The following is a 144,179-nucleotide window of genomic DNA, read 5'->3' as shown; positions in this document are numbered from 1 at the left end:
GCAGTACATTATGGGCATGGATCCTTTATAAATATATTCTTCACAGTGAGGGTACAGGTGCCAGCGGGCCCTTAGTGTCTGGGCATTATGGATACCCCTTAATATGGATACCCCTTAATTGCTATACCTATATGTCACTATTTAGCGCTTCAAGTCGCTAAATTGAAATAATTTCTTTTTTAATCCAATTGTGGTTCCAAAGCACAAAAAGTTATATTTTACATGAAAAAGTATAACGCGCTATGATCTCAACAATTAGCGCAAAAAGCAAGTAAATACATGGTACAAGCCGATACATACGCGTGCGCACTGGTCCCAGTATACAGTCGCCTATCCAGAAACCTGTGGTCATCCAAGGAGAATGTCTGTATACTAGAATCAGCATGCGGGTTATATACCTTACAGAGTTAGAGTCTAACAAAGAAACTAGTTGACAGATTTCCATTGGTTCTTGCTCCTGACCTATGACCTGGTACGATGCAGGTCATAGGTCAGTTCATACAGCGTCACTAGGGGTATGTCCCAATTCCTCAGAAGTTGCTTTGTGTGGTTTTCCAGCCAAAGAACTGGTTTAAACTGATTATAGACACTACATACAAAGGTATACATTCTAACCACTAATTCCCTATAATTCATAACTTGCGGATGCATGATGCGATCTCCTTGCCAATAGAACTGGAGATCTGCAAATAAACAGGGATTTAGAATGGTACCAAACATGACATGTCTATTATGTTTCTGGGGCCTATTCATCCACACTAAATTAACGTTTTTAAGGACATTTTCCTTAAATAACGTTATTTTAGTATTCTTGAAGTATCTTGAAGTATATCTCCTTGTTAAGTTCCCCTGCGTTAATTTCCCTACTCCCCATACATTAGTACATTAGTATGGGGATGTGAAAATTATGGTATTCATCAAATTCCGAAAATTATGTATTTATGTGTTCCGATAAGCTCACCACTGCTGCTGCTAGTCCCTGTGTGTCAGGGTCTACACGTGCTGGATGAATCGTTAAAGAACCGAGCAACTACGCGTTGCGGTCACCCCTGTGACCATTTTCAAGTTGATGAAGGAATCACTGGAGGTATTTCCACTGGTAACTAATTTATAACAAGCCAAATAACTCTGAATAAAACTATTCTCCTTTTCTCAATATTAGTGTGTTTTATTTCACCTGCACAAATACATCTATTGGTACAGAAAGTTTTACTTTTTACATTTAAAAATATACTCAAGTTATTCTGCTAAATCACAGATATCAATGGCTCTCCTGTCATTGCTTTCCTGTCATTGCTTTCCTGTCATTACTTACCTGTCATTGCTTTCCTGTCATTACTTACCTGTCATTACTTACCTGTCATTGCTTTCCTGTCATTACTTACCTGTCATTGCTTTCCTGTCATTGCTTTCCTGTCATTACTTTCCTGTCATTGCTTACCTGTCATTGCTTTCCTGTCATTGCTTTCATACCATCCTGTCATTGCTTTCATACCATCCTGTCATTGCTTTCATACCATCCTGTCATTGCTTTCATACCATCCTGTCATTGCTTTCCTGTCATTGCTTTCATACCGTCCTGTCATTGCTTTCCTGTCATTGCTTTCATACCGTCCTGTCATTGCTTCCTGTTATTGCTTTCATACCATCCTGTCATTGCTTTCCTGTCATTGCTTTCATACCATCCTGTCATTGCTTTCCTGTCATTGCTTTCTTACCATCAAGGTTAACCACCAATGGCCATTCCTACTCCTGTTCATAACTGAGAGCCATACAAATGCATTGCCAAAACAAGCGCTACTACTGGTGTTATCACACATTGTGTCATTATTGGTTGTTCTTTTAATTGTCATTATCCAATGTCCTTGTTCAGCTAATCTATTTCCACCATGATTATTGTTTCATTGTTATTGTATGACTTATCATTTTGTGGTTACATTGATCTCAACCACCACTACGTCCTTATTAAAGATAACATGTGTTAAACGTCACACACACTATGTACAGACACAAGCCTCTAACTTCCATAGAATGTAATCAACGTGCTGAGTGGCTTATCCCCATCTTCTGGCATGGGTGAGTTTTGCCAAGTCTTTTGTAGGGTCGGGCAGAGTTTTCCCTGGTGGGCTTTGCCAATATCTACAATATTGAAGTGGAAACATGACTCTGGTTGAGGTCCTGAGTGTGAGAAATTTAAATATTTCTGTGAGCTGCGCCGCCCCTCTCACTGCCCTCTCTGTGTGCTGTGCCACCCCTCTCACTGCCCTCTCTGTGTGCTGCGCCACCCCTCTCACTGCCCTCTGTGTGCTGCACCTCCCCTCTCACTGCCCTCTCTGTGTGCTGCACCTCCCCTCTCACTGCCCTCTGTGTGCTGCACCTCCCATCTCACTGCCCTCTCTGTGTGCTGCGCCTCCCCTCTCACTGCCCTCTCTGTGTGCTGTGCCACCCCTCTCACTGCCCTCTGTGTGCTGCGCCTCCCCTCTCACTGCCCTCTCTGTGTGCTGCGCCTCCCCTCTCACTGCCCTCTCTGTGTGCTGCGCCTCCCCTCTCACTGCCCTCTCTGTGTGCTGTGCCACCCCTCTCACTGCCCTCTGTGTGCTGCGCCTCCCCTCTCACTACCCTCTCTGTGTGCTGCACCTCCCCTCTCACTGTCCTCTCTGTGTGCTGCGCCTCCCCTCTCACTGCCCTCTCTGTGTGCTGTGCCACCCCTCTCTCTGCCCTCTCTGTGTACTGCGCCACACCTCTCACTGCCCTGTGTGCTGCGCTTCCCCTCTCACTACCCTCTCTGTGTGCTGTGCCACCCCTCTCACTGCCCTCTCTGTGTGCTGCGCCTCCCCTCTCACTGCCCTCTCTGTGTACTGTGCCACCCCTCTCACTGCCCTCTCTGTGTGCTGCGCCTCCCCTCTCACTGCCCTCTCTGTGTGCTGCGCCACCCCTCTCACTGCCCTCTCTGTGTGCTGCGCCACCCCTCTCACTGCCCTCTCTGTGTGCTGCACCTCCCCTCTCACTGCCCTCTCTGTGTGCTGCACCTCCCCTCTCACTGCCCTCTCTGTGTGCTGCGCCAGCCCTCTCACTGCCCTCTCTGTGTACTGTGCCAGCCCTCTCACTGCCCTCTCTGTGTGCTGCGCCACCTCTCTCACTGCCCTCTCTGTGTGCTGCTCCACCACCCCTCTCACTGCCCTCTCTGTGTGCTACGCCTCCCCTCTCACTGCCCTCTCTGTGTGCTACACCTCCCCTCTCACTGCCCTCTCTGTGTGCTGCGCCTCCCCTCTCACAGCCCTCTGTGTGTGCTACACCTCCCCTCTCACTGCCCTCTCTGTGTGCTGCGCCTCCCCTCTCACTGCCCTCTGTGTGTGCTGCGCCTCCCCTCTCACTGCCCTCTCTGTGTGCTGTGCCTCCCCTCTCACTCCCCTCTCTGTGTGCTACACCTCCCCTCTCACTGCCCTCTCTGTGTACTGCGCCTCCCCTCTCACTGCCCTCTCTGTGTACTGTGCCTCCGCTCTCACTGCCCTCTGTGTGCTGCGTCTCCCCTCTCATTGAATAGGACAGGAATTTGGGCCTCATACAGCAAGGATCGCTGATGCGATTGCCGCCGCTGAAACGCAGACGCTGTTCTGTTGCGAAAGTATGCTAATGATTGCAATAGCAAAGCACTCGCACGGACAACATTCAGACGCCCACTTCCTCTCTGGCACATCCGTAATACCTTGTAATCCAGCCAAAACATCGTTAACATTGAAGTACATCGGAGCCACTGGCACATTTAAGGCAGCTCTGACCCTACCACTAAATTGACAACTTTCCTGCACACAGTGAGAGCTCCGGCTGTGTATGCCCTCACAGTGGCTAACTTATGCACGCCCCTGCAACGGCGTTCAAACACACTGGCACGCCTGCATTTCTACGACCACTGCATTCGCAGTCCAGATCGCAGTGAGGTATTCGCGCACGAGCACTGCGATCCATATGCATGTGCAGTACGCAACTGTCGACCGTCTGCGTACACTTTCGCAGTTGCGATCCTTGCTGAATGAGGCCCTTTGTTCATAGTCCTTGACCTTCTCGGTTTGTAAATCAGTGCTTTTAGGCCACGCCCACTACACACCCATATCTCTCCCTATTCCATACGCAGTGTCCTCCGATGTGGGTGTCCTATGTTGTGTAATGTAATAAATCCAACAATTCTGTGAAAGAGACAATGAAGACGCTAACTGTGTAATGAGCTGTCCGTGCTGACTGTCTGTCACCGTCTCATATCCTCTGCTCGCCAGTAACTGAAAGGTCGCAGCGTGACTGTACTTTCCCCATCATATATTGGAATGTATTTTCTGATATAGCATATGACATATACCGGATGTCTGACAGGACTAATAGCATTGACGTACAGCGACACAGGACGATGATCAGTGATGTCACCAAGATTAAGGAGGTTTAGTCACATCGTTGCTAAATAACTTTATTTTGGCAAACAATGTGCCTTAGTCAGAGGTGACCGCTATTGCCGTCGCTGCTGCGTCTGTGCACGCCGCTGCTGTGTAACAATATGCAGATGTCACAGCCCTGAATCAGACCCAATATTGATTTTATGTCATAATAAGATTTTTAGGTTGTTATTATGCCAGAATAACTGATACACTGCAAGTAGCAGTACATTAGGGGCATGGATCCTTTATAAATATATTCTTCACAGTGAGGGTACAGGTGACAGCGGTCTCTTAGTGTCTGGGCATTCTGGCACTAGTGGTTCTACAGACTTGCTAGGGCCTGTAGTCCCACTGTAAAGAACATTAATTACTTTCATCCATTAACCCTGCACCCGCCACCGGGTATAGCCTGGGGTATCCTCGGGAGGGAGACCCCTTTTTTTTTGGCAGGGTCCCCACTTTCTGATCAATCCCAGGGCTCGGGTGACTAGTTTGCGGCTGGATAATGCTTTGACCAGGGGGACCCTGTGAGGTGTGGTGTGTCCCTCTGCTATGGCATCATCCTCCGGCTGGTTGAGCCCAAGTTGCTTGCTGTAATTACAGGGGAACCCCACGACGTTTCCTCCTCCAAATTTCCAATACCAGAACGGGCACAGAGGTCCGGGGCTGGCCATGTTTTTTTTGGAGGGGGGGGGCAACTATTTTTTTTTTTTTTCATTTTTTAACACTTTCTTTACACTGCACACACAAAAGCGCTGCCCAGTGCTCCGGCAGCTCACAGGCACTCCTACTGATCTCTTATATTCTGCTCCATGGTCTATCATGTTTTGAAACACGAGTCTTAGTACTGTAAATCCGTGAGTTGTATACCTGTCTATGGAAAGTACTCGCATCAGGGGCATAACTAGAATAGGGGGCCCAAAACAAAATTTCCACGGAACCCCCACAGGTCCACGCACTTCTCGCCCACTGTGTCTGATACTTCTAGCCTGCAAAGTACACTTCCAACCTGCAGAGTACACCCCCACGCACTTCTCCACTGCTAAGTCTGCCCCCCGCACTTCTCCCCTGTTAGTCTGCCCTCCCCCCGCACCGCACTTCTCCCCTTCTGAGTCCAGTCCACCCACCCACTGCACTTCTCCCCTGCTGAGTCCAGTCCACCCACCCACTGCACTTATCCCCTGCTGAGTCCAGTCCACCCACCCACTGCACTTCTCCTCTGTTGAGTCTGCCCCCCCCCGCACTTCTCCCATTAGTCCGCCCTCCCCCCGCACTTTCCCGTTAGTCCGCCCTCCCCCCGCACCGCACTTCTCCTCTGCTGAGTCCCCCCCACGCACTTCTCCCCTGTTAGTCCGCCCTCCCCCCGCAATGCACTTCTCCCCTGGTGAGTCCAGTCCACCCTCCCCCCACCGTACTTCTCCCCCACTGAGTATGCCCGCTCGCACTTCTCCTCTGTTAGTCCGGAGCTCCATCTCCTCACTGATGCAGGAAGGAGGCGTGGCCATGGTCTGGGGATGGCAGCACAGCCACGCCTCCTCCCAGCATCGGTGAGGAGAGTGCTATCAACGGGGAGTTGGAGGAGTTCCAGAGTTGCTGTTGGTCAGCCCAACAGAATGACGCTGATCCGTGCAGCAAACTGCTTCCTAGTCACAGACAGGGTGCTTGTAACTAAGAAGAAGTTTGCAGGACGGATCCTTCTGGCACAATGTGAGGCGATCCCTGGAGGTGCTGCGGGCCCCATAGCAATCGCACTCCCTGTATTCATGGTAGCTATGACCCTGACTCGCGTGTTGGTTCAGTGGTTTATTGACTTCTATTTGTGTGCTTGCGTGCCTATTGCTTTGCAGGATCATGTTTTTGCGCTTGTGTTTGACTTCAGTAAATCTTCTTGTTGCAAAGTCAGGGGAAACTCGCACTGGAATGCAATCTCAGCCAGACACGATTATTAGTAAATTTACCCCTAAGACCAGAAGACTTTCCAGCGTAGTAAGCTGTGTTCCCATATATAACAGTAAAAAAAAACGTTGCCGTTCTAAACGATCTTAGCACTTCAATTCGTTATCACCAGCGTTTCATGAATTGAGAGACTGTGGTGAGAATGAATCAGGACCGGCTTTTCTCTTAATAAAGAAACCTTACAGTGAGAAAACTCTCATACTGCAGCTCAGAAACACGTCAGTCCTGCCCTATTTTGTTTCATGCTTCACAGCTGAGTCCTTTGAGGTTTAACATCCTGCACACTGCACAACACTGCTTGTTGCCGGTCTACGCTGCAAAGATTCCTCTCTGACTAACTTAGAAGACCCAACGGGCAAACAGCCGCGCCCGCCAGTGCACTCGGAATGGATTAATCCCGAATAGCCCTGCGACTCGGAGCAGTAGAACCGGAATGAAAAGGTACCACATTACTGAGGCAGTGGTGGACAAACCTCTTTTCATTATAATACCTCTTTTCCACCAAAAATCCGGGTCCAACCTGGGTTTTCATACATGGTTCCAACCCGGGTCAGACACCGTTTACACAGCACCATCTACCTGGGTTATTCTCAGGTCAGCCCTGTTCACACTGAACCTGGATCTGCCCTGCTAAACTTGTGAGGTCATAAAAAGTGGGAAGTGACTGCTCCACAACCACCAATCAGCTCATTTTAGGCATGACCCAGGTCGGATAACCCGGGTTGCGCCGTCTGCACTGCACAATTACCCAGCTCCATCCTGGGTTCAACCCTGGTAGCTACCTGGGTTGAATTGCTGGGTCACTTGACCCGGAATATTTAATAGGGACCCTTTTACACTGAGCAGCGACCCGGGTACACCCAGGTTTTTGCTCTGGTGTAAAAGGGGTCACAGTCCTATGATTTGTGTTCATGCTCTAGATCCACTATTTCTGCTGAATGTTTAATCTACAGTATATAACGATGCCGGGACTTTCCCTCTGCAGATGACTCCTTTCTGATCGGAGACCTAACAGCAGTGGTTTACTGGGAAAATTGACATATTTCCTCTGTAAATTCTAATTACTACTTTTTATCAGAGAAGACTTTGGGGCTGATTCAGAGCCACTCGCAAGCGGCTTGATGTTACCCCACTTCGCATGCGCCACCTCCGGCATGCGCGAGATCCGTCCAGCGACTGCAGCTCAGTCGCTACGGGTCTCGCTACAAGACGATGGGCGGCTGTCGATTGTGAGTGACAGCTCGCCCTGTTTTGTAGGCAGGGAGGGGGGGTGGTTGCACAAATGCAAGCGTTCCCTTAGGAACGCCTGGCGTTTGTGGGTGGCCCTACTAGAGCAGGAATTCCACTTGGGCTTGTGAGCGCCGAAACCCTACCATAGGGTCTCGTCGCAAGCCCGATGGTCGCGCTTAATTGCAATGGACTCCAGGCCGCTCGCACAAGCTGTGGGTGGTCACCCACAGCTTTGCAAGTGGGCTGGAGAAAAAAAAAAACACGCCCTGGTTCAGAGCGAGCGCTCACTAGCAGCGAGCGGCTCTGAATCAGGCCCTTTGTGCAAAAGGACTGAGACCTGTTGAAATCCCTGTAACACTGGCTATGATATGCATATAAATGTAACCAGTTTGTTTTGATATTCAGAAGTATAAGCACATGATTGGAGGAGTTCTAATTCCTTTATTATATCTATCCCAGGATACGAACTTGCAACAGTGTTTCATACTAACACAGATCTAACAATTAAAGGTCCACAGGTCCAATATAACTGTGAATGTGAAATAAGTTGTGTACAATTCTAATTACATATATTCTCATTAAATATTTCGATGTAACTTATATTGTTTTTTATTTTGTTTTCTGCGTTTTCTTTTTATTGTCCTTTCATTTTTTCTTTTCTTTCTTTATTCGGTCCACAAAGGAATAGTAAATAGTTTTTATTGCTTATATTTAGGTGTATTAATCAGGCCTATTTTGTGATAGCGCTCCATTATTTGTGTTTTCCATGTTTCTATTTTAAGAGGGTCAGCTCCTCTATTGGTAGCAGCAATCATTTAAGGTCCCCAATAAGGTATCAATTCACGTTTAGTATTTATTATTTTTTCCTCCACTCGTCTAGCGCCCCCTTTGTTGTGTTTTCTTTGTGAGCTCAGAAATCGTGCCTGGTTTTCCACGTAAGCGTAGTTCCAGTCCCTTTGGGACACCACAGCTAGGATGCCTATGACTCGATGCAGGACTAGATCACCCATTATGCCACCTACTCCAACAGTGAGCCCTAGAGACCTGAATGCCCCCACCTAGCTTTCCCCAGTGGCTGATCCATATTGCTGTAAATGATTGGGGTAAGGGGGTGTTTTGTGGAGGCTTGTCCATAATCGGGGGCAGAAATCGGCTATCATGGAGAGGTGAATGCTTGAAAAAAGGTCTGATATGCCTGGAACCATTGCAGCTAAGCAGATCTATGTAGTGTGCAGCCACACACTCCAGCACCTAGTCACACGCTACATAGATCTGCTTAGCTGCAACGGTTTAAACAAACAAATACAACTGGCTTCATGTAGTTAGAATTGCTAGGCATCCTCTGCAGGAGGAAATATCTCATGTATTAAATGTTTGCTTGTGGTGTATGAGGTTGGCAGTTAGAGAACTCTGCATGATGTGCTGAGAAATGGGTGTTTTAAATACAGGGAGATATAACTGATGGTGCACAATCAAACAAGAACATCGGGTAGAAATGTTGGGGTGGTGAGGAACATTGGTTTCTCACCATTGCAGAGTTATACCCCTTTTATACCAGAGCAAAAACCTGGGTTTTTGCTGGGTCTACCTGGGTTGCAGCTCAGTGTAAAAGGGTCCCTGATAAATAACCCGGGTCAAGTGACCCGGCAATCCAACCCAGGTAGCTACCAGGGTCGGACCCAGGATGGACCTGGGTAATGGTGCAGTGTAAACGGTGCAACCCGGGTTATCCGACCTGGGCCATGCCTAAAATTAGCTGATTGGTGGTTGTGGAGCAGTCACCTCCCACTTTTTATGACTTCACAAGTTTAGCAGGGCAGACACAGGTTCAGTGTGAATGGGGCTGACGTGGGAATAACCCAGATCGATGGTGCTGTGTAAACAGTGTCTGACCTGTGTTGGAACCATCTCTGAAAATCCAGGTCAGATCTGGGTTTTTGGTGTAAAAGAGGTATTAGAGACAGGGGAACTGATTCTGAATCATAAGCTGCTGCAACCACTTTAGCGTCTTTTGCCGCAGTATAGCCTGTGACTTTATGCTAATGTTAGTGTCAGCCCTTCCCCTGGTGTAGAAGCGTGCGTCTGACTGTGCAGGAGTGGGACACCCCCTTTTTTACATCTGCACTTATAGTCATCAGCAGCCTCATTGGGACTTGCACCAGCCCCACATTAGGTGCAGAATCTACATCAGAGGATGGGCTGCAATGTATGAAGTTATGCATCTGAGTCCAAAACCACTCCTGCAACAGGCCTGCAAAACTCCCATAATACTCCTGTCTTCATGCAACTGTTAACCACCTCCCAGTCACTGCCCAATACTTCCAGAGTCAGTGCTACTCTTGACAAAGGTCCTTACTAGGACCGAAACATCGATTGTACTCTGCATGATGGAACCAACAGATTCAAGTTCAATTTGTTCAAGTCTGGTGAGTGCTCCCGTTTTTTCAAGACTTTGGATTGGGATTCCTACTTAGGATCCACTTGGGTAACTACCTCAGCTATATATCTGCCTTTGTGTGATTGTGGAATCAATCTACTCACTCTCTCTCTCTCTCTCTCTCTATATATATGAGGTGGAGGCCACACCTCTGATGAAGTAATGAAATGCATTGGGTGGCCTCCTATGTTTTTGCCAATCAGTGACCTGTTCAGTGAAGTCCAGAATCCTAGTATACATAACTTTGCTTTCAGCATGTGGGGAACTGTTGGCGGGAGCTGGGAATCTGTGGGGCACTGGGTACTATAATACACTATGGGCGCTCTCTTGTGTTTGTTTATATTTATATATAAAGAGAGAAAGAGAGAGAGATGTGATACCCTGGCAACTATAGACTCATACCACACCCCAGCAGAGAGGCAAGAGTTCCCCATCCAAATGCAGACAATGAGAGAGTATTTTTATATTTTTTATTAGTAATGACCCCTGAGCAGAGTTGGAGCATGAAGCCAAGGGGTCTGGAGCATGCCATGTTGCAGTTGGGTCTCTGTGTGCACAGAGGGGGTCCTTGCTGTATAACTGTATGTTCCGGCACTGTTATTTACTGCAGATTAATAGCAGCAATGTCTGTCACACCTGCTAATTGTAATAAATGGGTTTTGCTCACCAAATGTAAGTTCTGAAGAAAGAACTTACCAAGAGGTAGGTAAGACTCTCTTGACTGCAGCCTGACTCACTGGTCTTTTCTGTCTTTGGCTCTATATGGGGGGCACTCTCCCCCCTCCTGTCTTGACCAGGTCTCTTTGGCATTTACATCACTGCCACCAGGGGTGGGTTGGCCGTTACCTACAGCTGGAAGATTCCCAATGAGCGATTGGTGTTTGGGGCAGATTGTCACCTGTGGCGCCGCCCCCCCCCTTAGCGTGTTACCCAGTCACGAGTTTCTTGCATGACAGGTAGCCTGCAGAGCTGCACTGGCTGATAGGGGGAGCTGAAGATCTGTCTCGGGGGGGCTATTCTATACTAGCGGGAAATTATAATCTGTCTGTAGGGGGTGGGTCATTCTGTAAAAGGGGAGATTATCTGTATGAGGGGGAAGGGTATTTAGTGCTAAAGGGAGATGATGATTTATCTAGGGAAGAGGCTGATGTGCTAGGGCAGGAGGATGGCGCTGGGGAGACGCATGATGGCGCTAGGGAGACACAGGAGGATGGCGCTGGGGAGACACAGGGTAATGGTGCTGAGGAGATGCAGGAGGATGGCACTGGGGAGACACATAAGGATGGTGCTGGGGAGGCGCAGTATAATGGCACTAGGGATGATGCAGGATGATGGCGCTGGGGAGATGCAGGAGTCACAGCAGGATGGTGCTTGAGATAAGCAGGGGTATAGCGGTGAGAGGCGCAGGGGGCTGCCGCTGGAGAGACACACGGGGATGGACTGGAGACACACCAACGTTATGGTGCTAGATACACACAAATAGGACTGTAGGACCACTGGTACTATTAGAAGAAAAGATTGGGGGACAGTAATCTACAGTAAGATAACAATTCTAAAGAAATCATATTACTGATGCAAATGAGCAAACATATTTTATTAATATAAAATTGTTTGATAAGGGAAACTCACATTTTGTCCTGCCCCAAAACTTCTGTTACTATGTATAATCTGGTTAAACCTCTGTTACATGATAATGACATTGGCTTTATTGCGACACAAACTGGCGGCTTCCAGACCATGTGATCTCCTGCATGCATAGAGAATACCGAATCGATACACTAACTGTCCAGGGAGGATCAACTTCTTCAGAGGTTCCCTGGTGCAGAGAAATCATATAGGTAAGAAAACGCTCATTCACATGCTCGCTGTGCTGATTCACTGGAGAGAGGGACTGTGGGTGTGCCCATTAGCTGGCTTACAGGCCACGCCCACTTTTCCTTTCGGCGCACGCACATGGGACCACTTTCAGAATTTTTTACAGGGCCATTTTAAATGCCAACTCCATACCTGCTGCCATCCCAGAGCAGGTATATCTCTCATGTACTATAGCTCAGTCTCCCTGGGCGGGATGTATTAATGCTTACCGCCGCTCTGAATTTGAAGCAATGACTTGTTCGGGTTTCTTTAAATAAAGTTAACGTGAATTTTTTTTTTTTGAAGAGCGTAATTGAACTCGATGCTACCGTAGTGTTTACATACACAGCTGATGGGACAAGCGGCTGCACGTATGTAACAAGGGAGGCAACGGGAGTGCGGAAGTACTTTTCACGTTAACTTTATTTAAAGAAACCCGATCAAGTCACTGCTGCAAATTCAGAGCCTAGACCGCGGCGGTAAGCATTAATTTATCCCGCCCCCTATAACTGCCCTATCACCCTACATGCTGCTGCTTCCAGACCCGCTGCTGGCTCACTATTGCATGGAGCAGTTCCTCTCTCTTCTATTTGTGGGCTTTCTCCTGTCTCTCAGCGTACACTGGGGGTCATTCAGACCCGCTCGCGAGCGCAGGACGCTCGCAAGCGGGTCGATGTTACCCCAATGCGCATGCTGTCGCTCCGCTTCGATGGTGACTGACAGCACGCCCCCTTTGGTGGGCGTGCCAGGGGCGTGGCTGCCAGACGAAGGCGTTCCCATGGGAACACCTACAGTCTGGGTCCGGCCCCACTGACATCACTAGTGATGTCAGTAGGAGTGATTTTGGCTCTGATAGAGCCAAAATCACTCCAGGGCTTGCGGTCACCAAGACCCTACCGCAGGGTCTCGTCGCAAGCCCGATGGTCGCGATGGTCTTGACCATCGCGACCATCTTTTTGGCCGCTCACATATGCTGTGGGTGGTCACCCACAGCTATGCGAACGGCCAGGAGGCCGCTCCATTTTTAGGTAGGAGGGCACTGATTCAGAGCGAGCGCTCTGGTCAGAGCGACCGGCTCTGAATCAGGCCCACTGTACATGTGTCCATCTCTCTGCACTGCCCCAGAGCATTCTGGGATATGCATCCTCAGTCAGCCACGTTTCCTGTGCCTTCAATAGTTGCAGCTGCTCTGGGACAAAAGTTAAGTGATACATTGCAACTGCACGGAATCACATATAGATATAAATATACACACAGATAAATAAAGGCACGGCACTCTAGTAGATAAAGTGTGTTTATATAGGCATGTACTTCAGCAATCATACAGCAAGCTGCTTGCTATATGCCTAATGCACATGAACTTTACCTACTAGAGTGCCGCGCCTTTATTTATTCTTATCATCTAGGATGGAATTCGCTTAAACAGTGACGTTACTAGGGGGGTGCGGATCGCAGCGGGTAACACCATCCGAGGGGAGCCGGGCACTGCACTGTGACATTATTGTGTAGCGACAGGCTCGCTGTCACTAAGGAGGAGCTGGCAGTGTGGGGAGAGGCTCTGGGGGTAGCCTGGCATTCCCAGGAGTGCTGGGCACCCCCCCAGAGTGACGAACATGGGGGCGCACCCTTACCCACAAGTCCACGGCCTCAATTTTTAGGATGCACGCATCTTCCTATTACTGCATTGGGTGACACTGACCGTAGTGATGTCACTGTATGTAGACAAACGCCAAGAGAGCAGAATGTTAGTCACCGATTGGGATAAATGTCATTAAAATATAAATATATGCACTTTGAGTAAACTTGGAATAATGCTGATTTGAAATTTCTTTAGAATTTAAACAACCTTGGAATATTTTGGCAACCGCTTTTAGGCCAGTAACAGCGCCCCCACCAGGGACTGTGACAGGGCTGCAGTCTGCTGAGCCGCATCAGACTCGCTGATCTGTGCGGATCTTACGCCAGCGCCTGCAGCTGTCATTACAGCATCGGCCCAATGTCAGGTGCAAGAGATCTGTCAGATACATGCGTCCCCCTCCCCGTACACACGTCTCAGGAGCTTTAGATACTTGCACATGACACTCCCACAAGTCGGGGCAGTCTTGTGCGCTCACACTGTTGCTGCCCAGAAACATCTATCCAGGGGCGTTTCTAGAGAGGAGGGGGCCCGTGTGCAGTCTCCGACATGGGCCCCCTCCTCTCCACACGGCGGCCGTCAGCGCACTGAGCTTTGCGTGACCAGCACCGGAGTTATAAACTCTGGGCACTAGAGTGTGCCCAGAGTCTATAGAGTATGCACAGGTCACCGGGAAAATGGCCGCGGTGGCCATTTTCCCTGTACTGCGCAAACGACAGGAAAATGGCAGCCGCGGCCATTTTCCAGTCGTTTTACAGCGCCAGACGCCCGCGCCAATGTGGGACTCCGTAGAGGTACAGTAAGTACTATTATGGGTGCAGGGTGTGCGGTGCGGGGCCCCCCTGGACCCAGGGGCCCATGTTGCCCGCAAACCCTACACCCATTATAGATACGCCCCTGTATCTATCTAATATCACAGAAAGACAGATCCGGCCAAGTCCCATCCGATTCAGAATAGGACAGACATACGCAAAGATTCATAAAATCTGCGAATGCTCCATATGCAATATCTCGCCAATTGCTCCCGCGCACAGAGAGTCGCCAGACTCAGAATGAGCCCTTAAATGTGGTAAACATCAAATCAGGAGTCACGCCGTGGGGGAACCTAGACATAGAGGGGGAGTTTTAGGGCTTCCCCAGAACATCTTGTGCATACCTGTTGACGGCACCATGGAGGACATTATTTTGGCCAGGAACATTCCACCTCGGCGTAATAAGCACAAGGATATCAGATAAGCTATTTATTAATCCTCTTCCTGTATTTTATTGCTCTTAACATTAAAATAAGTTGTTTGACTTTTCTATGTTGTGCTACAATTAAACACGAGACAATTATAAGAATGTTATATACCCCGACTCCCTTGTGAGAGTAATTGTTGGAACTTCTAGCGGCCACATGCCGTATTTCTGAAGGGCATTATATGATTATCTATGTAACAAGCACTTGTCAAGCAGATACATAAATGTGACTAAATGACCCTCAACTGAACATACTACACTAGGGGCAGGATGTACTAAACACAAAAATGGGGTAGACCACCTGAAAATTCCGTTCTCTGGGCTGTTACTGCATACCCTACATGTACAAAGTACCAGGATGTCATTCATTCCTGTGCTTCATCGCTGTGGGTAACGCCATCTTCAGGTGGCTTTACCCATTAGCAGTCTATGGGATTCACATCAGGACGCTCCTCCTGAGAGGGATCCAATCGGATACCTCCTATCACCACCTGCGACCCGCAGCCTTCGGCACATGCACAGAAGGACGGCTCATATCGGGAGAGCTATCCTGTGCGATCTTCTAAGTACATAATACGGTAAACAACCGCGCAGGGGCGTTATCTATAATAGGTGCACGGCGTGGTGGACACACTGGCCCCATGGCTCAGAAGGGCCCACACCGCACACCATGCACCCATATAGTCTTTTCCTGGAGACTAAGCCAGAATCTACTGCACCGCAGCACCGCCAGAGAGAGGAGGGGGCCCCCACTGAGTCAGCACATGGGCCCCCTCTTCTCTTAAAACACCCCTGCAACCGCGGTATGTACCCGATGAGGGGCGGGATGTACCCGATGAGGGGCGGAATGTACCTGATGAGGGGCAGGATGTACCTCATGAGGGGCGGGATGTACCCGATGAGGGGCGCAATGTACCTGATGAGAGGCGGGATGTACCTGATGAGGGGCGGGATGTACCTGATGAGAAGCGGGATGTACCCGATGAGAGGCTGGATGTACCTGATGAGGGGCAGGATGTACCTGATGAGAGGCGGGATGTACCCGATGAGAGGCTGGATGTACCCGATGAGAGGCTGGATGTTCCCGATGAGAGGCGGGATGTACCCGATGAGAGGCGGGATGTACCGCATTACGTATTCGATGCTTCGTACATCCCGCCCTATGGGAGAGATTTTTCAAATCTTGGAGATAAAGTGGAGAAGTTGCCCATAGAAACCAATCAGCTTCTAATCGTCATTTTATAGTCTGTGCTAGATAGATGATAGAAGCTGATTATTCGCTATGATAAACTTCTCCACCTTATCTCTCTCCGAGATTTGATAGATCTCCCCCTATATCCTCTATGGATACAGAAAACATCATGACGCCGACTTTTGATCAGTTCTTTATTTTCTTCTTCCGCACATATGTAGTTATTTAGAACACTTTCTATAATTCACCGCCTTTAGGGCCTGCTTCAGAGGTGGGCGCTACTGCATCCGCTTTTGCGTCAGCGATATAGTAATATGCTAATCATAGTATCAGCCTTTCAGTGGTGTAGCAGCCTACGTCTGAATGAGCAAGCGCTGAGATGCCCACTTTCTGCATCTCTCCGCACTGTAACACCGCCGATGCTTCCTGTCACGCCCCCATCAGTGCAACATCGGCACCTGCAGCTGTTCTATGTCAGGTGCAGTTTTTGTGCCTGGCAATGTTCTCTGTGGCTGTGCATCTAAGGGGGTGATTCAATTTATTGTGACGTGAATAGCACTGGGATGTTGGTCCCGGAGCTATTCAATTCACAGCGATGTGAAATCCCACTAGAAGTACTTCAGTTGGAGAGTGCCGGTTACTGCGACTTAAGCAGTGTGTTTAGTTGCCAGAACGAGCACTCTCCAAGTAAAGGGGTGGCCGCGAGGCTCAGTCGGAAATAGCAAGTACCCGAAGCTTTTACCCACTCGGAAAACCCTGCGCCTAACTGGAGTTCTCACTAAGGGGGGAATTCAATTCGATGATGAATAGCCGCAGGAAGGAACTCCCGGAGCTAGTCAATACACTACGCTATTAGCCTAGTCAGGAATTGGTTAAGTCAGCCAACATGCCGGTTCTCGCAACTTAACCTGGATGTTTAGTTGCGAGAACGGTCATTCTCCGTTTAAAGTGCTGACCGCGCGGCTGTTGGCGCCGCACTAAGCCAGAAAACAGCCGCACGGCCGGCATTTTAGTCAGATTTCTCCTCGCATCCCCAGGGGGGTGCGAGAGGAAATCCTTTATCCCGCCCAAATATCATGTTGAATTGAATAGCTTCGGGAGCTCCCTCCTGCGGCTATTCAGCATCGCATTGAATTCCCCCATAAGAGATATGGGGTCTAGTTACTAAGCAGTGTTAGGAGACAGAGTGAAAAGTGATAAGAAAGTGATAAGGTGTCAGCCAATCAGCTCCCAACTGTCATTTTTCAAACACAGCCTGTGAGATGACAGTTAGGAGCTGATTGGCTGGTACCTTATCACGTTTCACTCTGTCTCCTAACACTGCTTAGTAACTAGACCCCATATTTACTAAAGTGAGAGTTTTTAGAAGTGGAGATGTTGCCCATAGCAACCAATCAGATTCTAGCTATTATCTTCTAGAAGGCACTAGATAAATGTTAAGTACAATCTGAATGGTTGCTATGGGCAACACCTCAATTTCTAAAAATTCTCACTGTAGTAAATATACCCCTAAGTGATGAAGCCTGTATTTGTTTTATTACAATCTGCCACTGTGTGGATGAGGCAGAGCAGAATGTCAGCAGTTATAGGGCTTGTTTCAGAGATGGACTCAATGGCGATTACATACGCAGATCGAGCGTTTTTTTGTCATAGCACATGTATGTAAGCCGCAGTGCGATTATGGACACACAGAGAAATCCATCGCAAAGTGAGTGACAGGCTGTCAGCGTTTGGGGCTGGCAACGGGAAGTGGTCATAAAAACGTAGGTGCGTCTGACCGTCTGAACGCCGTTACATGGGCGTGCATAAATTAGCCCTTGCGATCTCCTACGCAGTTCTGCGTGTCAGGAGAGCTGCCAAATCTGCGGCAAGTCAGACTGGCCACAAGGGCAAGATGGCCGCTCGATGCATCGATGTTACCGATATTAACGCATGTGAGAAGGTAACAGAGGGCGTCCTTGTGCTATTTGTAATTGTTAGCATATTTTCGCAGTAGCTTTCCGTGCACAATCGCAGCTGCGATCGCATTAGCGTCCATCTCTTAATCATGGTCATAATCCTTAACATTGGAGCGATTCAGAATCACGCAGAGGTCGGCGTCAGAAACAGCTGCATTGCCTTCTCAGAAATAAATGCAGACCTTCAACGGCAATCAGACTGGGCCGCACCTAAGCTTGTGAAAGTGGCAGCATCACTGTCAGCCGGCATTTGCATTGGCCCTGTCATTGGTGCAATAGATCTGTCAGAATGTGATCTGATAGTTGGTGTGAGAGTGCGTCATGGTGATCTTGTACCTTTCCCGGTGAGCATGAATCCTTCGGCACTGCTTCTGTTCTCTCTATCCTCTTAAGCTGGGTACACACTGAGCGATGTGTACCCAGCCGATGTTGGCCCGACCGGCTGACAGATCAGATCCTGGGTACACATCAGAACGAGGTAATGAACGACACCTCGTTCCATCCTTCATTACCTGCAATGGGACTGCATGCGGCCACGGGAGCGCGCACATTGGCTGTACACACTGAGCGATGTAGCCGATATGTCATTCCGATGCGGCCTGGAAATGACATATCGTGAGGACATCTTCTCAGTGTGTATCCAGTTTTAGTCAGGGGCGTAAGTTCATGCCGGACACCAGGAGACAAAATAGATGTTGGTGCTGCCCCACCTGGCACCATTGCAGTAGCACAGCTCAGGGGGCAAAGGAGGAGGTAATGTGCCAGTAATCATGCCAGTTCCCCCCAGTTCTCTTTAGTTTCATCTCCCCTTGTGCCTCTCCAGCCTCATTCCCTGTGTTTCTGCAACTCCAGCCAGCCACTTTCTGTCTGTCCAGCTTCAGTCCCTGCGTCCCTCCAGCTCCATCCCACACACACTTACCTTCTTTTGACTGCTCCATTTCATGCCACAGATCCTCTGCCTTTCTGCGGTGCGGCACAACATGGCATCATGATGTTATGCCTGCCGCATTGCAAATCCTCCTGATGGTTTGTGCAATAAAGTTTTTTTTTTTTTTTTTGCAACTCACCATAAACACAAAAACTTTATTGCATTAGCCACTGGTGGTGCCTGAAGACACAGCTCCCCGGACTCAACAGAGAGATCCATCTATAACCGCTGCCTGCACCACTGCAGTGATAAGCAGGGTGCAGGCAGCTATTATAGATGGATTTATCAGTGTGCCCCCTGTACCCCCGTCACCGGGCTTGCCCCTCGGTGCCCCACTCAGAGCTGCCATCAGAAATTGTGGGGCCCAGGACTGACAAAATATCCCCACTACCTTATTCCTAAACACATTTTTTACTCTAATCATTCCGTCCCTGTGGTGTCATCCTGCAGCCAGCACCCTTATAACGCTCCAGCCCTGCAGTGTCTCCCTAACCCCAGCTGGTCCCCTTCTGCCTCTCCAGCCCTGCAGTGTCTACCTAATCCCAGTCGGTCCCCTTCTGTCTCTCCAACCCTGCAGTGTCTTCCTAACCCCAGCTGGTCCCCTTCTGTCTCTCCAGCCCTGCAGTGTCTTCCTAACCCCATCTGGTCCCCTTCTGTCTCTCCAGCCCTGCAGTGTCTTCCTAACCCCAGCAGGTCCCCTTCTGCCTCTCCAGCCCTGCAGTGTCTTCATAACCCCAGCTGGTCCCCTTCTGTCTCTCCAACCCTGCAGTGTCTCCCTAACCCCAGCTGGTCCCCTTCTGTCTCTCCAGCCCTGCAGTGTCTCCCTAACCCCATCTGGTCCCCTTCTGTCTCTCCAGCCCTGAAGTGTCTCCCTAACCCCAGCCGGTCCCCTTCTGCCTCTCCAGCCCTGCTTTGCCTCTCATCTCCACTCCCCAGCCCCTGAATCTGCATTTCATGTAAGTCATTTACCACCTTCTTATGTTCTGGCTGCTCCTCAGAAATCACGCGCCACGGCTCCTCTCTCTTACAGCGGCATGGAGTGATATTATAACGTTACACATGCCGACTCCTAAAAAAACCTTTATTGCGTGACCGTGTCTGAAAGAGGGAGAGTGGGCCGGAGGTAGGAGCGGTCCCCCCTGTTACTCACTTTTATTGTGCGAATGTAGTAGAGGGTGGCATGCCAGTAGGAGCAGGCGGGGTAGGCCATGCACAGCGCCAATGGCGGGCTGTAGGAGTGGACAGACCCCCCCCCTATTCCTGTAAGTGTCTGGGCCCAGGACTTCAGTCCCGACAGTCGCTCTCTGTTGGCAGCCCCGGCCTCATTCACAGCTGGCGCCCGGAAGCTACACTTAGTACACTAGAGAGCTAAGGGGGTTGTAGTGGGTTCGGCACCCCTAAAGGAGTTAGGGTTAGGGTATGGAAAGAAGTGGCTTAGCTGGTACTTACATACTGCATTCGGGAATCCCGCTGTTGGGATTTCAACCGCCGGCTTAACAGCTGCTGACAATACAATCCCATTCCAGCTAAGGAGGATTATTCCAGACTCGACCCTTAAAAGTCACATAAACAGCTTCTCATTAATGCATAAATTCAACCAATAAATGTTTACAGCTATAATTCACACCCACAAAAGATATAACAGTTTATGTTATGGGCACCCCGGAGCTTGTGCTGTTAGGGCAGGATGGGTCAGTATGTCCCACAAAACCGGGCCCGATTTAGACCCGGTCGCTATGAGTGTACGCTAGCTGCAAATATTTGAAAGTGACGTGGCGGTGGGGATCGATCGCTCGCCAAGGCATAAGCATGCCCATCTTACCTGTACGAGCGTTCGTTTTGTGTATGCAGACTCCCCTTAGTGAATGCAGAGACGCCCACTGCCCCACGTCATCTCCTGGAAGTTTGTGAAAACATTGGTACATCGGCCGCTATCGGATGTGAACGCAGTGCTTGTGGTAGCTTTTTTCTACCACAAGCATTGCAAGGAAAACAGAGTAAAAAAATGGCTGGTGACGTGTATTATGATGCTGCCTGGTAATTATGCACGCCTCTAAAACGGAGTTGAAACACTCAAGACACGCCTGCGTTCGCACCTCCACTCCCCCGTTTTTACTGGACTGCCCCTGTTTCCACCCACAAACGGCCTCTCCTGTCACTCACTCTGCTGGCTTTGCTGTACGAGCGAGGGATCTGCGAGCGCACTGTGTAGTTTGCGCATGCGCACTGCGCAGATTAGCAACCATCGGCAATAGCGAGCGCACTGCGGATAGCGTCCGGGTCTGAATCACTCAGAGAAATTTTTATTTTGCAATAAATTATAAATTTTACGAAATGTTACAATTTCTACAAAATCACTATTCACTAGAAATTACCTCTTTCCTGTGTTTTTTTTTATTAATATATATTTATCCTACCATACTAAACTAATTTTTTTCTCTTTAACATATAACACTATAATAATCTCCTTAATGGATTTTACACCTTTTGGGTACACACGTGTTTTGGTGCACATTTATTTTATAGCTCCAATTTTTCCTGGGTTTCTTAATGAAGACACAGGGTAAGCTGGGTACACACTAAACGATGTGTACCCGGCACAATATCACGAGCGACAGGACCTGGTGGGGGTGCCGGGGTACACGCTTGCCGATGCCGGCAGCAACAGAATGATGGCGGGGGCCATGCTGCATTCGACGTGAGCGCTCATCGTCAGCGGCATAGCGGCTACACACTGGCCGATGTGCCCAATATAGGGACCTGCTTTCAGCCCACATGAAAGCACAACCCTGTTAGTCAGGCAGATGTGATCGGACAGCGGATCCAGTCATGGGGACACGTCAGAGGTTAGTAGTGGTGGGAACTGGCAGGTGTGCGGGTGTAAGTGGCAGCAGGACCCGGCGGAGGTAGCTGGCATGGCGGCAGGCCTGGATCCAAGAGGATCCAGTCCCTGCCAGCCATTCTACAGAGTTTGGCCACGGTGCCAATTTCAAATATGGCGCCTCTGTTGTAGCCTATGGGCTACACTAAGCACAAACTACTGGGAGAGGGGTTCCTCTGGAACCCTTCCCGGCAATGGCCGCTGCACATGCCTGATTTGTAGCCCACACATGAGCAGGAGTCCGCTAGAGAGGAGAGACCACATCAGTTCACTCCCAGCACATTGCAGGGACGGGCTCCCTGTCTGTGATGGGCCCCATAGTGTTTTGCAGTACTTGCAGGGTACACTGGGCTGAACTGTGTAAAAGAAGCTGGGTAGTCCTGATCACCCACCTCACAGTGCCTCTCTCCTCTCTTCAGGACCCGGGACAGCTGCTGCCTTTCTCCACACCACAATGTTGACGGTTCTGATTGTCAACAGGCGGAATGTCGACATCGACAACAGGTCACAACGTTAAATGTCAACATATTGGTTATTGACCTAATGTCCATGTTGACATTGTGACTGTTGACCTTCAGAACCCATCGACATTCTGGTGTCGACCACCTAACCAGATACCCCCTTACTCACTGCCTGGGCACACAGGGGAGAAGTAGAACAGGATTTATCAATGGCACCAGACTCTTCTAATCCAGATTTACTTATTCATCTGTGGGAAATAAACATCCCGCACAATTATACAATCTATGTGACATTTATATGACTCAGAGCAGCAGATCTTGTTATAATATTTTTTTCATTTGACTGTAAATATGTAACTGCAACGGGATGCAGTCACGTGACCGGCGGCCGCAAGGCTGCCGATTACAATCCCAGCGATTCATGATAAGCGTTGAAATACCGACGCCTATCATAATCCCGATGCCGGAATCCAGGACGACGTGTGCCCAAACGAGGTAACTCCGGGCGAGCGTTCTGTTAGCCGCTGCAGGGGGAGCATTAGGTTTAGGGCAGTTAGCGGGTTTAGTGTTTTGGGGGGGTTAGGGTTAGGCACCCCTAGGGGGGAGGGTTAGGCACCCCTAGGGGGGAGGGATAGGCACCCCCAGCGACAGGTTAGGGTTAGGCACCTCCCCGGGTTAGGTTTAGGGAGCAGTAAGTGGGGTTAGGGTTAGGCACCCCCGAGGGGAGGTTAGAGTTAGGCACTGGGGGGGGGGTAGGCACCACTAAGGGAGGGTTAGGGAGCAGTAAGGGGGGTTAGGGTTAGGCACCCCCGAGGGGAGGTTATGTAATACCCTTAGAAGTGCTTGCTGGTAAATTCATAAAATGCATTGTATTTTAATGACAGGATGCTGTAGTTGATGTGTTTACACGGATAGGAAACTGGAGGTTGCCAATATATATATATGTGGTCATGTTGCTTTGCTTATAAGGGATCCAGGTACTGGTTAATATGTATATACAGTGCATTTGGACCTGTTAACCCCTTCCTGGGGAACATTGGAGTGAACTACCCCCTCAGGGGGAGCAAATGGAGCCTGCTGCCCATTCTTGGCATTGAGGGAATCAGCGGGCACGCGGCCAAGGACAGGACAGTCCAACTGTTATGAGGGGAATCCTTCCCCCCTTTAGTTTACATAGGTGGCCAGTGAAGAGAGCAGCGCGTGCGGTGAGCGGGAAGCTGACCCGCACGCGACCGCTAATATATAAGAGGACCCGCGGGGACTGCCGGGAGGAGTCTGCTTGAGGTAAGCCAGCGTAAGGGAGGAAACGCTGCGCTTATTGAGTTGAATAAGGGGAAAGCGGGACCTACCGGTAGCTGTGGAGCCGAGCCACAGGACTCCGTGTAGCATCTGCCGGGACCGAAGCTGCTTACCGACTGGAGGCATTGCCGGAGGAGGTCGCACCAGCCGGGCACCGCCTCCAAACCTGCACTGCAGAGTGACAGACAGCCGGGGAGCTGTGTGGCTGATGCGGGGGCGTGAACAGAGGGATGCGGCCTCACCGGTGGAACCGCTCGGCCCCCTCCCTCTGCTCAGAGACTGACAACCAACAGTACAGGTCTGTCAAATCTTTATACACTGGCACTTTAACACTATATGAACTGCTCAGTACATGCATCATAGTGAAGTACCAGTCAAACTTCCAGTTAACTCTCACCCTGTCAGCTCAGGAGAGGTTTAGATGTGAGGCAATAGATTCTTGTGACTCTTAAGCAGGATATCTTATAAACCCGGCAGTTACAGCTGTTATAACGTGAACTATAGTTTACCTAACTGTGAATAAAGCCAGAAGGAGAATTAGCAGAACTTTCAGCTAACATCAGGTCAGAGTTGGGCAGCGAGAGAACCGTAAGGTCATCTCAGCAGCCATAATTAACCCTGTGACTGCAAAATTAAAGAAAAAGCATCTATCCTTGGCATAGTTAGCAAAGAATTTATCTATAGCTCAGAAGGGCACCGTACGTTCATTACAGCATTAACAGCGAGTGGAGTTACCAGTTTCTCACCACCCATTTACAGGGAACTTAGGGCCTGATTCAGAGCCGCTCGTAAGCGGCCGCTCGTTCGCTCCAAGTGATGTTCGCACAACTGCGCATGCGTATGGGTTGTAATACGCATGCGCGAACCAGTCATTGCGGTCGGAAATTGTGTGCTCGCAAAATAGCGAATGCCTGCTAATTTGAGTGACAGAATGAGGCGTTTGTGGGTGGTAACCGGGGAAGGTGCTTGAAAACGGGGAGTGGAGATCCGAACGCAGGCGTGCCAAAGGGTCAAAACGGGCGTTTTAAGGGTGTGCATAATTAACAAAGCAGCGTCATCGGCCACGTCACTTGGTTGTCTTTTAGCCTGAACTGCTCGCATGATTGCGGTAGGAAAATGCTACCACAAGCACTGCGAGCAGTTCATATGCCTTTCGATGTACTCGATTAATCTAATAAATAGCGGAGATGACGTAGGATGCGAGCGGCCAGGGGGCGTCTTTTTTAAAATAGCGAGCGCATGTTTCATTCGCTCGTTCAGATATAGAGGCGTCAACAGACCGCAAAGAGCAAGCGCTCTATTTAAATATCCAGCCCCTTTTTTTGAACGATCGAGCGCAAATAGCGTCCGGCTCTGAATCAGGCCCTTAGCCAGGAAAGGCTGCTACAATTTATTACACCCCATCTATAGCATCGCAGGACTTTGTATTGTCTGAGGATCTATAGACTTCTTCTCTACTTAAGCTACACATCATCCCGGGCAACGGTATACCCATATCAAACTGATACAGTTAACTCTGGCATGCAGAGATATAACAAAGAGATTAGTGCATTAGAGGTTCAGGTGCACCTGAAAGTAATCAATTGTGTCATTTGGGGTCCAATTATTGCAGAAGAAGGTGATCTTGTATGCTCTTTTGTGTTTAACCCATTGCTCCCGTAGGTGAATCAAGTATCCTGCGTTCCTGTTTAATAAATATTACTCGGACCAGAGAGTTACTTTCATTCTCAGAAAAGTGTCCATTATATTGTTTTTTTCTGAAATGTATTAATGTATTGTATTGTATAATATTGTTGCTATAAACTGTTTCATTGAATTCAGTTGCCTTGTTTGAGGATTGGAGAATAAAAAACTGTCAAGCACATTGGTAAGCAAATTGATTGAAAGAAAACGCATCACACTACACAAACTCAATTCTATCATTCTAATTGTTTAGTACAGTTAGAGTTAGGCACTGGGGGAGGGGGGATTAGGCACCACTAAGGGAGGGTTAGGGGGGAGGACAGGGGAGGTTAGGTAGTGGTGAGGGGTTTAGGCACCCCTGGGGGGGAGGTTAGAGTCAGGCACTAGGGGGGGGGTTAGGCACCACTAAGAGAGGGTCAGGGGGAGGACAGGAGAGGTTAGGTAGTGGTGAGGGGGGTTAGGCACCCTTGGGGGGGAGGTTAGAGTTAGGCACTAGGGGGGGGGGTTAGGCACCACTAAGGGAGGGTTAGGTAGCGGTAAAGGGGGTTAGGGTTAGGCACCCCTGGGGGGAGGTTAGAGTTAGGCACTAGGGGGGAGGTTATGCACCACTAAGGGAGGGTTAGGGGGAGGACAGGGGAGGTTAGGTAGTGGTGAGGGGGGTTAGGCACCCCTGAGGGGAGGTTAGAGTTAGGCACTAGGGGGGGGGGGTTAGGCACCAGTAAGGGAGGGTTAGGGGGCAGTACAGGAGAGGTTAGGCACCACTAAGGGAGGGTCAGGGGGAGGACAGGGGAGGTTAGGTAGTGGTGAGGGGGGTTAGGCACCCCTGAGGGGGAGGTTAGAGTTAGGCACTAGGGGGGGGTTAGGAGACAGTACAGGAGAGGTTAGGATACTTACCCACCTCTGTCAGGATCTTCATCCTGTCGGGCAGCCACCGGCATTTCAATCCCATTCCGCTACAATATATTGTCATACAATCCATGGTGTGCAATGGTTAATATACAAATTACAAGTGTAAACTCTACCCTCCTTTACTATATATTTGAAACATAGTCTATGCTTTTACATAAAATACTGTGGTTAGTAACCTTTACTACTGCCTAATAGTTTATGTGCAATGTATTCAGGCATATGATATATGTGGAGTTTATATGAATCTGTCTGGTATTCTCCCCATACTATGTGACATGAGGTGCGTAATCTATTCATCTTAACGTGTCATGAGTAATTTATACATCTCTGGGGATTACTACAATGACTAATGTACAGATGCAAATAAAAACGTGCTGCTACATTCCTGTTAACAATATATATTTGAAACACCCGAGTACATAGTTTCTAACTCTTAAACGCTCTACATCTGCCTCCCCTCTCCTACAAGCCCTCCGCTGGCTCCCCTTCTCTTTCAGCATCCAAATCAAGGTTCTCACACTCACTTACAAAGCCCTCAGCCATTCCTCTCCCATTTATATCTCTGATCTCCTCTCCCATCACTCTCCTGTCCACTCTCTTCGTTCACTTAATACACGCCGCCTTTCATGCCAAATGATTACTTCCTCCCTCTTCCAAGATTTTGCCCATGCTGCTCCCCACCTTTGGAACTCTCTCCCTCTCCCCATCAGACTCTGCACCTCTCTACAATCATTCAAACAAGCTCTTAAGCTGCATACACACACACGATTTTGTTACCAACCATTTTATGAACGATTTTCTGTCAGATTTTATAAAGTGTAATGAACGATTTTTTTGAACTACAAACAATTTTTGCATATTCCCTTAATAAAAATCGTTCAGTTGGTCAGTCTGACTAAACTACAAACGTGAATGCGCATGAACAATAATCGTTCATCGTTTTAACTCAGAAAGTGAACCATTTTTTCAACGATTGAACAATATCGTTATTGATAATCGTTAAAAAAATCGTTGTGTGTGTATGCACCTTTAAGACCCACTACTTCATTAAAGCCTCCCAGCTCTCATCCTAACTTGCTGCTACATCTTCCTTCCTCCCCGCCCACCCCATCTGTGTCACTCCTGTGTGTCTGCCCCTCCCTTAAAGAATGTAAGCTCTTTTGAGCAGGGCCCTGTGCCTTCATGTGCTTCTCCCTACTGTATTTTCATTTATCTCTTACTCCCCACTAGGGCACCTAACACTCGGTTGCTTATGTGGGTGTAAAGGTCGCTAATATAGCAATGTTTATTATCCATGTCCTGCTTTGTATTGTATTGTAAGTCACTGGTTACTTATTAGTTTATGTGCTTTGTAAAGCGCTGCGGAACACTTGTGGCACCATATAAATAAGCGATAATAATTCGAAATGCTTTTTTTTTTTTTTTTTTACTTGTTACTGACACTGTATATACTATTTGTCTAAAGGGATAGCACCTAACTCATAGATAGATTTATGGGGGCCTATGAACAGTATTAAGAATCACTGCACTTCTGTGATTTATTAACATTCTGTATTGCGGCAGATATTTAAATTTTGTATGAAAATATCCCCGCTATGCACTAAACTGACCATGCAGGGAAAGCGGTAGCGATAACCGTTATCCCTGCGAGTTACTTCCCTGGCATTTTGGAGGAGTCTTTCGCATTTGTGAAAGACTCCTCCAGGGGAACCTGACACCGTGTCAGTTTCCGCCACCGGCCAGATGCTGCAGGTGAGAGATCTCACTACTGCAAGAAAAGCCTCCATAGGCTTAAAGCGGTTTATGTCGATGATGTAAACCAGTGGCTCTCAAACTCGGCCCTCAGTTCATGTTTTCCATGTCACGTAGCAGGTCCATAGGAGTATTCAGTATTATTAAAACATTTTAAAAGATCCACAGGTGGAGCTAATTATTTCACTTGTGATTCTGTAGTGTTCACTCTAGTTCCGGCGGCAGGCAGGGCGCCGAAGGTAGAGAGGGCAACCTTGTGCACCCGAAAAGGGGGCGTGGTTATGAAAAGGGGTTGTGTCTATAAGACGCGTCCCCTTTTCGTCATACTTGGGGGCGTGCCCGGCACTTGCGGATACCCCAGGCAGCCCCCAAGCGCTGCAGACAGGGAGAATAGATGCCGGGCGTCTATTCTCCGGCGGTGACCGGGTCACCGCACATTTCTCCACCCGCGGGACACTGTGTCCCGCGGGTGAAGACGGCACCCGCAGGCTGTGAGGGCAGGGCGCTTTTTGCCCTCCGGAAGCAGGGCGCCATGCCCCGCTAAAACAGCCTAGCGGGAAGGCTAATTCTGTGAGGACTGGAATACATGCACTGTTTGGGTCCTGAGGACCGAGTGAGAACTGATGGGGCCAAACGCTGAAAATGTAAGCGCTGCGTAGTTTGGTACATAAGGACCGGGCCATAGTCTCATCTTATATACAGTATAAAATTAATTGGTCTGTTTGTTTGACTGTCCAGTTATGCATTCAGACACCCCTGCACCTATTGGGATGAAACCAACGTGAGGTGGTCCAGTTGGATCCTGGCCAGGTTTTAGGGGGGTTAGGGACCCGGTCGGACCTCCCGTTGGTGTATGCAGGGCAGAACTTTAACCCAGGGAGCCTGTTCTGAGCCTTCCACTGGATGGATTTGGGTGACATCACATAATTTGGAAGTGGTGACATTGGATCCCAGAAGACACACTAGGGGGTTGAGGTCCCGGTCAGACCTCTCGTTGGTGTACGCTGGGCAGAACTAGAACCCAGGGAGCCTATTTTATGCTTTCCACTGGATGGATTTGGATGACATCACATAATATTACATAATAACTTGAAGATTAAAACCTGGGCAACACTGGGTACTTCAGCTAGTTGATATTAATGGGGACTGCAATATGCAGAGCTAATAAGCCTTCTCACTAGGCTACTAGTACATAGCAACAAACCATAATATGATGCAGAAACTGCAGGTCCTACAGAATTTTATGAAAAAAAATTATAAAAATGCTTCATATATTGGCCCCATAACCTTGATTTGCACTTTTTTCAGCTTTGTTTTTTGGTTTCTTTTTTCACGTCCCACAGTGGTGTCACTATGCCCTGTGACATCCGGTGCGGTAGCCTACATACCTCATTTGCACCTTTGGCTCACGCACACAAAAGGGGCATGTGCTTGTGCCAGTGAAGCCACACACCAAGGTTTGTGACATTTTGGGGGAGCGTTCATGCCCCCGTTCTTCTCACTCTTGGGGCTTGCCTAGCACTCTCAGCCCCCAGCCTCTCCCTGCACGGGTGACGGGTGCATGCGGGCATCATCCATTACCGCTGCTCGGTGACACCATCCAAGGGGGTGACACTAAATTAGCAGAACGGCTATTGTGATAACCCCATAGTTATGGGGTCACCCCTTATCTAATTAGGGAGACACCCAGGTGGTCTGTAGCCCCTGTCATATTTTTCTTTATCACAAGATCATACAGCACCATTGGCCAGATAGGATAATATAGTGAACTTTTGCTGACCCTACTCCCTCGCACCATACTGGGCATGTGCAAACAAGGAGGTAGAAAGTGCCCCTTGGTCAGCGACCCAGTTTCGGAGGGAAAATCTTGTCATTTTGATTGGTAACCTGGGTGTCCAGGCAGAGATCCCTGTAGGCGGCCTGTTGCTGGGTCCCCCCTGTCCACTCATAGATGTCAGACCAACAGGGCGGAGAGTGAGAGAGAGTTTATAAAATACCCTCCCCAGGGCTGTCAGTGCCGAGTCTGGGAAGAATTTCTGTAAAAGGAGTCTGGGAGAAATTTGTCCGTGGAGTGCCCCTGGATCTGTAAAAAGACTGGTGCTGTAACCCTTTTGTTGCCCTGGATTACAACCACTAAACTTGGCCAAACAAGCAAACACTATTGTATTACAAATAAAAGCATCCCCCCTGACTGTAGCCATGTTTAGCTACCTACCTCCTGCCTGTCAGGTTGTACTGGACTGTGCTGCAAATCAGTAGAACTCACATTGTTGGCTGCCTGTTACTGGATCAGAGACCCGCTAAAACAGCCTAGCGAGAACGCTAATTCTGTGAGGAGACCTGGAATACATGCACTGTTTGGGTCCTGAGGACCGAGTGAGAACTGATGGGGCCAAGCGCTGAAAATTTAAGCGCTGCGTAGTTTGGTACATAAGGATCGGGCCATAGTCTCATCTTATATACAGTATACAATTAATTGGTCTGTTTGTTTGTCTGTCCGGTTATGCATTCAGACACCCCTGCACCTATTGGGATGAAACCAACGTGAGGTGGTCCAGTTGGATCCTGGCCAGGTTTTAGGGGGGTTAGGGACCCGGTTGGACCTCCCGTTGGTGTATGCAGGGCAGAACTTTAACCCAGGGAGCCTGTTCTGAGCCTTCCACTGGATGGATTTGGGTGACATCACATAATTTGGAAGTGGTGACATTGGATCCCAGAAGACACACTAGGGGGTTGAGGTCCCGGTCAGACCTCTTGTTGGTGTACGCTGGGCAGAACTTTATGCTTTCCACTGGATGGATTTGGACGACATCACATAATATTACATAATAACTTGAAGATTAAAACCTGGGCAACACTGGGTACTTCAGCTAGTTGATATTAATGGGGACTGCGATATGCAGAGCTAATGAGCCTTCTCACTAGGCTACTAGTACATAGCAACAAACCATAATATGATGCAGAAACTGCAGGTCCTACAGAAATTTAAGAAAAAAAAAATGAGCCATGTTTAGCTACCTCCTGCCAGGTTGTACCGGACTGTGCTGCAAATCAGTAGTACTCACACTGTTGGCTGCCTGTTGCTGGATCAGAGACCCGCGGTCTCGGTAGCTCTGGTGTGTCCAAAGACCCAGAGGCACAGGATTCCGTCAGCTCCCGGCCCCCGGAGGTGTGCCTGTCGAACAGGGAGCTGTGCGTGGGAAGTGTGCCTCAGCAGGAGCCAGAGGGAGGATTGAATTCCCCTTTCGAATCACCCGCGCTGCCTGACGTAAAAGCTCACCGGAGTTGGAGCTGCTTCGGAGATTTCACCCGGTGACTGCGGAAGCTTGCGCAGGAGGATCGGAACGGGGAGGACTGCACCACTGAGCTGGAGGAAAGGACCCGGAGAAGACTGCCGCCGAGGACCACTGGGGACATCAGGCACTGTACAGTTACCGGACGCCTGTGCGGATCCTTGGCTCCCCTCTCATTTCAGCGGATCCTAGTAGCGGAGCGTGGCCTGGTGCGGTGCACAGCATCCCGGGCTGCGCAGTTCCAGAGACCGGGAGTCGGATTTGGGCAGAAGAGCCCCTGCCTGTGGTGAGACTATGCCTACCCCTTGCTTCCTCCCCATAGTGCTTTCTAGTGTGTCCCCAGCCCTTTTAGTGGATCCCTTCTCCCCTCCTAGGAGCTGCAGTTTTGCCCAGTATTTACTCTCAGGCCCACCAGGGGGTTTCCTTTGTATTTAGCATATAATTGCCCCATCTCCCCCTTCATAGTGCCTTAAATTAGGTAAAGTGTGTGTGTAATGTTGAAATAGGGGGGGAAGTAAAAGATAGGTCACCTCTTCTGTCCCCGCAAGAATTGTATTGGTGGTTATTTCTCTCCTGTGAACCTCATGTCCGGGAGGGGACGTGATTTATGGGTGTTGGCTCATGTCCGATGCCACCGTGGGCGATGTATAATATGTCCTATGTTTATCTTTAAACAAAATGTAATGCCATGTGATATGTATTTGGCTCTGTTTACTGTTTGACTCGTGTGTTAGCTAAAGTGGATGATAGTGGCCCTCCGTGGCCCTTTATCTGTTATAACACTTTGTAAAGCTGTTCACTGCTCGCTGTGTTATTATTGTCAATGCTGATTAATATTTTGCTTACATGAAATGTTTGAATATTTACTGGTACTGGTGTTAATGTAAATTGTCTCTTATACACTGTTTGGCCCGGTAACCATTTCAAAGTCCATTCATGCTGATGTAATGTATATTACTTGTACTGTCATCTCATTAGCACAAGGTGCATGTCAGCTGTGATTTTCCACCCTTGTCAATTTCTGTGGTGTAATGTATACTAATTGTTTATTTAGCCCTGTGTAACCCCGGCTGGCAATTCTGGTGGTAGTAATTTGTGGCATAGGCATTTAGGAAGACTATTGTCCTTATTTTCTCAAGGCTCAAAGACTGTGTTACATTAATGCAAGTTGCCAGTGAACTACTGCTATCATCACAGACTGTATTTCTCAGCTATAGGCTGCTGGTGCACTACTGATACAAGCCTAACCTGCATGTGTTTTCCCATGTTTTTCTCAGCAAAAGGAGGCGTTAGCACAGACTGTATTTCAAAGCTATAGGCTGCTGGTGCACTACTGATACAAGCCTAACCTGCATGTGTTTTTCCCACGTTTTTCTCAGCAAAAGGAAGCGTTAACACAGACTGTATTTCAAAGCTATAGGCTGCTGGTGCACTACTGATACAAGCCTAGCCTGCATGTGTTTTTCCCACGTTTTTCTCAGCAAAAGGAAGCGTTAACACAGACTGTATTTCACAGCTATAGGCTGCTGGTGCACTACTGATACAAGCCTAACTTGCATGTGTTTTTCACACTTTTTCCTCAGCAAAAGGAAGCGTTAACACAGACTGTATACCAAAGTTATAGGCTGCTGGTGCACTACTGATACAAGCCTAACTTGCATGTGTTTTTCTCACGTTTTTCTCAGCAAAAGGAAGCGATAGCACAGACTGTATTTCAAAGCTATAGGCTGCTGGTGCACTACTGATACAAGCCTAACTTGCATGTGTTTTTCACACGTTTTTCTCAGCAAAAGGAAGCGTTAGCACAGACTGTATTTCAAAGCTATAGGCTGCTGGTGCACTACTGATAAAAGCTTGACCCGTAGACTTCATGTTTAGGTCTCTCATTTGATTTAGGTAAAGTCAAGTTCTGCAGAAATTGTAGTTCTTGTTGGTTTCACATGCTTGCCAGCTGGGGTCACCGGTAGAGGACGGGGAGGTAATAAATAAATACCTTGACATTGAAAAGTGTAATTCATGTCGTCTAACCTGTGAATGGTAAATATTTCCTGTGTCAATTGTTAATCTTTGATTGGTTACAATAAAATTGCGTTGCACCTTCCCTCCTGACTGGTCATTGTGTCTGCAAAAGAGGAATATCAGGCTTGCCTCTCTGTCACGGTGTGTCCTATCTTAGCGAAGGGGAAATCAGCCACCGAAGCAATCCAAACACACCTGAACCCGGTGCTAGTGGTGCACCAGTCGGTACATCACACTGTGCTATTTTGGCGTCACCCCCTTAGATGGTGTCATGTCCCTCATGAGGTTCGCTGCACATGCTTTCTGATATATTTCCTTATTGTTGTTTGTGATTTGCTTAAGGTGGCCACACACATAGCGATGTGCTCACGATCCGATTTTGTGTACGATTTCCACATGAACTCTCCCGGGAGCGCCCTGGCCGTCGGGATCACGATTTTGGGAAAAAAACATCCAATCTGTTTTACGATCTCACGATCTATTGGATCGTACGCATCGTGAGATTGGGCACGATGAATCGTTCATTTACCAAAAGAATACACAAGGCTCTTCACGATTGGTGGGAAATTTAAATCGTCATAACAATGGGAGGGGCTAGCTAGTGAGTATAAAAAGCAGGCGCCCTTTAAACTCTGGGCCTGATTCAGACCCGGTCGCGAGCGCTGTGAGAAATATGTCTTCCCGTTCAGTGTGAATCTCCTTTCTTGCCTGTTTTTTTTTTGGGGTGGTACGGAAGAGGATGATGGTCCAGGTACAATGGGTGTTGCCAGTGGGGTGGTATTATCCACATCGGTGTCCCCTAGCAAACTAAGGTCCGGTGTGGAGCCCAAATCAGGGTCTTTGGTGGGAGTCTATATAGGAAACAAATTAAAAAATATATATTATAGTCATGTTTTAACCCATTTTTTACTATTTTTACAGTTTCCTAACACCGTGGAGGAGTGGAAGAGCATCGCTGAAGAGTTTGTACAACGTTGGAATTTCCCTAACTGTGGAGGAGCCATCGATGGAAAACACATCCGCATCAACCCACCTGCCAACACCGGATCATATTACTACAACTACAAAGGATTCTTCAGCATCGTTCTCATGGCAGTGGTGAATGCCAACTACGAATTTCTGTTTGTGGATGTCGGCAAGAATGGGCTGTGCTTCGGATGGTGGGTCCTTCAAACAGACGGCTTTCTACCAGAGACTCACCAACAAAACCCTCAACCTGCCCTCACTGCACCAGACAAAGCACGGCCTAAATTACGTTATCGTCACAGACGAGGCTTTTGCATTACATGAACATGTGATGAAGCAATTTGCACAGAGGGGCCTGGCCAGAGAGAAGAGGGTTTACAACTATCGTCTATCCCGGGCACGGCGCATTGTGGAAAATGCATTTGGAATACTCAGAAACCGCTTCCGCATTTTCAACACCACAATCAATCTACGTGTGGAGAAGATAGCGTGGGTCGTAATGGCTTGCTGTGTGCTGCACAACTTTCTGCGAAGAAAAACTACACAGCGAGGACCAGTCCCAGCTAGACCAGAAGATGTAGGACCTCTGGAAGACATTGCCCAGTTTACATCTGTGTCTGCACCACCATTTCTACAACATCGACAGCACGTGCCAAAGAAGTGAGGGAGGAGTACATGGCCTATTTCAACGGACCAGGGGCCTGATTCAGAGCCGGACGCTATTTGCGCTCGCTCGTCCAGAAAAAGGGACTGGCTATTTAAATTAACCGTTCGCTCTTTGCGGTCTGTTCACGCCTCTATGTCTGAACGAGCGAACGAAACATGCGAACGTAATTTTGAAAAAAGCGCCCCCTGGCCGCTCGCATCATACGTCATGTCCGCTATTTATTAGATTAATCGAGTACATCGGACGGCGTATGAACTGCTCGCTATTCTTGTGGTTGGTTTTTCCTACCACAATCATGCGAGCAGTTCTAACTATAAAACAACCAAGTGACGTGGGCAATGACGCTGCTTTGTTAATTATGCACACCCATTAAACACCCATTTTGACCTTTTGGCACGCCTGCGTTCGGATCTTCACTCCCCGTTTTCAAGCACCTTCCCCTGTTACCACCCACAAACACCTCATTCTGTCACTCAAAATAGCAGGCATTCGCTATTTAGCGAGCAAACGATTTTTGGCCGCACTGACTTGTTCACGCATGCGTATTACAATCCGTACGCATGCGCAGTTGTGCGACCATCGGTCGGAACGAACGAGCGGCCGCTTACGAGCGGCTCTGAATCAGGCCCCAGGTGCGGTGCCATGGCAGGAGGACTGTCTGTGAGCTAACTGACTATATTGGACAATTGGGATTGAACTACAAAAACAATAAAAGGTTTTGGTTTATTAACTGTGTCACTACTTACCATAACTTCAGCAGACGGTTCAGTCACTTCTAGAACCTCCTCTTCTCCCTCTCGCTCAGCCATCAACACCAGAGACTGCCGTCGTGGCTCCTGATTGCTTATGAAGGACATCAGGTTGTAGTACCGCAGCGAAGTTTGATACACGTCATCGGTGCCTGCTCCGGATCTTTTGGAGTCATCGACTTTCTTCTTCTCTTTAATGTACACTGTACGCAGGTTCTGAATTTTGTGTCGGACAGTTTTGAGGTCAGCATCGGCGATGAACCTTTTCGTGTAGTCCAACAAGAGCTGTAAAGCTGCCAATTTGTGCGACTTATGATATTGTCGACACAGACACTGTAGGATTTCTATGAATCCAGTCACAAACTCCTGCTCACTATCCATGGACATTTCTAGGAAGAATTTAAAAAAAGCACATATAAATATTAGTGTATATAGTTTTGTTATATTTTATGTTGTTATGGTTACATTTTTTATTGTTTTATTTTTTATTTTTTTACAGGGTTTTAAGGTTTGTTATGGTATTGTAATCGTGTTTTCTTTTACAGGAATGACATGTGATTTTTTTAATGGTATTTTTATGTTCTTCTTTCTTTTACTGCATGGGTCTTCAACCTTTGGACTTCCAGTTATTGTGGAACTACAGATCCCAGCATGCCCTGCCACAGTTTTAGCATGCTGTTATTTCTAAATGGTGGCAGAATATGCTGGGATGTAGCATTCCCGCTAGGCTGTTTTAGCGGGGCGTGGCGCCCTGCCCTCCTTCTGGAGGGCAAAAAGCAACCTGCCCTCCAGGAGGAGGGCAAAAAGCGCCCTGCCCTCACAGCCTGCGGGTGCCGTTCTCACCCGTGGGACGCAGTGTCCCGCGGGTGGAGAAACATGCGGTGACCCGGTCACCGCCGGAGAATAGACGACGGGCGCATGCGCCCGGCATCTATTCTCCCTTTCTGCAGCACTTGGGGGCTGCCCGGCATGTCCGTAAGTGCCGGGCACGCCAAGTATGACGAAAAGGGGACGCGTCTTATAGACACGCCCCCTTTTCATAACCACGCCCCCTTTTCGGGCACGTGTTGGCCTCTCTAGCTCCGGCGCCCTGCCTGCCGCCGGAGCTAGAGTGAACACTAGGATGTGTAGTTCCACAGCAGCTGGAGGGTCAAAGTTTGAAGACCCCTGTTTTACAGGAATTATGCTTTTAAATGTAATGTATTGGTTTTTTTTTTTACAGTAATGACTTTTTTTTTTATTCTTTTTTTGCTTGACATGTATTGTAGTTTTTGAATTGTATTGTATTTAATTTTTAAAATGTTTTACAACTATTTTATGTTGTTTAAATATGATTGTTTATGTTGTTGTAATATATTTGTTTAGGAATTTCAAAAAATTTTGGAGTGTTTTCTAATTAATTGTTAGGTGGCGGGAAGTGGCTGGGTCATGCATTTATAGGTGAGTGGCATACATTGGTGGGTAGGTGGGTGGCACACATTGGTGGGCAGTGGGAGCTTAATGCATGACCCAGCCACCGCCTGCCTCATTCCAGTGGGCGGTGGCTGGGTCATGCATTTATAGGTGGGTGGCATACATTGCTGGGTAGGTGGGTGGCACACATTGGTGGGCAGTGGGGTACAAATACTCACCAAACTGCTGCAATCCAGACTTGTTGTGCAGACTCCTGATCGTGCTTTCTTCTCCTTCTCTCCACGATGCTGCACAAGATGGCGAATGGGCGTGTACAGGCTCCTGTCTGTCAAATTCCGCGAAGTACGATTAATTGTGAGTAAAAAAACTCTCACGATCGGCACCCATCGTGTCCCGGATTGGCAACTCTGCCCTACAGCACGGCAGACCAGAAGATGTGAGGTGCGACGAGCGGGGAAGTGCATTGGCATCGTGATCATCAGTAGAAATTCACGATTTTCCGTTATTTTACACGATTTGTCTGCGATTCATCGAAATCGGCCACATTGGGTAAAAAAAACGCTGTGTCTGGGCACCTTTACTTTGTCACCGTAATACGGACCTTTGCAGGATCACATACCAAAAGCTCCAAGTTCAGGTTGCGAGTTATGCAATAAAGGCGTTTATTGCAGTTTATTGCAGTAATTTAGACTGACAGATTTTAACCACCTGATGGAAGGATATTTAATAGAATCCTAGAGCTTTATATCTCATACAGGAAGTAGAACAGTTTCCTGTCCATCCAGGAGAGGTCGTTGGACTTTATCGTATGTCTATAGAATCCTTGATTTTTTGATGTTCCACATTTACTGGTTGTTTTTTTTTCCTTTTTTCACTTACAGGTCTCCCGTATCCGTAAGTCTAAATACCGGAATATTCCAAAATCCGGAATATTTCAGGGCAGCCATGAAGTCATGACGTGACCTGACGTCATGACATCACTAGTATCAATGGCCATTGACTAGCGGCGTGGGCCACACGCCGGACCACCCTGCACAGCACACGCTGAGTGCTCCATGACACCCACCAGACCTCCTTGCAATACACTCGCCAGACCCCCCTTCCCTGCACAACACAAGTCAGACCCCCCAACCCCGCAGCACCCATTGAACCCCCTCCACGACACCCGCAGCACCCACCGTACCCTCCCTGCAGCACACGCCTTGCCTCCCATGACACCCACCCCCCCAGGTATTTAAAAAAAATTAAATAATCCAGAATTAGAAATGTTCCTGGCCCCGAGCATTTTAGTTATGGGAGGCTCAACCTTTAATTGGAACATTAATGTCAATTACTTATGTTTAATACTCGAATTACATATTATTTTAACTTGGATTAAGAAAAATTTCATTTTAAACATAAACTGATTTATAAGTGCCCCAAACAAAAAGAGTCATCTTCTCCTTTCTTTTGTCATAAGTCTATGTACTGCTGGCCCATGGGAGCACCACCAATCCTGGTTGTATAACTTGCCCTTAAGCTGGGTACACATCTAAAGATTATCTGTCCAACCATCCAACTAGATGATTTGTTGGAATAAAAATCTGGAAACGTATGAAAGCAAATGACAATCAGCAATTTGCTCCCAAATGCCAGAAAAGGGACAAAAACTGTTGTTTGAACAAATTGTTTAGATCAAACATTTAACAAACTTGTCTGACACCATTTTCATGTTTTCTGGCATTTAGGAGCAAATTGCTGATCATCAGTTACTCCCATACGTTACCAGATTTTCATTCCAACCAATCAACTAGATGGATGGTTGGACAGAAAATCTTTACATGTGTATGCAGCATTAAGCTAAGCTTGGAACCTTTATTCTTGGTGTACTATCTGTCACCTTCTTACTATGGGCCCGATTCAGGTTTGGGAATAGAGGGCCTGACTCAGAGATGAACGCAACTGCAAATCGCACGCAGATCGAGCGATTGTTTGTCATTGCACATGCATCAAAGTGCGCGTGCGCGAAGGTAGCAGTGTGATCGCCCTGCGTTCACGCAGACCACGGAGGCCCATTGCAGATTGATTGACAGGAAGTGACCGTTTGGGGGTGTTGACAGGAGGTCGTTAGCGAAACACAGACGTGCCTGGCCATTCAACCCGGGTCCCGTTTACAGCATGGGGACTTCCGAGTTTCTCCGCGCTTGGAGATGATGTCATCTCCAAGCAACGGGAATAGTGTTCCATTACACTCGTGTGCAGTGTGAACGGTGCCAATCCAGGAATAATCCGGATCGGGCCGCAGTAGAAAATGTCTGTCCTGGGTCTGACTCGTTTTGGAACTGTGGGGACGATTCAGACCCGTTCGATAGGCTGCGATCGCTCGCAGCAGACAGGGGCCGGGTATGCAAATGCCTCAATTGCACGGCCAGGCCTAAGGACGCCCTCTGTGCCTTATAGAGAGAGATGGCAGAGTGATCGCTCGCTGGTGTAATGACGCCCACTTCTCATTCTTAGCACACGTCATCTCCAGGAAGTGTTTCATTTTTCAGTAACATCGAGAGCCATCGGAGCTGCACGCAGCGCTTGAGGTAGACCCTACCCTGCCGCAAGCACTGCGATCACTGCAGTGTGAAATACAACCTGGTGACAAGTACAATGGTGCTTCCATGCTAAATATGCACTCCCAAAGAACGCCGTTTTGATGGTCAGACACGCCTGCGTTCGTTCATCCACTCCCCCGTTTTCCAGGACCTTCCCGTTACCACCCACAAACGGCACTGGACTCAAAGTAGCGATCAGTCTTTGTGCTAAGAGCACAATTCCCGATCGCAGTGACTGGTTCACGCACGCGCACTGCGACTTATACGCATGAGCAGTTGGCAACAATCGCCCGGCTGCAAGCGAGCGCAGCCTAGCGAACGGGTCTGAATCGGGCCCTGTGCTCCAAATCTCGGGGCAGACCCAGGATTTAGATGTAAAAGCAGTATAACTGTGAATCAGGAGAATGCAAGGGGTGCAAACACAAACATTTTATTTTGCATGTAGGATAAATACTGGCTGCTTTTGCATGTAGCTCACAAATACTGCACAGCTTTATTTTTACACTGCAATTTAGATGTCAGTTTGGACAGCTCCTTCCCAAATCTAATTCTCTCTGCTCCTTATACATCTGCCCCACCTGCAGTGTAGCATGGTTTCATCAAGATGATCAGTTACATGCTGTTTCTCAGGAATTGGTATGGTTCGATTCCCGTCAGCGGCAGCCCGACAGGAGCAGAGTGCGACGCAGCGGCAGCCCGACAGGAGCAGAGTGCGACACAGCGGAAGCCCGACAGCGCTGGAAATCCCGATCGTGGATAGGTAAGTATCCACTAACCTAACCTAACCCCCCTAACCCTCCTTAGGGGTGCCTAACCCTAACTTCCCCCCAAGTGCCTAACCCTAACCACCCCCTTCCCTGCTGCCTGAACCTAACCCTCCCAGGGGGGGTGCCTAACCCTAAGTCCCCCCCGGGGGTGCCTAACCCTAACCCTCCCTCCCCCTAGCCAAACCCTAACCATCCCGGGGGGGGGTGCCTAACCCTAAGTCCCCCCCGGGAGCCCTAAACCTAACCCTCCCCCCCCTCGCGGCTGTCCGCTCGCGGCGCCCGGCATCACTACGATCGTGATGCCGGGCGTCGGTCTCCCGGCGTCGGGGAAATGCTAGATGTAGACGCCCGGCCTTTCACCCTTGTCAGGATAAGACAGTCGGGAAGCCGGCTGCCGGTATTTACGCATCCCGATTGCCTCCCGTTTCTCACCCTATTCCCAAAGTTGAATCAGGCCCTGTGTCATTACTGATTGAAGATCCAGTGTGATCCTTATTTAGATCTTATTGTGTCAGTGAGTCGAGCTTTTAGTAACTGATACCTGTATAGAGGAGATATACAATGTACCATTGCTGACACTGCAATAAATCAAAGCCTCACACACCTGTGATTCCTTCATTACCTGGGACCCTGCGTTCTGCTAGTCCAGGAAAGGGGGTCTCTCAGCTAAATACTGTACATTTGTGTGAGTAAGTACTACTACAAGGCCAGATGTAGGATATCCCTTCAGAACAAAACAAAGTTCAACCACACAGAATTTTAATTGCACAATATTGTTTCAACCTGAACTTTACAGGAAGCAGGAAACATACAGCTGGTTCCTATCCCTAGACGCTGACCCCCTCTGTGAGCTCCTGGACACCTTGTAAAATCCTTTCTTTACTGTTCACTGTAGAATTACCAGCAATGACCTTCAGATTAGTCTGTACACACACGTACATATCCAGATAACACAAAGTTTCCATTTCCTTATACTGTAAGTCACAGTGTGGAGGACTTTTTAGCACCAGCTTATATGTACACAAACAGACAAAATGTCAACAACGGAAAATAATTGCATTTACATTTTTTTTGTTTTTTTAAAGTTGTGGATTGTTTTATATAAAAATATATTGCAAAGTCAGCTCAATAATACCTTTTTTCCACCAAAAACCCAGGTCCGACCTGAGTTTTCAGACATGGTTCCAATCCAGGTCAGACACCGTTTACACAGCACCATCGATCTGGGTTATTCTCAGGTCAGCCCCGTTCACACTGAACCTGGATCTGACCTGCTAAACTTGTGAGGTCATAAAAAGTGGGATGTGTCTGCTCCACAGCCACCAATCAGCTCATTTTAGACATGACCCAGGTCAGATAACCCGGGTTGCGCCGTTTACACTGCACCATTACCCAGGTCCATCCTGGGTCTGACCCTGGTAGCTACCTGGGTTGGATTGCTGGGTCACTTGACCCAGGTTATTTTTCAGAGACCCTTTTACACTGAGCTGCGACCCGGGTAGACCCAGCTATAACCCAGGTTTTTTGCTCTGGTGTAAAATGGGTATAAAAGTACACCCACATATGCCACTTGCATTAAAATCAGAGGGGGTGGGAGGTGGATCTCATCCACTTGAACTACTTCAGGACCATTGAAATAGGTAAGCATTTAATAAGGGCAAGCTTGCACTTGTGGTTCTCCAAGTGCCAGTATGTCCTGGCAGTCATGGCTGGCAACTGTGCCATGCCATGATATGTAGTCTACAGAGTCTTAATTTATTTTTTAAACCATTATTCTGCACAAACTGGGCATCGGGTGCAGTAAGAGCCCTAGTGGCACGATGGCTGGCTATACCCAGGAAGGGCATGCAAAAAAGAAAAGAAAATGCAGGTGCACACTCTAAGCCAGTGGCGTTTCTAGAGAGGAGGGGACCCGTGTGTAGTCTCCGACTACACCAGGCTAGGGGATGAGAGGGTTAGGTTTAGGCACTTATGGGGGGGAGTTAGGGTTAGGCACCTCTAAGGGACGGTTAGGGGATGAGAGGGTTAGGTTTAGGCACTTATGGGGGGGAGTTAGGGTTAGGCACTTATGGGGGGGGAGTTAGGGTTAGGCACTTATGGGGGGGAGTTAGGGTTAGGCACTTATGGGGGGGGAGTTAGGGTTAGGCACCTCTAAGGGACGGTTAGGGGATGAGAGGGTTAGGTTTAGGCACTTATGGGGGGGAGTTAGGGTTAGGCACTTATGGGGGGGGAGTTAGGTTTAGGCACTTATGGGGGGGAGTTAGGGTTAGGCACTTATGGGGGGGAGTTAGGGTTAGGCACTTATGGGGGGGAGTTAGGTTTAGGCACTTATGGGGGGGAGTTAGGGTTAGGCACTTATGGGGGGGAGTTAGGGTTAGGCACTTATGGGGGGGGAGTTAGGGTTAGGCACTTATGGGGGTGGAGTTAGGGTTAGGCACTTATGGGGGGGGAGTTAGGGTTAGGCACTTATGGGGGGGAGTTAGGATTAGGCACTTATGGGGGGGAGTTAGGGTTAGACACCTCTAAGGGACGGTTAGGGGATGAGAGGGTTAGGTTTAGGCACTTATGGGGGGGAGTTAGGGTTAGGCACTTATGGGGGGGAGTTAGGTTTAGGCACTTATGGGGGGGAGTTAGGTTTAGGCACTTATGGGGGGGAGTTAGGGTTAGGCACTTATGGGGGGGAGTTAGGTTTAGGCACTTATGGGGGGGAGTTAGGGTTAGGCACTTATGGGGGGGAGTTAGGGTTAGGCACTTATGGGGGGAGTTAGGGTTAGGCACTTATGGGGGGGGAGTTAGGGTTAGGCACTTATGGGGGGGGAGTTAGGCACTTATGGGGGGGAGTTAGGATTAGGCACTTATGGGGGGGAGTTAGGGTTAGACACCTCTAAGGGACGATTAGGGGATGAGAGGGTTAGGTTTAGGCACTTATGGGGGGGAGTTAGGGTTAGGCACTTATGGGGGGGAGTTAGGGTTAGGCACTTATGGGGGGGGAGTTAGGGTTAGGCACTTATGGGGGGGAGTTAGGGTTAGGCACCTCTAAGGGACGGTTAGGGGGGAGAGGGTTAGGTTAGTCAGTATACTTACCTGTCGGGATCTTCACTGCTGCTGGTCGTTCCGGCGTCGGGATTTGAACCACCAGACATAGGTCCGGCGGTCATTCATACTGATCCCCAGCTGCTAGTCTGACTGCTTATATTATATCTAATCTTCAGCTTTCCTTATCTTGTACAGCTGTTGTGTTACCTTCATTATATACTTGTGTACAATCACATTCACCAGCTTAGGTTACCCAGCACTTGTGCACAAGATATTTACACGGTTTTCATGATTAAATACACAGCACAGGAGAGTGAGAAGCTGGAGGAGGAAGCAGATCCGTCTCTGGGACCCATTTACTAACGAAATATAACCCCTTTAGCGCTCGCTAATGGGGTTATGTCAGGTTTCTGTATTTAATAAACATCGTAGATTACCGCTGTTTTTTATCGCTCTTGCCATCTTTTAGATGATGAGAGCGATGCTGGCCCCATTGCCAGCAATGGAGACCCGGCGCTGTCTTTCCGGCTTCAGCAAAGCCTTCCAGGCACTGCCGTGTCCCCGTGTCATGCACATGCGCAAAACACTGGAGCCCCGTCGCTGGCGTTAGACTGCCAGCAGCCCAGCGGAGGACCTCGCCGAGGACCTGGATTTCGCGGGACCTTGCGTGAGGGGTAAGTATTAATAAATACTAATGGCATTTTCATTTGTATCACAAATTACCGCTGGTATTTTAGTTTGTTTGAGAATGGGGCCCTTAATTTGCAGGAGGCTTAGAACGCATTTGTACCCATGTGCCCTCATTCCCTGTGGCTTCAGTCGCGCCAAACAGCCCCTCTCAGGGGAATCGGTATGAAATACCGCCGACCGCATGGAACCATCATTTTGGGTTCAAAAAATGTAAAAAATTTCGACAGGTTATATTTTATTGGCTCTTTGCCAACTGAAGAACATACTAAGATACAGGGTTTTGATATTACAGGTTTGACAATCAAGATGTTTGTATATTTACATGACCTTATACCTGCTCGCTGGGACAGGCGGAGGGTGTCTTTTGTTACGGTTTCTTTTTCCTTGTTTCTATAGATTGGGTACGGGTTGATGTCAGGGACACCTACTGATATTGTCTCCAACACTGTTGCTAAAAATACTCTCAAGCTAGTCTCTTGGAACGTGGAGGGGTTAAACACACCAATTAAGCGCAAAAAGATCCTAAGACACCTTAAAAAATTCCATCCTGATGTGGTGTTTCTACAAGAGACGCATTGGAATATAAATGATTCCAATACACTATAAGATACTTGGGTTGGAGAATACAGAAGTGCGTCTTTTGCCATGAAATCCCGTGGTGTATTAATTCTGTTTAGCAAAAATTTACATTATGAGATTAAGGATGAATGGTTAGACCCTGAAGGGAGATTTTTGTTTCTAAAAGTCGTTATTGAACATGAAACGTTCACCTTAGGACCTACGGTCCCAAATGCTGGTTTTTTTTTTCTGATATTTTTGCTATTTTGCAGGGTTGGATGAAGGGCTCCTTAATTATTGGTGGTGATTTAAACACTGTTCTCGATTCTTCTTTAGATGTTTCAGGTGGTCCTAGACAAACAAGTTCTACTCGTAATGCCCCACCCACTTTACCCTTATTGATTGATTCATTACAGCTGTTAGATCCCTGGCGATTTTTATGGAATCGGTATGAAATACCGCCGGCCGCATGGTTCGATTCCCGGCAGCGCCTGGCCGACAAAAGCAGAGTTCCCGGCAGCGGAAGCCCGACAACGCTGGAAATCCCGATCGTCGATAGGTAAGTACTGACTAACCTAACCCTTCTTAGGGGTGCCTAACCCTAACCTCCCCCCCAAGTGCCTAACCCCCCCATTCCTCGCTGCCTAACCCTAACCTCCCCCCCCAAGTGCCTAACCCTAATCCCCCCTCTAAGTGCCTAACTCTAACCTAACACCCCCCTTCCCCGCTGCCTAACCCTAAGTCCCCCCCGGGGGTGCCTAACCCTCCCTCCCTCTAGCCTAACCCCCCCAGGGGGGGCACCTAACCCTAAGTCCCCCCCGGGTGCCCTAAACCTAACCCTCCCCCCCACGGCTGTCCGCTCGCGGCGCCCGGCATCCCTTCGATCGGGATGCCGGGCGCCTGTCTCCTGGCGTCGGGAAAAACAAGAGATATGGTAAGAACTTACCTTTGTTATCTCTGTTTCTACGAAGTCCATAGGGTCCACAGGGTGACCTTGGGGTATAGCTGGATCCTGGATCCTCGGGCACCACGGAGTTAAAGCTTTCAGCTGCTCCCAGGATGCACTTGGGTCCAACCTCCCCTATACCCCGCCCCCGAGCCACAGGCACCTCAGTTGGTAAGCAGCCCAGGCCGGAGGAGGAGACGAAACAGAGAGAAGGAAGACTGGAACACACAAGAACCATACTCACAGAAACGGGAGACGGAAAACCGGTGACCAGTCACACAGCCCATATGAAGACAGGTGCGTCAGGGCGGGTGCCCTGTGGACCCTATGGACTTCGTAGAAACAGAGATAACAAAGGTAAGTTCTTACCATATCTCTTGTTTTCTACTTCAGGGTCCATAGGGGTCCACAGGGTGACCTTGGGGATGTCCCAAAGCAGTCCAACTAAGGGCGGGGACGCTCCTGTGCTGATAGGAGAACCCGGCGCCCAAAGGATGCATCCTGAGAGGCAAAGGTGTCAAACGCATAGAACCTCAAAAAGGTCTGAATGGAAGACCAGGTGGCCGCCTTACATAGCTGAACAGCAGAGGCGCCACGTCTAGCAGCCCAAGAGGGACCCACAGACCGAGTGGAATGAGCCTTAACAGAGGCTGGAACAGGTAAACCCTCCTGCATATAAGCCTCAATAATAACAGAACGAAGCCAACGGGCTAGAGTCTGTTTGTTGGCAGGCCAACCCCTCTTGTGAAAACCAAAGAGGATAAACAAAGAATCCGACTTCCTCACAGAACTAGTCCGGTCCACATAAACCTGGAGTGCACGGACAACGTCTAAGGAAGTCTCCCCAGCCGAAAGATCAGGCGACTGAAAGGCTGGTACAACAATTTCCTGATTAATGTGGAACCTGGAAACCACCTTAGGCAGGAAATCAGGACGAGTGCGAAGCACCGCTCTGTCCTGATGAAAAATCAGAAAAGGGGGACGACAAGAAAGCGCCCCCAAATCTGAAACCCTCCTGGCAGAAGCAATTGCCAAGAGGAAAACAGTTTTAAAAGTTAGCCACTTGAGCTCCACTGACTCCAAGGGCTCAAAAGGCGGACCCTGTAAGGCCCGAAGAACCACCGCCAAATCCCACGGGCCACAGGTGGCACAAAGGGAGGCTGGATTCTCAAAACTCCCTGGAAAAAGGTGTGTACGTCCGGCATAGCAGCGATCCTGCGCTGGAACCACACCGACAGAGCAGACACGTGCACCTTCAGCGAGGAAAGACGTAATCCTAAGTCCAAACCCGACTGAAGGAAAGCCAGAATACGCGAAACCCGGAACACCTGGGGATCATAGTTTCTGGCTTCGCACCACTGAAAGAAAGTGTGCCACACTCTGTGATAGATCCTCGCGGAAGCAGGCTTGCGCGCCCTCAGCATGGTGGTAATAACGGAGCTAGAAAAGCCCCGAGACCTCAGGACGGCAGTCTCAAGAGCCACGCCGTCAAAGATAGTCGACTCAGATCCGGGTGAAGACAGGGCCCCTGAGACAACAGGTCCCGCCGTTGAGGTAGGAGGAACGGAGCGTCGATGGACAAGCTCCGCAGATCGGAGTACCACGGCCTTCTGGGCCATGCTGGGGCCACCAGGATCAGTGTGCCTCCGTCCTGTTTGAACTTGCGCAGGACCCGAGGCAGCAGAGATATTGGAGGGAACAAGTAAGCCAGCTGAAACAGCCATCTCACTGACAGCGCGTCTATCAGACTTGCGCCTGCGTCCCTTGTCCTTGACCCGTACACGGGCAGCTTGTGATTGTGACGGGACGCCATCAGGTCCAGCTCTGGCAGCCCCCACTTGTCCACGAGTAGTTGGAATACTTCTGGATGAAGCGACCATTCCCCGGGATGCACGTCGTGACGGCTGAGGAAGTCTGCCTCCCAATTGAGGACTCCTGGGATGAAAACTGCCGAGAGAGCTGGAAGATAGCGCTCCGCCCAAGCCAGGACGCGGGACACCTCCGACATCGCAGCTCGACTGCGAGTCCCTCCCTGGTGATTGATGTACGCCACCGTGGTGGCGTTGTCTGACTGCACCTGAACGGCCCTTCCGTGAAGAGCGGTGCCGGACGACTGCAGGGCTCTGTATACTGCCCTCAGTTCCAGGATGTTGATGGGAAGAATCGCTTCCTCCGCCGACCAACGACCCTGAAGTGACAAGGAGCCTGTCACCGCCCCCCAACCCCAAGACTGGCATCTGTCGTGAGCAGAACCCATTCCGGGATCCAAAAGGGGCGCCCCTCTAGGAGATGAGCTGTCTGCAGCCACCAGGCTAGGGACAGACGCACCTCCGAGAACAACACCAGCATCTGAGAGCGGATCCTGTGTGGCAATCCGTTCCATTCCGAAAGAATTAGCCCCTGCAGGGCCTGGAATGGAACTGGGCAAACTCCACCATGTCGAATGCCGACACCATGGACCCCAAAACTCTCATCGCTGAGTGCACCGACACTCTGCCACTGCTCAGACAGCCGTGAATCCGCAGCTGTAAGGAGGAGACCTTCTCTGGAGTCAGAAAAATCCGTTGCTGACGAGAGTCCAGCAGGGTCCCCAAATGAACCATCCGCTGTGATGGGATGAGGGAGGACTTCTTCCAGTTGATCAACCAGCCGTGCGCCTGTAGACAAGCGACCGTCAGGTGGAGATGCTGGATCAGTACCTCCGGGGAGCTTGCCAGCAAGAGGAGGTCGTCTAGATACGGTAGCAACCGTATCCCCTGGCTCCGAAGGTGAGCCGCCATGACCGCCATCACCTTGGTAAATACCCTTGGTGCCGAGGAGAGACCAAAGGGTAGAGCCCTGAATTGGTAGTGGTTGTGGAGAATAGCAAACCGCAGAAACTGTTGGTGCGATGTTGCTATAGGCACATGGAGGTAGGCGTCCTGGATATCCAGGGAGACCATATAATCCCCCGGTTCCATCGCCAGAATGATGGAACGCAAAGTTTCCATCCTGAATTTGGGAACCCTGAGAAACCTGTTCAGGGACTTCAAATTGAGGATGGGGCGATGAGAGCCATTGGGTTTCTGCACCAGAAACAGCGTAGAGTAATACCCCATCCCACGTTGAGACTGTGGTACGGGTATAATGACCCCCGCCGTCAGCAAGGCCTCTATGGCTTCCTGAACCTGCAAGGCCTTGGTTTTGTCCTGAGAAGGACTTGTACAAAAAAAAAAAAAAAACTGGCAAGGCGGCCTGTGCCGAAAAGACAGGGCGTACCCCTGGGAGACCACTTCTCGCACCCAGGCATCCGTGGTGGTATTGTGCCAGCACTGGGCGAATTGAAGAAGTCAGCCTCCCACTCTGGGGTCCCCCAGAGGGAGGCCCGTCCCATCACGCAGAAGGCTTATCTTCTGGCTTGGAAGAAGGGCGCCTAGCACTCCAGGCTTGCTTCTTTGGCTTTGAGGCGGTCTTGGGTGCGGACTGCCTCGGGAAGGACTGACCCTTTGCCTTGTCCTGAACCCGAAAGGAACGAAAGGCCGAGCTCCGGACCTTAGCAGGTGTAGTAGCTGAAGGGAGGAAGGCTGACTTGGATTTCGCCAGGGTATCTACTATTTTGTCCAGGTCCAGACCAAATAGTAATTCTCCATTAAAAGGTAAGGCCTCCAAGCCTTTCTTTGAATCCGCGTCTGCTCTCCAAGACCGCAACCACAAGGATCTACGAGCAGACACTGCTGCCGCCGAAACCCTAGAGGTCAACAGGCTAGCATCCAAAGATGCTTCTCCAATGTAGGAGGTGGCATCTCTCATCTATCCTAACAACGCCCTCTGGACGTCCGGAGCTTCATCCGTAAACGCGTCCTCCAAGGCGTTGGCCCACCCCTCAATGGCCTTGGCCACCCAGGAGATGGCCATGGACGGCCGGGCTACCGCCCCTGAGAGAGAATAAATAGACTTTAAACAAGTCTCCACCTTCCTGTCCGTAGGATCCTTCAGCGAGGATATAGACGGCAATGGCAAAGTAGCACTCCTGATGAGGCGTGTTACATGGGAATCGACTGCAGGCGGAATTTCCTATTTCTTACAATGCGCCTCCAGGAATGGATAATTGGACGCCAAGCGTTTCTGTGGCAGGAAACGCTTACTGGGTGTCTGCCAGGCCACCGCCATGTGATCAGTCAACTGATCAGACAAGGGGAACGCTGCAGAAGTAACCTTAGCTCTTTTAAAACTAGGATACCTCGACTTGGGAGCGGGTGCCTCATCCTCAATCAGAAGAATGGCCCGCACCGCCTTAACCAGAGCCCGCACATTGATGGAAGACTTAGTGTCTACCTCCTGGACTGAGGCATCTGAGGCAGAGTCATCCTGCACCTTACCATCATCCGAGGACACCTCAGAATCCGGAAGATGCGCAGCCTGTGCCATGACTGAGCGTTTAGACGCCCTGGAGGGCACGTCACTGCGCAACATCGACTGAAAAGCCGAAGATGTTGCCGCCAAATCTTGGACAGTGTGGGAAAACGCATCCACCCAGGGTGGAGGAGCTGCCACAGGAGCCTGAAACGGCACCACAGCCTGCTGTGCCACAGGGGTGGACTGAATATACATTGGCAACCCCGCATAGGGACCAACAGGCTGAGACCCCGGGGGAGTCTGCAATAATTGTGGGACACCCGGGGAATGGGGGATGGCAGGCTGGGGCAACGCCCTAGTAGGGGCGGCAGTCAGGACCGACAGACGGTCCGCGATGGACACCAGCACCTGGGAAAACATCGCCCATGGTGGCTCCTGCGACATGGGAGGTTTAGACATACCAGGGAGCGCCTGGCACCGTCCACACAGGCCGTCCTGTGACAAATCCTCCCTATCCACTCCTGCAGAACAGCGCCTGCAGGAGAACAATACCGGAGCCCCGGAGTGCTCAATCTCCTCCACGGACATGACGTTGGAAGAAAACGTGCGCACTCACCCGTGTGCTGGACAACAGCCCACAATATGGCACCGTGTAGCACACAACTGTATGTGACGGACCTCACCAATACGTGATCTATATAGGTGAGGTCAGTAGAAACACCCTTCCCCCGCACACCTGTAGGGCTTGTAGGAGAAGGAAAGGGATAGGTATAGGCTGACAGTAAGTAGAAAAAAGACACAGACAGGCAGCACTAGCAAAAGTCACATACCATGCAGGAAGATATACTCACTGCACCTTTCCACTACAATCAACCTCCCAGATTCAGTGTCTGGGAGGGCTATAGCGCTGTGTACACTGTCCTTGTCGGGGGAGAGGTACACAGGGGGACCGGTCCGCGTGCTCCCTGAGAGTATCCACACTGCCACAGGGAAAATGGCCGCTGGAGACCTCAGAGGAGGAGTGGCCGAGTATCTGCAGCTCAGCGACGCCAGACTCCGTGCTGAAAGGCGCGCTGAGCTGAGGGGAGGAGCCGCTAGACAGGGAAGGCTTCCTCCCCTGGCTAGCATATTAACCCCCGGGTTGCCGGCATCCCGCTTGCCGCGATATTAACCCTGGTGGTCTAGTGGTCTGGCGGGGTATGCCTCCGCTGGAGGGGGGGCCCGCCGCCACCGCTAGCGCCCCCTAGACCGGGGGCATGGGACTGCATTTGAAAGGAACCCGCGCACCGCCGCTAATCAGCGGTGCGCGGCTTACCTGATCTCCCCGGCGTCTTCCGGCAGCAGTCCCGGGGGAAACCAGAGTCCAGCTAGTACAGACTCTGGCTTCCCCCGCCGCGATCCCCAGTTCAGTGCTGGCGTCGCGGCGCCAGCAGGGAGAAGGAGCGGCAGCGTGGGCGTCTGTACAGACAGCCCAGCGCTGCTGCTCTAGAGAAAAAACTTATAGTAAAAAATAAATAAATTTAACTAAGTTAAATAAAAAATTAAAAGCTTTAGGGGGCTGCTCCTGCAGCCCACCCCGCAGGGTGACCCGACTCCGGCCGGGCACCATCTAAAACGGAGGTGCCTGTGGCTCGGGGGCGGGGTATAGGGGAGGTTGGACCCAAGTGCATCCTTGGAGCAGCTGAAAGCTTTAACTCCGTGGTGCCCGACGATCCAGCTATACCCCAAGGTCACCCTGTGGACCCCTATGGACCCTGAAGTAGAAATGTCAGGCGTCTACATCTAGACACCCGGCATTTCACCCTCGCCGGGATATGACAGTCGGGAAGCCGGCTGTCGGTATTAAGGCAGCCGGCTTCCCGATTGTATAACCCTTTCAGATAACTAGGCCGCGCCAAGCCTCTTTTTCGCCCAAAATGTGCATCTTCGTCACATAAATAAAACAACTAGAAGCTACAAAACTACAGTACTTTGCTAGATCACACTGATCAGTATGATGTGCGACATTTGTACAGTACATCTGTGTACGTCTGAGTCCGATTCTGTAAACGAGGCGATGCGTTGCAGCAGCTGCGGCTGTTGTGCTTCATCTGTGGCTTTGTGTATGTTTGAATCCGATTCCTGTGCAGAGATAGTCACAGCCCGGCGTCTCTAGTACACGGTGACTGGTGTTTCGCTGCGTCCATTATTTGAATATGGCTCAGTTGCCCCGGGCGCCTCGCGTGGAATGGCGCAGGAAGGACACATCTTTACCTCTATATTTCTCAGATGGTTTCTTACACCCTTCGGTCTCTGCTACTAAACTCAAAGCTGAATCTTTTGTTTGTGCAAGAGATAGGATGTATTAATTGTCATTTCTAATGTAAAATGGATTTATTTTATATGACAATAAATTCTAAAATATCTTCAATTATGTTGATGCCTATTTTTAAAATAATAGTCCTGAAAGTGAATATTTATTACCTTTTATTATTAGCCATACGCAGGGGCACCAAGAGGTCGGGTAGTGGGTGCAAATTACCCGTGCCCGGGCTTGCTGCAGGGGCCCGGGCGGGGGTTGAGTCCGGCACCGCTCCCCCCCCCTCTTACATCACAGCAGCCCAGCACACGCTGCTATGTGCTGGGCTGCACTGGGAGACTACTGCATAGCAGTCTCCTATGCCTGTGGGGGGAGCGATTAAGCTGATCGCGCCCCCCACAGGTTATGTGCCGGGCTGAGGGGGTTCACTGGTCACTGCACCCCCCTCGCCAGCAAAACTTTTTTTTTTACCTAAGGGGGTGTGGCAACACCTCCAGCGATTAGGCCACCCCCCCCCTTTTTTTTGTTTACAGGGGTCCGGCGCAGAAATTTACTGCTGGGAGAATTTACTGCAGTATTAGCGCTGTTTTTGGCTCCTTACAGAGTTACTTATATACTGTATGGAGAAGATACAACAATACAATCATTGTCCACATATTTTCGTACGCAGGGTTTTTTGTCGACGATTGTGTCGACGATTTTTGGGTCTTTTTCACCAGTGTGGTTTTTTTTTGTTTGTTTTTTGTGGTATCCAATTAAACCCCATTTTTTTACATCAGACAATTTAGTTTTTCTCACGAAAACACGTAGACCGCGAAAAGTCACGGGCCTATGTATTTTCACTGCCGCGATCGGGAGAAAAATGGCTTCTTATCACAGGCAGGCGAAACAAAATCCTGAACAAAAATTGGATACTGGCCATAGTCTACCAGCCACTCAGCTCCTAACTGCCACGCTACAGGCTGTGTTTGAAAAATGAAAGGTAGGAGCTGAGTGGTTGGTAGTTTATCACTCTCCAGAGCTTAGTACATCTGTTATAGAGAGTTTTCACCAGGGCACCAGCACAACTGACCCCGCAGATCCAGATACCATCAATGTCTTATGCACCTAATATTCTGAAGTGGGTGCTTGCGCCTATGGGGGAAGAGGTACGAATATGGGGTGTATACAGTAGAACTTAGCACCGTACTATTTATTTACAATGCATGGGACCCCCGCCAGTTGCTACAGGATCAGGATGCAAATAATCTTAGTATAGATTTCTTTTAAATACACTGTAATCACCGTCAGGAGAGTTGCGGAAGATATATTATATTATCGGATCAAGGATAACATTCCCGCTGGGAGAAAAAAAAAAATCTGAAAAAAAAATACATAAAGACGTTCATTTAATGTCACAGGCAACTGAAGGTTTTTACATTAAAGGAACACAACTATATGTTCTGATTTTACAAGAAGTTTTGCGAACAGAAGCTGATCTCAAAGTTTCTGGGCAAAATCCTGGACACTATTTGAGATCCTGTGGCAGAATATGGGCGTATCGACTCCAACCAGCAGAGGGCAGTATAACAATGACCTGTCCTTGGAAGAACTATTGTACAAGCTTTATTATTAGGGATATAAATTAGTCGTATTTCAATGTAATTTTCCCATAATGGACAAAATATGAGTTTATATTGTATTAAACACGGTCTTAAACATTCAATACCAACTGAGCAAGTATTGTTGCTTCATACAGAAAGACAAATGTATGGATATGTGCTCATGCACCCAGTCTCAATACGCCACGCAGCGCGAGTGAGCTGCGCCGAGTGGTGTAGCGTCTTTTTCACTGAAATGTGCATCTTACTTACAACGTAGAGCAACAAAACCAATTCACAAGACTGAATCTGCGCAACGGAAAAAAGCCGCGGGTGCTGCATCACACATACACCGATATACAAGGGTTGCATATCAAATTAATCAGTGCAGTCTCGTGAAGCGGTTTTGTTGCGACTAAGACACACAATCGGGAGAAAAATAGCCAAAAGAAGACTCTTGGCGGAAGCAACGTTTCACGGGACCTGGTGCCTCGAGAAGGGCTGTTTTGCGCAACTATGGCAATCGTGTGTGAGAACACATCTGTAACGGGACATATTATTAACAAGAACCTGTTGCAACCAATCATATGACTGTTCTCATTTTCTGAACCACACTAGTCTACTCTCCCGTAATGACTAGGAGGCACACCAATTTCGGGGAGTACTCCCACTAGAGCCGATTTCTGTCCCCTGACCACGGTCTGATGATGCAAATCGTGTTACTGTGGCCCCACCCCTTCCAATTGCCCCTCCCACCTTGGCGGGCTACTTTCTCATATAGCTGCTGGTGTTTACACTCCCCTAATTTATCTTCTGTGTTCCATACTCCCGACCGCCAGCTGTTTTGAAACAGGCTCAACCCGTTACATTCAGGTGCAACTTCTAGTAAGTTTAAAACAACACAAATATTAAAAAAAAAAGGATTATATATATGTATACTGTATGTGATCTCTTCACTGTTCTGCTTTGTATTTATCCTGTTTTGTATTTATCCTGTATTGGTGTTTATGTTGCCTCTTGTATGGTGGTGCGTACACATTGTGATGCCTAACAATTAAAAAAGAAAAATAATAATCCAAATGTCGGTACTGCCATTGGTTAGAGTTGGGGCCATCCTATTGGTGGAGGGACCATGGAAGCTTAATCCACTGCTTTTATTATATTAAGAGCAGGTTGGACGAGTGCTTGCATTAACCCTTACTGTGTCTAATACGCTGTGAAAGGGGAGAGGGACTTTTTTGATGTCTTCTGATGTACTGGTTCCAGTTAAAATAGTGTCCCAGACTCTGACCATACTGGGTGTGGGGAGAGCTGCGCCCATAGTCATTAAATCAGATTTTTGGGTCAATATGTATACTAAACGTTAAAATATCATGAAAAATGTAAACAAAAAATATATATTAGCCAATGGAAAAAATATATATAATCCACAAAATCTTCATAGTTGACAGTATTTCTTTGCTCAGCAGACTGTTAGGGTCTCCTTCTCCCTGTCCTGTTTGGAAGCCAGTCCCAGGCATGATGAAGACAAACAGATCCTTGCAGAGTGACTTCTGATTAGTTCCTATTTCCTGGAGACTTTACCGTGAAGGCAGGAAGACACTGCGGCACCTGTAAGACTGCGGATAAAACCGTGTGACCAACATCTTCTAATTCTGGGAGCGAGATCTCGTAGATTAGGATGCACTGAGCCAGACCCGGGCGCTGGATACATATAACAACAGTTTCCTTTGCAGCTTGTTAAAATCTTTTCAGTTAACGTGTTTAAAAAGGACTTGTCCTGATGACGATTTTTCCCAGATGCTTTCCCCTGGCTAGCATGAAGCTGGGTGTCCAAATCCTGTTGTCCCTTTATATTCCACCCAGAGAGGTCAATTCTCCAGCCATCTAGGGGCACTCACGAGGTGGGCAGGGGTAGCAGTAGCTGACAAACGTGGTGCCATCTCCATCTGGAGCATTGGGAAAAATCTCTAATCTCCATATAGGTCAGGGACCCCTAGCGTTCTGCTAGCCGGCAGGATGTAAATCAGAAAAGAATAAATAAAAAAATTTAAAAAAAAATTTTCCTTTCATGTCTGTCGCTCGTACTGCATTAAAAGGACATCGTCTCTTTCACATAGACTAGAACAGCGCCAAACGCAGTGACTGTGTGATGGTTTCCGTAGCTTCACATTACCTGGATTTCTGTAACTAGACATTTAAACATCCCTCGCTCTACCCATTGGGTTTGCAAGTAGGGTTTGTAAAAAAAAAATATCAATCATCCTCCCTGAAAGCTCCCTGAATATCTGTGACCACGGACAGCCCAGAATGTAGGAGGTCTAGAAGTACAGTTCCTTGGTCAGCATGGAGACCACGCAGGGTATCTGCTTCTTCTCACTGAAGCGAGGGTCGTCGGACCAGGACTCGAAGTTGGTGGCCACCATGTGGTTGACCCGAGTGAGGATCTGCATGATCTCCAGCTGCTTTCCGTATTCGGTGAGGACACTGCACAGGGCCTGGACAAACCAAGACCCCCGGCCTGGATTCCTCCAGGAATAGTAACCTGCGGGAACATAAAGCGGAGGGGCTCATACATAGTCCCGGTAACATGTTACAATGCCTCCACGGGTTGGGTATGAAATACCGGCAGTCGGGATGCCTGCTATTAAAATGCCGACAGCGGCATCCCGACGCTCGGTAAGTATACTAACCCTCCCCACTTCTCCTCCTAACCCTAACCCTCCCTTCTTGCACCCTAACCCTTCCCACCCCACACCCTAACCCTCCCAGTTAGGTGCCTGACCTTAACCGTCCCCTCTAGTGCTTAACCCTCCGGTAAGTGCCTAAACCTAACCCTCCCTCCCTGGAGACTAAACCTAACCGTCCCCCCCTTAGTGCCTATCCCTAACCTCCACCCCCAAAGCCTAACCCTAACCCCCCAGTGGTGCCTACAACAACCCCCCCCCCCCAACCCCCCCCCAACCCCCCCCCCCCCACGGCTAACAGCTAAGACACCCCGGTGCACCTTGGTCCGGGATGGTGGCTGTCGAGATTCCCGCGTCGGGATTTAGACTGGCGTCGGGATTTCAATGCCTATCTTTAGTCACGGGTTGGGCTTCCGACGGCTAGCATCCCATCTGCCGTCATATTAACTACTTCCCGTCTCCGCAAATTCCGGTTTCCAGATTTTGGTTTTGGACATAAAGTTTAAATATAAAGACCGGTCACCGGTGTTACATGAGCCTGTATTTATTTTTAAAATAGGGAAAACTGTTCATCCTTCTAAAATGATATAAAAAAAATAACACTTTCTTAACCCTCTCCCGGAAGAGGCACCTGAGACAGGTGTGCCAATTATACGGATTACAGAACTAGGGCGCACCCTCTCCAGAGAAGCCTTCCTTAGCTGATGAATAGAAAGTGCCCCCCAAATTTCCAATCACTGAGGTCATGGTACCTGGTACAGTGGAATATGCAAACAGGAAATCTGCCTCAACCGGAATCTTGTATCTGGGATTGGCGTCCGTCTCCAACGAGTCATTTGTGGGTCCGGAGTCTGTTTGAATCCCTTCATCAAACTCTGAGCCGCGACATGCCTGTAAGATGACATGCACACTGTTACTGTGACAGACTGTTCCCTTACTGGTGTTTATTCGAGCTTGGCACTGTACATAAACTGGGACATTCCAAACTGGTGGATTAAACAGAGGAACATCAATTTATAAAGTAAATTCCAGCACTGGCTGTGTCACCAGGGGAGCCGAGAGGAAAGGGGGGAGTGGGTACTAATTACCCGGGCCTGGGCGTATTGTGGGGCCCAGCTGGGGACATAGACAGAGTTATATACTGGAAGTAGCAGGGTCCCCAGCAGCACAGAGTACATCAGGAGATGAGTGATGTGTTAGTGAGGACAGGGCTGCATGTGATAGGGGCAGTGATATGATGTGAGGAGGGGAATGGAGGCAGCAGGAAGCCACAGACAGAGTTATATAGTGGAAGGAGCAGGGTCCCCAGCAGCACAGAGTATATCAGGAGATGAGTGATGAGTTAGTGAGGACAGGGCTGCATGTGACAGGGGCAGTGACATGATGTGAAGAGGGGAATGGAGGCAGCAGGAAGCCACAGACTGAGAGTTATATAGTGGAAGGAGCAGGGTCCCCAGCAGCACAGAGTGTATCAGGAGGTGAGTGATGTGTTAGTGAGGACAGGGCAACATGTGACAGGGGCAGTGACAGGATAAGAGGAGGAAATAGAGGCTTCAGGAAGCCACAGACAAGAGTTATATAGTGGAAGGAGCAGGGTCCCTCAGCAGCACAGAGTGTATCAGGAGATGAGTGATGTGTTAGTGAGGACAGGGCAACATGTGACAGGGGCAGTGACAGGATAAGAGGAGGAAATAGAGGCATCAGGAAGCCACAGACAAGAGTTATATAGTGGAAGAAGCAGGGTCCCTCAGCAGCACAGAGTGTATCAGGAGATGAGTGATGTATTAGTGAAGACAGGGCTGCATGTGACAGGGGCAGTGACAGAGGCCACAGATTGAGTGTTATATAGTAGAAGGAGCAAGATAATGCAAAGTTTAACCCATAAAAATATATGGTGTATTTATTGGGTACATGTTAAATTATTAATAATAACTATAATTGTTGAATTGGATTTCGTTAAGGTCTGCTATCTACAGTGTCATGTAAGTGTCTTACAGAGGGTGGGCTGCATCACTAACATGGCTCCATAGGGAAGTTAAATTCTACGTACAGAAGTTAGGAAGTTATCATGGCAAATTAATCTATTAACCACTTAACTGGCACGTGGGATGCGATTGCAGCCAGTTGAGCATTTGCTGACATGGTCGCATCCCACACGCCCATGCTGTCTGCGCCCGTCCCCCCGGCTTTGAATGAGGAAATCTGTTTTGCACATGAGCGGAAGGGATTTCCTCCCCCTGCTCCGGCCCCCTGGCAGAGTGATGTTGTGGTCTATGACAGCCAACACCACTGCCCAAATCGCGTCCTAGAATGCCATGCGTAGGGCACTCGGGACGCATACACCAGAAAATAAAGTGTAAGGAGGGGAACTTTGTCCCCCCATCCTGAGCACTGTTTTGCTGATCGCCGCGTGTGCAGCTGCAGCAGGGGATACTGATCATCAGTCTCCCTGCACCACAGGATGGTGGAGGGATAAGTAATGACTGTGCAGGGGAGGAGGTTTGGCAGCTGGAATAATGCCACTTGGGTTCTGTTACAGCTAGGGGGTGGGAGGGTAATGCCACTGGGGACATAGTGCTGCTGGGGGGGTATATTGCCACTTGGGGAAGGGAGGTGCTATTACAATTGGGGCCTATGGAGATGGGAAGTCACGAGAAACCCAATAGGCATTTTGTATTTTCAATACAATAATTTAAATCCAAAATATATTCTAAAGTTAATCAAATTAAGAAAAAAAAACTACAATTTCAGTTTTTAGGGAAATAATGAGTCAGTTAAGTGGTTAATATGTACATTACACATATACAAAGACAACGTAACAAAATTGCGCTGGTGTTCCCGCAGGGAGGATGCGCACAGCCGATCCGATCGCCTCGTTACCATTCATACCTGGATAAAGAACAATTTGGGCTTCCCAACCAGACTTTTACATTTATCCCCTCGGAAAAGCGTGGTTAGAGATTTTATTGCCATGGCCCCGTCCGTGCCGTAGATCTGTCCTTCCTCTCCGTGACTCAGGAGGATACAGGCAAAGCAGGCGTTGTCGCTGTGGTTCTGCTGAGCCGCTGAGGGGAGAAATGAAATATCTGGTTATAGATACAGGCAGACAGACAGACAAACATCTCCATACTCTATAGTCTGACCTGCCAGCTCGTCGCATATTTCACACCATGGCAATGTATACTCCATAATTTATTTATTATTTATTACCAATCTCTTACATATTCCGTTGAGCTTTACAATTGGAACATTAATAGAACAAAACTGGGTAATAACAGACAGATAAATAGGTAGGAAGGCCCTGCTCGCAATCTCTAAGTCAGAGCACCTTATTTTCATTGATAACATGGTTTCCAGAGATGTATCTGACAAGCGGCGGAGGTGTACACCATAGTCCCAATATGGCTGCCCCCACCACCAGCTTTGAAACCCTGGCCCTGATTCAAAGGTGGATGGTAATGTCGCCATGACTGCATCTTTTTACACAGCGTGACTGCGTCATTATGCTAATGATTCGTACAGAGACGGCACAATAAAGCTGCTGTTTTTTGTGCAGACGCAGCGGCATGACGTTGCGCCACTGGACACTGTAGAGGAGCCGAGCACCCGTGAAGACTGAGCAGCGAGCAGCATCCTCGCCATGCAGCAGGAGATTAAGTGTGGGCTGGGATGGGGAGACTCGGGTCGGTGTTGGGGGGGTTGGAGATGAAGACATGGGCTGGGGAGATGCCCGTCTTAGAGACATGGAGAGCAATGATGCTCAGACCCAGAAGGGAGGCTGGGAAACACAGAGTGAGGGTGAGGCTAAGGGACACAGAGGGAGAAGTTGAGAGACACAGAGGAGGCGGTTAAGACTGAGAGACATGGGGGACTAGAGGCTGGAGTGATCGTAGGTTTGAGTTACGGGGCAGGAGGCTGTAAAGACAGGAGTCTGGAGAGACACAAGGGGCAGGAGACTGTAAAGACAGGAGTTTGGAGAGACACAAGGGGCAGGAGACTGTAAAGACAGGAGGTTAGAGAGACACAAGGGGCAGGAGACTGGAGTGGATGCAGGGAGGCAGGAGGTGACACAGTAAACACAAGTCTGGTTGACCCTCTGTTGTATGATGATGAGATTGGTCATATTTGTACACACAGGCATCTTCTGGACCATGTGATCTCCTATATGAATAGTGAATATCGACTGAAGGCAGGGAGGATAAAACAGTGGTTGCAGAGAAACCACCATGTAGGTAAGGTGTATCTGCAATGGAATGGAGAGGAATGCTCCCAGAGTGACAAGAAACGGGTGGCATTTTATGTTGACACGCCCCCAATCATTTTTTTGCGCAAGCGAGCCTTATGTTACCGGTATTTACACAGGTAAGCAATGTTGTACACTTATGTGCGGGCAGCGCTGGGCGTCCCTAGGCTCGGGGTAAGCTTTTGATCCATTAGCATATTTTCGCAGCAGCGTTGCGTACAAAATCACAGCTGTGATCGCAGTAGTGTCCATCTCTGAATCAGGCCCCTCGTCCACATAACCATGCCCCAAACACCTAATTCACATAACCATGCCCCAAACACCTAATCCACATAGCAATGACCCCAACACCTAATCCACATAGCAATGACCCCAACACCTAATCCACATAGAAATGACCCCAACACCTAATCCACATAGCAATGACCCCAACACCTAATCCACATAGCAATGACCCCAACACCTAATCCACATAGCAATGACCCAAACACCTAATCCACATAGCAATGACCCAAACACCTAATCCACATAGCAATGACCCAAACACCTAATCCACATAACCATGCCCCAAACACCTAATCCACATAACCATGCCCCAAACACCTAATCCACATAGCAATGACCCCAACACCTAATCCACATAGCAATGACCCAACACCTAATCCACATAGCAATGACCCAAACACCTAATCCACATAGCAATGATCCAAACACCTAATCCACATAGTAATGACCCAAACACCTAATCCACATAACAATGACTCCAACAAAAAACTGAATCCACATAACCACAAACACAACACGTAGTCTACATAATAACGCACCCAGCACCTCATCCATATAATTATCGCACCCAGCACCTCTTCCATATAACCTTGTACTCAGCACTTAACTTCCCCCATTTCAGCCATAGTTCAGATTTTGCCTGCTTGTCACTATGGAATTTTGGACTGTCCCTAATAAATGGTTATTTCACATATATTTACCATTTAGCAGTAATGTCTCCATCTGTTCACAGTTCTTGTCATTGTGTACAGTTACATCAAATCCCAGACTTTTGAAACATCGAAATAAGTCACCGGCATCTTTATCTGTTCCATTCCGTGTGCACATTCCTGAAAATGTAATGAAATTAATAAATGTTCTGCTGGATGGATAACAGGAGTGTATAAAGATAAACTGCTTGTGTCTGATTAAATGCAATTTATCAAACACCACAGGAAAGAAAAAGCAGCATGTTCACCAACACAGACAGCAATTTGTGGACTCAATAAACATGAGAATGCAGCCTATCCATTCATTAGGAGCCAGTGACATCACTGAGTGCAGCCTATCAATTCACTAGAAGCCGGTGACATCACTGAGTACAACCTCTCTATTCATAGGAGCCAGTGACATCACAGAGTGCAGCCTATCCATTCATTAGGAGCCAGTGACATCACAGAGTGCAGCCTATCCATTCATTAAGAGCCAGTGACATCACAGAGTGAAGCCTATCCATTCACTAGGAGCCAGTGACATCCCCGAGTACAACTTATCCATTCACTAGGAACCAGTGACATCACTGAGAGTGCAGCCTATCCATTCACTAGGAACCAGTGACATCCCCGAGTACAACTTATCCATTCACTAGAAGCCGGTGACATCACTGAATACAACCTCTCTATTCATAGGAGCCAGTGACATCACAGAGTGCAGCCTAACCATTCACTAGGAACCAGTGACATCACTGAGATGCAGGCTACCTATTCACTAGGAGCCAATGACATCACTGAGAATGCAGCCTATCCATTCACTAGGAGACAGTGACATCACTGAGAATGCATCCTATCCATTCACTAGGAGCCAGTGACATCACTGAGAATGCAGCCTATACATCCACTAGGAGCCAGTGACATCACTGAGAATGCAGGCTACCTATTCACTAGGAACCACCATTATTATGCAATATGGAGTAGTGTGATAGAACATGCAATAACAAAGACTCATTTAAATTTCTTTTACACACTACATGTATAGCGGTTATCTCTCACAGGCTGTATGTGCCGTTGTGGTTAAGCTTTATAAACAGCAGGTACAGCAGTGGTTATCCCTCAGACAGCATGTGTAGCAGCGGTTATCCCTCAGTGACAGCATGTGTAGCAGTGGTTATCCCTCATAGACAGCATGTGTAGCAGTGGTTATCCCTCAGAAACAGCATGTGTAGCAGCGGTTATCCCTCAGTGACAGCATGTATAGCAGCGGTTATCCCTCAGAGACAGCATGTGTAGCAGTGGTTATCCCTCAGAGACAGCATGTGTAGCAGTGGTTATCCCTCAGAGACAGCATGTGTAGCAGTGGTTATCCCTCAGAGACAGCATGTGTAGCAGTGGTTATCCCTCAGAGACAGCATGTGTAGCAGTGGTTATCCCTCATAGACAGCATGTGTAGCAGTGGTTATCCCTCAGAGACAGCATGTGTAGCAGTGGTTACCCCTCAGTGACAGCATGTGTAGCAGTGGTTACCCCTCAGAGACAGCATGTGTAGCAGTGGTTATCCCTCAGAGACAGCATGTGTAGCAGTGGTTATCCCTCAGAGACAGCATGTGTAGCAGTGGTTATCCCTCAGAGACAGCATGTGTAGCAGTGGTTATCCCTCAGAGACAGCATGTGTAGCAGTGGTTATCCCTCAGAGACAGCATGTGTAGCAGTGGTTATCCCTCAGAGACAGCATGTGTAGCAGTGGTTATCCCTCAGAGACAGCATGTGTAGCGGTGGTTATCCCTCAGAGACAGCATGTATAGCGGTGGTTATCCCTCAGTGACAGCATGTGTAGGGGTGGTTATCCCTCAGTGACAGCATGTGTAGCGGTGGTTATCCCTCAGAGACAGCATGTGTAGCGGTGGTTATCCCTCAGTGACAGCATGTGTAGCAGTGGTTATCCCTCAGAGACAGCATGTGTAGCAGTGGTTATCCCTCAGAGACAGCATGTATAGCAGTGGTTATCCCTCAGAGACAGCATGTGTAGCAGTGGTTATCCCTCAGAGACAGCATGTGTAGCAGTGGTTATCCCTCAGAGACAGCATGTGTAGCATGTCTGTCTATGAAGGAACAGAAAAGCAGCGTCACCTGTTTGTTCAGCAAAGTTTTTGTTGTTAATGATAATGCATCTGCCGACTTTCCCATAACTCATCGTGTACTGGAACTCTGGGGTAACAATGCGGAAGTTGGGTTTCTCCGTCTTCTCCGGTTCATTTTTCTTCTTTCTATTGGGATAAAAAGCAACAAAGGAGTGAGGTCAGCTGAGCTCACATTTTACTTTATCACTGAACCTAAAATACCAGCTTGCCCTATATACAATAACCTCTGATATTCCCCGTTCTTGCTGTAGGGGTTTGTCAGAACTCAGGATACACAAGACTATGTAGAGATTACTGGGGGATATTTCTTTCTTATGCACAGCAGACTTCCTGTCTTTAAACCTTTTTGTATGACAATGAATGGAACCTTATTAAGTCACATAAGAGTGACCACAAAGAACAATAGCTTGTAATAAAACTAGGGTAAAATGTAAACACAATAACAAACATATAAAACACATTTACACACAGGGGTTGGGCTGACAATTATCCAGGATTATAACTTTACTCACAGAGGGGCTCATGCAGCAGAGGACAAAACTGCAAAGCTGCACACAAGCAACTCTGCAATTCCATCCTTGCAAATGGAGCAGGAGCTGTATGACACCCCGACTGTATTTGTCATCACAGCACTGCGGTCGAGGGCACGGGCTGAGATAACCATCACGACCTCAGCTTACGCAGGCTGGCCGGCTTGCGAGGCCAGAAAACTGCGTTCTTGGACACAGCCCCTGGCCTTGCCACTCCCGGAAAAAGGGACCGACGCGCCCCCGAATCCGGGAACACCAGCCATTTCCGCCCCTTAGATGCCTCTGCTTGTCATTCAGGCAGAGACATAGCAGGGGCTTCATGCGATCAAGTAGGACCCCTTCTGCACATTCACAACGGGTCCTGATAATCGGGAATCTGCGTTGAGAATTGCACGCTGACTCAGCCCCAGAATAAACTATTTATAGTTCAATTTAAGAGGCTGAAGTACTCCAAGAATCCTTCTGAATGGTCCTTGGGCGATGTATGTGCCAATGCTTCAGCATACGTATTAGCTACTTTTACATCTTAAATTCTTCTCTTAAATTCCTATAACTAATAATAGTCTAGTTATGAACTACGGCGACCTAAAGATAAAAAACAAACCTGTCCTTTTCGCCTCATAGTTAATCTTGCAAGGTATGGCATTCTTCCCAGCAATGTAACACTGCACTAATGAGAATACAGAGAACGATTAATCTGATCCAAACTGCAAATCAAAGCAGATGTGCTAGAATCTAATGCAGCGGATACTGGGGCTGATTCAGACCCACTCGCGAGCGCTATGCACTCGCAAGCGGGTCGATGGTGGCCCAGTGCGCATGCGCACGACGAAGTCGGCTCCATCGTGCGCATGCGCGAGACCCGGATAGTGACGGGCAAACCGTCGCTCCGGATCTCGTACCAAAGGGGGCGTGCTGTCGATGTTGAGTGACAGCATGCCCCCTTTGGTGGGCGGGCCGGGGGAGTGGCTTCCCAAACGGAGGCGTTCCCATGTGAACGCCTCCGTTTGGGGGCGGCCCCACTGACATCACGAGTGATGTCAGTGGGAGAGGTTTCGGCTGTGCGAGAGCCAAACTCTCTCTGGGGCTTGCGGCAACGAGACCCTACCACAAGGGTCTCGTCGCAAGCCCGATGGTCTTGACCATCTCGACCATCTTCCTGGCCGCTCGCTATAGCTGTGGGTGGTCATTCACAGCTATGCGAGCGGCCAGGAGGCCGCTCTAAAAAAACAAGAAGGACAGCCCTGATTCAGAGCGAGCGCTCTGTCAGAGCATCCGGCTCTGAATCAGGGCCACTGGCCTGTAGGTATTATAAAGGTACTGTAGTGGAAGTTGCAATTGCCGGATGTACTGATGTGTCCTCATACACCTAGCGTCTAGCGCCATATAGCGCGAGACGACCGATGTGACCGTGATGCTCCATGAGGCGCAGCGCACTGAACTTTTCTTATTTGCATCGCACACGCAGGCATACGCCACTCACAGTGCACTATGGACGCTGGGCTGCGACTGTAAGCGCACAAGAAATAGTTTTAATAAACGTGCAAAGTCGCAGATGAAGCACAACGTAACTCGGCGTGAGGAGAACCCGTGGCCGCTGCATCGCAGTGCTCTTTACACATATTCCATCGCACACGGATGTACAAATATCACACATCAGATTGATCAGTGCGATCTAGTGTTGTCGCTCCCAAGTGTTCTATTAATGTGAAAGATGCTCAGCGCGGCCGAGTCACGTGGGACCTGGAACGCCAAGATGGGTTAATTGCCGCGACATCAGCAACAGTGTATGAGGACTTTTTCTACAGTGTGTGTCTGTGTCTTTTTTTTTTTCACAGCTGCACTGCAAATCCCAGCGAACCCTGGATGCCAGATCATGCTGGTTATTGTGGCAACTCGCCGCTAACTTGCAGTTTATCACATCCTAGCTGACATCTTACTTCCACTTACATGCCCCCATCCACAGGGCAAAATCCGGTGTTACGGTGCGCACCCTATAGGAATACACCTCCTGTGTAGGACTCAAAGTCCCAGGTATATAAGAAATATATAGTACCTAACGAGTTATTTGCCCCATTCATTATCTTCATGGTGCAAACTTGGAGTATAGAATCTGAGACCCTCATGGAAGCCTCTGGCTTATACATTTCTGTCTTCCCAATCAACGATCGTCCCGACTAATACATCACGTGACAATTACGCTCTTGTGTCACATTTGAGACCAGTCCTGAAAAAGTTCCTACTTGCTGTCTGACCCACCTAGAGTTTACCTTATGGACTAGCCCACAATTACCCTCTCCCACACCAGGTAAGAGGTCTCCTACTTTCTCGTCTTGGACCTTCAGGAGGTATTGGATTCTCAATGGGCGCTCTATCCTAGGCACGCACTCAGAGTTCTCTGAATCGCAATCCCGTCTACAGCTCCCGAACTCTCCCTTTCATCAATACCTCCAAAGATGCAGTCTGTAACCAAGGAATGAATAAGGCGTACCTTTAATAACCAGCGGCAATAGAAACAAATGCTGGACAAGCCTGATGTACAATTTATTTCTATTGCCGTTCTAAATCTATTGGTCAAGGCCGCCGAGGATTAGCAGGTTTGACAACTAGCTGGTTGGTAAATATACCCCAAAGACTCGTATAAAACACATCGGAAGCACTTTGCGTCATCACTCTTCTGACCAGATCATCTGGACCATCTACATAACTTCACTGAAGTCTCCTCAACGGATAACGAACCTCACAGAAGTAGATGGGAGCATAAGATGGGAGTTGTCTTGAAAGCTGGGGATTGGTTGATCAGCTGGTAAAATCTTTCTAAAACACTCTGGGCGGAACACAGCAAAGGGAGAAATGCGGTCAAACCCCCAAATTGCGGGTTTGACCTCATTTCTCATATGCGCAAAGCGCTGGAGTGCTTGGATGCAGAAATGGCGATACCCTACAGAAGCCTATGGGCTTCAACATGGAGAGTACTGTGAGAGGGATCCCTTCCAGCACCCCGCCCCCCCCCGGCACGTGCGTCCTTCCTGCCATGCGCAGAAGGACGCCACAGGGGCTTCTTGGTCATAGACCCGGAAGTCCCTCATTTGCAAAGGGCCGCTCTTACCGAGAGAGCTATCCTTTACGCATTCCTTCATGAATGCGAAGAGCGGCGGAATACACCGTGAATCCTGCTGTCTGTGTGAGAATAAAAGAAAGTACTTATATACCCTACTACCTATGGTATCTTGTCCCTTCCACGATGCGCGGGTGTGGTATATTTTCCCGACATTCATCATGTGGACATGGTCGTAATATCGACATGATAAAATGTCCACATGATTAGATTGTTGACAAAACATTCCTGGTGGTCTAGTGGAGACAAACCCTGCTCGACTGGCCAGGTGCCCTCCGGGTATGGCGGTCAGCTAATGAGTACTTCCCGCTGATTCTGCGTTGCTTTCTGCAGTGAGTATCGCTAACCCCTAACCTTCCCCCTAGTGTCTAACCTCCTCGCCCACAGCCTAACCCTAACCTTCCCCCTAGTGCCTAACCTCCTCACCCACAGCCTAACCCCAACCTTCCCCCTAGTGCCTAACCTCCTCGTCTGCAGCATAACCTTCCCCCTAGTGCCTAACCTCCCCTCCCAAGCCTAACCCTCCCCTCCCAACCCTAACCTTCCCCCTAGTAACCTCCTCGCCCACAGCCTAACCCTAACCTTCCCCCTAGTGCCTAACCTCCTCGCCCACAGCCTAACCCTAACCTTCCCCCTAGTGCCTAACCTCCCCTCCCAACCCTAATCTCCCCTCCCAACCCTAACCTTCCCTCTAGTAACCTCCTCGCCCACAGCCTAACCCTAACCTTCCAACCAGTGCCTAACCTCCTCGCCCACAGCCTAACCTTCCCCCTAGTGCCTAACCTCCTCGCCCACAGCCTAACCTTCCCCCTAGTGCCTAACCTCCCCTCCCAAGCCTAACCCTAACCTTCCCCCTAGTGTCTAACCTCTCCTCGCCCACAGCCTAACCCTAACCTTCCCCCTAGTGTCTAACCTCCTCTCCCAACCCTAACCTTCCCCCTAGTGCCTAACCTCCCCTCCCAAGCCTAACCCTAACCTTCCCCCTAGTGCCTAACCTCCCCTCCCAACCCTAACCTTCCCCCTAGTAACCTCCTCGCCCACAGCCTAACCTTCCCCCTAGTGTCTAACCTCCTCGCCCACAGCCTAACCCTAACCTTCCCCCTAGTGCCTAACCTCCTCGCCCACAGCCTAAACCTAACCTTCCCTCTAGTGCCTAACCTCCTCACCCGCAGCCTAACCTTCCCCTCCCAAGCCTAACCCTAACCTTCCCCCAAGTGCCTAACCTCCCCTCCCAAGCCTAACCTTCCCCCTAGTGCCTAACCTTCCCCCTAGTGCCTAACCTCCTCGCCCGCAGCCTAACCTTCCCCCCTAGTGCCTAACCTCCCCTCCCAATCCTAACCTTCCCCCTAGTAACCTCCACGCCCACAGCCGAACCCTAACCTTCCCCCTAGTGCCTAACCTCCTCGCCCACAGCCTAACCCTAACCTTCCCCCTAGTGCCTAACCTTCCCCTAGTGCGTAACCTCCCCTCCCAAGCCTAACCTTCCCCCTAGTGCCTAACCTCCCCTCCCAACCCTAACCTTCCCCCTAGTAACCTCCTCGCCCACAGTCTAACCCTAACCTTCCCCCTAGTGCCTAACCTCCCCTCCCAAGCCTAACCCTAGCCTTCCCCCTAGTGCTTAACCTCCTCGCCCGCAACCTAACCCTAACCTACCCCCTAGTGCCTAACCTCCCCTTCCAAGCCTAACCCTAACCTTCCCCATAGTGCCTAACCTCCTCGCCCACAGCCTAACCCTAACCTTCCCACTAGTTCCTAACCTCCCCTCCCAAGCCTAACCCTAACCTTACCCCGACATGAAAATGATCGACACAAAAATGGTCGACATTTTTTTTTAGGATTAGGGTTAGGCACTTACCCAGATGTTTAGGCACCAGGTGGGAGGGTTAGGCACCAAGGGGAGGTTTAGGGTGAAGATTAGGGCTAAAAAAAAACATTGTCGACCATTTATGTGTCGATCATTTGCATGTCGAACTTTTTACATGTCTAACTTTAGTGTGTCTGACTTTTTTCCCTGTCTAACTACTGAATGTCTAACATCTGGTTTCTATCTAGACATTGTCTAACTAATCACTGTCTATCTCTTATACCACACCCTCATAATAAATGTTTTCTTCATTTGGAAAAATTTGTGTATTATAGCAATAGCAATAATAATGACTGCACAATAATGCATTCTCTGGTATGGATGATAGAAGTCACCACTGATGGGTGTGGTATAAGACACAGACATTCTTTAGTATTGCATTATTGTGTAGTCATTATTATTATTGCTATAATACACTATTTTTTCCAAATGAAGAAAACATTTATTATACAGTTATTATATACAGACGGCTTGCGGCCGCTGCACCGTTCAAAAGCAGCTTTGGATCTTCCGTGTGTCTCTATTTGCACCAGTGCGCTTAAATTCACGCCAGGATGCGCATATTTTACAGAGCAAGATGACCATGTGTGCAGGGGAGTAGAGAAGAAGACCAGCAATAAGCAGGGAGGTTACGGGCATGTTATAAACGGATGGTAAGGGCACATTTTCAGGTCCATCGTGCTGTACCTTTATTGGGAGCCTTTTTGCGCCTCAGTGTTGCTCCCCACCACATTACTAGGAGAAATCTGAGCAAAGTCCCCCACACACCCAATTGGCGCATATAATAAAGACACCCCCTCCCCCCATAGTGTCTAACACACAGTGACCACTGGAGCCCATGGAAGCCACCCGTGCTCTCACACTACAGCGTTGCACTGGCAGAGCTGATGCAAGATTGTGAGACAGGAAAAGGCATTTTCACACTGTCTGAGGTAAATCAATATCCTAGGAGACAAAGCATTTAAAAAACAAAAACACCACCACACATCAAAAATCCTGTCACGCTATCCAAAAGCAACAGAAAAAGGTCTGGTTTAGTCTAAAAAAAAAAAAAAAAGCTCACGGTAGATTTCATCTAACAAGTTCTGCTCAGTCCAAACAACGCTCATTCATTCTCCCAGCCCGAGGCCTGAGCATTGCAGCGACAAGGATAGAACCAGCATTTCCTTCTCTAGGTCATCTAAAAGCATTATCGCAAAGTTATATTCGCAGATGCTTTGTCTAAATACATAGCAGCTGTGATTCCACAAAGTAGAGCCGCTGGTACGTGTAGTGTTAGCTGCGATTTCATAGTGTACAGCCACACGTGTATAGTGTTAGCTGCCTTTCCACAGGGTACAGCTGCATATACTCAGAGTGTTACCTGCAATTACTACAGCTACACACTGTACATGGAGGGGCGATTACCTGGGCTCGTCATTAAGCGGTACTGCACTCTGCATCGGAAAGCAAGCTGGGTCTCCTGCACGCTGGCAGAGTTATATCTGGTCTCCAGAGCTGCCGGGAAGACCACCATACTCGAGGCTGCTGTATACTGAGCCGTCCTGCTGTGGCGTTTAGCAGGCCCAGAGGTCTGCCTGAGTCAGCAGTGTCCTGCTCGATTTTTCTATGGGGACATTGAAACTTCTCTGTCACTTCTCTGCTGGGTTTATTCAGGCCTTACCCCTCATTGCTGACCGGAGCATAAATCCGGACCCTCACCATTCACTCTGCGGCACATAAAGCACACACTATGCATTTCACACGTGTGTACTGTACATGTGACCTCCCCCCCTTTGCAAATATTCATATGTCGGCTGAACCTACGTATCCATTAGTTCATGCACAACACTAAAGTTACCAGCATCTGAGTACAATCTCCAGGGCCAGCACATACAGGGTGTAAGCCAGTAATGCACACACATAGCTACATGCGAGTAAGAGGCATCTCCTGCTGGACCTTCCGAGACCTCCGCACTGTCCGGAACCCACCTCGCGGCTCTAAGCCCCTTCTACTATTATATTATTAATCCACTGAGATACATATTTAAGACATAACTAGGACACAATTTGTGACAAGATGTTTGACAGCAGAGCTTGCACTCTCAACGGGCTACAAGCAGAGTCAGCCATTTAGAGACAAATAACAGTATAATGTACAGGATCAAAGTTAATTATTTCCTCCAGAATGTCAGCTTGTGTATGCTGTCAGTGTACCCGTCTCCTACAGAAAGCGGAGGCGACTTATCATGCAGCCAGTGACATCGGCGCGGTACCACATAACCATTTTGAGGCGCCGATTCCTGATGTATTGTTAGACGGAATTCTAATGAACTCAGATGACCATAAAGGCACCCCCCCCCCCATTTATGCTACTAAGGTGATGCACAGGCTGTGATTGAGTAACTTTTGGTAAAGGTTAAATGTTGAAAATGTATTATAAATACACAGGGCCGGCACCACCTCAGGGGAACTTATGCAGTCACCTAGAGCGCCAATGGCGAGGGGATGCCTAAAACACTGAACGACTGACACAGGGCCTCATTCATTGTTGTACGGAATCAGTATGATTTGCGTTCGGCGGTTAGAATCCCGGCAGCGGCTGCCCGACATGGGTGAAAATCCCGATCGTCCCTAAGGTAAGTATAGACAAACCTAATTCCCTCCCCTAACCCTCCTTAGGGCTGCCTAACCCTAACCTTCCCCCCCAGTGCCTAAACCTAACCCCCCCACTTCCCCGCCACCAAACCCTAAGTCCCCCCCCGGGCGGCTGCCTATCCCTAAGTCCCCCCCAGGGGTACCTAACCCTCCCTTCCCCTAGCCTTACCCTAACCTCCCAGGGGGGTGCCTAACCCTAAGTCCCCCCGGGAACCCTAAACCGAACCCTCCCCCCCTACGGCTATCCGCGCTTGGCGTCCCTTCAATCGGGTTGCCGGGCGCCAGTCTCCCGGCGTTGGTAAAATTACAGGCGTCTAGATTTAGATGCCTGTCATTTAACCCTCGCCGGGATAAAGCAGTCGGGAAGCCGGCTGTCGGGATTAGGTGCCGGCTTCCCGATTGCATACTAGTTGTACAGTATGGCACAGCAGCAGGAAAGTGTCTGTGCAATACGATACAACTAATACGCTAATGCGGCAGGAAGAGACGTGTCAATAGATGCAGATCTGCTGCGATACCATTGACGTTAGGTTACTCCGATTGCCCCTCGCAGCTTCGTAGCAGAGGCCAGGTAGTCTGCCTTTGGAAGACGCGGAACGTAGCCTGGCCACACCCACAAAACAGTGAAGACACACCCCGCTTTGTAGAAGGATCCCATTTGCCGTCCCCCAAACACAGCAGCATTTCAATCAGACTACGGCTTGGGAAAACTGAGAGCGATCTCGCAGGGGGAGACCTGCACGTGCGCAGTACAGATCCTGCACATCCGCAGGTCTCACACAATCGCAGTACGCAAACCACCGGGTGTGGTATATTAGGTCGACATTCATAGGAGTCGTCACGAGAGTGTCAGCATGGTCGAAATGCCAACATGCAGCAGGTCAGCAATCTTCATGCGGGCACTGCAGAAATTACGACATGACAATGGCAGTAAACCATCCCCAGTGCTCTAGAGTCGTCTCCAGAGGCGTCTTCTGGGTCCCAATGGTTATGGCGCAGAACTCTGATGGAAGGACGGTTCCGGTAAGTATTCTCCCCCTATCCCTAACCCTTCCTCTAGTGCCAAAGCCTGTCCTCTCTCTCCCCCCTGCACACTGATCATTACCTCCCCCTAGTGTCTAACCCCAATGTTGACATGCTGAGAATGTCGATATGAGGATGACAATATCCACATCATTGTGCATGGCAACCACATGAACTGTGGGCCTGATTCAGAGCCGGATGCTGTGACCAGAGCGCTCGCTCTGAATCAGGGCCCTTCTACCTAAAAATGGAGCGGCCTCCTGGCCGCTCGCATAGCTGTGGGTGACCACCCACAGCTTATGCGAGCGGCCAAAAATATGGTCGCGATGGTCAAGACCATCGTGACTATCGTGCTTACGACGAGACCTGCGGTAGGGTCTCGCTGCCGCAAGCCCAGGAGTGATTTTGGGTCTATCAGAGCCGAGAGCACTCCCACTGACATCACTAGTGATGTCAGTGGGGCCGCCCAAGACGGTAGGCGTTCCCACAGGAACGCCTCCGTCTGGGCAGCAACGCCCCCGGCACGCCCACCATAGGGGGCGTGCTGTCACTCACCATCGACAGCACGCCCCCTTTGGTGCGAGACCCATAGCGACAGCTTGGCTGTCGCTATGCAGGTCTCGCGCATACGCACGACGGAGCTCCCTCCGTCGTGTGCATGCGCATTAGGGCACCATCGACCCGCTTGCGAGCGCTCAATTAGGCCCTGTATCCCTCTTGTTAAAGCCCCTGTGACACCACCCCAGTGAATGCTCCCTGATGACAAAGAGGAGAGTCAGTCGGGTGCCACCCCCACCTCCTGACTGCTAAAGCAAGAAGCAGCATGGGTGGGGGGCAGCGCTTTGGGTTCTCCCATGGCTTCCTTTGGCCCCATGAACACGACATATACTACCCAAATGTCCACAAGGACATTTTTATGGAAATAAAGGACAGTGGGGTATTAGGCTAGGAGGAATAAGACAAAGGCTGTAGATTGGCCAAACGTGAATACACATTTGACCAGTAGTAATGACCCTGAACACCGCAATCTGTACAATGCATCCGCGCTGTAACCGTGCTCAGAAGCACCCAGAAACTCCCTTTTCACGCAGAGAGATCAGTCGACAGACAGATCAATCCGGCCGCACTTTCAATCTCTGCTCGTGTGTACGCATGGTACGACGCGAGCGCAGTTGGCAGATACCCGTGGGATATTCCTGACTCAGAAATAGTCCAAATGTTACAGATCATTAGTAAAACTTTTGGCTGACTCTACAGGAAGTCGCATTAGGGCTCAGTTCTAGTTAAAAAGTTACATTATTTCCAGTGATAAGTTATTGTTTAACCTGCACCAGTTGTTGAGGAAGTGGAGGGCGCTCTTGCTGTGCAGCACTGGTCCCTATGGGCTGGCCTGACACGTGCAACCATGAGCCAAAATTCATGAAAAAAGATTTCAAACCGCGACGACCCACAAATAGCGGCCGAGCAGCTAAATCAGGAGACGGCTGCCCTGAACTGAGGTGGAATGCTGGTATCAAAGGGAAACACGTTAAACAGGCCAGGAGGTAGCGGTAATCGGTCACGCTTCAGACAATACTTGTTTAACAAGTGAACTGTGTACAAACAATGACAGATCTTCTGTTCCCGGATCTGCGTCCTCTATGGCTCAGAGAAACCACATAGATAAATGCTCCTTATGCTGTCGGCAATGCCTTGGATTTAGCACTGAATAGACTCCTTATTGATTATACACTCATTTATCTGCTAATCAACTAATTAGTGATAATAGATTTCAACACAGAGGGCCTGATTCAGACCCAGACGCTAAGCCGCGAACGCACGCTATGGCCGATAGGCGCCCATCTGCGCATGCGTATGCATCAATATGCGCAAGACACTCACTGCGCTCAGGAATTGTGCGCTCATAGTACACAGACTGGACGCTACTTTGAGTGACATATTGCGCCGTTTGCGGGTGGTAACAGGGGAAGGTGCTTGTGAACGGGGGAGTGGTGCTGCGCACGCAGGCGTGTCTAGCCGTCAAAACTGAGTCTTATGGGCGTGCATAATTAGCATGGAACCGTCATTGTACACGTCACTTGGTTGTATTTCAGCCTGCAGTGATCGCAGTGCTTGCGGTGGGGTAGGGTCTACCTTAAGGGCTGCGAGCAGCTCCGATGTTACTGATTAATCATACACTTCCTGGAGATGACGTGTGCGAAGAAAGAAAAGTGGGCATCTATAGACCGGCGTGCGTTCGCTTTGCCGTCGCTCTCTAAGACGTAGAGGGCGTCCTTAAGCCTTGCCGTGCGATCGCGGAATTTGCATACCCTGTCCCTGATGGCAGTGAAAGTGCGCTGCTTTGCGTCCGGGTCTGAATCGCCCCCAGAGTGCCTAAGATAATGTTGAGCTACGGATGTAATGTTCTGTGATGTACACCCAGCATTCTGAGTAACACTGTTTATCCTGTGTTTCTTTCAGTTGGCAGTACTGCTATATACAACTGCGATTCACTGTCTTTGATAGGTGCTGTTTTCCTGTGTGGTTTTTCATAGTCCTCTAATTGCAGTTGGGTAGCACTGCTTATATAGTATAGTGTGTAGTCGCTCTGCCTATATACGCCCTGGCGGCTGATGACAGCTAATCAATGGAAGTCACTTGACATAGCGCAAGTTCACATCGAGCAACTTCTGCATGGGCCAAGTGCCCTAACACCAACAGCAGAGAGATGCTCAATGGGTTGAGGGAAATCGCACCTCAGCAGTGCAGCAAGATGGCTGCTGGACTGATGGTCTTTCCTGCCTACCATACGCAAAGCCCACAAAATGGCATACAGTACCAATGATGGGAAAAGGGAGGGAAATTCAGGAAATCAAGATACAGATCACAAGCCAACCACCCGCTATAACCCTGAGATACACCCAGTCTTGGCCCCACACAACTATAGACTGGACGATCTCCCACCACAGCACTATTTCAAAATGGAGACCACAATACAAATGACATTTTACACACAACCTGGCTCAGCCTTGGGGTTTATAGGCCGCCACGTTTACTTCAACACTCAGTTATATTTTATCATATAATATAGTAGTCATTTCAAATCTTTATTGTTTATCCCTAAAGAGGACCCACACCAATCTATAATGCAGAATTCTAAATATAAATGACTCAAAGCACCCCTCTCCTGTCTGGGTGTAATGTGTATATGTGTAAGGGGCACTAACACACTGGGCAGAACTGTGGGGCATTGTGTATAAGGGGCACTACCATACCTCCCAACATTTGGTGAAGCCCAATCGGGATATCCACGCACCGGAGGCGCGTGCGCTCTGGAAAAGGGGCGTGGTCAACAAGTAAACGGCGTGAACTAGCAACATGCCCTGTTTATATCACTAAGAGGCGTGCCCAGTATCTCCGAGATGCTGGGCTGCCCCTGGGCTTTCCCCCGTACTGTGCATAGATGCTGTGCGTCTATTCTCGCTCTGCCATGGCGGCTGACCCCACCTCCACACCGTGTCTAAAATGCCTTTGCTCGGCAATCAGCCATAAACATTGAATGGGTCCTGCGCACGGTCAGATTCCCGATAATCATGAATCTGCGTTCAGCTTTGCTCTTGCGTGCACTGCAGAATCAGCCCCTATGTTCGGTGTAATGTGAATACGATTGTGCTGCTGTGTGCGGTAATTTTAATTGGGGCATTATAGTGTGGCATGTGAATTTTGGGCACTGTGTGGCATTATATTACAGTACATGTAATTTAACATAAATCTGGCTTTTTCAATGAATTTCATGTGGATAATCGGGTACTACATCTTAACATATGTAAACTCATAATATAAACTTTACTATATATCTACTTATTAGACAGTGCTATCTGTCGATGTATATATATATATATATATATATATATATATATATATATAATTGATTTCTATAGCCCCACCCACAGTTCCTGAACCTATTTTTCCTGAGAAATAGCCCTGCATACGGATGTGTTATGAGGGCACGCCCCCTCCCTGGTCGGAAATGCCCCCTTTATGGGAGCACCCGTGCCTTCGGCGCGTGCATGGAAGCCCTGCCCTGCCGTGAACACTAATTTCCATCATGTGGGGGGGGGGGTGCAGCTTTTTACTTTGCCTTGGGTGCCACAAAACCCTACTTATGCCTCTGCTGCGCAGTAGCGCATTCTGTTATCAACAACGAGCGCCAATGCTTACCGGCGCTGTAGCTTACTGGCTGCTGACTGTTACCAGCGCTGTAGCTTACTGGCTGCTGACTGTTACCGGCGCTGTAGCTTACTGGCTGCTGACTGTTACCGGCGCTGTAGCTTACTGGCTGCTGACTGTTACCGGCGCTGTATCTTACTGGCTGCTGACTGTTACCGGCGCTGTATCTTACTGGCTGCTGACTGTTACCGGCGCTGTAGCTTACTGGCTGCTGACTGTTACCAGCGCTGTAGCTTACTGGCTGCTGACTGTTACCGGCGCTGTAGCTTACTGGCTGCTGACTGTTACCGGCGCTGTAGCTTACTGGCTGCTGACTGTTACCGGCGCTGTAGCTTACTGGCTGCTGACTGTTACCGGCGCTGTATCTTACTGGCTGCTGACTGTTACTAGCGTTGTAGCTTACTGGCTGCTGACCAGTACTATACTCTTATCCATGCCGCACCTTTCTCGCTGTAATGATTGCCACCCCCCATACCTTGGTGGTGCCATCGCCAGCAGCTGTGTGACGAGCCAAAATTTGTTGCTCTCCTGCTCACCCCACAAAATTCGGCACCTCTGCAGCAGCTGCTGAGTTTAAACAACCCCCCACTGAGCTCCCAGCACCACCCTACAAAACTTATTATAGTAATTATTACTACTACCATTTATTTGTATGGCAGCGCCACCTATTACGCAACGCAGAGAATATTTGTCATTCACATCAGTCCCTACTCAACTGGAGCTTACAGTGTAGATTCTACTGTATAACAAACAAGCACTAGCAATGCTGAGCACTGTGCAAACACTGCCCCCAAATGTAGAAATCCTACTTTCTTTAGGTCACATAGGATAGAAGTATATTAAGTATAGAAACTCAAGTGAAGCTGGTGTAATCCTGCAGAATTCTCAGGTGGGTGGATAATATAAAGGCGCTCCTGTGGTTCACGCCGAGGGCAAATTAGTTAAGCACACAAACTGTGACCTCCTACAACCCACATATTCACTAGTAGTTCATTCTCCTCTGACATAATACAAAAGAACACAGGAGAGCTGGGATTTTACCGTCGGGCTTAATGCAGGAAGGAAACTTGAAATTACAAAGTGCCCAAGTACAGTGCTCTCCTAAGCAAAGACCGGCAGTGACGGAACGCTGGTGTAAGCCAGAAATGACATGAATACACCTGGGGCCTCATTCCACAGATTGATGGATTCGGTGCTGCCCGAGAACGTGTAAATAAACCAGAGTGTTCTATACCCATCTAACTCAGAACGTCTCTGCGCCAAATGTACAAATGTGCATATTTACGCCGAATCCTGACACAGGGGATACAGGACCTCATTCAGAGTCGGTCGTTGCGGCCGCACGGTCGTAAGGGAAAAGGGGCCGGATATGCAAATGATGCACCCACAAGTTGCGTCCTTAATATCGGATCGGTAGCTGGATGACCAAGGGGAGGATGCGGCCGTAAGACAAAAAAAACGCCCCCTTCTCGTACGCATTACACGTCATCTCCGGGCATATAAGGATTAATCGAGACCATCGGAACTGGTCGTAGAGCTTAAGGTTGACCATACCCTCTCTTAAGCTCTACGATCAGGTCAGTGTACAAACCTCCCATGTCACGTGTGCCATGACGCTACTTTGTTAATTATGCACTCCCATAAAACGCCGTTCGCATAATGAGGCACGCCTGCGTTCAGATCTCCACTCCCCCGTTTTCAAGTACCTTCCCCTGTTACCACCCACAAACGCCTCATCCTGTCACTCAAACTACCGACCTGGCTGAGTTCAAGGAGAGAGAAATTTCTGATCGTAGCAGCTAGTTTGCGCACGCGCATTGCGAACTTTACGCATGCGCGGTTTAGCGAACATCGGTGGCGTACGACCGTGCGGCCGCAACGACCGACTCTGAATGAGGTCCACAGTGTTACCAGTAAATGGGAAAGCCATGTTACCCTATGCGGGGAAGTAGTCGGGAAGTCGACGGACGAAATCCCGACAGCCGGCTTCCCGGCTGTCTAATCCCGGCAAGTGTCTAATGACAGGTTTCGAAATCCCGATGCCTGTCATTAGGCCTACGCTGGGAGCCCGACACCCGGCTTACCGATCGAAGGTAAGCCGGGCGGGGACAGCCGGAGGGTTAGGGGCTCCCGGGGGGGACTTAGGGTTAGGCACCCACCCGGGAGGTTAAGGTTAGGCTAGGGGGAAGGGGGAGTTAGGGTTAGGCACACCCTTGGGAGATTTAGGGTTAAACTGCGGGGAAGGGGGGGTTAGGCACCCCTAAGGGAGGGTTAGGGGGTAAAAAAAAGGTTAGCGATACTTACCTTCTGTAGCTTCGGGATTTTCACCTCTGCCGGGCTTCCGCGGCCGGCGGTAAATCATACCGATTCCCCTATGCGTACCCATCACAATCTTATGAAGTGTCATATGCACAAGAGCGAATAGTGTCTGGATAGTTCTTAATAAATGTGAAAGTCCCGTTTTCCATATAACATGTAATGAGCTATAAACACCCCCCCCCCCACAACTTGATATAATTTAGTTGTGACGCCCATGGCGAGGTCAATGCCAGGAAATCAGAGGCGGTCAGATAGCGCTGCTGGTGACATCATCGTTATTGGGCATTTTTTTATCCCAGCATCTGTAAAACAAACCACCTAATAACCGGATCTGTGGGAACGCTTCTAAGTATAATTATATTGCACCTCCAAGAGGCTCGCTACCCTTGTACGTCCTTACTGTACTCATCGCTGACCCGTCCGTCGCAAGGGGCCACATATCTAAAATGGGCAAAAATTAAGATATTCTCAACTCATTGTTGTATGCATGTACACTAGAGTGACATAGTGTGAGACAGAAGTCTCCCATTTAGCTCCTATGAGAGACCCGGTTAAATATTTGCTATAAAGCTGTTCCAAATCCCTGCACCACTACCAGTTTGCAGCATACAGTACACTCACCAGCTGGTGAGCTGTATAGAACCCTGATTCGCTCCAGTACCAGTGTGCATGTAACAGTGAGTACAGCTGTACCTACTATACTTCAATAAAGCAACACCACTAATTAAGTAACTGGGCTGTTCATAGCGTGAGTCATCGCTGGTGTGTGCCTATATAGCTCTGCAGTATCAACACCTGCACACACGTCACTTCCAACAAGAATGAGGGTCAACAGTCTCTTCTTTCTATATATTTTTAAGAAAATTAATCATCTAATGTAAGTTTTGTCTACAACCAATGACTTACTATATATAATTTACATATACCACCAGTGTAGAGCTTGTATAGAATGTGGTCCACCACCGTATTAAACTACAGCCTGGAGATTACTGGAGGTCATGCCGTGCATTACGTAGGGTTAGGGTCGAGACTATTTTGTGATCAGAATATTCTTTATCTGTTCAATAAAACGTGGATTCTTCAGCTAGGCAGATTAAAATGCGGAGGATTTGAGACCATGTGCCCTCCAGGTGTGTCTCAGCCTGACGATTCCTTTACAGACTGCACAGAAGTAACAGATTATGGAAGGGGTCACAGACTATTGCACTGTGCGCACTGGGGGCGCTCACCTGTGGCACAGATCATTGTATGTGACAGAAGATTTGAGATAAAAGGACAAGCCATTCCCAAGCAGCTCTGCACTACCTTCAAATATCATAATAGTGGTGTTAATCCCATCCTACATTTGTAGGACAGTCTCTTAACGGGATCTGACACAGGTAAAAAAAGGTAGAGAATGCAGTCTGTTAAGCTGCTGTGTAACCCTTGACCCCACCACTTTGTATGAGTCCAACCATCCACACAGGGCATTTCTGCCAAGCAAGACTGCAAGTCTGTCATTCACTCTCTACAATCTAGAGAAGCATCTCTCCCTCAAAGCGAGATAAGCCATGGCTGGTGAAAAGAGCATGGCGGTCATATTAGCGTAAGGGCAAAATCAACCCAAAAATTAAGATTCTACTTGATGCTACTTTAAGTCATGAGTACTTTATATACCACTTGGATCACCTGGTGAATTAAAATGAAGTGATAAGGCCGAGCTCTACAGCAGGTAAAGTATCCAGGGCAACAGAACAACACAAAGAAAAATACAGCCAAATAAGCATACAGAGAGGGGAACAAAGGAAGGATTAGAGAGCAATAATAAAAATATTTATCTACTGTATAGCAATGCTTTTGGACCGGGTTGCCACACCATCTTAATCTATCCTGGGATGCCAGGTAGGTGGGTATATGGGCATCCAAATGCCAAAGAAGATGTGTAACTTATACAACCTCAACATGAGGCGTCTTTTTAAAGAACCTCTGGCAGAGACGTCTAGATGTAAACCCCACATGACGTCTTCCCTGGGACGGACAATCTGATCAAAATGATCACATTACCGAAACTCCTTTACCCAAATATTGCCCATATTGTTGACTCATAGACACGTACAATTGATCAGTAAGCGATTTGGGAAATTAATTTGGCAACTCCCCAGGACATGTCTTGTTAAGTTGGAACAAACCCTTTCCAAAGGAGGTATTAATTCCCTTGACCTCAAACTTTATAACCACATGGGTGCACTCAGATACATGAGGGATTGGATACATGCCCAAGATTCACATGCAAATGAACAGGACTTTATACAGGGGCAAAACCCGGATTATTTTATTTTATTTTTTTTTGCACACTTTCACAAACAGGAACTCCCTGACGATATACTGCAGAACCCTCTCGTAATGTCCACAGTGCCCAATGTGGCATCATGCCCGTCATATATTGGCCTCAACATCATCATTCCCTTTTATTCCCATTGTTGGCCAACACCCAAATCATGATGGACGGGTTCACTATACAACTTGGCTTGGGAAGGGAATCACCACCATTTGTGCGCTTCTAGACCGCTTCATTACTAGGTCACATTTCACCTCCTCATGACTCGTCTAATGCCCTGAACGTTGCTTCTCTTCTCTGTGCGGTTCAGTTTCCCTGAAAAACGAACGCACCTGAAGTTACGGGTTCGGAGTCGAATCGAGTCACGGCTCGGATCGCTTTTGGAGTCCTGAATAGAACCAAAAAAATCCCCCAAAAATCTTGGTTTTGGATTGCATGTAAAAAAGGGTCCAAATCACATTATTTTAGATGTTTTTGTCAATTTTAAAGAAATCCTAAACCAAAACTGAATCTGACTCAAAACACTTGAGGGTGGTTTTGCCAAAACCATAACATTTTTGGGTGGTTTTTCCAAAACCAAAACAGGGGCTAATTCTGAGTTGGTTGATTCCGCGGCATTGTACTCAAATTCATCTGCTAATGCGGCAATCCGCCAAATCCGTGCAAGCCTACCTCGCCAACTGTTCTAGCATCCGTAGATGCAACAGTCATCATTATTATCGGCACGTGCACCAGCCTTATTTCTGGTTGCAAGAGATCCGTCAGGAACAGGCTCCCATTCCCTGTATGCCCCGGAGATTTAGCTACAAGCCCACAGCGCTCTCATCAGGAACATCTGTGCGTCTCGATACTTGCTACCCAGAAACGCCTACTTTACATTAGTCTCCGTTCGTATAGAATGCAGCACACACATCCTTGCTTGTGACCACAGACGCATTGGTGCTGTGCACGCTCACACAATGTTTTGTGATTCAGATGCATGCATGGTCGGTTCCAAATTGGGAGATGTGTTTGACTCAGAATTCCCCAACAGGGGGGGGGAGATTAAATTCAGCAGTGTTGAATAGTCCCGGAAAGGAGTTCCCGGAGCTATTCAATTGACCGCACTGTTTGGTCAGATTACAGGATTTCTTCTCGTACCCTCTTGAAGTGCAAGGAAAAATCCAACTTGCTGTTTTCCGGGTTAGCGTGGCGCTAACAGTCTCTCTCCAGGCACTTTAGTCGGGAAATGCCGGATTGCCCAACTACGCACTCAGCTTAAGGAGCAGTAACCGGCATTTGACGATTTTAGTTGTTCTAGTCGGACTTAACGTCGCTGCGAATTGAATAGCTCTGGGAAATCCTTCCCGGGGCTATTCAACATCGCGCTGAATTGAATCGCCCCACATGTGCCTATTGAATCGGGGCTCTCTGCTCGGTAAGAGGACTTCCAGCATATTTCCTTGGATATCTTCAGGTCTGTCATATTCCACGTTCTTTTTGCACTCTAACACCTACAGGGAGATATTTTATAATATTTCTAATAGAGGTTGCTGCATGAGAGGTAGATATTTAAAATATAAACATTTATTTACATCTCACATAAATAATATTTATATCCAAACGAAATTTATCTCGATAAAAAGCAATAAAAAAATGAATTAGTTCATATATTTAGCAAATAAATTGGAGTCCCGACCAATAGATTCTAGAGTTAAGGTCACTTATAGTAAAAACACTCCTGACCTTTAGGTAGGTAAAGTACATGAGAATTACTGTGTCCACTGTAAATGGTCCAAATTTGCAGACAGGAGAATACCCAGGGTGATAGATTCGTACCCGCAGCTATGTGGGTGATTCCTTCATTCTGTTTCCTGGAAGATTAGGACTTTAGTAGACCGGCGATGGAAACTTCTGTATCTTCACTGTTTAATGTTCTTTAACCAATGTAAATTGTAGCAGAATTAAAAGGTTTGGTCTGGGGTCCGTACTGAGGTTCCGTCTAACGCGTTTCTCTGTATATTACAGCGTCATCAGAGGCTTAATGGTCTACTGTTGTTTGCATAAAATAAATTATGGCTGGCTTGACATACATGTCATGGGACTTGGGATTTGTTTAGAAGGTTGTCTTAGTGATTGGGTATACAAGCACCGTTACTATGGCAGAAAACTGAACTTCCAAATGAACAGGTGAACTTTATAATCAGCAGTATACTGTATTGTTCATCCTGAACCACAATTATTTTTGGTATGAAAATAAATTCTTTAAACAAGTAAAGGGGACAGCAATGGGAAATAGTTTCGCCCCTAGTTCCGCAAATTTATTTGTAGCTAAATGGGAGGACGACACCATCTGGACTAATAATGTAGACATCTACAAAAACTCTCACGTTAACTAGAACGTCAGTGGCGCAAGTCTCGTACTCTAAGTGACTTCCTGACATATAAGACTATCAGCTTTTTTTTTTCAACAATTTTTATTGACAGGTATACAACATAAAATCAACATTGTACAACGTACAACCAAGATACAATTATATAACCATTGCTGTTACAAAATATATCTATTACTTAAATTACATATCAAAATACAGAATAATACCAAAAAAGCAATAAACTATATCCCAGGGTACCTATGTTACCGATCGAGCAGGAAGCTCCCCACTGACATCACTGATGATGTCAGTGGGGCCGCCCACAAACGGCAAGCGTTCCTATTGGAACGCCTCCGTTTGGCCAGGCACCCCCCCAGCCCGCCCAGCAAACGGGGTGAGCTGTCACTCAACATCGACAGCTCGCCCCGTCTGCAACGAGACCCCTAACGACGGAGCACCCATCGTTAGCCGGGTCTCGCGCATGCGCACGACGGAGCCGGCTCCGTCGTGCGCATGCGCTGTGGGGCAACATCAAGTCGGTCGTGAGCGACTCTGAATGAGCTCCTAAATCCCAGTTTGGTAAGAAAGATTGTTCCAATGTCCTTGATGCATAGACCTCATTCAGAGTCGGTCGAAGCGGCCGCACGGTCGTATAGAAAAAGGGGCTGGATATGCAAATGATGCACACGCATGTTGCGTACCTAAGGTCGGATCGTTAGCTGGGTGACCAAGGGGTGTATGCGGTTGGATCGCTAAAAATACGCCCACTTCTCGTACGCATAACAAGTCATCTCCGGCTACATAAGGATTAATCGCGAGCATCATATGCCATCGGAACTGGTCGTAGAGCTTACGGTTGGCCATACCCTCTCTTAAGCTCTACGATCATGTCAGTGTAAAACCTCTCCTGTCACGTGTGCCATGACACTACTTTGTTAATTATGCACTCCCTTAAAACGCCATTCGCATAATGAGGCACGTCTGCGTTCGGATCTCCACACCCCCGTTTTCAAGCACCTTCCCATGTTACCACCCACAAACGCCTCATTCTGTCACTCAAACTACCGACCTGGCGGTGTTCAAGGAGAGAGAAATTTCTGATCGTAGCCGCTAGTTTGCGCACGCGCATTGCGAACTGTACGCATGCGCAGATCAGCGAACGTCGCCTGCGTACGACCGTGCGGCCGCTTCAACCGACTCTGAATGAAGTCCTAAGCCCTCCAATCCAGTCTAAGCAATCCTATAGTTGGCTGCTAATGCATAATAGCGGAGACCAGGTACATTGAGGCCTCCCAGTTCCCGTCACTGTTGTAATTTAAATAAGGAGACTGTGGGGCGTTTACCTGCCCAGATAAATTAACTCAAGGCTCTATTCAATTGCAGGAATATGTTTTTGGGCGGTAATATAGGAAGCATTTGCAAGACATATAAAAACCGTGGAAATCAGATTATTTTGTATAAATAACAGCGCCCGGTGTAAGTTAAAGGGAGGTGTATCCATCTGGCGAAACCTGAATACGTTTTAGCGAGTAGAGGAGAGTAATTTGCTGTGTATAATTTTGAAGGATGATTAGGGATTCTTATTCCTAAATAGGTAAAATAATCATTAGTGGCCCATTGGAATGGGAATGAAGTTCCCCAACCCAATTTTGCTGCTGAATAGAAGGCTAGGGTCACAAGTAATAACTATATTTTCTTTCTCCTGTGAGCTATGTGCTGTGTGCATAGCCGCTAACAATGGCCCTCATTCAGAGCCGGACGCTCTGAGCAGAGCGCACGCTCTGAATAAGGGCCGTCCTCCATATTAATGGAGCGTCCTCCTGGACGCTCGTATAGCTGTGGGTCACCACCCACAGCCTATACGAGCGTGCAGGTTGATGGCCGCGATGGTCTTGACCATCGCGACCATCGCCACTGCGAGCCGGAGCCTGCGGTTGAGTTTTTCAACCGCAAGGCCCGGAGTGATTTTGGCTCTATCAGAGCCAAAATCACTCCCACTGACATCACTAGTGATGTCAGTGGGCCGGCTTCTGACGGCAGGCGTTCCCTTGGGAACGCCCCCGTCTGGGAGGCACGCCCCCGGCACGCCCACCAAAGGGGGCGTGCTGTCAATCAACATCGACAGCACGCCCCCTTTGATCAGACACAACGAGCGAAGGAAAGTCCTTCGCTCGTCGCGTCTGGCGCATGCGCACGACGGAGCTCCCGCCGTCGTGCGCATGCGCAGTGCACACCATCGACCCACTTGCGAGCGGACAGCCGCTCGCGAGTGGGTCTGAATCAGGCCCAATGTGCGGACATTGTGTACTGAGGGCCTATTTTCAAGAAAGCCTGTCTGTGCCAGGTGTAACAATTTAGGCAAAATCAATTGAAGACGAGATGCCATAATTTTTGTGAAAATCTTGAAGTCTTGGTTTAGAAGGGAGATCGGTCTATGGACCTCATTCAGAGCCGCTCGCAAAATGCCTCCTGGCCGCTTGCTAGGCAGTGGGTGACCACCCACAGCTTTAGCGAGCGGCCAGTTTGATGGTCGCGATGGTCAAGACCATCGCGACCATCGGGGCTTGCGAGACGACCCTTGCGGTAGGGTCTCCTCTACCACAAGCCCCAGAGACGGAGAGCCGGAAGCTCTCCCACTGACATCACTGGTGATGTCAATGGGGCAGCCCACAAACGGCAGGCGTTCGCATGGGAACGCCTCCGTTTGTGAAGCCACCCCCCAGCCACGCCTACAAAATGGGGCGAGCTGTCGATCACCATCGACAGCCACCCCTTTTGTAGTGAGCTCCGAAGCGAGATAATTTCTCTCACGCTCCGGGGCTTGGGCACGCGCAGTGCGGCCGCTGCACGTGCGCACAAACAAACATCGACCCACTTGCGAGCGCTCAGGCGCTTGCGAGCGGGTCTGAATGAGACCCTATATGAGGAAACAAGGGTAGGATCTTTGTTTGGTTTGTGGAGTACTATCACTCTAGCAGTGTAAAAACCATGAGGAGCAGGATTATCAGTGAGAATCGAATTGTATAATTTAGAAAGATATGGTTGCACCTGCGGGGAAATAAGTTTATAGTAGGCAGCAGAGAGACCATCCGGCCCTGGTGTTTTTCCATTAGGTAAAGATTTAATAACATTAGTTATCTCCATTTCAGTAATTGGAGAAGTAAGTGTATCCCTGTCCTCCATAGTGAGGGAGGGAACACCTGCTTTTTACAGAAAATCTAAACCCTGTATAGGATGATCAGGGGGTGCAGTATATAAGGACTCAAAGAAGTCTAAAAATGACTCACTAATGTGTTCTGGATTGGTAGAAATTGTGCTTTGAGCAGTTTTGATGGAAGAAATAGGTTTCGCCATTGCTGAGGATTTTACCAGATTGGCCAATAATTACCCCAGGGGCGATTACCCCACCTAAAGAGCCTGTTCTTCTGATACGATAAAACGTAATTGTGCCTGTTCTGTGCACAATGTATCATAAACAGATTTTGCATCTTTGTATAATAATCTATTAGCTTCTGAGGGATCAGCTAATGAAGTGGAATATGCTGTCGTGACCTCCTGGGTAGCGGAAGATAATCTTTGCTGAAAGTGCCTCTTCTTTGAGGCCACATAGGATAATATCTGACCTCGTAACACCGGCTTAGAGGCCTGCCAAAAAAGATTATCATCATCTACATGAACACTATTATCTTGTGCATAATTAGAGAAGGATTGAAGGTGATTTTTGAAGTCCTCTGAAGGAGTCACATAATCACGGAAACGCCAGTTATATGAGCAGTAACGCGGAGAAGTTAATTGAATAGTAAGACTAATGGGGGCATGGTCAGAGAGAAGTATTTTGGCTATTGACGAATCCTCAACTCTATGTAATAGAGAGCCAGCTATCAACCAGTAATCTATTCTGGAAAATAACTGGGTGGGAGAAAAAGGAGTATTCTCTGGAAACTGGGTATAAAAATCGCCAGGGATCTAACAGCTGTAATGAATCAATCAATAAGGGTAAAGTGGGTGGGGCATTACGAGTAGAACCTGTTTGTCTAGGACCACCTGAAACATCTAAAGAAGAATCGAGAACAGTGTTTAGATCACCACCAACAATTAAGGAGCCCTCCATCCAGCCCTGCAAAATAGCAAATATATCGGGGGAAAAAAAACAGCATTTGGGCCCGTAGGGGCATAAATACAAGCTAAAGTGAACGTTTCATGTTCAATAACGACTTTTAGAAACAAAAAATCTCCCTTCAGGGTCTAACCAGTCATCCTTAATCTCATAATGTAAATTTTTGCTAAACAGAATTAATACACCACGGGATTTCATGATAAAAGACGCACTTCTGTATTCTCCAACCCAAGTATCTTTTAGTGTATTGGGATCATTTATCTTCCAATGCGTCTCTTGTAGAAACACCACATGAGGATGGAATTTTTTAAGGTGTCTTAGGATCTTTTTGCGCTTAATTGGTGTGTTTAACCCCTCCACGTTCCAAGAGTCTAGCTTGAGAGTATTTTTAGCAACAGTGTTGGAGACAATATCAGTAGGTGTCCCTGACATCAACCCGTACCCAATCTATTGAAACAAGGAAAAAGAAACCGTAACAAAGACACCCTCCGCCTGTCCCAGCGAACAGGCATAAGGTCATGTAAATATACAAACATCTTGGTTGTCAAAACTGTAATATCAAAACCCTGTATCTTAGTATGTTCTTCAGTTGGCAAAGAGACAATAAAATACAATCTGTCAAAATTTTTTACATTTTTTGAACCCAAAATGGTTCCAGGAACCATCGTAATATATACATAAATTTAAATATCAGACAAGATGAAAAACAAAAATAAAGGAAAGAAAATTTAGATGAGCAAAAGTGCCCACTCCACGTGACCTCCCAAGGGGAGTACAAAATATTAGAACTCAACAGCTTCAATTGCAATAAGAATAATTTAACCTGCATTTTAGATATTATATGCATATTTGTAAACATAAAAGCCGCACACGTAGGTGATACTTAACAGACATTTGTATGATCAGTCATTGTTGTCCATGTGAGAATGGGGTGAGGCAGAATTTAGAGAACTGAGAAAATTTTTGGCTGAGACAGGAGAATCAAAATAATATGGTTTTCCTGCGCTGATGATACGCAGCTTTGCTGGATATAAAAGAGAAAAATGGATGTCTTTAGAAAAAATTTCCTTGCATATTGGAGAGAATTCCCTTCTTCGTGAAGATACTTGAAATGAAAAGTCCTGAAAGAGGAGCAGCTTGGTACCTTCGTTGCAGAGATAGTTGTTTTTACGGTACGCTTCTAGGATTTTCACTTTATCAAGATAGTTCAGCTATTTAAAGATGATCGGTCTGGGTCGCTGCTGTGAGGACTGACGCTCCGGTCCAATACGATGTGCTCTTTCCACCATACCCAGGGATGGTGTCGAGGTGACTCCCAGGGTTTCCGGAAGCCATTTAGAGACCAGAGTAAGCAGATCTTTAGGTCGTACAGTTTCCGGGAGGCCTATCAGGCGCAGGTTGTTCCTCCTGTTACGTTTTTCCAAGTCTTCAATTTTGTCATTTAAAGCAGTCAGATTGGATTCCTGTAATTTGTAATTGTGATTTGGCTTCAGTTAAGTCGTTCTCTAACATTGAAATACGATCTTCAGCCTCATTCAGACGTTTAGTGTGTTGTGAAAGCTGCGCAGTAGCAAAATTAATTGCCTCGGTTAAAGGAGCTAATTTAATATCAAGAAAGGGTGAAATAATATCAGAAATTTCTTTGGCCCTTTGCAGGGCCGGCTCTAGGGGTGCGGTCGCACAAGGGTGCCACCCCTAGAGAGCGGACCCTTCCCCAGCATCCCGATTTCGGCGGGACAGTACTTCGGTCCGCGGGTGGTCTAATCGGGAGGTTGGGGACCCCCACCGCCGCAGTTGTGCGGCGGTGCCGGACCACCGGAGTGTGAATGGATGCCGCGCGCAGCATCCATTCACTGACGGGAGAGGGCTGGGGGAAGCCCAGCCAGTGACGGAGTGCTGGGCTTTACCCCCAGCCTGATGTTATTTGGAGGCGTGCCATGCGGGCACGCCTCTAAATACCATCACAAAGGGGGCGTGGTCTATGGTAATTAGGCCATGCCCCCAAATTCGGTCGCGCGCGATGAAAGGGCGCCTTCTGATTGGCCGGCACAGGGTGCTCTGACCCCTGGAGCCGGCCCTGGCCCTTTGCACAGACAAAGTGCTATATTTGGTAGTATCAAATAATGCGTTTATGGGATCATCTTCTTTAGGAGAAGCTGGAGAGAGGGAAGAATCAGATGTTGCAGCTTTGTATTGCTCTCCTGTCTTGGATTTAGTAGACTGAGAGCCTCTAGGACCCCTAGGGGTTTTTGCAACATACTTCTCCATGGCAGTATACACTGGTTTAGGAGCCACTAAATAGTAAAAGAGAAAAATGTGAAAGTATATTGGCTTTATAGAAAAGTATAGATCTGTTGAATCCTCTTTTAGTATGGCAGAGGAGGGCTGTGTGACATGCTTGGTGTGCAGCAGTCTGAAGGCTGGAAAATGTCAGACACCAGAAGCGGAGGGAAAGACAGTGATTAACGGACATCAATCAAAGTCAGTCCCAGGAGTCAGGGGAGACAATATACCTTCTTGACCCCAGGTGGTTCACCCTTGGTCTGTGAGCAGCGACCAGCGCAGTGCTCCCAGGGTTGTGATGCCCGTCTATCCTCCTCCAAGATGGCCGCTGGCACTTCAGCTACAAGCACAGAGTCCGGTGGAGTGTGAGGCTGGGAGCTGGCGGTGATGTCTGCACCTTGCCAGCACTTACCCCCGAGTGTTCTCTAGATGTTCCCCCGACTTTGGGGCATTTGGGGACCCGCTAAACCGAGGCTTCCAGCAGGGGGAGCGGGGAGCTCTCTTAAAACACGGCCACTGCGTTGGGTCCGCCCACCGAAGTCCTATCATCAACTCTTATCGTAATGCTCTGGACGCTGCCAAACAAACATATTTCCAATCTGTAGTCTCTGCCCAAGCCTCTAACCCCAAGAGACTTTTTAATACATTTAAATCACTTCTTACCCCTCCCTTACCCAAACCACCTGCTACTATCAGTGCACAAGATCTTGCTTCCTATTTTAAGGACAAGATTGATCAGATCCGAAATGAAATTATATGTTCTTCCTCAGCTAGTAACCTGCTCAACTCTCTACCTGAATCCTCTGGCACATTCTCTTCATTTGACCCCACAAACGAAGATAAAATATCTACACTCTTCTCATCCTCCTACTCTACCTCTCCTCTAGATCCTATACCCTCACAAATCAGTAAAGCTCGGTCTCCTGTGCTCATCCCAAACCTAACTAAAATCTGTAATCTCTCTCTCTCTACTGGCAACTTTCCATCACTGTTCAAGCACGCAGTGATTACTCCCATTCTGAAAAACAAAATTCTGACCCTAACACCCAAATTACCGTCCTATCTTCCAGCTCCCATTTCCCTCCAAGCTACTTGAGAGACTTGTCTACACTCACCTCACACACTTTAACTCATACAACTTATTGGACCCACTTCAGTCCGGCTTTCATTCCCAACACTCCACAGAGACAGCACTGACTAAGGTAGTGAATGATCTGGTCACTGCCAAGGCTAAAGGCCATTACTCACTTCTAATTCTTCTAGATCTCTCTGCTGCGTTTGACATTGTTGACCACTCTCTTCTCCTACAAACACTACAATCAATAGGTCTTAAGGACACAGCTCTTTCTTGGTTCTCATCCTACCTATTTAATCGCTCTTTCACTGTTCGTTTTTCCGATTCTGCCTCAATCCTCGCTACCTCTATCAGTTGGAGTACAACAAGGCTCAGTCTTAGGTCCTCTCCCAAGAGAGGTGATATAGATTGAGAAAAGCAAACTAATCCGCTCTTTTGGACAATCCATTACAATCCATTAAGAATGCAGCTGCGAGGCTGATCTTCCGCGCCAAACATTCGTCTGCTGCTCTCCTCTGTCAGTCCCTCCATTGGTTGCCAGTTTTCTACCGTATTCAATACAAAATACTTTTACTTACACATAAGGTTATTAACCAAAGGACACCAACATACATCTCTTCACTCATCTCAAAATATCTCCCAACCCGACCTCTCCGCTCAGCACAAGATTTGCGTCTCTCATTCCCACACATTACTTGCTCCCATTCACGGTCACAGGACTTTTATTCGGGCTGCACCCACTATATAGAATGCCTTACCACACACAATAAGACTTTCCTCTAGTCTCCAATCCTTCAAAGCTTTCCCTGAAAGCTCACCTCTTCAGGCAGGCTTAATGGATTCCAGAACCGCCCACATAAATTTCATAGCTTCCATATCGAATTACATCCCCTTTCACAGTCCACACATAACCTCACACATTCCTTTCTTTTACATCCTCCTGACATTTGGCCGACATACCTGTGAAACTGGATTATGTAGCCCACCAAGAAACTCTGCATTCTGGCTAGACCAAAATTCAACATAAAAGCACCTATCCTTGGGTATCAATGCCTAATTCCCTATAGATTGTAAGCTTGCGAGCAGGGCCTTCCTACCTATATACAGTCAGGTGCATAAATATTGGGATTTTCATATTTTGGCCTCTATTCACCACCACAATGGCTTTGAAATGAAACAAACAAGATGTGCTTTAACTGCAGACTTTCAGATTTAATTTGAGGGTAATTACATCCAAATCTGGTGAACGGTGTAGGAATTACAACGGTTTCTATATGTGCCTCCCACTTTTTAAGGGGCCAAAAGTAATGGGACAAACTAAACAATCCTAAATCTAACTTTCACTTTTTAATACTTTGCTGCAAATCCTTTGCAGGCAATTACAGCCTGAAGTCTGGAACGCATAGACATCACCAGACGCTGGGTTTCATCCCTGGTGATGCTCTGCCAGGCCTCTACTGCAAATGTCTTCAGTTCCTGCTTGTTCTTGGGGCATTTTCCCTTCAGTTTTGTCTTCATCAAGTGAAATGCATGCTCAATCGGATTCAGGTCTTGGCCATTGCATAACATTCCACTTTTTAGCCTTAAAAAACTCTTTGGTTGCTTTTGCAGTATGCTTCGGGTCATTGTCCATCTGCACTGTGAAACGCCGTCCAATGAATTCTGAAGCATTTGACTGAATATGAGCACATAACATTGCCCGAAACACTTCGGAATTCATTCTGCTGCTTTTGTCAGAGGTCACATCATCAATAAATACAAGGGAACCAGTTCCATTGGCAGCCATACATGCCCACGCCATGACACTACCACGACCATGCTTCACTGATGAGGTGGTATGTTTTGGATCATGAGCAGTTCTTTTCCTTCTCCATACTCTTCTCTTCCCATCACTCTGGTACAAGTTGATCTTTGTCTCATCTGTCCATAGGATGTTGTTCCAGAACTGTAATGGCTTTTTTAGATGTTGTTTGGCAAACTCTAATCTGGTCTTCCTGTTTTTGTGGCTCACCAATGGTTTACATCTTGTGGTGAACCCTCTATATTCACTCTTGTGAAGTCTTCTCTTGATTGTTGACTTTGACACATATACACCTACCTCCTGGAGAGTGTTCTTGATTTGGCCAACTGTTGTGAAGGGGTTTTTCTTCACCAGGGAAATAATTCTTCTGTCATCCACCATAGTTGTTTTTCATGGTCTTCCAGGTCTTTTGGTGTTGCTGAGCTCTCTGGTGCGTTCTTTCTTTTTAAGAATGTTCCAAACAGTTGATTTGGCCACACCTAATGTTTTTGCTATCTCTCTGATGGGTTTGTTTTGATTTTTCAGCCTAATGATGGCTTGCTTCACTGATAGTGACAGCTCTTTGGATCTCATATTGAGAGTCGACAGCAACTGATTCCAAATGCAAATGTCACACCTAGAATCAACTCTAGACCTTTTACCTGCTTAATTGATAATGAAATAACGAGGGAATAGCCCACACCTGTCCATGAAATAGCTTTTGAGTTGATAGTCCCATTACTTTTGGCCCCTTAAAAAGTGGGAGGCACATATAGAAACCGTTGTAATTCCTACACCGTTCACCTGATTTGGATGTAATTACACTCAAATTAAATCTGAAAGTCTGCAGTTAAAGCACACCTTGTTTGTTTCATTTCAAAGCCATTGTGGTGGTGAATAGAGGCCAAAATATGAAAATTCTGTCAATGTCCCAATATTTATGCACCTGACTGTATCCGTCTGTTATTACCCAGTTTTGTTCTATTAATGCTTCCAATTGTAAAGCGCAACAGAATATGCTACGCTATATAAGAAACTGTTAATAAATAATTACATAAAAATAAATAATCCCTTTAAAGAACACCTAGTCAACTGGATACGATTTATAGATGCCGTCTTTTTCATTTGGGATGGACAGAGAGAAGATCTGGATAACTTTTTACAATATTTAAACAGGAACACGTTAAATTTAATGTTAACCTCTACTTTCAGCAAGGACAAAGTTAATTTTTCTTGACTTAGAAATATTCATTAAAGATGGAAAATTAGAGACAAAAACACATTTTAAAATTGATGACTGCAATAATTACCTGCTGTCTTCAAGTAATCACCACCATAAGTGGATTCACAACATTCCAGGGGGACAGTTTCAGAGAGTCAAGAGAAATAGCTCTGATGAAACCAATTTTTTAATCAAAGTTTAATGCTTAAGGAACATTTTATTGAAATAAGATACAATGGAAGGCAATGGACAGAAGCTTAAAAAAAGTGAAGGTAATGAAAAGAGAAGAACTGATTAAAATTTAAGGAGAAGGAAATAAAGAGTCCACCGAAAGAATTATTCCTCACAAAGTACAATAGCTACACACAAGGACTAGAACAAAGCTTGAAGTGCCATTGGCATTTATTGAAAGTAGATCAAGATCGTAAAGATACAAAAGCCAAGTATAGTTTACAAAAAAGCACAAACCCTTAAACATGTGCTAACAAATAGTTGTATTCCCCTAGAATTACGTACTCCAATGCAGATGAGAGAAGGGTTCATATACAGCAATAATGGTGCAGGATGCAAAAACAAAAAAAAAATCCACTACAAAACAAATCAACAATTTTGTTTCTAGAACAAGGGGTACAACGCACAAAATACGAGGCAATCTAAGCTGCAACACAGAGAGGGTGATTTATCTGTTAGAATGCCCTTGTGGGCAGTAATATGTGGGTCGCACAAAACGAAAAATTAAAAAGCATAGGTGAACATATTAAGAACATCCGAAAGGGTATACGCACACACAGCGTATCTGATCATTTCCTCACTGTACACAACAAGAACCCCAAAAGGATAACATTTTCTGGCAATCCAAAATGTGAAGCAAGACTGGAGAATCGGAGATTATTTGGAAAAAATGTCAAAAGTAGAGAAAAAATGGATAAACAAAATAAAAACTCTGCAAAATAAACACTCTTCATTCTTGAAGATATAAAACGATTTTTATGATATCATTTTTACTACATTCCTTACTATATTTAAATCCCCAGTACACCCTCATTTTTACTTTGTATTTTACATACATTTTATATTTTTTATATATATGGAAAGAAACATTTTTGTTTTTATTGTAAAGTTTTATGTACCCTTTCATTACCAACTTTTTCTAAGAAAAATTTATTAGATCAAGGAATTTTTATATTTTTCAGCTTTTAAGGTTTTAAAGAGCTTTTAATAAAGTTTTATTTTAATATAACCAATTTGGAATGCCGTTTTATGTAGCCAATGGGCTGTGGCCTAATTGAATAAAGGTGTGGAGGAGAAGTGGTCTGATCACCTTGAAAAAGTTACTCACTGTAATGAAACGCATATCACACCCAGCAACAGTGATTTAACATCTATTTGCCCATGGAGACTCCCCTGGGCTATCTGTTTACAGCACTTAGCACAGAGCAGAGAGAGCGTGCAGCCGCTTCCAAGGAGCCGGACGAAGTGAACACCGCTACTTCCAGGAACCGTTGCTTCGGTCCGGGTGCAGCAATGAAGGAAGAAAAGAAGCACACCGGTTATCTGCATCAGCAATGGGGAGAAGATTTTTCAGTAGGGTAAGGTAGGGATAGTATTCTGATCTTAAGGTGCGTATCCACTACCCGATTTTACCAGGCGATTGAACGATAACGACGCCGTTATCGTTCAAGCATTTCAAAATCGGGCACAAATCGGGCAGTTTATTGTCAAAAACGACCAGCGATGCGCGCGCCCGCTGGTCGTTTTTGACATCCATCATCTCCCGAACATGCTTGTCAACCCAACGACGCCCATGTTCGGGGATGATTGATGTGCCTAGACTGAACGACTGAACGTTCAGTGTAAGCACATCACAGACTGTGAAATGACTGCACGATTACAATGTCGAATCGTGCACTCGTTTCACAGACGCTAAGTGGATACGCACCTTTACTGTGCCGAAGCCTGGGCTATAAACATCTTATGAGTGTGCATTTTATGTGTGTCCATTTAACTGAATATATCCTGCAGATCCGTTTTTTTACTTTTAATCTTTTTACATTTACATATTAACAGCCTTTTATTACATCATATCATCCAGATTTATATAAGGTATTTTTTAAGAGTTTCACATAAGCGCTCTCTGGTCACTATACATAATTAAAAACAATTCATTTTGTTTTATGAAAGCTGCTTTGCCGACAATCTAGAAGCGATTGACCACATTTTGTACTTAAAATACTGCACAAGTTGGATTTATTGGTTATCCGTTCCAGACTGGATAGATATGAGGATCTAACAGAATCACATTCATTTTACAACACAGTTATTTTTATTTCAATATGTTTATTATCTTCAAATAATGGGAAAGGCCATGGGCACCAGGTTCGCCCCTAGTTACGCCAACCTCTCCATGGTGGACTTTGAGTCCCTCCATGTGAAGAGGGGCCCCTTTGCAGAGAATCTGGTGCTTTATGCCCGATATATAGACGACCTATTCATCATCTGGAACGGATCTATAGAAGCAGCACTTTCTTTCATAGAATATTTAAATAATAATTTAACCTTCACTCACACTTTTAACACCTCAAATATTATTTTTTGGGAAGTGATGCTGAAGAATAATAGATAACAAGATAGTGATCTGAAATGTTTGTAAACCAACAGATGTAAACAATTACCTAAACCTTTATAGTGGACACTATAACCCAAGGGTGTCAACTCGCGGCTCTCCAGCTGTTGTGGGACAACATATCTCAGCATGCCCTGCCACAGTATTAGCACGCACTAAAAGCAAAACGGTAGCAGTGCATGCTGGGACGTGTAGTTCCACTGCAGCTGGGGGGCCGCTAGTTTGACATCCCTGCTATAAACCATGGAAATGGTTGATTCTCAAGCTGAGGATAGGATTAATAATTTCAGAGATAGAAAATATCCGGAACCCCTCTTACAAAATGCACTAAGAGAAATTAATAATCTAGAACAACTAGAAATTATTTCAATGAAGCCAAAAACAAAGAGCAAAACAGAGTTTTCCAACAGGAGAATCATTAACCTTTATATCTAAATTTAATAGACTTTCAAGGCATATAAAGAACATTATACGGAAAAATTGTGCCATCCTCAAGTGTGATCCATCACTATACAAATGCATACCAGCAGAGCCAACAATCATCTATAAAAAGTACTAATTTAAAGAATTTATTGGCACCAAGCCACATAAAAACTTTTACATCTGATACTAATCTTAAATCAACTTGGATACCGTCATGCCCTAAGGGTTTTATTTGTAAGTGTGGTAATAATTAGTGTATCACATGTAACTATATACAAAAAGTTTTCTTTCACATAACTCACATGATACAAAAAGAGAACGCACACAATTTATAAATGGTGACACAAAATGTGTGATATATGCACTATCTTGCAACTGTCCATGTATTTATGTGGTCAGAACAACGCGCCCCTCAAAAAAAGATTGTTGTAACACAGAAGTAACATCATCAATAAGATGGTGAACCATAGTGTTCCAAAACATTTCCATGAAGTCCACCAAAGTAATCCAGAACATCTGAAATTACTAGGGATTGAACACATCTATATCCCTACCGCGTGGATTCTGACTGCCAGCATCCCGACACTAGTCAGAATACCGGCATCTTGACCGCCGAGATCCCAAAGGTAAGTACCGGGGTTAGGATTATGCATTAGGGGGAAGGTTAGGTTTAGGGTGTGGGGAGGTTAGGTTCAGGCACTTGGGAGGGAGGGTTAGGGTAGGGAGAGGGTTATGATACCGACCAACAGGTATTGGTATCCTAACCCTGTCAGGATAAGGCTTCGGGATTCTGACCACTGGGATCCCGAAGCTAAGTATCGAGGGTTGGGGGAGGGTAGGTGTAGGCGCCGGAGAGGGAGGGTTAGGGTTAAGGGTTAGAGTCAAGGAACTTACCTGATGGTGTTGGGATTGTGACTATCGGTATGCCGCTGTCAGTATTCTGACAGCCGGCATCCCGACCGCCCAAACCCAACCCTACACACTGAAGTGCCAAAAGTCATGGGATAGATGTCTAGTATCGTGTAGGGCCCCCACTATTCCAACAAGGTGCAACAACCTGACCTGGCATTGATTAGACAAGTGGATGGAAGACATCGAGAGAGATGTTGACCCATGCCGTCTGGATAGCTTCCAAGCTCCCTGATATTTGCAGGTGCAGGATCTTGGGTTCGAATGGACCGCTCTACCATGTCCCATAAATGCATGATTGGGTTTATGTTGGGCAAACGTGGTGGCAACACCATTCATCTGAACTCTCCAGAATGCTCCTCGAACCAGTTCTCTACAATATGGGATCGTTGACATGGTGCATTATCCTGCTGGAATATTCAATTGTTGTGGGGGTACATGAAATCTTTATAGGGCTGCAAATGTTCATCAAGCAATGCAACATAGTTGTTATCGTCAATGACGTGTGCAGATGGACCAGTTGACTCAACCCTTGTCATATGAACACACCCCACACCATTATGGAACCACCCCAAGCCTGATGGGTGCCTTGTTGGAACCCATACCCGTACTCTACCACCAGCCCAAAACAACTGGGGACCATGAGTCATCAGACCACGCCACATGTTGCCAGTCCTCCAGGGTCCAATGAGCGATTTCACAAGCCCAGTTGAGTGCTGTGTTCAGTGTTGTAGTGTTAACAGGGGCACTCTGGTGGGTATTCGGCTCCCATATCCCATGGAATCTAAAGAATGCTGCACTGACCTGCTGGAAATGAATCTGCATTGAATGTGGATGCGATGTGAGTCAACGTCGTTTGTCTGTTACAGTGGGCAATTCTGGTCAAATGCAGCTGATCATGATCAGTAAGCACCCATGGTCGGCCACTGCGTTGTTCATGGTGGGCGTAATGCCTTCCATGAGGTATCCCCAATACACACATGACACCATAGAGCGAGGAAAGTTGAATGTCTGCACCTCGTTTGAACTCTGATAATTCAAGTGGCATTGCCATGAGCAGCCTAGCCGGTGTTCAAACTGACTCATGAGATGTCAGATTACTTTTGATGAAGCTGGGTGACAATTACCCAGCGAAACGCGTTAAGCAGTACATGATCACAAACTGCCACCTACTAGATGCGACTCATGACTTGATTGGGAAACGGTTGATTTATTCTTGGACTTTGCACGGACCATTTGGACATATCAGTGCAGGTGCAAGTGTACTATACACACAGACCCACCATATACAAATTAACGCTAAGAAGATAGTTTGGATTCTCTTCACCACGTAATTATCTGCTACTTATTGGACTTTACTAAGAGAACTTTGGGGCAAATCCTAATTATAACTAATGCCCAGGAGTGATTATTTCATTTACTACTGTGACCATGTGATTGAGCTTTCTATTTCTTATGTGTGATATATATGTTTTAATAAATGTTATTTGCAACTATAACTCATCCGTTCTATAAGAGTATTTAACTTCTATTGTATATTTAGAGCACTGGTATTTTATATATTTCATGGTCCTGTGACATTTCTGAGGCTGACCACCTCTTGCGCTATGCATCTTGTCAATCTTTAATTAAAACTGACACAGGTCTGGGCAATTCCAAGACATCACAGTACAGTGACGCCACCTACCTTTACATTCTGTTATTCCATGACTTTTGGCAGGTACCACACCACCCTCATAGTTATTACACTACAAATGTAAAAGGGAAAACGTACCTACAAAAGGGCCAAATTCATAGTTGCATGTAAATCTGATGTTTACCGATTGACACATACATAATACCCCAATATTACGGCTGCTGCACACCATTGTGCTTTTCCACATATGCAGAAGCAGAGAGGCGCCCTGCGATAGGTCAGTGGGAAGGCTGCGGATAGTTGGTAGAAGAGGAGCGGCAGTTGGTGAGTGGCAGTTAGTCTGAGGTAGCGGCCAGAGAGTGCGAACCTGCACAGTTGATGCACAGGATACAGTGACCTGCCCAGAGATGGAGCGGCCACAGCATCAGCTGCTATCTGAGGTGCTGAACTATACCACAGCTGTGAGCACTGAGAGATGATAACCCTGTGTGAGGTGAAACGAGGAGGTTTCGGACAGCTGGAGAGGGATTAAACCCACCAGCATCACGGATCAGTTCAGTTCCCAAATATGCAGCACATTACACTGACCCACTTTCACCTCACACATATATCAGGGATCAGCAGCAGAGTCACACAGGCACACTGACCTGTATGACCAGGAGAGCACAGACTTCATCCCTAACTAAGGAGTATACAGGGCACCTTACAGCCACACTTCCTAACTTTAATGACTTTTGAAATTTAAGGAACATACCTGATCCTGGCTTACTAACACCTGTGTGTAAGCAGCAGTTCTCTGCTTAGATATTACCTGCAGCTGCTCAGAGCTTAAGAGTAATCCGTTGTGTAGAGAAATTACGGCCTCAGATACATGTAACCAGTTACCTACCAAGGAGACTAATTGCGGTCCTCATACAGAGTGCATTCTATGGACCTTACAGGAGGCTGGTTACTACAGTATTCATAGAGATGCATGACATAGAAAAACCGCCAAATTAAACTATACACCACTAGCTGAAGTACCCGGCGTTGCCGGGTTTAAATCTTCAAGTTATTAACTTTTATTATGTGACGTCGTCCAAATCCATCCAGTGGAAGGCCTAGATCAGGCTCCCTGGGTCAAATTTCGTCCCGGCGCTTTCCGCCGTGAGGTCTGACAAGGACCCCAACCACTCCATTAGGCATCCCAGACTAATTGCCACCCCTCTAAGTTTTCATCCAAATTCATCCATTGGAAGGCCCAGAACAGGCTCCCCGGGACAAAGTTCTGCCCAGCGTACACCAACGGGAGGTCCGACAAGGACACTAACCCCCCTCTAAAACCTGCCCATGATCCAACCGGACCACCTTGCGTTGGTTTCATCCCAATCCGTGCAGAAGTGTCGGAATGCATAACCGGACAGAAATAAATAAACAGATCAATTCATTTTATATAGAAAAGAGGGTTGTAGTTAAAAGACCGAAGGCTGGGAAGCAGTCTGTCAAAATGCCGGCGTCTAAATCCCACCTCGGGACTAAAGACAGGCGTCAAAATGCAAACTCTGCAATCACGACAGACGGCTGAACGTGATTGCTCATAGCCGTGGAGGAGGGGGGGGGGGGGTAAACAGGGTTAGGTTTAGGCACCCCTGGGGAGGGTTAGGTTTAGGGTTGCAGGGGGGTGGGGGGCACCCCCCAGGGAGGTTAGAGTTAGGCATCAACAAGGGAAGGTTATGGGGGAAGAAGGGCAGGGTTACATACTTACGTGCCCCTGTCGGGATCGCTAATGATCGGGCTTCAGGAGTCGGGATTTAACTTCAGCCAACTAGTCTGTTGCAGCATAGGAGTCTACTGAATGAACTTGAGTCCTGATCTACAAAGTATGTGCACCACCTAAAGACTGGCCTGGGTAGAGCGTAGTTTATAATATGCGATGTAACAAATACAGCAGAGTAGAATGTGTGTAGTAGCAGTTGTCTGTATCTGAGAGCTTGTAGTGGGGAATCACACAAACTCTAATTTCTAAGTTTTATATCTGTGTTATTAACTGAAGCTTCTGATTGTAAAGGTCTAATGTACACTAAACAGCAGAGTAACTTGCTTCATAAAACTTTCAGGTTTTATTTCCTTCATTCTGAAATTCCTCCTCATGTATTTCCTGCAGATTACTGCATTTAAGTAAAGTATTCCTGCTAGTTACAGGGAGACGTTATCAATGAAACAGTAACAGGTTACTCTGTGAATGGAAGTACCAAGTTGAGAAATTATTAACTAATACAATTGCTACATGTTGCTTTTCCAAGAAAAGTGAAGGCAAAAGAAATTCCAGTTACATAAAACTTTAAGTACCGTCCAACTGTGTCATTATCGTGTCTAAACTGCATTTGCTGTACTAGCAGATTAAACCGCTGTAATCATTGTGATTGGGCTCAGGAGCCCTTCACCTCTGTGCCAAAGAGGAAGGAGAGAGCACACCTGTTGTAGTATACCTGATTCTCCATACCTCTCCAGACCAACGAGTCCCACTTCTAGGGTGTTACACACGCGCAGGACCTTTTCTGCGAATCTGCCGGTCACTGACTGACGGTGGTCTCAGTCCCCCATAAGACGCTGCATGAATTACATGCTGCGGCCTTTTGGGGGTAGTGAGGGGGCACTGACTGTCACCGTTCTTGAAAATGGGGGCATGTCGGCCCTGTTTTCAAGGCGTGCCGAGGCCAGTGGCTGCATCCTCCAACGCAGCATCACTATCAGCCTAAGTCCATGACGGCCATTTACCCGTCGACCTTTTTAACGCTGTCCACCTATTTACTGCCTATCTAGATACTGACAATCTATCAATCCACACCCCATTACAGAACCCAGGTGGAGCTAAGTAAATGATTCTATGGCTTCCATATGGATTACATGGAACCATCCCTGCAAAATGAATTCAGGTGTTAGCAGTTTCTTTGAAATATGGGAGCGTCTGTGGACACACTGCCGTCCACACAAGTCTCAGATCCGTGTGTGATTTACAGACGCCGCAAAGAACAAGACCAGCTGTCTCCTTGGTGACTGCTGCTGCGGTTGTGGCTCGTCTCAAACTGAGAAGCGGTGGTGAGAACGTCAGTTTGGTAGAGAGTACGCTGCTTTACATGAGAATCCGTGCTCTGCTGCCACGATCAACCGCGCCTGGTAATATTCGTTATGTACCATCTGTGGCTGGAGACCCCGAACCACGTGGCTAAAATGGCAGCCGCGCCACTAAAGGGGCGCCTTTTTAAACGCACAAAATCAGTGCTAGGCGCCAATTTTGAATGTCTTACCAGGCACCGTGTTGTTATTAAAATGTATTATGGGTCTGTGGCATGGGAATGGTTAAAGTGCTGGCGCTGAGGGAAAGCAGTGAGGCCCGAGAGCATGTAGGACTGTATCCCCCGTTGTTGGCTAACCTGCAGCCCCGGATCCCCTCCGGAGGCTGCAGCAAGGCAGCGGGGTTACCCCTGGTGACTGTTTATCCAGAGCCACTGCAGCCGGTACCTAATCCCAGGCTACAGGGCTATGTGCCGAACACTGGGGACCGGGAGCTTAGCTTCCGGTGCCCCAGCAATACAGGGCAGCAGAACTGAGTGGCGCAAGCTGGGTGACCGAAATAGCCCGCTCCCCAGCAAAGAGAGGAGTGTCCGCGGCCCAGAGTCCAGTGACTGTGGCACTCAGATGGTAACAGGCAGAAGGGGGGGGGGCCTGGCCCATAGTCACATTGCGACTTTTGGCAAAAAAGGATGCCCAACGCTAGCAGTGTAGCACAGGACCTGGCAGCTCACTCACGCCAGGCAAGTCGCGCTGCGTGGCGCATTGAGGCTAGATTTATGCGGACACATCTGTATTTTCGGAAATAAGACTCCAGGACTAATGGCTGTAATGACAAAGAACCAGCCAGATATTGCAGCTGTCTGGGACAGGGAGAACGATTAAAGTAAAATCCTGCAAAAGGCAGCTGGTCCTCTGTGTCAGGGAGGAGAGAAACACCACAAGGAAACAAAGCTGGTGAGAGACATAAACAAACAGACAAGAATGAAGAAAATCTGGTTCAGTAGAAGGAGCCAGCTGAGAAATTAGGCCTGCAAAGGTTCAGATATACACTGCCTTGCCAAAGTATTCACCCCCTTGACTTTTTACCTCTTTTGTTACATTACAACCTGTAATTTATTTATTTTTTAATCTGAATTTTATGTGCACAAAATAGATTAATTTGGTGAAGTGAAATGAGAAAAATATATCTCAAAAAGAATCTTTATAAATAAAATTCTGAAAATTGGCATGTGCGTATATCACCCCCTTTGCTTCTATGAAGCCCCTCAAAAGTTCTGGTGCAACCAACTACCTTCAGACGTCACATAATTAGTGAAATGAAGCCCACCTGTGTGACATCTAAGTGTCACATGATCTGTCATTATAAACTCACCTTTTCTGAAAGGCCCCAGAGGCTGCAACACCACTAAGCGAGAGGCATCGCACCATGAAGACCAAGGAGCTCTCCAAACAAGTCAGGGACAAAGTTGTGGAGAAGTACAATTCTGGGTTGGGTTAAAAAAAGTATCCAAATCTTTGATGACCCCCTGGAACACCATCAAATCCAACATTATCAAATGGAAAGAAAATGGTACCACAACAAACCTGCCAAGAGAGGGCTGCCCACCAAAACTCACAGACCGGGTAAGGAGGGCATTAATCAGAGAGGCAGCACAGAGACCAAAGGTAACCCAGAAGGAGCTGCAGAGTTCCACAGCAGAGACTTTTGTATCTGTGCATGTGACCACAATAAGCCGTACACTCCATAGAGCTGGGCTTTATGGGAGAGTGGCCAGAAAAAAGCCATTACTTAGTGATAAAAATAAGAAGACACGATTTGAGTTTGCCAAAAGGCATGTGGGCGACTCCCCAAATGTATGGAGGAAGGTGCTCTGGTCAGATGAGACTAAAATTTTACTTTTCAGCCACCAAGGAAAACTCTATGTCTGGCGCAAACCCCAAGAACACCGTCCCCACAGTGACACATGGTGGTGGCAGCATCATGCTGTGGGGATGTTTTCCAGCAGCAGGGACTGGGAAACTGATTCGAGTTTAGGGAAAGATGGATGGTGCTAAATACAGGGATATTCTTGAGCAAAACCTGTTTCAGTCTGCCTGTGATTTGAGACGGGAACGGAGGTTCACCTTCCAGCAGGACAATGACCCGAAGCATACTGCTAAAGCAACACTCGAGTGGTTTAAGGGGATACATTTAAATGTGTTGGAATGACCTAGTCAAAGCCCAGATCTCAATCCAATTGAGAATCTGTGGTCAGACTTGGAGATTGCTGTTCACAAGCGGAAACCATCCAACATGAAGGAGCTGGAGCAGTTTTGCCTTGAAGAATGGTCAAAAATCCCAGGGGCAAGATGTGGCAAGCTCATAGAGACTTATCCAAAGCGACTTGCAGCTGCAATTGCCGCAAAAGGTGGCTCGACAAAGTACTGACTTTAGGGGGGTGAATAGTTATGCACGCTGAAGTTTTCTGTTATGTTGTCCTAAATGTTGTTTGATTCACAGTATAAACACAACTTCGATGTCGATCGACAGCTCGACCCCTTTTGTAGGCGTGGCCGGGGGGTGACTTCATAAACGGAGGCGTTCCCAAGCGAACGCCTGCCGTTTGTGGGCAGCCTCACTGACATCACCAGTGATGTCAGTGAGAGAGCTTCCGGCTCTGTTAGAGCCGAAAACTCTCTGGGGATTGCGGCCACGAGACCCTACCACAAGGGTCTCCTCGCAAGCCCGATGGTCTTGAGCATCGCGACCATCATCATGGCCGCTCGCATAAGCTGTGGGTGGTAACCCACAGCTATGCGAGCAGCCAAGAGGCCGCAATTTAAAAACCAAGCGCCCGCCCTGATTCAGAGCGAGCGCTCGCTTTTTGCGAGCACCTCTGAATCAGGCCCTTAGTACAGTTTTTGTACGTTTCACACTCTGAATGGGCTGGAACAGTTACCACAGAGCCCAGCTGCGTGTCAGGGAACAGGCACAGGGTAAATACTATGGTAAAATCAGGTTTCTTTCTATGTTACTAATATAATACAACTTAGACATGTGATGCACATGCTGGCTTTATCCGAGCGTTATACCACAATTCCTTACGTCTGTACGAGTCACTTTGGGCCTGATTCAGACCCACTCGCAAGCGGCTGTCCGCTCGCAAGTGGGTCGATGTTGTGCTCTGCGCATGCGCACGATGGCGGGAGCTCCGTCGTTCGCATGCGCCAGACGCGACGAGCGAAGGACTTTCCTTCGCTCTTTGTGTCTGATCAAAGGGGGCGTGCTGTCGATGTTGATTGACAGCACGCCCCCTTTGGTGGGCGTGCCGGGGGCGTGCCTCCCTGACGGGGGCGTTCCCATGGGAACGCCTCCCGTCAGAAGCAGGCCCACTGACATCACTAGTGATGTCAGTGGGAGTGATTTTGGCTCTGATAGAGCCAAAATCACTCCGGGGCTTGCGGTTGAAAACCTCAACCGCAGGCTCCGGCTCGCAGTTTCTATGGTCGCGATGGTCACGACCATCGCGGCCATCAAACTGCACGCTCGTATAGGCTGTGGGTGGTGACCCACAGCTATACGAGCGTCCAGGAGGACGCTCCATTTTTATGGAGGGCGGCCCTCATTCAGAGCGTGCGCTCTGCTCAGAGCGTACGGCTCTGAATGAGGGCCTTTGTTTCCAGACTCCAAATACAATTAGACCTACCGTAGATAAACCATAATCTACAAGATGACAGAACATGGACAAAACTTCCAGGTTAGTTCGATTTATGCTATGGTTATCGCTGGAGAGTTTGGAGACGTTATCACCAGTTACAGTCCTTCTAGCACTGAGTTACACGGGTAACATTTTTCATCACATACCAGTAAATCACGTCAGTGACACAAATAACTCTTTGCAATCTTGTCATTCCCAGAGATCTAGCATCCTGCAGAAATGCATCTTGTTCAATCCAGTCTTCTGGTCAGTAGCGTTAGTCAGCAGCTTACTGGAGACACTGGTGCTGTAGCCGTACCCACAGTGTTCATATTGATCTCACTTTCTGGTGCTTGTGAATAACTTTATCCACCAAATCACTTCCAGATGACTCAGAGCTGCAGAAGATTTCCAAAAATAAAATCCAAATCTAAAATGTATTTGTAGCCCGATACATTATGTTACGTCATGGTTGGGTTCCAGCACGACCAGTGCTGGAACCCTTGGTAACGTCTTGAATAATTTTTTATACATTTTGGCTGGTATATCGATGACTTCAATAGATGACTAACAATAGAAGTAAACCGTGTTTGGTCTGTAGCTTATCCCTATTTAAACATCATGTCATAACTGAATTACAGACTGTTTCCATGCGTCAGTCCTTAATGCACAATAACAGGACAGGAGAGGGATGCCGCAACACGTACAGGGGATTTTCGCAGACACCCATGCTGCTAAACGGATAAAAAAGGTAGAAGAACGTGCATAAGCGGATATATCTCCGGCGATAGAAAGGTGGTGAAAAAATTCAACCGTAAATAGTGGTCTAGAATAACACAATATATCTGCGATATGATAGTTATGAATAAAGGGGTTGATTGGGAGCCCGGCACTAGGAATGCCGACTGTCAAAAGACAGACAGTGGCATCCCAATGCTGAGACTCCTGACAGGGGCACAGTAAGTACACTAACCCTCCCTCTTTCACCCCCTAACCCTGCTTTTCTGTATCCTAACCATCCCTACCCTGCACCCTAAGACTGCCTCCTTCATCCCCTAACCCTCCTTTTCTGTATCCTAACCCACCCTCACCTACACCCTAAGACTGCCTCCTTCATCCCCTAACCCTCCTTTTCTGTATCCTAACCCTCCCTACCCTGCACCCTAAGCCTCCCTCCTTCATCCCCAAACCCTCCTTTTCTGTATCCTACTCCTCCCTACCCTGCACCCTCCCTCCTTCACCCCCAAAACCTCCTTTTCTGTATCCTACCTCCCTACCCCGCACCCTCCCTCCTTCTCCCCCTAACCCTCCTTTTCTGTATCCTACCTCCCTACCCCGCACCCTAACCCTCCCTCCTTCACCCCCTAACCCTCTTTTTCTGTATCCTAACCCTCCCTACCCTGCACCCTAAACCTCCCTCCTTCAACCCCTAACCCTCCTTTTCTGTATCCTAGCCCTCCCTCCTTCATCCCCTAACCCTCCTTACCCTGCACCCTAACCCTCCCTCCTTCACCCCCTAACCCTCCTTTTCTGTATCCTAATCCTCCCTACCCTGCACCCTAACCCTCCCTCCTTCATCCCCTAACCCTCCTTTTCTGTATCCTAATCTTCCCTACCCCGCACCCTAACCCTCCCTCCTTTACCCCCTTAACCCTCCTTTTCTGTATCCTAACCCTCCCTACCCCGCACACTAGCCCTCCCTCCTTCACCCCCTAACCCTCCTTTTCTGTATCCTAACCCTCCCTACCCTGCACCCTAAGCCTCCCTCCTTCACCCCCAAACCCTCCTTTTCTGTATCCTACTCCTCCCTACCCCGCACCCTCCCTCCTTCACCCCCAAACCCTCCTTTTCAGTATCCTACCTCCCTACCCCGCACCCTAACCCTCCCTCCTTCTCCCCCTAACCCTCCTTTTCTGTATCCTAATCCTCCCTACCCTACACCCTAGCCCTCCCTCACCTACACCCTAAGACTGCCTCCTTCATGCCCTAACCCTCCTTTTCTGTATCCTAACCCTCCCTCACCTACACCCTAAGACTGCCTCCTTCATCCCCTAACCCTCCTTTTCTGTATCCTAACCCTCCCTACCCTGCACCCTAAGCCTCCCTCCTTCACCCCCTAACCCTCCTTTTCTGTATCCTAACCCTCCCTACCCTGCACCCTAAGCCTCCCTCCTTCATCCCCAAACCCTCCTTTTCTGTATCCTACTCCTCCCTACCCCGCACCCTCTCTCCACCCCCTAACCCTCCTTTTCTGTATCCTAACCCTCCCTACCCTGCACCCTAACCCTCCCTCCTTCTCCCCCTAACCCTCCTTTTCTGTATCCTACCTCCCTACCCCGCACCCTAACCCTCCCTCCTTCACCCCCTAACCCTCTTTTTCTGTATCCTAACCCTCCCTACCCTGCACCCTAAACCTCCCTCCTTCAACCCCTAACCCTCCTTTTCTGTATCCTAATCCTCCCTACCCTGCACCCTAACCCTCCCTCCTTCACCCCCTAACCCTCCTTTTCTGTATCCTAACCCTCCCTACCCCGCACACTAGCCCTCCCTCCTTCATCCCCTAACCCTCCTTTTCTGTATCCTACCCCTCCCTACCCTGCACCCTAATCCTCCTTCCTTCATCCCCTAACACTCCTTTTCTGTATCCTAATCTTCCCTACCCCGCACCCTAACCCTCGCTCCTTCACCCCCTAACCCTCCTTTTCTGTATCCTAACCCTCCCTACCCCGCACACTAGCCCTCCCTCCTTCATCCCCTAACCCTCCTTTTCTGTATCCTAATCCTCCCTACCCCGCACCTTAACCCTCCCTCCTTCACCCCCTAACCCTCCTTTTCTGTATTCTAATCCTCCCCACCCCGCACCCTAACCCTCCCTCCTTCACCCCTTAACCCTCCTTTTCTGTATCCTAATCTTCCCTACCCCGCACCCTAACCCTCCCTCCTTTACCCCCTAACCCTCCTTTTCTGTATCCTAACCCTCCCTACCCCGCACACTAGCCCTCCCTCCTTCACCCCCTAGCCCTCCTTTTCTGTATCCTAACCCTCCCTACCCTGCACCCTAAGCCTCCCTCCTTCACCCCCAAACCCTCCTTTTCTGTATCCTACTCCTCCCTACCCCGCACCCTCCCGCCTTCACCCCCAAACCATCCTTTTCAGTATCCTACCTCCCTACCCCGCACCCTAACCCTCCCTCCTTCTCCCCCTAACCCTCCTTTTCTGTATCCTACCTCCCTACCCCGCACCCTAACCCTCCCTCCTTCACCCCCTAACCCTCCCTACCCTGCACTCTAAGCCTCCCTCCTTCACCCCCAACCCTCCTTTTCTGTATCCTAACCCTCCCTACCCTGCACCCTAACCCTCCTTCACCCCCAAACCCTCCTTTTCTGTATCCTACTCCACCCTACCCCGCACCCTCCCTCCTTCACCCCCAAACCCTCCTTTTCTGTATCCTAATCCTCCCTACCCCGCACCCTCCCTCCTTCACCCCCTAACCCTCCTTTTCTGTATCCTAACCCTCGCTACCCCGCACCCTACCCTCCCTCCTTAATCCCATAACCCTCCCTACCCTGCACCCTAACCCTCCCTACCCCGCACCCTAACCCTCCCTCCTTCACCCCCTAACCCTCCATTTCTGTATCCTAACCCTAACCCTCCCTACCCCGCACCATAACATTCCCTCTTTCATCCCCTAACCCTCCTTTTCTGTATCCTAACCCTCCCTACCCCGCACCCTAACACTCCCTCCTTCACCCCCTAACCCTCCTTTTCTGTATCCCAATCTTCCCTACACTGAACCCTAACCCTCCCTCCTTCACCCCCTAAACCCTCCTTTTCTGTATCCTAGCCCTCCCTACCCCGCACCCTAACCATGCCGGTTAGTGCCTAAATCTAACCCTCCCCCCTTATTGCCTAACCCTAGCCCCCTCCCCCTCCGGTAGTGCCTAACCCTAACCCCCCCTGGCAGCAGCCTAAAAAGCCTAACCTCCCCCCCTCCCGCAGCCTAACCCTAACCTCCTCCCTCTCGCGCAATCACACACCCCCCCCCCCCCCCGCAATCACCCACCCCCTGTGATGCCTACCGTACTTAGGCTTGGGATGCCGGCTGTCGGGATTCCGGTGTTGGCATCTCCACTCATGCCAGGATTTCGGCGAATAAAGAGATCCATACTCGCAGCAAGGGAGAGCTAATGGTTATAGTGATGGAGAGCGAATGGTTATAGTGAGGGAGAGCTAATGGTTATAGTGAGGGAGAGATAGTGGTTATAGTGATGGAGAGCTAATGGTTATAGTGAGGGAGAGATAACGGTTATAGTGAGGGAGAGATAACAGTTATAGTGAGGGAGAGATAACGGTTATAGTGAGGGAGAGATAACGGTTATAGTGAGGGAGAGATAACGGTTATAGTGAGGGAGAGCTAATGGTTATAGTGAGGGAGAGCTAGTGGTTATAGTGAGAGAGAGATAACGGTTATAGTGAGGGAGAGCTAATGGTTATAGTGAGGGAGAGCTAATGGTTATAGTGAGGAAGAGCTAATGGTTATAGTGAGGGAGAGCTAATGGTTATAGTGAGGGAGAGCTAATGGTTATAGTGAGGGAGAGATAACGGTTATAGTGAGGGAGAGCTAATGGTTATAGTGAGGGAGAGCTAATGGTTATAGTGAGGGAGAGCTAATGGTTATAGTGAGAGAGGGATAACGGTTATAGTGAGAGAGAGCTAATGGTTATAGTGAGGGAGAGCTAGTGGTTATAGTGAGGGAGAGCTAATGGTTATAGTGATGGAGAGATAGTGGTTATAGTGAGGGAGAGCTAATGGTTATAGTGAGGGAGAGCTAATGGTTATAGTGAGGGAGAGCTAATGGTTATAGAGGGTCTGTCCAATCATTTGTCACAGCTTTAAACACTCAAATAGGACAATAACATTTTAGTCACTCAGGGATGTGAGCTGCAGATTGCAATAAGCAGACATCAGGGATTGCAGATAATACAATCATATCTCTTATCAATAGTATCAAAATATTGCCATGCATAATTTATACTTACAATTCAATTTCACTACTCCAGACGACAGAACTAATGTATAATATAATAACAGAAAATATCTATATACAGATATTCCTAACTTAACGACCAAGTTCCGTTCCTACGACTCGGTCGTTCAGCGAGGACGTATAGTGGCCTGGAAGCAGCAGGACCCAGGCTGAGGGTGATACAGATCTGCGCAGCTATTTTGTTGTTCATGACGTGGCGTTCAGGCTCTGAGTCGCGCCATGGAACGTTACGTGATGGCTGGACTTGTAGCGTATCGTGGTATTCTTCAACTAAGGATACGCAACGGCATGTAATATCAGCGCTTAACCGCTGGGTGGCGAGTGCTCCACTGTTGTAATTTGTACTGAATGCCATACTGTTAAACTTAAATTGGATGGATATCACATTCACAGCATTTGCATGTTCGCACAACCAATATTTTTAATGTCACATACTGTACATACAGTAAGCTCTTAGAATGGGACGCAAATCAATACATGTACAGTATTGTACATACAGTAACTGTACAGTAGTAAAGTTGCCCGAGTTGTTATCATGGTATAACCGATACTGTAGATTAATGAGATGCACGCACAGCTTTCACTGAGATGGGATCAATTATTATCTAATGGTGGAGTATAATATTTGGAAAGGAAGACAATTTTTTTTTAATTAAAAATAGCAGCAGGTGGGTGGAGTGCACAAGGATGAGACCTCTATGTGCAGTTCTTAATATACTGCAGCTGGCGTGTGGGCTAGTGGTTAGGTGATCGCTTTGCAAGATGATGGTCTCGGGTTCGAACCCTGGAAAAGAATATTTTTTTTTTTGGCACTGTCGGCTCTGGACACCATGGTGAAACTACTGTAGTAGTGTTGTACTGTAATACTGTAGTGTTGTTGTTTAAAAGGCTGCTTAAAAGTAAGACATTACAAACTGATTGTGCATTTAAAAAGTGCAAACTTGCGTCAATGTCTGTGCTGTGGTGGCTGTCAGCTCCGAGGGGTTGCAATGGGATTTCTTGCGCATGCACAGTGGAGGGGTTACAATGGGATCTGTGGCGCATGCCCAGTGGAGCCAAGCCATACGCCATGTAGCACTATGCCATGGCGTATGGAAGATCATCACTGCGCATGTCCAGTTGTCTGTATTACTACAGTATGCTGTTGAATTTTCACACTTGCGCCACTCTGCGCTGTCCCAGATTTGTACTCAATAGTAATTTCATGACTTCAGAAACTGCTACAGTAGTGGGCTCTGTTTGAGAGGGAAGTCTCTGTATTACAAACTGACTGTGCGTTTAAAGCGCAAACTTGCGTCATTGTCGATGCTGTTCCAGCCTTGAACTCTATAGTGATCTCTCATAACCAGTAACTGGTAGTGGGATCTGTTTGAGAGAAAAGTCTCTGTATTACAATCTGACTATGCGTTTAAAGCGCAAAATAGCGTCAGTTTCGATGCTATCCTAGACTTGGACATTATAGTGATTTCTCATGAGCAGTAACTAGTAGTGGGCTCTGTTTCAGAGAGCTCTCTGTATTACAAACTGACTGTGCATTAAAAGCGCAAAATAGCATTACACCGCAAACTCGCGACAATGTCGATGCTGTTCCAGCCTTGGACACTATTGTGATTTCTCATGACCAGTAACTAGTAGTGGGCTCTGTTTGAGAGAGAGCTCTCTGTTAAACCGCAAACTTGCGTCAATGTCAGCACGATTGGCGCTGTGGTGGCTGTCAGCCATCTCCGAGGGGTTAGAAATGGCATCTCTGGCGGGCGCATGCCCAGTAGGAGGGTTGCAATGGGATTTCTGGCGCATGCCCAGTGGGTCTGGAGTCATACACAGTGCATCAGGTCCCTTCCCCCAAAGCAAGCAAGAGCCTCTCATTACCATAATAAAGGACGCTTTGTTAATCCATTTACTGTAAGCAGTCAGCTCTGCTCTTGTGTCCTGAAAAAGGCTACGAATAGTGACCAGTGCCTGTGTGTGCCCCACCTCCTCCGAGAGCGCGCCGCATCCACGTCCATCCTTTCCCTCGTGGGAGGCAATGTCTCCTGTGTGTCCCGCGCCATAGCCATGACCCCCTCCGGGACAGAGTCTGTCTTTTTTGTATCAGTGCAAGCCACAGTTAGCTGGTCGGAGTGCCGGTCGTAAGTCCGAAAGGTCGCTAAACTGGTAGGTCGTTAACCACTTGCCTGGCACGGTCGTATCAGATACGACCAATCAGAAATGCTCAGTGGGCGGCTGCCAGAAGACAATTTTATGACAGCCGCTATTCTCAGAGGGACCTTCCGGCCCCTCTGCGTGCTTGAATATCCCCCCAGTGTCTGCCAATCACTGCTGATTGCAGCGATTCGGCATCCCAGAAGCCACCCCTTCCGGCGGCTGATCCTCCTCTCTGCCAGTCAGCGCGCCATCCCCTGAGAGCACCCCCCCCCTTGCGATTACCCGGCGGCTGTAGGAGTGAAGCAGCCACCGGGGAAGTGAAGGGCAGTCAGCACCCGCCTCCTATGCTTACCCGGCGGCTGCACAGTGAAGCAGCCGCCGGGAAGTGTGGCCAGCCAGCGACCACACCATGTCAGTACCCGGCGACTGCACAGTAAAGCAGCCACCAGGAAGTGTGGCCTGCCAGCCCTCTGGACCCGCGGCTCGCTCTCCACTGTGACCCGATCACTGCTGGTCACAGTGATTGGGACCAAGCGGTACCCCCTCCCATCGTGGTGCAAGTGCAGCTGTGACTTCCGTTGAAGAAGCAACCGTGGCTCCTGTTGGCCGCTGCTGCTTGTGTCCCGATCACTGTGGTCAGAAGTGATCGGGAAGCCAGCTTCACTCCCTCCCAGTGCGGGTTCAATGGAAGCAGCAGCCTCGGCTCCTAGCAGTCTCCCCACTTGCTGCGTTATGTCCTGCCGGCAGCACCTCCATCCCAGCGCTGCTGCTGCACTGCTTCCTCCCCCGGTGACCTCACCCTCCTTTGGGCCGGCATCTCTGCTGCTGCTGTGTCTGCACAAGAAGCAGACAGAAGCTTAGCAGCTCCGCCTCTCCCTCAATGTTCCCGATCACTGCTGGCCACAGGGATCGGGCAATGTGTACATACCAAATATAAAATGAGCGTGTGTGTGTGTGTGTGTGTAATTAATAAAATTAAATTATTTATATATATATATATATATATATATATATATATATACACACACACACACAATATATATACATACCCACACATACCTGTCCATTTGCCCCAGGTAGCACGTTTTTTGTTTTTTTAACTATAAAATATTATATATTTTTTTCACAAAGGTTCCCAAAATGTTTTTTTTTCTATCGTCACATTATGTAATTAATAGCTATTTAATCATGATTTTACATTTTTTGTTAAAAAATATATACTGAATTAAGTTTAAATAGCTATTACAGGTTGAGTCTCCCATATCCAAATAATCCGAAATACGGAATTTTTTTGGCATGACTGAGATAATGAAACCTTATATTTTTGATGGTTGAATATACACAAACTTTGTCTAAGGCACAAATTCTTAAAAATATTGTATAAAATGACCTTCAGGCTGTGTGTATAAGGTGTATACGAAACATAAATAAATTTCATTTCTGTACAAAATCTTTGTTTGAGCCACAAAATTATTGAAAATATAGTATAAAATTACCTGCAGGCTGTGTGTATAAGGTGTATATAACACATTAATGCATTGTGTGTGTATATTTGGGTCCTATTCCCAAAATATTTCATTATGATATGCAATTATTCCAAAATACCTAATATTCCGTTATCCAAAATACCCCTGGTCCCAAGCATTTTGGATATGGGAGACTCAACTTGTATTAACATAATTGCTAATAAAAAAAATTTACAATTTTGGAGCGGTTTTTGGCAGAAAAATTTGTCAGTTAAGTGAGGAATGTCTGTAGAAAGTAAAAAAAAAACCAAATAGTAAAATCACAATTTAGAAAGTACAGTATATTATAATTGTATGTCGACAACAAATATGTCAGAAAGAAGGGGGAATTGACTTAGGGCGACAATTCCACTTATTGTGTACAACAATGATATTAGGGTGTATTCCAACAACGACATTTTTTGTGTAAAATCGTTATGTGCAAAGTGCTATTAAATAAATTATTCAAACATAACTATGCACTTTAACAACATAAAATCAGTGCAATAAAATTATAAATACCAATACATAAAAGTTTAAAAGATGTACAATTTATTCCAGAAATTTAAAACAAATAAGAGAAAAAGAAAACATATAAAATGGAAATACTATGTTGGGGGAGTTCCCTCAATAAAACATAGCCAGTTCAAATAAAATACAAGGTAAGTAAAAAACGCATTTTTGTATGAGCATAAAAATAATAGCTTATCTGAGTCAAGGTTTAAAGGAATACGCTTTTTCCCAGGACAAGAGGTAAGGTCTCAACGCGTTTCGTCTGCTGACTTCTTCATTGTATGTTGACAAATATGTCAACATGGTTAAAATGTTTACGTTCAGAATGTCTACATTTTGACGCCAAAATTGTCTTTTGCTTATGTATCCTAACCCTGAACATAAAAAAAAGCCATATGTCGACATTTTGGTGTCAACATATCAACATTCGGAACGAGTGGACATTTTAACCTTGTCGACCTAAGGGTCGACGCATTGGTTAGCAGACCTAACGTTCATGTCAACATTCTGACTGTTGATCCGATACTGGATTAGTAAATATATTGGAGATCCTCATTACTTCTCTTTATGTTTCAGGTATTTTATCTATTATTCAGATTAGATGCAAATTACCAATGTCGGCGCTTCTCCTACATATTGACGACTTTGGGCCCGATTCAGAAAAGCATGGAATTTCGATGCCACACACAAGCTGCAGATGCAATTTCGGAGGGCATTTCAGGAAGGTATCATGACCCTGTCACCCATGTTCAGACGTAGAAATTGCATGCAGAGCGGCGAATTAGCCCTGCAAATGAGGGGCGTATCCATTCAGTCGCAGCATTAGCATAAAGACGCAGTAGCGGCAAGGCGTAGTCGCGGATGCAACTGCTTTCACCCCTGATTCAGGCCCTTTAACTTTCACAGAAGTTTTAGGTCTTTGTTCTTTCTTGTGTAAAGTTGATTTCTTTGTGCATAATGAATGAATTGTCGCCTTTCCTATCAGTGTGTTATTACTGTAACACTGCTGGGATAGACGCATCACACAATAGATTTCTTTGTGGGTAATGAATGAATTGTCGCCTTTTCTATCGGTGTGTTATTACTGTTAACCCATGACACTCCCACAAAACGTATTCGTTCTGTACGATCACATGGTCCGAGACCAGTTACCCCCCCAGAAACACCCATTTCACAGGATGTAGACCAATCCGTCAACACTTGCAATCTCCGTCCATGGGTGAATGCACAACCGAGGTTTTTTCCCTCTTATGACGCATTCGCAGTTTGCAGATCCATCCGCCTTTCCACTTGTGTCTCAAAATCATCCCCTTATTCCCTAACCAGACAGGGTCATTACCATAGGGCGTTTGGGGCATAAGTGGTGGACCAACGGCCTGCTAAGGGCCGGTTTCAGAGATCCCGTACGCAGCGTACATGCAAAACTATGCTAATGACTCAGACGCCCTCTAGTGTACAGAGACACCCAGTGCAGGTATGTCACATCCACAGCGCACGTTCAAAAACAAACACTTTGGTCGCACATGAAACCTCTGAGCAAGCCTACGCTGCCTCAAAATGAGCATCTCACCTAAGACGCCGGGCTCTCTGCAGCTGCATATGCATACACAGCGGCTCACTAGGGCGCGCCCAGTAAACAGTCCCGACAAGCCATCATTTTTCTAGCCACCCCTCGTTACCTCCCTGAAAAGGCTGACTAGCTGTCACTCACTTTGCGAGTAAATCCTCTCTGTGACCGCCGTCGCTAACAAATTGCTGGGCGTGAGATGTGCGACTTTGGTGCAGCAGAAAAAAAAAATGCTCCACTGCGCCAGGCATGGACCTTGCGTGCATCTCTGCCTGTAATACGACACCAATCCTCTTAATAACGGATCATGTAAACTCCGATGTTTATCAGTAAATTCTGCTTAAAGATTACATGACATAAATCAACATTCTTCGAAGAACCTGCTCTTCCCGAAATGTGACCCAGTAATGCAGGAACATACCTAGAATATACATTGTGTCAGGGGTTTTACGGTAGGCTCAGGTATTTGTGCAAATCAGTAACACGATCATATAAATAAGTTTATCAGTTGGTCGCGTACAATAGTTTTGCATTAAAAACAAAGCTGGTGTGGATCCCTCATATAATATGTTCCGTAACAGACAAACACAGAGGGTGCAAAACCTCGGATAATAGGAATATGTTACTATACACAGAAAGCGTCAGACTCACAGTACAATGGCGTTTTATGTCATGTGCACATTTGTTGCGCACATAAGAGTAAGCATGTGTCAACATGGTGACTGCTTGGACGCAAATGTTTTGCTCCTTCTGACGGAGGAAGCTGGTGGATTGGGGTGCTCGAGACAGCCGCATTAAAGAGCCTCAAGCTACATCCAAATGCAAAACTTAGATCTCTAGTTGCAGGATGAGAAAACGGACCTTCAAGGAGTGGAAAGTCCACCGTTAGGGCTTCAGCGGCCAGATCCAGAGGCAGCAGGGGCTGCGGCGGCCAGACCCAGAGGCAGCAGGGGCTGCGGCGGCCAGACCCAGAGGCAGCAGGGGCTGCGGCGGCCAGACCCAGAGGCAGCAGGGGCTGCGGCGGCCAGACCCAGAGGCAGCAGGGGCTGCGGCGGCCAGACCCAGAGGCAGCAGGGGCTTCAGCGGCCAGACCCAGAGGCAGCAGGGGCTGCGGCACAAGAAACACAAAGCATTTGTAACTCTGCAAACCTACATTTCAAAATTACATTTAGCAACACTAAAGCGCACTATACAAGGAAAAGGTCATTTATAGATGGGCAAATATCAAAATAATCCAATATTACAAAGGTGCTAATGTGATACGGAAATTAAGGGCATTCCTGATGTCACTCACAGACAGGATACCCGGGCGAGCAGTATGTTAATGAACTAAAGGGTTGGAAAAGTTACAATAGACAGGACACTGATTTTATTTCTTTAGCACAGTCCCTAATAAAAGAATAAAAATAATAATTATCCTCTAAAACAGCGCTGCAATCCATAAAGTGGTTACACAAGAAATCTCTGCAAAGACACTTCCCAATCTAACAAGGTGCAGGAGCAGGGGCGTTTCTAGAGAGGAGGGGGCCCGTGTGTGCAGTCTCCGACATGGGCCCCCTCCTCTCCGCCCGGCAGCGCACTGAGCTCTGTGCGCCCAGCGCCGGAGTTATAGACTCTGGGCACTAGAGTGTGCCCAGAGTCTATAATGAATGCACAGGTCACCAGGAAAAAGGCCGTGGCCATTTTCCCGTCGTTTTACAACGCCGGCCCCCCGCGCGGACGTGGGACTCCGGAGAGGTAAGTAATATTATGGGTGCAGGGTGTGCGGTGCGGGGCAGGGGCCCCCTGGACCTAGGGGCCCATGTTCCCTGTACACCCTGCAACCATTATAGATACACACCTGTGCAGGAGGGAAATACATTTTTCAAAAGGAAGAGAAGTATTAGAACACGACGACAAGCAGTGAGACTGGAGGGAGGGAGGTTTAAAGGAAGAGAAGTATTAGAACACGAGGACAAGTACTGAGACTGGAGGGAGGGAGGTGTAAAGGAAGAGAAGTATTAGAACACGAGGACAAGCAGTAAGACTGGAGGGAGGGAGGTGTAAAGGAAGAGAAGTATTAGAACACGAGGACAAGCACTGAGACTGTAGGGAGGGAGGTGTAAAGGAAGAGAAGTATTAGAACACGAGGACAAGCAGTAAGACTGGAGGGAGGGAGGTGTAGAGGAAGAGAAGTATTAGAACACGAGGACAAGCACTGAGACTGTAGGGAGGGAGGTGTAAAGGAAGAGAAGTATTAGAACACGAGGACAAGCACTGAGACTGTAGGGAGGGAGGTGTAAAGGAAGAGAAGAATTAGAACACAAGGACAAGTACTGAGACTGGAGGGAGGGAGGTGTAAAGGAAGAGAAGTATTAGAACACAAGGACAAGCAGTAAGACTGGAGGGAGGGAGGTGTAAAGGAAGAGAAGTATTAGAACACGAGGACAAGTACTGAGACTGGAGGGAGGGAGGTTTAAAGGAAGAGAAGTATTAGAACATGAGGACAAGCACTGAGACTGGAGGGAGGGAGGTTTAAAGGAAGAGAAGTATTAGAACACAAGGACAAGCACTGAGACTGGAGGGAGGGAGGTTTAAAGGAAGAGAAGTATTAGAACACGAGGACAAGTACTGAGACTGGAGGGAGGGAGGTGTAAAGGAAGAGAAGTATTAGAACACAAGGACAAGCACTGAGAATGAAGGGAGGGAGGTGTAAAGGAAGAGAAGTATTAGAACTCAAGGACAAGCACTGAGACTGAAGGGAGGGAGGTTTAGTATTAGAACACGAGGACAAGCAGTAAGACTGTAGGGAGGTAGGTTTAAAGGAAGAGAAGTATTAGAACACAAGGACAAGCACTGAGACTGGAGGGAGGTAGGTTTAAAGGAAGAGAAGTATTAGAACACAAGGACAAGCACTGAGACTGGAGGGAGGGAGGTTTAAAGGAAGAGAAGTATTAGAACACGAGGACAAGTACTGAGACTGGAGGGAGGGAGGTGTAAAGGAAGAGAAGTATTAGAACACAAGGACAAGCACTGAGAATGAAGGGAGGGAGGTGTAAAGGAAGAGAAGTATTAGAACTCAAGGACAAGCACTGAGACTGAAGGGAGGGAGGTTTAGTATTAGAACACGAGGACAAGCAGTAAGACTGTAGGGAGGGAGGTATAAAGGAAGAGAAGTATTAGAACATGAGGACAAGCAGTGAGACTGGAGGGAGGGAGGTTTAAAGGAAGAGAAGTATTAGAACATGAGGACAAGCACTGAGACTGGAGGGAGGGAGGTTTAAAGGAAGAGAAGTATTAGAACACGAGGACAAGCACTGAGACTGGAGGGAGGGAGGTTTAAAGGAAGAGAAGTATTAGAACACGAGGACAAGTACTGAGACTGGAGGGAGGGAGGTGTAAAGGAAGAGAAGTATTAGAACACAAGGACAAGCACTGAGACTGGAGGGAGGGAGGTGTAAAGGAAGAGAAGTATTAGAACACAAGGACAAGCACTGAGACTGTAGGGAGGGAGGTTTAGTATTAGAACACGAGGACAAGCACTGAGACTGGTTGGAGGGAGGTATAAAGGAAGAGAAGTATTAGAACACGAGGACAAGCACTGAGACTGTAGGGAGGGAGGTATTAGAACACGAGGACAAGCAGTGAGACTGGAGGGAGGGAGGTTTAAAGGAAGAGAAGTATTAGAACACAAGGACAAGCACTGAGACTGAAGGGAGGGAGGTTTAAAGGAAGAGAAGTATTAGAACACGAGGATAAGCAGTGAGACTGGAAGGAGGGAGGTGTAAAGGAAGAGAAGTATTAGAACACGAGGACAAGTACTGAGACTGGAGGGAGGGAGGTGTAAAGGAAGAGAAGTATTAGAACACAAGGACAAGCAGTGAGACTGGAGGGAGGGAGGTTTAAAGGAAGAGAAGTATTAGAACACAAGGACAAGGACTGAGAATGAAGGGAGGGAGGTTTAGTATTAGAACACGAGGACAAGCAGTAAGACTGTAGGGAGGTAGGTTTAAAGGAAGAGAAGTATTAGAACACAAGGACAAGCACTGAGACTGGAGGGAGGGAGGTATAAAGGAAGAAAAGTATTAGAACTCAAGGACAAGCACTGAGACTGAAGGGAGGGAGGTTTAGTATTAGAACACGAGGACAAGCAGTAAGACTGTAGGGAGGTAGGTTTAAAGGAAGAGAAGTATTAGAACACAAGGACAAGCACTGAGACTGGAGGGAGGGAGGTATAAAGGAAGAGAAGTATTAGAACACGAGGACAAGCACTGAGACTGGAGGGAGGGAGGTGTAAAGGAAGAGAAGTATTAGAACATGAGGACAAGTACTGAGACTGGAGGGAGGGAGGGAGGTGTAAAGGAAGAGAAGTATTAGAACACAAGGACAAGCAGTGAGACTGGAGGGAGGGAGGTTTAGTATTAGAACACGAGGACAAGCACTGAGACTGGTTGGAGGGAGGTATAAAGGAAGAGAAGTATTAGAACACGAGGACAAGCACTGAGACTGTAGGGAGGGAGGTATTAGAACACAAGGACAAGCAGTGAGACTGGAGGGAGGGAGGTTTAGTATTAGAACACGAGGACAAGCACTGAGACTGGAGGGAGGGAGGTATAAAGGAAGAGAAGTATTAGAACACGAGGACAAGTACTGAGACTGTAGGGAGGGAGGTATTAGAACACGAGGACAAGCAGTGAGACTGGAGGGAGGGAGGTTTAAAGGAAGAGAAGTATTAGAACACAAGGACAAGCACTGAGACTGAAGGGAGGGAGGTGTAAAGGAAGAGAAGTATTAGAACTGAAGGACAAGCACTGAGACTGGAGGGAGGGAGGTTTAGTATTAGAACACAAGGACAAGCACTGAGACTGGAGGGAGGGAGGTTTAAAGGAAGAGAAGTATTAGAACACAAGGACAAGCACTGAGACTGGAGGGAGGGAGGTATAAAGGAAGAGAAGCATTAAAACACGAGGACAAGCACTGAGACTGTAGGGAGGGAGGTATTAGAACACGAGGACAAGCAGTGAGACTGGAGGGAGGGAGGTTTAGTATTAGAACACGAGGACAAGCACTGAGACTGTAGGGAGGGAGGTATAAAGGAAGAGAAGCATTAGAACACGAGGACAAGCAGTGAGACTGGAGGGAGGGAGGTATAAAGGAAGAGAAGTATTAGAACACGAGGACAAGCACTGAGACTGTAGGGAGGGAGGTATTAGAACACGAGGACAAGCAGTGAGACTGGAGGGAGGGAGGTTTAGTATTAGAACACGAGGACAAGCACTGAGACTGTAGGGAGGGAGGTATAAAGGAAGAGAAGCATTAGAACACGAGGACAAGCAGTGAGACTGTAGGGAGGGAGGTATAAAGGAAGAGAAGCATTAGAACACGAGGACAAGCAGTGAGACTGGAGGGAGGGAGGTATAAAGGAAGAGAAGTATTAGAACTCAAGGACAAGCACTGAGACTGGAGGGAGGGACGTTTAGTATTAGAACACAAGGACAAGCACTGAGGGCCTGATTCAGAGCTGAACGCTCTGACCAGAGCGCTCGCTCTGAATCAGTGCCCTCCTACCTGAAAAGCATATGCGAGCGGCCAAAAAGACCATCGCGACCATCGGGCTTGCGACGAGATCCTGGGGTAGGGTGTCGCTGCCGCAAGCCCAGGAGTGATTTTGGCTCTATCAGAGCCAAAATCACTCCCACTGACATCACTAGTGATGTCAGTGGGTCCGGCTTCAGACGGTAGGCGTTCCCATGGGAACGCCTCCGTCTGGCAGCGACGCCCCCGGCATGCCCACCAAAGGGGGCGTGCTGTCAATCAACATCGACAGCACGCCCCCTTTGGTGCGAGACCCGGAGCGACGGAGAGCCCGTCGCTATCCGGGTCACGCGCATGCGCACGACGGAGCTCTCTCCGTCGTGACCATGCGCAGTGGGGCAACATTGACCCGCTTGCGAGCGTCCTTTGCTCGCGAGCGGGTCTGAATGACCCCCTGAGACTGTAGGGAGGGAGGTTCTAAGGAAGAGAAGTATTAGAACACGAGGACAAGCACTGAGACTGGAGCGAGGAAGGTTTAAAGGAAGAGAAGTATTAGAACATGAGGATAAGCACTGAGGGCCTGATTCAGAGCTGGACGCTCTAACCAGAGCGCTCGCTCTGAATCAGGGACGTTCTAACTAAAAATGGAGCGGCCTCCTTCACCGTTCGCATAGCTGTGGGTGACCACCCACAGCTTATGCAAGCGGCCAAAAAGATGGTCGCGATGGTCAAGACCATCGCGACCATTGGGCTTGCGACGAGACCCTTGTGGTAAGGTCTCGTCTGCCACAAGCCCGGAGTGCTTTTGGCTCTCTCAGAGTGATGTCTAGTGATGTCACTGGGGCCGGACCCAGACGGTAGGCGTTCCCATGGGAACGCCTCCGTCTGGGCAGCCACGCCCCCGGCGCGCCCAACAAAGGGGGCGTGCTGTCACTCACCATCGACAGCATGCCCCCTTAAGTGCGAGACCCCGAGCGACGGCTTCCCTGTCACTCGCCGGGTCTCACGCGTGCGCACGACGGAGGCACCTCCGTCGTGCGCATTTGGGTAGCATCGACCCGCTTGCGAGCGTACAGCGCTCGCGAGCGGGTCTGAATGAGACCCTGAGACTGGCGGGATCTAGGTTCAAAGAAAACTTGAGGAAAAACAGAAAGGGTAGTGGATAAGTGGAATAGCCTCCCATCAGAGGTGGTTGTGGTTAATGGAGCACATCCACTAGACTATCTGCTCCCTGTCCAATCTCTAAACGATTTTCCCTTGATTTTTTCCCTTGAAAGTTTATCTTTCAGTCTGAACGATTTGCAAACTGTCTTTAATAGATCAAGTGAAATTGACCTGCATGTTCAGTCGACTGACGAGACGATCAGGACCAGCAGGAGCGCGCATCGTTGTTCGTTAACAATCAAACACTGCACGATTTATAAACGATTTTTAAACGACAGACTCTCATCAGCTGCTGAAACAAACACACAGCTGCCGGCTCCGGCGGCTGTGTGTTTGGCACTGTGTAGCGCTGACCGAACTCCGTCCGGTCAGCGCTACACGCGCGGTGCAGCTGTGTCACAGAGACACAGTCTGCACCGCGGTAAGCCTCTGAAATCTGCATGGTCGCGGCCGCGGCGCCCTTCACTATGTGGCGCCTTACGCGGCCGCGTACCATGCGTAACCATAGAACCGCCCCTGGATGTACGCTAACCCGATGGTAAGTGGTCTGCAGAATGGGTCCAGCGATACCACACGAAGTGCCACCAAACTTCTACCTGATTGACAAGTAGAAGTGTTTTGAGGGGGGTGGGTCACATGAAATGGGGGAGTGCCGTCCTTATTTTCTGGGGGGGATGAGGCCAGGACCCGATCAGGCTGCAGTAAGCTTCAGATACTGCAGCCTGGACAAAGAGACAACCATTGCGACTGTTCCGATGGTGATCCCAGGCTGAAACCTCGGTCACAGCGCTGGGATCGCAGATGCAGCAGGAAGGTGTCTGTTGCTGCACTTGAGATGGACGGAACTACGCAGCCGCGTGCGTGTGGCTCTGCCATTCCATCCATCTCTGAGCCAGGCCCTTAGTGACTTGCGGGCGATTTCTGACACAGCGCCCCCTAAGGTCAGAGCTTGTAACTGACATCCGCATAGGACATTAACATTTCGGGTTACCAGTTACTGCTTGAATCAAAGTAATAAAGTTGTAAACAAATGTGCGTGTAGCCCTGGCATTATTAGAAGAGAAGATCGCGTTAAAAGAAATACTGAAAAAGAGCATGTGTTTAATTGTCCATAGTATTGTTTTTTTAAATCATAATAAATCTTGTTTATAGCGTCCATATATGGCGGTCCCTAAACATTTTCATCTAATGGTCAGATTTGTCAGATGATGTGTTTGATGAACGATTTGAACTACGAACGATTTTTGACTGCATTAAAATGACTGAAATCGTCAAAATCGGACTGCAAACACATCAGATGTCAGATATCATTATCTGACCATCAGCAACGCGCATCGTTCAGACATGTCAGATATGTCAGATTTTCCTTCAGATATGGACAATTGAACGATTTTTGAAATCGTTATCGTTCAGATCTGAATAAAAATCTGACCGTGTGTATGCACCATAACAGCAATTATACAGTAGTCATTACATCTGTTGTTCTTTGCAAATGTTGGGTGGTACAAATAACGCAAATGGTCTACTCTGGGAATGAGTGAGAACTGCTGCCTTATAACACTAAGGGCCTTATCCGAGGTCACACGCAGAAGCAGCAGCGTCATCGTCTTTTGCGCAGTTGCGTCTGCGGCGTTATGCTATTGCTGTATGTGCATCTGTACGTATAAATGTGCAGGACTGAGACGCCCACTTGCAGCGTCTATAGATGCTGCTTTACCGCCTAGTGCGTAAAGACGCAAACAGCATGCGCGCACTGAAACTCGCACCAGGCCCTCTGGCAGACGCAGATTCTCTGACTGCATATGGCCCCCTACGTGAGCAGTAGAGCGTCTATGTACGAACCAGCTTTCAGCGACACTCCCATAATACGCTATCTCTGCGTGCGCTGTTTCTGACCACCTCCCCGGTGACTCCCAGTCACTGCCCCATAGATTGCCTATACAGTTCTTCCTGCGCAAATCTGAATCATTACTGCGGCCTTGTAAGCACGCCATCGGCACACGTGTATTTTAAGAGTGCGTTCAGGCATGCGCATTAGCTAAAAATGGCTCTACTCTGTACTTTTCACACTACAACCGTGAAACAGCATTACTGCGCCATCTAGTGGCACTGCTATATATTACATGCAAATTCTCTGTAAGCTCAGGAAACATACGTTTTGAAAGTTAACAATGATCCACTTAAAATATATTCTCAATGATTTGTTCTAACACAAGGAGACAGAAATGGTATTTTTTTTTTTTTTTAATGCAACCCCCGGGCCAGACGCTGTAGATGGTTATTAGATACACATTCTAGTAGACCGTACCTAAAAGCTTTCAAGCTTTCCATTGAACACATAACATATTGCGCTAGGAATATAAAAACACCCCGATTGCATGCAGACACCACGGTTTTAAAAATGGTAAAATTGAGGAAGTGCTGATTAATGATTACAAACATAGGATCAAGGATTTTATTACATGCGGATCCAAATATAGAATTTATGCAATACAATGCTCATGCAATAAATTTTACATTGGCCGCACCTCCAGAATGCTAAGAGTCTGTATCACAGAACATCTACGCAATATAAAAAATGGGGTACATACGCATTCGCTCTCTCATTTTAAAAAAGGAACACAACTGCTCAGCAAACCACGTCAAAAATTATATAAGATCAAAAGAGATGTAGCTAGTAATGTAGAAAGAACAGAAATGAAATGCGTACACTCCTGTCAGACACTGTTACGGAAGGGGTTAAACAGCGATTTTGAACTAAAGTGGTTTATGTGATACTTGTTCTTATATATGTTATTAAACACTCTGCAATATGCCTACCGCTGTTTTTTTTACCATTTTATTGCAATTTAATATATGTTTTTTTCAGTTTGATATGTTTATACCACGCTGAAAAAAGGACTCTTCCGGTCGGGACTTGTGTATACATACATTACTATGACTACAAGCAGGAACTCAGCCGTCCCCTAGGTTACGATTATAAACAGGAAATAGCAGAACGTCAACACGATAGAGTATCCAGGACGATGGCAGGAACCGGAAGTGACCTAGAGGGAATGACAGACACGAACACCCCGGGATTCATTGGTTGATGGCGGGATTTAGGCGGCACACCGGCAATACTGCAGCACTGGGCAACATCACTTTTAAAACTCACTTCTAAAAACTCTCACTTTAGTAAATTTACAGTCAGGTGCATAAATATTGGGACATTGACAGAATTTTCATATTTTGGCCTCTATTCACCACCACAATGGTTTTGAAATGAAACAAACAAGATGTGCTTTACCTGCAGACTTTCAGATTTAATTTGAGGGTAATTACATCCAAATCAGGTGAACGGTGTAGGAATTACAACAGTTTCTATATGTGACTCCCACTTTTTAAGGGGCCAAAAGTAATGGGACTATCAACTCAAAAGCTATTTCATGGACAGGTGTGGGCTATTCCCTCATTATTTCATTATCAATTAAGCAGGTAAAAGGTCTGGAGTTGATTCTAGGTGTGACATTTGCATTTGGAATCAGTTGCTGTCGACTCTCAATATGAGATCCAAAGAGCTGTCACTATCAGTGAAGCAAGCCGTCATTAGGCTGAAAAAAACAAACCCATCAGAGAGATAGCAAAAACCATTAGGTGTGGCCAAATCAACTGTTTGGAACATTCTTAAAAAGAAAGAACGCACCGGAGAGCTCAGCAACACCAAAAGACCCAGAAGACCACGGAAACAACTGTGGTGGATGACAGAAGAATTATTTCCCTGGTGAAGAAAAACCCCTTCACAACAGTTGGCCAAATCAAGAACACTCTCCAGGAGGTAGGTGTATATGTGTCAAAGTCAACAATCAAGAGAAGACTTCACAAGAGTGAATATAGAGGGTTCACCACAAGATGTAAACCATTGGTGAGCCACAAAAACAGGAAGACCAGATTAGAGTTTGCCAAACATCTAAAAAAGCCATTACAGTTCTGGAACAACATGCTATGGACAGATGAGACAAAGATCAACTTGTACCAGAGTGATGGGAAGAGAAGAGTATGGAGAAGGAAAGGAACTGCTCATGATCCAAAACATACCACCTCATCAGTGAAGCATGGTGGTGGTAGTGTCATGGCGTGGGCATGTATGGCTGCCAATAGAACTGGTTCCCTTGTATTTATTGATGATGTGACTGCTGACAAAAGCAGCAGAATGAATTCTGAAGTGTTTCGGGCAATATTATATGCTCATATTCAGTCAAATGCTTCAGAACTCATTGGACGGCGCTTCACAGTGCAGATGGACAATGACCCGAAGCATACTGCAAAAGCAACCAAAGAGTTTTTTAAGGCTAAAAAGTGGAATGTTATGCAATGGCCAAGTCAATCCCCTGACCTGAATCCGATTGAGCATGCATTTCACTTGATGAAGACAAAACTGAAGGGAAAATGCCCCAAGAACAAGCAGGAACTGAAGACATTTGCAGTAGAGGCCTGGCAGAGCATCACCAGGGATGAAACCCAGCGTCTGGGGATGTCTATGCGTTCCAGACTTCAGGCTGTAATTGCCTGCAAAGGATTTGCAACAAAGTATTAAAAAGTGAAAGTTAGATTTAGGATTTAGTTTGTCCCATTACTTTTGGCCCCTTAAAAAGTGGGAGGCACATATAGAAACCGTTGTAATTCCTACACCGTTCACCTGATTTGGATGTAATTACCCTCAAATTAAATCTGAAAGTCTGCAGTTAAAGCACACCTTGTTTGTTTCATTTCAAAGCCATTGTGGTGGTGAATAGAGGCCAAAATATGAAACTTCTGTCAATGTCCCAATATTTATGCACCTGACTGTATATCGGAGTCCTTTATACTTGTGTGAGATAAATGTGACTCTACTGCCATCTAATGGCCAAAGGCAAAGCTGGTTTTTTTTTTCATTTTAATTATATTTGGTGTAGGAACGCTTAGATTTAACACCATCCGCTGATTATGGTATTGCTAGAATAAGGTTATTATGTGGAGGCGTGTTATTCATTGTTCTCACCAATTTGTTACATAAACTTTATTTTTTTCTTAAAAAAAATAAAGTCCAATTCTCCCGTCCTTGTAATCCAGTCATCCTTCACAATTAGCAGATTCATAGCCTACAATGGTGACATCGAAAAAGGTGATATAGTACAGGGGTAGGCAACGTGCGGCACACCAGCTGCTGTGGAACAACACATCCCAGCACGCCCTGCCACAGTTTTGCTGTTTAGGGTATGATTAAACTGTAGCAGAACATGCTGGGATGTGTAGTTCCACAGCATACCCCTTATACATTATACAGAGACACAGAAGATGATGACCCACTGAATCTTACTTTGAGAAAAGCGAAAACCGTTGACTTCGGTCGGGTTTTGCATCCACAGTATCTTCAAGATCTTCTTCCAAACACTCTGCCCCCGTTACAGTGCACTCAGGAACCAGATCATCCGGCTCTTCCGCCATCTAGGGGGCAACAGAAGAATATTTATAAGTCAGTTTGAGGTTAGGGACCACTGTAGTGAATATATAAGGATATTAGAAGACTCAGAGTAATTCTGTCATCTTATAAACCATGAGGTCAGTCCTTTCATACTGGTCACCAAACTCTAAACCCGATAGTCTAAAGGCCCCCATCCATCAGGGATGGATTGCTGCAATCCTGCAATGTTGTATTTCACAGATATGACAATCACGATCAAAAAATCGCTGAACATCAATGGTCGCCAGTCGGCTTTTCCGACCGGCGGATCGGCATTTCCCATCTGATCGCAAGATCCTCGATCAGGTGTATGAGGGCCTTAAGACTTCTTATGCTACTAGATGAGAAGGTAGGATGTTTGCACAGATTGTTATGCAAGGAATCACAGCACCCATGTAATACAGGTATTAGATCCAGAGACCTATGTCACGACCAGAGTTTCTCGGCATGGTGGTCGACGGGTATTACCTGTGAGGTCACTATTGCGGGTGGCATCTGGCGGTGGCGCTGGTGTTTGGCGAGGGGCATTGGCTGTGTGTGGTTCTGTGCGGGCATGTTGTCACTTTAGGCTGGTGAGGCCTGGTGGTGCTTCCGTTCCGCTCCGGCACGGGCGCCGCCATCTTGCCTCCAGTCATGTGACCTAATCGCCCAATCCTGGTTTGTCACATGTTCTCTCTGGCCAGTCACGGCACAGCACTTGGTATTTAGGGAGGTTCAGAGCCTCACTTTATTGCCAGTGCAACGTGTTTCTCAGCTTAGCTGACAGAGAGTTCCCTGTGCTCACCACCTGTTACCTGTGATACGCTACCTGCCTGCCTGCTTGTCTTCTCCTACCCCGCTGGACTACCCTGCACCCTCCATTACCTTTCCCTTGGCTGAGTACCTGTGTCAGCTGTACCCTGCACCCTGCCTCCTCTCACCTCTCACATTCCTCTGGACAATTCACCTCAGCCTGCAATTCACCTCTTCTACCTGCAAATCACTTCAACCTGCAAATTCATTGCAGCTTCACAAGACCCGGATACTGGACTACTCCTATCTGCCACTACCTGGACTTTTACTCATTGCTTCACCCCAGTTCCCATTTGCACTTTAGTGCCATCCCTGGACTTTATTTTCTCCCATTGTTCATGTCTGCCAAACCACTCATTAAAAGTTCCACGTTTTGTTTTAAATCTGCTTCTGTGTCTGCTCCTGTCACCACCCCGGGCCCACAACAAAACCAGAACCTCACAGTCTGACATCAAGAAAAATCCAACAACCACAATGAAGAAGAAAAAAAAAATTATTGTTGCTGCTCGGAGATTATGGCCCTCATTCAGAGTCGATCACTAGATACAAGCGGTCGCTCTGAATGAGGGCGGCCACTTGTGGTGTGAAGGGCGGTATCCTGGTCGCTAGCTAAGCTGTGGGTTACCACCCACATCTCTAGCAAGCGACCAGGTTGATGGTCGCGATGGTCAGGACCATCGCGACCTGCGACGAGACCCTAAGGTTGGGTCTCGGCAAGATCAAGCCCCAGGGAGCTTCCTTCTCTGATCGAGCAGGAAGCCCCCCACTGACATCACTGCTGATGTCAGTGGGGCCGCCCCCAAACGGCAAGCGTTCCGTCGGGAACGCCTCCGTTTGGCCGGCCACCCCCCCTGGCCGCCTCACAAAAGTGGCGAGCTGTCAATTACCATCGACAGCTCGCCCCCCTTGGTGCGAGACCCGTAGCGACATAGCGCCCGTCGCTAGCCGGGTCTCGCGCATGCGCACGTCGGAGCCGGCTCAGACGTGCGCATGTCCAGTGGGCAAACATCGTCCCGGTTAAGAGCGCTCAGCGCTTGCGACCGGGTCTGAATAAGGCCCCATGTCCTTACACAGACCTAATCACCATCTGTATCTGGTTAGTTACTGAGAGGAGCAGTGCTACAATGTACTTTCATATGCTAATGCAACAATCCACCATAGTGAGTCTCAAATTTGTGCGTATATAAGAGCAAGCCTATCCCACATGATATTTTAGCGTCCGCGGCAGCAGTCGTCGTCATTAATAATGGCGCTAACACCATCCCCATTGCTATAGTAGGTGCAGGATCCATCAGAAACAGACGTTCCTTTCCCGTACGCATGATCTGTACATACATGTTCGCTACACGCCCATGAGAAACAGCTGCTCCGTGCGTCTTACTACTCGCCACCGAAAAACACCTACTTCACCTTAATAAATCGGTGGCACTAGATGCGCCCCACACAAACCTACTTGCGGCTTCGGAGGCATCGCACGGCGTATGCGAACATTATGTTTTGCGATTCAGATGAGTCTGTTTTCACAGTAGCTCGAGACTCAGATTCACCCTCTGAACGAGCATGGCGATGGCAGGGACAGTGTGCAGAGAAACAGGGGTAATATAGAATAATTTAGACATCATGCTCCAAATTATGGAGAAACTCCTCTTCCTCCAAACCACGAGTCCCAAGCATTCTGGATTCCATATCTGTATTGTGCTTGTGACTGGGAGGGGAGAGCTGGAAATGATCTCAGACCTATGGAGGACAAACAACTCCCACAGTCTGCGTTAGGAGCCATCGGTTACGCTCTAAGGTATTTGCCTGTATTCCGACACCCGACACATTACTTACGTACAGCTGCATCACTCTTCTTATCTTACCCAAGCTCTCTGCAAAGCCTCAGCCACATTGGCGGAACCTTGTTCGCAGACTGGGCCTGATTCAGACCCAGACGCAATGCTGCGCTCGCATTAAGCGATTTTTTGCAATCTGCGCATGAGTCGCAATGCGCATGCGCGAACCAGTCATTGCGATGGGAAAGTGCGCGCCCGTAGCCGGGCCGCTATTTTGAGTGACAGATAGTGCCGTTTGTGGGTGGTAACAGAGGAAGGTGCTTGTAAACGGGGGAGTGGATGTACAAACGCAGGCGTGCCCGACCGTCAGAACGGCGTTTAATGGGTGTGCACAATTAGCAAAGTAGCATCATTACACGCATGACTGGGTTGTATTTTAGCCTGAACTGCTCGCAATGTTGTGGTGGGAAAAGGCTACCACAAGCGCTGCCAGCAGCTCCGATGGCTCTCCATGTTCCCGATTAATCCTTCAACTGCCGGAGATGACGTGCGTTGTGAGTGGCAAAGGGGCGTCTTTATACAGGTGCGAGCGCATAGTGCGGCCGCTCGCTATTACTTAGGGGACGGCTTTACGTGATGCAGCGCGAGCGCATGATTTAAATAGCTGGCCCCTTTTAGCCAGCGAGGGGACGCAATTCAGAGTTGGGTGCAGGAGTGATCGGTGCTGTGCCTACGGCTGCAGCGGATCTGAGAAGTTACATTAATGCGGCTGGAGGTGTTTTTTTGTAAACAGAAGCCCACTGCCGGCTTCTCCGATCTGCTGCATGCCTCCAAAGACCGAACATCGGATCACCATCGTGACCATCGGCTGTACCATCGGACATCTGCGGAACTCTAAGGTTGCTCAGCTGCAGAGGCCAGTAAAGCTGCATCCGACAATGCAGTCGCTGGCTGCGGTGCGCCCCAGGAATGGAAGCAACACGCGAGCAGGCTGCGGCTTTCCCCACACGGTGACCAAAGCCAACAGACTTGCGCAGTCCCAAAAACATCGGACAATAGCGAGTGCATCGGGACTACATCCGGGGCTGAATCAGACCCGTAGTCTGGATTTACGTACCCTATAACGTTGTCATATATATGGAATATACTTGTGGTGTGAAAGCTACATGAGGGCTGAGGCCAGTGACCCTTCCTGCTGTTACATCCCGGCACTCAGGAAGGAGATTGTAGGAAGCAGCTGGATTGTCAACAAACAAAATGAAAAGTTGTTCTTGAAATATTTCAGTACAGCGCAGTCAAGAAGAGCGAGGTCGGACGGGGCGAAGGAAGAGGAAGGACCAGCGACCCTGTAACATATATTCATGGAAACCAGATGCAAATACTCATATAGGAATAAATAAAAAACATCAGCAGTAATCGCATCAGCAGTCACTGAGCTTGTCATTTAGTTTGTACAATACACATAAAATGGAAGGAAAATAATTCTGGTTCTTGTCAATCCCCTATTAGTTCCTATTAGCCCAGGGCTCGATTCAGACCCGCTCGCTAGATGCGTATGCTCGTTCCCAGCGTATGCAAATTCGGCACACACCCAGCAAGGCAGGCGATCACACGGCAAGGCATTAGCACGCCCACTATGTCCTGGCGTGCGATCGCTCTGTGTATGTAGACGCCCACCAGCCGGTCTTTAGACGCCTACTTGAGCACGTCATCTCCAGGAAGTGTATGCAACCATCGGTACATCGGGTACCATCGGAAGCGAACACAGCGCTTGAGGTTAACTATACTCTACCTCAAGCACTTCAGTGTGAAATACAACCAGGTGACGTGTACTATGACGCTGACTGTTAATTATGCACGCCTCTGAAACGGCATTAGGACGCTCAGGCTCGCCTGCGTTCGCACCTCCACTCCCCCGTTTCTAGTGGCCAGCCCCAGTTACCACACACGAACGGCTTCTCCTGTCACTCATTCAGATGGGCAGTCTATGCACAGCGAGCGTACGCTTCCCGATCTTTCACACTGGTTTGCGCACGGCGATGCATACACATGCGCAGAATGCGAACATCAGCCAGCTATGAGCGAATGCTTCTTAGCGACCAGGTCTGAAACGAGCCCCTAGTGCGGAGCGTGGTTTGATTGCAAGCTCTCCGGTCAGGCTCCAATCTACTGTACTATTTGGAAGGTTTAAAAATAAACTTCTTCCAGACTTATTTAATGGGACTCTCTGGAGAATGCTCTGCGGCACTAGCTGAATTAAATACATATTGTATAATATAATCTAAGCCTGGAAGGGGGAGAATAACACAGGTAACTAATGAGGACAGAGAAGTGAGTGTGATGGGTCCAGACACTGGGTCATTTCAATTAAAGCACCGGATGGAAAACTAAAGCCACAAATACAGCAGAAAATACAGTATACAGTACCGCAGGGCTTGACAAATTTTCTAAAATCTAGGAGCCAGGATGAAAGTGTAGGAGCCAGATCACCGTTCCCCCAAAAAAATTACAGAAGTGAGTGAGGAGCACAGCTCTGTGTATTATGTAACTGTTATACACACTATACTAGTGCACAAAATGGTCACAGTTGAATGGATACAGTAAAAAGGAGGCCCCCTCACTGCTCTGTACAGTTCCCCTGCTCCACCCTCCAGTAATAACGGACCACATTTCACATAGAATAGTGGTGCCAGAAAGTACAACAAAACCCTCCTCCCCTCGTGGTCACACCATAGACCCTACTACCGGAGAGCTCTATGCAGCCGGAGATAGGAGACCGTAGACAGCCGGGACGTACAGGAGGATCAGCGTAGACTGCGACAGACAGCAGGGATCAGAGCAGGCCAGGATGGAGAGGAGTCGTCAGCGCAGGCCGGGACGGACACAGGCACAGCAGTCACCTGCAGGCGGCACTCAGCACATGCACTCCTGTACATGATATGAACACCGCAATACTATAGGCATGAATCTCCGCCATAGCTGATGAGGATCTTCTTCCTCCCTCACTGCAAAATCTAGTAGCCAGGCAGCAAAAACTGGTAGCCATGGCGACCTGGCCCGCGGGATTTGCAATATATGACTAATAATATATGGCGCTGCGTACATTTTGTGGCGCCTTATAAATAAAAGTTAATAAATGCTAATAAAAATATTGGATTTATAGTGGAGGTACAGAAACTCCAGGTCTTAGGTTCCCTTATAACACTGGTTCCCAAATCCAGACCTCACACCGCATAACAATGCAGATTGTAAGGATGTCTAGATGTGGGAAACACAGACCTGAGGACCAACCAGCTCTGTCTATGCAGCATCTAATTGTGTGTAATGCCAGTCCAGCACATTGCAATCCTTTATGCTGTATGCACAGTTATGTTATGCTGGGGAGCACACTCCAGTATGTGCTTGCTAGTCTGTGATGAACCAACTCCCCCTTCTGGACAAGAGCGGTATTGCCAGCTGGCCTGTGAAAAGCACCACACAAAATTATAAGCACAGTAGTTCTGCTTGCACTAAACTTATTAGGGAGGGGACATGCAGATGAAAACAATTAGGGGTCTATCACCCATTGCAAACTTTGCCCCGAAAGTATAATTTTTTCTATCACCACATATTGCAGCGATAAGAATTGATTAAATATGGCTATTTATCTTTTTACCATGCTTCCCCCTCCTCTCTTTTCCTCATGTTTTTCCCATAAAAATGAAAATATGTTTTCATTGACATTAATACAATTGTATGTCTTTATGGACTTGTTTGTTACTTCACAAAGTTTTATATTTACAGAATGACACCTAGGCAACGAGCTTGTGGTAGGTTTGATTGCAGAGTTATCAACAGTGATAGAGATATCAGGTTGGTAACTACTATTGGCCGGTGGAATTATTATAAATGCAGGGGCTGAATCAGCAGAGAGAGATTGCAGAGCAGCAAGCAAGCAGCTTTGCAATTCCGTCCTTTCAAGTATGCAAATGCAGCAGGAGGTGTCTGACATCCCCTGCTGCATTTTAGAACCCAGCACTGCAACCAACGTCGCAGGCTGGGATAACCATCGGTCGTGATGGTGGACAGCTCCGCCAAGCTGAGTATGCCTCAGCTTACGCAGGCTAGCTGGCTTGGTAGGCCAGTACACTGTGGGCCTAATTCAGACCCGCTCGCAAGCGGGTCGATGATGGGGCACTGCGCACGCGCAAGCCCCGGAGCGAGTGAGAAATTCACTCGCTCCGGGGCTTGCCACATACGGGGCTGTCGATGTTGATCGTCAGCTCGCCCCGTTTTGTAGGCGGGGAGGGGGGGTGGCTGGCCAAACGGAGGTGTTCCCGAAGGAACGCCTGCCGTTTGAGGGCGGCCCTACTGATATCACTCGTGATGTCAGTAGTGAGCTTCCTGCTCTATTAGAGCAGGAAGCTCACTGGGGCTTGCGGCAGACGAGACCCTACCACGTCGCGTTCATCACCTGGCTGCTCGCAAAAGCTGTGGGTGGTCACCCACACCTTAGCGAGCAGCCAGGAGGCCGTTTTTTTTTTTTAAAAAGCGGCCACCCTGATTCAGAGCGAGTGCTCGCTTTTGCGAGCGGCTCTGAATCAGGCCTTGTGCCCGTGGATACAGAACCTGGCCATGCCACTCCCAGAAAACAGGCTGTTTTAGCGGGGCGCCGCGCCCTATTTCTAAAGGTAAAAAACCACCCTGCCCTCTGGCGCGGCGCCCCGCTGAAACAACCTGTGGGTGCCGTCCCCACCCGCGGGTCGCAGTGTCTCGCGGGTGGGGAAAACTGTGCCCAGCATCCATTCACACTGACAGCAGCGCTTGGGGGCTGCCTGGTATGTCCGTAAGTGCCGGAAACGGCCCCAAAAGTGACGAAAAGAGGACGCGTATTAAAGACATGCCCCCTTTTCCTTGGCCACACCCCTTTGCAGGAGCGCGTGCCTTTGCAGCGCGCAGATGTGCCCTTTCTCTAGGTCCGGCGCTGGACCTAGAGTGAACACTAATGGGGCGACAGGCTAACAGATAGGCCACTCACAGCCAATCAGCGTCCGCTTACTATAATAACGGCCACTGATTGGCTGGCGGCCCGTCAGGTGCAAGAAACCTTGTGGGTCCTGTCACTTGCCGAGGAAGAGCTATATGTGTAAACACATACAGCTCTTCAGTCCGGTCTGGCTTGGGGCAATGCTTTTTTCTTTTTAATGGCAGATGACTCTACTGGAGAAGAGGACGGACCTGCGCCAAGGGGTAGGTCATTATACCACAGCTAGTGGAGCCTGGTGCTGGTTTTAAAGATACGGGGAACCCCACACCATTTTTTACCAGTATTTTTAAAACCAGGACCAGGTCACAGAGCCCAGTGCTGGTTCATTAAATACGGGGGGACCCCTACACATTTTGTCCCCCATATTTTTTTTTAAAACTAGGACTGGCTCACAGAGCCTGGGGCTGCTTATGCTTTGGGGGGGGGTGAACCCCACTGTTTTTTTTTTTACACATTTTTATTTTGTACAATACACACATGCAGCTTGTATGTGTCTCACTGATATGTGCAGGCTGCATGGTCTGGAGCATTTTGCTGCGGTCAGATACAGGGTACACAGGGATAAAACACGATCACATATGCCATCGAAAAACACGATTAAGCAAAACAAGAGTCATGGTAAATTTCAATGTTTCAGCTGTCAAAAGTTTCCCGATGATGTGAGAGCTTACACTCGGCAATCTTGGACCAGACAGGAGTCTAAAGGTGGGTACACACCTGACATATCTGCAGATGATGGTCGTTCATACACACTGACCGACCATCATCTGCATGCTGCAGCAGGTCCCGGTGGCCGAGGGACAGGTAGGGGGCGTGGCCTAATCGCAGAAGGCGTGGCCATGCCACCTTCGGGGGAAAAAAAAAAACATTTGCGGCGCTGGGGAGGGGGGCACTGTGTGCCCCTCAGCCCGGCGCACAGCCAATGGGGGGGCGCGATCAGCGTGATCGCTCCCCCCCTTTGGCATAGGAGACTGTTCGGGCTGCTACTTTAGCAGCCTCGGACAGTCTCCCAGTGCAGCCCAGCACACAGCATCGTGTCCTGGGCTGCTGTGGATGGGGAGCTGTGCTGGACCCGTTTAAATAGTACACGCTCGCGGCTCCCCCCCCGGTGCCCCTGTGTACAGGCGATCGTCTAATCACCCGTACACACTTGCCGATGGACAGATATGTCTGCAGACATATCTGTCCATTCCCTGTGCAGCACAGCCAATGCGATATGTCTGTGAACGACGTTGTTCACGGACATATCGTCTGTACACACTGGCCGACGGGGGCACGATATATTGGCTGATCAATTGATCGGCCAATATATCGGCCAGTGTGTACCCAGCTTTAGTAAATTAACCCCCGGGAGAGGCAGAGAAAAGAGGTTAGAGTGGTTTAGAGCACAAGGAGATAGTGGACTATCAATAGGGATACTGAAATCACCCATGATGATAATGGTGGGGATGTCGGAGGATAAGAAGTGAGGAAGTCAGGCAGAAAAATGTTCAAGAAATTGTTTGTGTGGCCCAGGTGGGCAATAGCAACAGCAAGGAGACGTGTTAGGTATGGGATGCCGGCACACTGATTCCGAACGCCAGCATCTCGACTGGGTTAGAATGCCGACATCTAACAGTAAGTACCCTAACCCTACCCCTAAACCTAACCCTCCCTCCCCGCAGCCTAAACCTAACTCCTCCCTCCCCGCAGCCTAAACCTAACCCCCCTCCCCACAGCCTAAACCTAACCTCCCTCCCCGCAGCATAAACCTAACCTCCCTCCCCGCAGCCTAAACCTAACTCTCCCTCCCCGCAGCCTAAACCTAACCCCCCTCCCCGCAGCCTAAACCTAACCTCCCTCCTCGCAGCCTAAACCTAACCTCCCTCCCCGCAGCCTAAACCTAACCTCCCTCCCCGCAGCCTAAACCTAACCCTCCCTCCCCGCAGTCTAAACCTAACCCTCCCTCCACGCAGCTTAAACCTAACCTCCCTCCCCGCAGCCTAATCCTAACCTCCCTCCCCGCAGCCTAAACCTAACTCTCCCTCCCCGCAGCCTAAACCTAACCCTCCCTCCCGGCAGCCTAAACCTAACCCTCCCTCCCGGCAGCCTAAACCTAACCCTCCCTCCCGGCAGCCTAAAATTAACCCTCCCTCCCCGCAGCCTAAACCTAACCCTCCCTCCCCGCAGCCTAAACCTAACCCTCCCTCCCGGCAGCCTAAACCTAACCCTCCCTCCCCGCAGCCTAAACCTAACCCTCCCTCCCGGCAGCCTAAAATTAACCCTCCCTCCTGGCGGCCTAAACCTAACCCTCCCTCCCGGCGGCCTAAACCTAACCCTTCCTCCCGGCGGCCTAAACCTAACCCTTCCTCCCCGCAGCCTAAACCTAACCCTCCCTCCGGCAGCCTAAAATTAACCAACCCTCCCGGCAGCCTAAACCTAACCCTCCCTCCCGGCAGCCTAAACCTAACCCTCGCCCCCGCAGCCTGACCCTAACCCTACTTCCCCACTGCAGTCTAACCCTAAACCTCCCCCTAGTGCCTAACCCTAATCGTTCCTGTCGAGATGTCAGTGATTGGGATGCTGGCTCTGGGAATCCGCCAGCAGGAACATAACTATATCCCGCAGAGAGAAAGGGGAGAAAATCCTGATAGATGTAAATGTGAGTGAGGGAACCTGTGGTAGAACTGTGTATGTGAAAAATTGGGACAGTAATATTCCAACCCCACCTCATTTACGGTTAAAAGGTCTGGAGGTGTGTGTGTGGAGATCAACGTGTGAGAGTGCAGCAGGGGAGGCAGTGTCTGTCTGATTGTGTGAGCCATGTTTCTGTTAAGGCCAGAAGGTTGAGGTTGTTTGAGACAAAGAGGTCATGGATGGATGTTAGTTGGTCACATGTATTCCATAATAAAATACTAGTGTTCGCTCTAGCACCCTACACCTGTCACTACCCGTGCAGTTCCTCTTTCCTGCCTGGGGTGTCACTCTCTGCTCTGGTGCTTCTAGCACACTCAGCTGATGCAACATACTTCTGATATGCAGACCAGTGTGTGCTAGAAGCATCAGAGCAGCGAGCGACACCCTAGGCAGGAAAGAGGAACTGCATGGGGTGTGACAGGTGCAGGGTGCTAGAATGAAGACTATAAATGTTTTATGATGATTATTGCTATGGGCTATTTGTTCATTGTATGACCAGCCTGACCACCTCATTTCTGATAAATTCCCATATTCAGTATTTGTGACTGTTGATGATTTTATACAAAGCAACTTGCAAGAAGTACAAGAACATATTTCCATTTATATAGGGATCGATTCAATTAGCTCAACCTCGCCGGTTTGTACAAGGGGGTGCAGCTACAGTATATGCAGCACTTATGGTAGCTGCGGAAACGACCAGGTCAATTCAATTACCCACGGCTGCATGTAAGTTCAGCTATATGCAACTACAGTACCTCCGGACTCGCAAGCCATAGGGCTGTGCGCAAAAATGTGCAAGTCCGATGCGAGTCCAGGTCACAAGGGGTGCAAATTGCAGTGCCATTGCAAGGACAACTGGTGCCCTTTACAGGTCATTGAATCGATTCAGATGATTTTTGTTTGCAGCCCCGCAGGGCTGCGTACAAAAATCAGTGAGTCCGGGTAGAGATTGGGCAGCGAGAAGAGGTGCCATGTCGGGCGTTCCCACACCATCGCAACGTCAACTCACCTCACCTCCCTCGAGACCAACTTAAAATTGACCCCTTAGTGTCCTTACAGCTCATTATAGGTCAACAGCCACCAGATTAAAGGAGCGATTGTTTGTAACTAAGTAGACATGTAAAGGTGCGTACACACTGGGCGATTAAATAATAATAATATTGAACGACTACGACATCATAATCATTCAATCGCTCATTAATCGTTCGTGAACGCGCAGGCCAACCCTGGGGAGGGTGCCTGCACTGAACGACATACCGTTCAGTGTAGGCACATTATCCAACTGCACAGGAAGATGAACGATTGTACGATTACAATGTAGTAATCGTACAGTCGTTCCTCTATCATCTAGTGTGTACGCACCTAAAGCCACACCTCACACGTGCAGCGATTGTTTTGCTATTACGCTCGCACAGGATTCATTCGCAAAAAGTGTGCGACAGGTAGTTTCTTGGAGATAATGGTGGGTGGGTGGGTGGAAAGGCAAACACAGGTGCGTCTGACCATTTAAACACTGTTGCATGGACGTACATAAATTAGCCATTGCTATCTCCTTCGCAGCATCGGCGTTCTCTGTCTGTCAGGAGAGACGCAGTGTTTGCGGCTGGTCAGACTTGCAGCTTGTCTGCATCGATGTTACTGATGTTTACACTGCTGCACGATATTGGACGGATATGAGATGGCAGCAATGGGCGTCCCTATGCTCGGCTAAGCTTTGGAAACAGCATATTTTTGCAGCTGCGTTCCGTGCGAAAATCGCAGCTGCTATTGCATTAGTGTCAGGCCCAGATCTGTTCGGGGTGTGGGAAGATTCAGCACCCTGCCACGCACCCATCAGTGTCATAATTATGGGAAATTAAAACTAATTTAACTTTGTTTTACTTTCATTTTTCTTCAGACCTCAAGAGACGATTTAAAACCACATTGTAGCAGGGGCGCCCCCTAGAGGTAGCTGCGGGAAGTGCCAGAGGTCAGATCTTCCAATTCAGTAATTCTCCTATAGATCACTGACCAGGCATGATGAGACTTGTAGTACCACAGTAACTGGGACTCCACACTCCCCAGGACGGCTACATGGCCCTATACATATAAAACGACATCGCAATGTCTAGAAACTGCAAACCACTGCACCCATCCAGACTGCAGACCATTGCATCTGTCCCATACAAACTGTAGCAAATTGCACCCACACAGCCTGCAGACCATTGCACCCACACAGCCTGCAGACCATTGCACCCACACACTGCAACAGATCACACCCATGCCCTGAGAAGATATAACTGCTGAGTGAATCAGAATAAAGGTGCTGGTCTCAGGCACCGGAAAAGTTACCGGGCCAGCAGCAGTGATTATACACATGATGGATGATATATTATATACAGATACAGTATATTACCATTGTCTGTGATGACCGGGGAACCTCCTCCGACTCTGCTTCTCCGAAATTATCTGTCACAAAGTTTCATTATTGTGTCCCCGCCCCACAAGGAAGAAGGAAGAGTTTGCACAGGACACAGTCAGTCAGGAGGAGACTCCCCCGGACACCCCCCCCTCTCCATTCCCGCCTTGTGCATGTATGTATGTATGTAGTTACTAGTCAGTATTACACTCCTTCCCCTGTGTATGCTCCATGGAGATGTCTGTATTTGCAAATTAATACATTTTACAAAGTGTGAGGTAATTATATCATATATATAGAGTACATACATGTGTGTATTGTGGTGCTACCAATATGTGTGCTGCCTCTATACATGGCATGATCAGTCACTATCCCTGTCTATGCATGGCATGATCAGTCACTATCCCTGTCTATGCACGGCATGATCAGTCACTATCCCTGTCTATGCACGGCATGATCAGTCACTATCCCTGTCTATGCACGACATGATCAGTCACTATCCCTGTCTATGCATGGTATGGATCAGTCACTATCCCTGTCTATGTATGGCATGATCAGTCACTATCCCTGTCTATGCATGGCATGGATCAGTCACTATCCCTGTCTGTGCACGGGCATGGATCAGTCACTATCCCTGTCTATGCATGGCATGGATCAGTCACTATCCCTGTCTATGCATGGCATGGATCAGTCACTATCCCTGTCTGCATGGAATGAATCAGTCACTATCCCTGTCTATGCATGGCATGATCAGTCACTCCCTGTCTGCATGGAATGAATCAGTCACTATCCCTGTCTATGCATGGCATGGATGAGTCACTACCCCTGTCTATGCATGGCATGATCAGTCACTACCCCTGTCTATGCATGGCATGATCAGTCACTACCCCTGTCTATGCATGGCATGATCAGTCACTACCCCTGTCTATGCATGGCATGATCAGTCACTATCCCTGTCTATGCATGGCATGATCAGTCACTATCCCTGTCTATGCATGGCATGGATCAGTCACTATCCCTGTCTGCATGGCATGGATCAGTCACTATCCCTGTCTATGCATGGCATGATCAGTCACTATCCCTGTCTATGCATGGCATGATCAGTCACTATCCCTGTCTATGCATGGCATGGATCAGTCACTATCCCTGTCTGCATGGCATGGATCAGTCACTTTCTACTTCAGGGTCCATAGGGGGTCCACAGGGTTGACCTTGGGGTATAGGTTGGGAACAAAATCCGGGCACCACGCAGTTAAAGCTTTTAGCTCCCAGGATGCACTTGGGTCCACTCTCCCTATAACCCCTCCCCCCAGCCAGAGGCACCTCAGTTTAAGTTGGTGCCTGGCCGGAGTCGGGTCACCGTTACTGAAACTTATAATTTATTTTAAAGAGTTTTATTTTATTATTTTTTACTACTCTTCAGAGCGGCAGCATCAGACTGTCCAATGGACGTCTAAGCTGCCGCTCCTACACTCCGCCGGTGCTGCGACGCCAGTACAGATCTGGGGATCGCAGCGGGACCCCAGAGTCTGTACTAGCCGGACTCTGGAGGAATCCCTGGGCTGCTGCCGGCTCGACGGGGACAGGTAAGTCGCGTGGTCACCGCTTGCGGTGACCC

The 144,179-nt window shown here is 48.1% G+C and overlaps 1 protein-coding gene across 2 annotated transcripts; it reads right to left on the bottom strand.

Annotated features, from left to right (window-relative positions):
* Positions 1-53,456: 53,456 nt before the first annotated feature.
* CASP7 (caspase 7) lies at positions 53,457-142,643 on the bottom strand. 2 transcript variants are annotated; one of them, XM_088481340.1, is made up of 7 exons: positions 142,559-142,643; positions 129,751-129,878; positions 63,777-63,913; positions 61,656-61,784; positions 59,316-59,491; positions 57,179-57,317; positions 53,457-56,284 (listed from the first exon to the last, which is right to left on the bottom strand). In XM_088481340.1, exons 1-7 carry the CDS (start codon positions 142,559-142,561, stop codon positions 56,061-56,063), a joined length of 936 nt encoding a protein of 311 aa, XP_088337466.1. In that variant the 5' UTR covers positions 142,562-142,643; the 3' UTR covers positions 53,457-56,060. The 2 variants fall into 2 exon arrangements, with proteins under 2 accessions (XP_088337466.1, XP_088337467.1); XM_088481341.1 differs by lacking the exons at positions 129,751-129,878; positions 142,559-142,643 and adding an exon at positions 70,707-70,813.
* Positions 142,644-144,179: the final 1,536 nt, after the last annotated feature.

The sequence above is a fragment of the Taudactylus pleione genome, unplaced genomic scaffold (assembly GCF_031769625.1).
Source record: "Taudactylus pleione unplaced genomic scaffold, aTauple2 ptg000269l, whole genome shotgun sequence".
In the NCBI taxonomy this organism is placed as follows: domain Eukaryota; kingdom Metazoa; phylum Chordata; class Amphibia; order Anura; family Myobatrachidae; genus Taudactylus; species Taudactylus pleione.
Note: the sequence above shows the minus strand (reverse complement) of the source record. Positions and strands in the feature narration are given on the sequence as shown.

Excerpts from the sequence above, each read along its gene's own strand:
- CASP7 (XM_088481340.1), bottom strand. Across the intron at positions 63,914-129,750 it reads CGGTTTTCGCTTTTCTCAAA|AAAGAAGAAAAATGAACCGG; the intron begins GTAAGATTCAGT and ends TTATCCCAATAG. Across the intron at positions 59,492-61,655 it reads GGAGACATTACTGCTAAATG|CGGCTCAGCAGAACCACAGC; the intron begins GTAAATATATGT and ends TTCTCCCCTCAG.